Below are 135,072 nucleotides of genomic sequence, written 5' to 3' on the forward strand. Positions count from 1 at the left end.
GAAGGATTGGTTCGAAAAGAAAGGTAAACATTACAGCTTTGTTTGCTATGAAATGAATCTTGTTGAAGTTCCTAATAATACTTGGTGGTTAGATTCTGGTGCTACTACTCATGTGTCTCATATTAAACATGGATTCAGTTCGATCCAGCCCATAAGAGGACCTGAACAGTACTTGTTCATGGGAAACAGGATGAAGGCACAAATAGAAGGAATTGTGACGTATAGACTGATCTTGGACACTGGAAGTCATGTGGATCTTGAAGGGTGTCTTTATGTACCTGAGTGTGCTAGAAATCTTGTTTCTGTTAGTAGGTTGGACAATTTAGGTTTTAGTATTAAGGTTGCACATGGTGTTTTCTCATTGTACCGAAATGATTACTTTTATGGTAGTGGTATTTTATTTGATTCACTTTATAAGTTCAACCTTGATGCAAAGTTTTCTGAATCCCTATTTAATGTTGAAACTCGAGGCATTAAGCGTAGCGCAATTAATGAAAGTTTTGCTTTCTTGTGGCATAAACGACTAGGTCATATTTCCAAAGAAAGAATTAAGAGATTAATAAATAATGAAATTCTTCCTCAGTTGGATTTTAGTGACTTAGATGTATGCATAGACTGCACTAAGGGTAAGCAGACGAAACATACTTTAAAGAAACCAGCCACAAGAAGCACTCAGCTTCTTGAGTTAATACACACCGACATATGTGGCCCTTTCGATGCTCCTTCATGGAGTGGCGAAAAATATTTCATCACATTTATTGATGATTACTCACGGTATGGATATACCTATCTACTGCATGAAAAGTCTAAGTCTGTGATTGTCCTAGAGGTATTCATTGACGAGGTGGAAAGGCAGTTAGATAAAAAGGTGAAAGTAGTGAGATCTGACAGAGGTGGTGAATTTTATGGAAAATTCGATAAAAGTGGACAATGTCCTGGTCCATTTGCAAAGTTACTTGAAAGTAGGGGCATATGTGCACAATACACAATGCCTGGTACTCCTCAGCAGAATGGTGTAGCTGAGAGGCAGAACCGTACCTTAATAGAGATGGTTAGGAGCATGTTGAGTAATTACTCATTACCCCTTTCTTTGTGGATATATGCATTAAAAACTGCAACTTATGTGCTGAACCGGGTTCCTAGTAAGGCAGTTCCTAAGACTCTTTATGAGCTGTGGACGGGAAGGAAACCTAGTTTAAGACATCTACGTGTCTGGGGTTGTCCAGCAGAAGTAAGGCTATATAATCCACATGAAAAGAAACTTGATTCTAGGACTGTCAGTGAATTTTTCATTGGCTATCCTGAGAAATCAAAAGGGTATACATTTTATTGTCCTAACCATAGTATGAGAATAGTTGATTCGGGTAATGCTAGGTTCATTGAAAACGGTGAAACTAGTGGGAGTGGTGAACCACGAAAAGTGGACATTAATGAAGTTCAGATTGAAGTTCCTTCACCTGTAGTTCCACCTGAAGTAGTTGTTCCTATTGTTGCATCAGACTCTAATGACACAATAGGACAACATAATGATGAGCCAATTCCACTAGCTGAAAATACTGTTGATGAACATGTCATAATTCAAGAAGAGAATAGTGAACCACAAATACCTTTAAGGCGATCTGGAAGAGAAAGAAGATCTGCCATTTCAAACGATTACGTGGTTTACACTATTGAAAATGAATGTGACTTAAGCATGGATGACGATCCGATCTCATTCAAAATGGCCATAGAAAGTGACAATTCTGAAGAGTGGTTTGATGCCTCAAAAGAAGAAATGAAATCTATGGATGATAATCATGTATGGGACTTAGTAGAGTTGCCTGATGGTTTCAAAACCATTGGTTGTAAATGGGTCTATAAGACTAAACGTGACTCGAAAGGTAAACCTGAAAGACGCAAGTCTCGCCTTGTTGCTAAAGGTTTCACCCAGAAAGATGGCATTGACTATAAAGAGACCTTCTCTCCGGTTTCAAAGAAGGATTCTCTTAGAATTGTGTTGGCTTTGGTGGCTCATTATGATCTTGAGCTTCACCAGATGGATGTGAAAACCGCCTTTCTGAATGGAGATCTTGAGGAGGAAGTATATATGGACCAACCAGAAGGATTCGTGGTCACAGGAAAAGAAAATTTGGTGTGTAAGCTGAGAAAGTCAATATATGGACTAAAACAAGCTTCTCGACAATGGTATATAAAGTTTAACGATACCATCACATCATATGGTTTTGTAGAGATCATTGTTGATCGATGTATCTACATTAAGATCAGTGGGAGTAAGTTTGTGATTTTAGTCCTATATGTTGATGATATTTTGCTTGCTGCAAATGACATGAGTATGTTACATGATGTGAAGAAGTATCTCTCTAAGAACTTTGAAATGAAAGATATGGGTGAGGCATCTTATGTGATCGGGATAGAAATATTTCGAGATAGATCACAAGGACTGTTAAGTTTGTCTCAGGAAGGATATATCAATAAGATCTTAAAGAGATATAAAATGGAGAAATGCTCTGCAGGAATAACTCCAATTCAGAAGGGGGACAAGTTCAGTAAAATGCAATGTCCTAAAAATGAATTGGAGCGTAAAGAAATGGAAAGAATTCCCTATGCATCGGTGGTTGGGAGTTTGAACTATGTTCAAACATGTACTCGACCAGATATCAACTTTGCTGTTGGAATGTTGGGTCGATATCAAAGTAATCCCGGAATGGACCACTGGAAAGCTGCAAAGAAGGTTCTCAGGTACTTGCAAGGCACCAAAGAGAACATGCTTACATATAGGAGATCTGATCAGCTGGAAGTCATTGGATATTCAGATTCAGACTATGCCGGATGCGTTGATAGCAGAAAATCGACGTTTGGCTACTTGTTCCTATTAGCTGGGGGAGCAATATCATGGAAGAGTGGAAAGCAGTCTGTCATTGCTACTTACACTATGGAGGCTGAATTTGTGGCATGCTTTGAGGCCACAATTCATGCACTATGGCTGCGGAACTTTATCTCAGGGCTTCGGATTGTCGACACTATAGCCAAGCCGCTGAGAATTTACTGCGATAATTCTGCAGCTGTCTTCTTTTCGAAGAACGACAAGTACTCGAAGGGTGCTAAGCACATGGAGTTAAAGTACCTGTCTGTTAAAGAAGAAGTTCAGAAACAGAGAGTGTCATTCGAGCACATAAGGACAGAAATGATGGTAGCGGATCCGCTAACTAAAGGTTTACCACCCAAGGCGTTCAATGGCCATGTAGAACGTATGGGTATTATAGATAAGGCTTTGCTATTTTAGTTATGGGATGCTCATTATATATTTGACACTAAGAATTCACTTAAAGATTATGTTTCTGATTTATTAATTATGTTATCAATAAAGTATGTGTATACACTTATGGTTTGTAGATAACATATGTTTGGTTTGAGAAATAAAAGTTCTTCTCATATAAGGATTGATATAAAATTAAAATTGATTATGTGATACATGGAAGGGACTATGCCGATTAAATGACATACAACCGCCATGATTCGATCAATTTAAATTTTAATAAAGATCAAGTGAACCTGATATAAAAGTGTGCATTAAAGTTATTAAACTCTTAAGTTGATACAAAAGTCAAGTGGGAGAATGTAAGAATATTTTATATTCTATATGACCTATGTATCTATTAGTTTAATATAAAGTTCAAGTTCATATTATTGTTTTAGATTCTAATATAAAAGACAATACCGTGATGGATCGGTTTCGATTAAGAATTAGAATCCGGGTGTATTGATAACCCTCCTACTTTACCTTATGTTTAAATATGTCTTTAATCTCATAATCATATATATATGTTAAAGGTAATGATAATGGAATACATTACCATTATTAATATATATATCAGTATACGTACGTTGTGGTACCGTTAATATAACGAATGGTTGTGATGAAGTCTTAGAGAGTTGTGTTGGTTAAGACTCATGTCTCTTTGACTAATATAAAACACAACACTCGTTCATTATTTTCTTCTTCACGTAAGACGAGAGTCTTTCTAAAAAGATACACAAGAAAATTACTGATTATTGAAGGAGAGATTAAAGGAAGGTTTGGGGTTTCTTGTCCATCAAGGAAACCACCAAAGAAAGAAGGTTAAAGAGGAGAACATCAATTGGTGGGATTGCATCCAAGCATAGATCAAGGTTAGTGTTCCTACCTTCTTTAGAATCATGTTAGGATTGAATTAAGTCATATCTAAATTAGGTCTTGGTCTTGAAATAGATTAACACCCTCCCGATAACCGCGAACTACACCAACAATCGCAACAAGGGCTCTCACCCAAGAGGGAACCAGAGTTCTCCTCAGACTTGGTCTCAACCTCGTAACGCTGAGCACAACCGCACTCCTCGCCCGTACCTCGGTCGCTGTCAACTCTGCGTGTCTCAAGGCCACTCCGCAAAGCGTTGCCCGTAACTACAGATGAAGACATCGTCTTATCAGGGGCTCCTTCCTACGCCTCAAACCCCGACAGCATCGTCGAATCCACGAGCCAACCTTGCTACTGCAAACCCTTGGATACTCGACTCTGGTGCAACGCACCACCACCTCCGATCTCGCTAACCTCTCGCTCCACCAGCCCTATCACGGTGGCGAAGAAGTTATTATCGGTGATGGGTCGACACTTCCCATAACCAATACGGGTTCAACTTCTCTTCCTTCTTCATCAAAACCCTTATCTCTTACAAATGTCTTATACATTCCTGATATTCATAAAAATCTGGTTTCTGTATATCGACTTTGTAACACTAATCGAGTATCGGTCGAATTCTTTCCTGCCTTCTTTCAGGTGAAGGATCTCAGCTCGGGGGTCCGTTACTCCACGACAGTGCTAGGGAAGAAATCTACGAGTGGCCAGCCTCAACCTCACCTGTCTCTCTCTTTTTAACCCCGACTGTTAAAGCCTCAGCTCAAGATTGGCACGCACGGCTTGGCCACCCATCTCTTCCTATCCTAAAAACTATTATCTCAAAGTTTTCTTTACCGTTGTCTGATTCAGTACCAAACTCTTTGTCTTGCTTTGATTGTCTTTCTAATAAAAGTCACAAACTCTCCTTTGCCCAAACCTCAATCTCTTCCTCTCAACCACTTCAATATATATTTACTGATCTTTGGATCTCTCTAATACCATCGGTTGATCACTACAAATATTACTTAATCTTAGTTGATCACTACACCCGATACACCTGGTTTTATCCCCTCAAACGAAAATCTGATGTCAAAGCAACCTTCATACGATTCAAAGCCCTCACTGAAAACCGTTTCCAAACCAAAATACAAACCCTTTTCTCAGACAACGGAGGTGAGTTTATCGCCTTGCGCGACTTCCTGGCTACCTCAGGAATCACCCATTTAACCTCCCCACCCCATACCCCTGAGCACAACGGTCTTGCCGAACGTCGTCACCGGCATATCGTTGAAAACGGCCTCTCCCTTCTACACCGCGCCAACCTTCCCAACACCTATTGGTCTTACGCTTTCTCAGCAGCCGTCTACCTTATAAACCGTTCCCAACCCCAAACCTTAAGCTCTCATCACCATACCAAGTTCTTTTCACCATCCAGCCTAACTACACCAAACTCAAAGTTTTCGGTTGCCTCTGTTTCCCATGGCTGCGACCATACCGATCAACAAAACTTGAAACCCGTTCCAGTCCTTGCGTATTCTTAGGCTACTCTTTAACATAGAGCGCCTATCTATGCTTAGAACCCACCTCTGGTCGCATATTTGTCTCACGACATGTGCATTTTGTCGAAGATCAATTCCCTTTTACCAAGCTCACCGCACCCAAACCCACCACCGAACCTGATCATACCTCTTATTCTCCAAACTATATTAACGTACCAAAATATTTTTAAACTAATAAGAATTTAAATTGCATACCTAAACTCATAAATAGCTAAACTTAATATTTTGTTTATATAATGATTTCTCGAAAGTAATTCACGAGAAATGTTTTGGTTATTTATTTTTAATTTTTGACAAATGACTTGACAACCAAGCGAAATGAAAATAACTAAACTTAATCTATTAAAAACAAAAACAAAAAATATTATGGTTGAAATTCAACAAGTATATGCAATCGAGTAGATCCAAATAATAAGCCAACCGACTAGACAATTTATATTTAAAATCACAAGTCTAATTAAAATAATATAATAATATTTATAACAAATCATACATATAAAATACAAAATAATTTAAAATAAAATATGAATCAGTTATTATGATATATATTTACTTTGATAACACTTATATTGATGCTTGGCACGGAAGAATCACCTAGTGATCAGTACGTATAGAAAACAAAATGTTGGAACCATTAAGGTAAGGTCAAAGTTTATATGCGCATTCTGAACATGATTATACAAACAAGCATATCAGTGTATATGCAAGGTCAAAGTTTGATATGCATAATGACCAGGTTTCCAATCAAAAGTTCAAAACAGACTTGTACCAGCATCAAATCTATTTCCAAAATGTTATTTGCGGAAGTCACTGAATGACAATCACTCTTTTTTTTTTTTTTTTTTTTTTTACATTTAAAGCATTAGTTCTGAATTCTTCGCAATAGTATAATGTGTGACCAATAGGTCTGAATGTACATCATATGTTTTGTAACAGACTTTCCAGATGCACCTGATAAAGTAAAGTTCCACGTTGCTCCCAACAATTAATATCTAGATAAAGTTCTATTGGTCCCACCACTTGCTAGCTAGCGTTTTACCTTTCGCGCCATACATGGACTCAATTGTGGGGTATTATGCCAAATGATGCACTAATTGTGTATCAAATCAAATGGTATTAGAGCAGTTCGATTTTGGAGACATCTCAACATCTTCCAACAAAGGGCCAGAGTGACGTCTCAGGCCAATGTTTTCCAAGAGCAGATGAGCACAGATGACTCAAAGGGAAGATCCGGGCATCAGCGCAAAGGATGGAAAGAAACACAGGCTGAGAACTATGCCTACAAGCTGTTCGACCAATTGCACCTGGGAAAGAAAAAAAAAAAAAGTTAAAAACAAAAGATGGAAAGAGATAGAAGAGAGATTAGAAGGAAGCAAGGAGGCTGAAGGAATATGGCAGGAGGAATGCATTGCTGATTGATGAAAGATGATGCTGAGATAGTAGACATGAAGACAAATGTCAAGTAGAGGATATACAACAGCCATTCGGTTGACATAAGGGTTGAAAATTGCAAAGAGAAAGAAGAAGGGAACTAGGCTGGGGCAGTATGAGAGCAATGAAAATCATTGTGGGAGAATGAGGAAAAGAAAGATGAAGTTTGAGATAAAGAGAAGCAAGCATGTGTTGGAGCAAGAGAAGCTGAAGCAGAAAGGTAAGAGAGATTGTTGAAAACAGCTTGAAACACAAGTAGGTACAAACTTGACAAGCAGAGAAAGAGGATCAATCTTAATGCTTTGGTAATACTGATAGAGTTACCAAGATGAGAAAGAGTAGAGAAGAGAAATGGTCGAGGTACTCAAAGGCCAATCTGAGAATCTGGTTAAATTGTTCTGATAAATGGGGTTTAGTGCGTTTCAAAAAGAATCAGTGGCTACATATGGTGGAAGAAGTGACCACCGCTGGAAAACCATTGTATCTACTCTTGCAGAAAAAATGAAGGATCTGATATGTTGCGAATAGGATCCAGGTGGAGCAGGTTCTGGTCAGACAGATAGGATGGAGAGAGTTGGCACTGATGGGGAAGTCAAAACATTTTTGGTGGAAGACAGAATACGAGCTATCAGACTTCTTTGTCATTAGACGCAGAAGGCCATGGGTGTTTTTCAGTTAGCGAATGGAGTGGAAACCTCCCTTCTGTTGGATCAATTTTTCAGAGCTACAGATACCTGGTGCAAGGGGACGCGTCAGTGTGATTCTGTTGTTTGTGAACTTGATGACAATGAGCTCAGAGGGTCATGGAACTACTGTACAAAGCTACCGAAACTGTCACTGGTTGTTGGATGAGAGGCAGCTTGACTCCTAATATGTCACGAGACAATCAAGGAGGCAAGCGGGGACGAGTTCAGGGCAGAACCGTTTGAGAAATCCAAGTTCATGATCTTCACTTGCGACTGCTACTTTGTTCATCACACCATACTGCCATTCAAGACACTAGAGGAGATGCTTTGTGGATCACAATGGCAGAGACAATATGGCGGAGAAGCTAGCTGTGGCGAGGAAGGGGAGCATGATCAAGAACTTCTGTTGCTACTTGATGCAAAATTCTGAGAACCACATCATGGAAATGACTTCACATCGGGCGCAGTGGGTTTGAGGCTGTGCATTGAATTTACTATGCGACTCATACGCTCTGAAGTCTTGAAGTTGAGCCAGTGCACATGTCATTCTAGAGAACCTTGAGATTTTCAGAAACATGGAGGCTATCAGAAAGGATCGTGCAACTAGCTAGGAAGTGTACCAACTAAGCAGAACAACATTGTCTCTTCTCGAAGATCCCAGTTCTTGTAAAGGTCTACAACATCAAGGAAAATGTGATCGTGGGGAAACATGGGCAACTGACGAATAGGAACATGAAGACTCTCATATTGCAGGGTTGTTTCATATTTTAGTTGTTCTCTTACTTCAGACAGCTGATAAGTCTGAACTGTGTATGGAAAGGGGTAGAGACAATGAGCAGCATAGGACAAGGCAATGTTGGTTGAGGTGGAAAACTCTTTCGCACAGGTTCAATTCTCAAAATCAAAGCAAGAAGACTGACTATATTGGCTCATGAAATTGGAAGGAAGCTGAGCTTCAAACAGTTACTTGGCTTCAACACCATTAACGTCTCTGAAACCTTATACTCTCAGTTCTTTAATCTATCAATATCATCTTGTTTTCTTGAGATCATTTGCTTTTGGCCAGAATCATTACGTTTATAATGACAAATGGTATCAAGGTTTTTTTTTTGTTTGTTTTTTTTTCACAGAGCCGGGGGGACGTCGGTGTTTGAAAAGAGACGGTAATGATAAAGTAGAGTCCCACATTGCTCACAACAATTAATATCAATATCTCTCTATTAATTATAGAAAATCCAATTTTTTTTCTTTCCCAAATTGATATTCATTCATATGCCAAAAGGCCAAAATTCATACAAACGTTGACGGCAAAACGAAATAGCCCCAACACTGAAAACCCAGAGAAAGCGGTAACTAAATCCCACACAGGGGCGACTTAAACCCACACCGGAGTGACTTAAACCCACGTCGGGGTGACTTAAACCCATATAGAGGTGACTTAAAAAAAACATAAAACATAATAACCAAACCAACACTAGCACTATAAACGGATAATCATCACAAGAGCTACAACAACACACCAAGCAGTATTTAGAAAAGAGTAAACGCAAATGATAGGGAGTTACCGCTGCTGCCACTGGCTCGCCACCCGGTAACCTCCACTTCTCATACAACCACACTTATCGCTGCTGCCTCGCCCGCCAAACGATAAGACTAACCCGGAGACTTCATAACTCGACAAGGGGAACTCGCAACTCGGTCCACACACCTTGGATACATACACGACAAACAACTAAAGAAAGAAGCTCACCCAAACACCATGAAACTGAAGTCTTGCCTACAGAACTTCTCCATAAACACTCACGGGAGAAGTCACAAACAGCAAGCAACCACTGAACATATTACCCTTACCAAAAAGACTGCTAAGTCACAACCATGAAAACGCTCTCCCTTGCCTTATCAAGCTCACACCAACTTGTCGGTACACCAAACACTCAAACAACCGGCAAAACTAGTCCTATCCGTAGAAGAACCAGACACTCACCAACGATGAAAATTCAGAGTACCAAAACATCGAAGATGGATCTCTTTAGAATCAGGAAGCAAAGAGAAAACTAGATCGGAAAGAGAAGATAGCTTCCGACGCCGGAGAAACCAACGCCGGAGCAAAACACAAAGACCACCTAGTGTAACTTTTGAGAGAAAAAGGACTGAGGAGAGAGATGTTTTTATCTTTTAGAAAATCCAATTTTATATGAGATAAAAAGGATATAACGAAAAAATAGAAAACCGTGATAATTGGAAACTTATCTACCAGTATAAAAACTGTGCGACTACTAGGTTTTTTCTAGGTTTTGTTTTGGTTATAAAAGCACTTTGTGTTCTGTGTCAAAAAAAAAAGAAAAAGAAAAAGAAAACCGCAGCTGCTCAATTATATATCGTCAAGCTCAGGCTCTTGGTTCTTCCTCTGACGTTGTAAGCTTTTCTCTTAATTAATCCAAAACTTACCCTCTTCATCAGTCACCCTTTCCTCTCGTTCAATTTAGATTATCATCTGTGATTCTTGTTTGTTTGTTTGTTTTTGGCTGAGATTTGTTTTAAGATTGGAACGCTTCTACTGTTTTGATTCAGGTGTCGATACTAAATTTGATGGGGGATTCAATTAGCAGTTTGCCAGATGAGATTCTTGGCAAACTCCTGTCTCTAGTTCCGACAAAAGTGGCTGCTTCCACGTCGGTTCTGTCCAAGAGGTGGAGGAATCTTCTGTCTCTTGTAGACAGCCTTAGTTTTGATGAGTCGATGGTTGTCTATCCTAACGAAGAAGAAGCAACAAAAGGTTCACAACGCTTCTGTGATTTCGTAGACAAGACACTTGCTCTGCTACACAACTCTCCCGCCATCAAGACATTCTCTCTGTGTCGTGTAGCTAAGACTATGAGTTACAACGACGAATCCGCCCGTCTCAACCGTCATACGCAATGGGGACTTTTCAGATATGGGGCCACTTTGGGGGGGGGGGGGGGGTACGGTTGTGGAACATGCATCGATCAAGCGTCTTGTGATTGCTACGCATGTTCCTCATCATATTGACTACTATCTCTTGTTAGAGTATTTCGAAAATGCTTGCCAAACAGTTCGTTTCCAAGCACCAAGTCTCGTCTACCTTGACTATTCTAGTTTTGTCTTTAGAAAGTATGACGTTGGTGATTTGGATTCTCTTGTCGAAGCAAGGCTCAGTCTCAAGTTATGGAGGTCAACTAGTCATTATGATTACGATGATGATTATTATTACGATTATAATGGTTCTCTTTGTGATGATGATGATCCAAGCCCGCCTATATTCGGTGATGTTACATGTCTTGTTGCTGCTATAAGAAACATTACCACCCTTCACTTGTCTCCTGATTCCCTTGAGGTCAGTCCTTCTTCTATTCATTTATAATCAATCAATCAACCTTCTCTATCTTATATTTTGGTAATGAATCAGGTGTTTCATTTCTGTTGTAAATCCATGCCTATCTTCAACAACCTTCTTAATTTATCTATCGAGAGTAACAATCAAAATGGTTGGCAAGTAATGCCACTTTTGCTCAAGTCTTGTCCAAATCTACAAACTTTAGTCTTCAAGGTATATACTTTTTTTTTTCTTTTTTTTTTTTTTTAATAAACATAGCTTAAATTTGTATGCTTTTTTTTTAGGGTCTTGTTCACAAAGTAACAAATAGATGTGGAGATGCATGCGCTTGTAACCCTCAGAATCCAAGTCTGAAAAATAGTAAGAAGATGAAAAAGAAGAAAAAAATATGTTGTCTACAGACATGTCCAGTGAAGGTGCTAGAGATTTCAGACTATGGAGGTTGTTTTCAAGAGGTGGAACAAATGAGACATTTCTTGGGAAATTTGAAATGTCTTGAAACTGTAAAAGTTGGTGTTGTTCCGGACAACAAAGGCAAGAATGCTGAGTTCCTGCGAGCTAATCTAATGAATCTTCCCAAACTTTCATCAAAGTGCACTATTCAACTCCTCTAAGCTCTTTTTTTTTTTTTTTTTTTCATCTTTCGAACATAATATTGTTATCACTTTAAACATCCCTCTTTCATATTAATTGCAATATTTATCTCTGGAAATACATAAGATTTATTTTGTTGCATTTGTTTGATCAAAATATTTCTTTATCATTTACATTATATGACAGATGAGACTATAAGAGCATCATCATTGGTGATCAAAAGATGCAGAATCGTTTTTTTACCTATTATATATTTATATATATATATATATATATATATATATTAGTGTTGTTATTAATCTTTAAAACAGAGAAGTCTTGGCCAATAAAAAAGTAACAACTGGAAAGAGAGTACCTCAAAAGTGGTCCATCACCTCTCTCCTCTTCTACGCTTACTTTCTATTATTTAATGTGTGAGAGCTGTGTTGAGAGACCTTCACTAAAGGTGTTCTAACAATGTAAGAGCACCATTATCGGTGTCTTTTAAACGTCTCTTAGCTGCTGACTAGGATAAAAAATAAATGAAAAATGGGAATTACCTTAAGAACGTCTCTTAATTAGGCATAAGAAGAGACGTATCTTGTAGACACGCGTCTGATATAGGGAAATCTCCTCTCTCTCATCTCTATCTCTCTTTCAGCCGGTTTCGATTCCAAAATCTCGTCATTGATCTCTCTTCGATGATTATCGGTCAACGTCTCTCTCGGTGGTTGTCGTACGACCTCGGCGTTCAAGGAGAAGGGAGTCCTCAGCGTCAGCGAGTTCGTGCTCGCCGGCGATGATCTCGCCTCCAAGTGCCCTACCTGTTCATGGTTAGCTATAAAGTCTGAGTTTTTATTGATGAATGTGAATTCAAAGTTTCGATTTTTAGTTTTTGAGGGTTGTGAATTTTGCAATTATACGATATGGGTTAGCTGTAAACTTGATCGCAGAGGAATACAGGTGAATGGGTATCTCTAAGTTAGTGATAAAGCTATTGACTTTTAGTGTTTTTATATACAAGTTTGTGAGATTGTGATGAGATCAACCAAAGTTATGACTTGTCGTTTATGTATGCACATTCTCTTAATGGGTATCTCTAAGTTAGTGATAAAGCTCTTGATGTTTAAGCTTGGCTGAATCTGAGCTTCTTTTATGTTTGATTTGTTGTTTATGTATGCACATTCTCTTACGTGGCAGAGGAATATGAAGCTGCTGGAGGATAAGTGTTGGTTGATGATGAAGATGATGATGGTTGGCTGGCTACACACGGGAAACCGAAAGGTGAAGATTAATTTAGTGTTTTGCCCAATCCATATTTCTCACATTTAATCTTTTGTCTTGATATTTGCTACAGATAAAGGCAACGAAGATGAGAACTTGCCGTCCATGGTGCCTTGGATATAAACAAGAAAAGCGGTATACGATCAATGCCAACGTATTTTGGAGCTGGGGAAGAGGATGATGATATTCCAGATATGGAAGAGTTTGATGAGGCTGACAATGTGGTGGAAAATGATACGGTGCGTTTTTTTTGTTCATTGGTCTTTGATGAATGCCTTTTAATCGTGCACATGAATGATCAAGTTTCTAGGCATGTGTAGCTGTGTTTTGCCTTCGAAAATATATCTCTTTTTTATAGTTTCTTGGTCTATCAGTAGTTGACAAATCTTTCTCTTCTTTGAGTTAGGCAACTCTTCAGTCAACTTATCTTGTGGCTCATGAACCTGATGATGATGATAACATTCTCCGAACTCGTACAAATGATAACACTCAACGTAAGCATCATGTCTTAACATACCCAACGAATTTCCCACTGCTTTGTTATCTTGATTCTCTTATTCTTTTGGCTTAATAGCAAACTCATAACACTTCACTTCACTTAGCAAAATCATAACACTTCAACATTTTTAAGAAAACAATGTTCAATAATTTTTTTGTTTTAAGAAACCTTAACTAAGAGATTAGCATTGGAGCATAAAAATGTTGGTGTCTTTTAAAAGAGTCTCTTAACACATATTTATTGCTTAAAAGTAATATAAAATAGATAAAAGACCCTAGTTGAGTATCTAGGATAATGATGCTCTAAGGACTACCGCTACATTCAGAGCCTCTCAGTAGAGAAGGTATTTCATCATGGAGGTGTCCGAGTACTACGACTAACATATGAGAGAGTCAAAATACCAAACTCTTTAAAAAATATAATAATTGTTTTCACATGCCCCTTGTGATTCTCAGCAAAACAATAAGTTATTATCGATGGCCCAATGGACTTTCTCACCTTATTTCTCAATTTTACCTCCCACACTTATCGTAGTAGGTTGGATATTTTTGGTTCCACATGAGAACAATAATAGCTAAAGTTTTGAATATTATCATAAAACTCTCTGGTTTTAGTTTCAACAGAAATACCAAATAAACGTTACACATTTAAAATTTAGTTTTCTCACAAAGATGCGAACAAAAGAAAACAAGGAAAGCTCGAATGTTTACAAACTCTCACTTTTTGCCTTTAGCTGATTTCAGGCCTTTATTAAGCATCTGTGGTGCAATCGACATTGACACAAGCTCTTGGAAGAGTAATTTGCAAGCATATGGAATGTGAAACTGTGGAGTTTAGTAGATAAAAATGTCATTAGAAAAATGAGCATGAACGCCAAAATCGTATAACCACAATTTGGAATATATATTGTCTTGAAACTGTATTGCTGGAGGGGATGTCAAAACTTTGTGACGTCTAGTTGAAGTGTATTAGTCTAAGTTTAACACTTTTAAAACATAAGGAAGGCTCCAAGATAGAAGAAGGCAAAATTCCAGAAAGGGAATGAATACAAAAGAAACACGAGAAGATGTTTTCTAAAATAAAAAGGCATCCAAGTAAAGAGGATGCATGGGTGCATGGATAGATTAACGAGCAACATGGAGGGTAAGAGAACAGTATGGTTTTCTTTTGGCGTCACAAAATCACAATTATAAGAGAACTGGAAAAAATTCTCTTAAGGAGGACAAGGAAATTAAACACACGTCAGGAAGAATCAATATCAAAGACATGTTATATAGTATTGATAAATCTGAAGAAGTCTGCTGATAAGTCCGTTGTGATGTAGTCACCAAAGCGTTCGGGTGTTAGCAATACAAACAATAAGTATTGCGGGGAATGGTTTTTCAGCTAGGAAATGGTATCATGAGGACTAGAAGCGATATCAAGGAAGATCTGATACAAGGAGATATCTCAAGAACGTCACCGGAGCAGTTGGCGTAAGACAAGTTAATAGGAAACTAGCAAAGCGGGTTCGTGAAACAGGAACGTCCAACCGCTGAGGAGCCTCAACCTCGAACATCATCATGTTACAGTGGGTGTGCTTTGCGGGTTGATGGAACCGCTTTATCCCGTATGTGTAAGGCTGCGAGGAACAAAAGCTACCAGGAGTAACCTCTGCAGGTGAGGCAACCTCGACTATTTCCAAAAGATCTTTTCAGTACCATAGCAACCATAGAAAACGGGTATCCATACCCGCTGTAATCCACCCGAACCTCGCTGCGGGCACTTGGAGCGACGACATCCAGCCGCTCTGGGACCTTCATTATCGACCATCATTCTCAAATCGCAAAGTGTCCGAGCGGGTTAGCGTTATGGGAAGTCCAAGCCGTTGTAGATCCTGGGAACGAGTCACTAAAGCCCCTGCCATACTTAGTATCTATCATTTTGTGTTTTCTTTCTGGGTTGATGTTACGATTAAGGTGTAACAACAATCCTTGGAGAACATGATAAAACTAGAATAGATATTGTATTCGTAGAACGATAACGATTACAAAAGAGAAAGAAAGCACTCAATACTCTCTCTCTCACATGACATGACATTATCAAACTTCTTGATACCTTTCTCCTTAATTTCCATTACTACTTATACTAAGTTGACATCTACTCTTGCACCTTCCACGTAGCTTCCTCACGCCTCCCACATGACCAAACAGGCCATGTGCCCTTGTTCCTTTCCTTGCCACCTCCTCATTCCACGTTACTCTTATTCTTCTAAAAGAGCTTCCCTACCAAGTAAGTACCAACAACACCACACTCAACTCTCTTCAGCCTTTTAACCTTGTTCATGGGCATGAGCCAAGGCTTTGATAAACCCACGGCAGTAGCATAACTCCAATATCGTATACGTAACAGTTGACCCTCTTTATTCCTTCATGATTTAGCTAATGAGTTTCTCAGTTTTTTCTGCAGACTTCTTTTTTTTTTTTAATTCAGAGGTTTAAGGTTTAATCACAATTATCATAAACCTTCAATAAAAATTGAAAACATGTTACTGTTTTGGTGTATGAGTGATTATGGTTCTGTTTCTGACTAGAGTGATGGGACAACCGGACAAGACAATGTCAGTAAATGGACAGGAACTGTTTACATCTTCTGTTTGCTTGCATCTTTCCTCAGTGACTCTTATTCGGGACGTTAGAAGACTTGTTCAATTTTTCAAGCTAGTTTCGTTGCGGTAAGTCTTTTCCAACACTACTCTGTTTGTATTTTATTTTAGGGCTTGTTTCTTGTTCCATAAGTTAACGTTGTTTTATGTGCGTTACAGCGGTTGGTTGGTGATGTTATCTTTACCTACTGGTGCGTTATGTTAAGTGAAATGTATTCTCAAACAGAGAACAAAGCAAATACAAAGCTGGATAACGATTATATCGAAATAGAAATGTGTTTACAAGCATTCAGGAGCATGACCAGTAGACATACTCGGAGAAACGCACAAGGAGAGTCAGTTACACTTAGCAACCAGAAGCTAGCAAGGTTAGAAAGAACAAACCGTGAACAATCAAGGCCGAACAACGCCACAATGGGCGACTACGGCAATCAAGAGCAACTCACTGCTCAGTTGCAACAGATGCAACAACAGATGCTTCAGATGCAGCAGACCATCCAAGCTTAGCAAGATGCTGCTCAACAGGCTGCTCTCGCGCAGCAGGAACAGGCGTCACAGACTGTTCCGATCGGGGAGAGAAACCTTCCGCGTAACATCCCTACTACGCGCTCTGCCATTGTTCCTCCACCCTGCACCAGGAAGGACTTCGAGATCAAGCCTGCTTTGATCGGCCTAGTGCAGAGAAAAGTGTTCTTTGGTCTCTCAATTGAAATTCCAGTGGAGCATATTGAGAGCTTCGAAAAAATCTGCAGTTTTATTCGCGCGAATGGTGTGCCACCAGACTACATCAAGTGCATGTTATTCCCATTCTCTCTTGATTGAAAAGCTGCACGGTGGTTGAACTCTCTCCCTACTGGCTCTCTCACTTCATGGGAGCAGGTCCGATCAGCGTTCCTCAACCATTTCTACACTAAGGCGAGAACAACAACATTGAGGAACAAGATCACCTCCTTCAGACAGCTCACTGATGAGCCTGTTTGCGATGCATGGGAGCGTTTCAATGACTACCGCAGAGAATGTTCCCACCATGGATTTGATGATGATTACCTCCTGGGCATTTTCTATGATGGAGTTGACTGGAAATTCCGGAGTGTTATGAACTCTGTGAGCAATGGAGACTTCATGACTCAGACAACTGATGGAGCGTTTGAGCTGATTGAGAACATGACAGCTTGCTCAGTCAATGAGAGTCAAGAGAGCGACCACTCCAAGAGAGGGAACAATGTCGAAACCCAGAAGATAGATGAGCTTACAGCCAAGGTTGATCAGCTACTAAAAAACAACCAAGGACACGTCTTCAGCATGGAGCAAGCTACGGCAGGGCAGATTCAGAACCAGAACCAGTGACAAACACAGAGCAATCAGCAAGTTGTTTTAGCTACCGGGAACAGTCAACCAGAGGATCTGAAGGATCTGAGTATGATGATGCAGCAGCTGCTGCTGGGTATGCAGATTCAGGGCAAGGCATTGAATCAGGTTTCTACAGACATCAACACCAGGATGGAAAACATGTTCATCGAGCTGAATACAAAGTATGATAAAGTGAGAAACCACATAAAGAGAATTGATGTTCAGCTTGCTCAAACAGCTCGTTCAAGGTATGCTTCCTGGAACGAGTGCGATGAATCCTAGGGTTGAGCACTGTAATGCAACAGAGCTGAGATGTGAGAAAACTGAGGGAAAGGAACCTGAGCAATTGTCTGCTGAGACCGCTCCAGGCGCAGAAGAGAGAACAGAGAAATCTGCTAGCTCTGAAGCGACTGTTCCCGACAAACCTACTGAGATTCCACCATAGCGAGTTTATGTTCCTAAGGTTCTTTATCCGATTCCACCTAAACATCTGATTGATCCCATTAGTGCAGAGAAGCTGGCTGGGTTTAGGAAGATGGTGAGAAGACTTCCTCAAAATATCTCATTTGAACAAGCTTGGGAGATTCGTCCATTGCACATGTTCTTCAAAAATTGCATAGAAACTCAGGAGGAAATTAAAGCTTTCTTTACTGAAGCATTGACACCACCACTGAAGATATTGCCTAATGTTGATGACCCTGGAAAGTTTGTTTTTCCTTGTTCTATTGCTGGAGTAGAATTCAAGTAAGCTCTTTGTGACTCTGGGTCTAGTGTGAACATTGTCTCAAGGGCAATTGTAGACGAGCTGAGAATTGTGGATGTTGAGCCTTCTTAAGTGAAGCTGGCTTTTGCAAACTCTTCCATGGCAGTCCCTTACGGAGCCATTTTCAATCCTCCTTTCCAGGTTGGGGACTGTGTGCTCCATACCGAATTTCAAATTGTTGAGTTGAGCAAGGATCATGAGATGCCCTTGATTTTTGGAAGGTCATTTATGGCTACAGTGGGAGCAATTGTTGACCTGCCTAATAAGAGAGTCTCCTTCTCCAACATCAATAAGAAGATTTTCTACAAGGTTGTCCCAACCAGATCACAAATCCGATACGCCTCTTGCATCTCAGTGCTTAGTAGAGAACATCTGAAAATTGTTCTTAAGAAGGAGTTTGGTGATAAGAGTGAGAACAAGGAAGTCCTGGATGGAGATCCTCACACTGATACCAAGAAATTCAGTGGGAAGTCAAAGGTGAAAGAAAAAGTTCAGAAGAAAAGGGTCAAGGGTGATCCTACAATGACTTTGATACCTCGCGTGTGTGATGAGAAATCCATTGAATATGAGGTAAAGTGCAAGGGTACCTCTAAACCATTCTCTAAAGTTAGAGTTATTCTCACACGTGAGCTGAAAGAGAAAGGAGAAGCTGCTGTGAAGGGATTGCTGAGCAGGGTTCTAAAGCTGAACATGTCTGATTGTGGTACTTGTTTTGGAACAAGTCATCATGATCAACCCGACTGATCCCTGTCATCAAGTCAAGCTAGTGACTTAAACCAAGCGCTTGGTGGGAGGCAACCCACTGGTAAGTGTAAATATAAGTTAGTTTTGTTTTTGTTTACTTATTTTTTTGTTTTAGTTTATTGAGTCTCAGGTCAAAAAAAAAAAAAAAAACTGATATACTTCAAAAATTTTGGGTTACAGCGATGGAACAACCTGCTCTCTGAAAAGAGCAGCTGTTCCAGGCGACCATCTGACGATAGAACACCGAGAATTTTCATGGAGCGCCCGCTCCACTCAGGTAAGTATCTTGACCAAAATAAAAATGTTTATTTTTGATTTCACATTTTCTCTGATTTATTTTCACACCAGGGACGGTGTGAATTAAGTATGGGGAAGGGTTTTCGTCGTTTACTAACTCGTTTCTTTCTTTTGTTTTTCTTTTGAGTCAGTTGAGTCAATTTTTGTGATTGAGTGAGTCAAAATTTGTAGGAATTAGGACCTTATTCCATGTTGATCACTAACCACCTCGTGCTTTAGTTATCTTATTCAGTGACCTTAGCAGTGGCGAAAGACACACATGTGGACCTGAAACATCCTGACATTATATCATTTGGTTCTCCAGAAGATTTCATCTTGTTGAGGTTACACTGGAAAGACTTAGCTCCATTTAACTTGAACCTAATCTTGACTGCAATTCTTCTTATTATGGGCATTAGATCAGGGAAACGAGAATACACTCAGGATTTCTTATCCTTTTTTATCCATCTTGTTGATCCTGATTGGCTAGCTCATCTCTAGCTAGTTCCCACCCTGCACCTTAGCCTTTATTCCACCTTCATGCATTTGTTTTTCAGTGTCATATGTGCAGATATGTGCAAAAAGGTCGGAGAGGAAAGGATCGACGCAGCCTCTTACTCGTTACTGCTGCAGAAATTCAGTCAGAAAGGAGAACAAGCAGATTAAGAGAACAACCGCTCCATAACCAAAGAACTGCGCAAGAGCAGGGGTGGAGAATCAGAATGGTTACGAAATCAGAACCACCAGTGGCACTCAGAATCATCATGTATTACCTCCTTCTTCGTCACATCACCATATCAGTCTTTAAAAAAAAAACCTAATATAAGGTGATGGAGAAGGGGAAGAAATCAAAGAAACATGAGCCACTGTAAAGGTTGAGCAAAAGAGTGGGGTATGAAGAGCAGACGGATGATCAGAGCAGTCAGATAGCTGTTCCAGACAGAGCAGAAAAGTCATTCCAGGGAGAAAGCAAAAACGAGTAGGGGCTGTAGACATCAATGGATCCGTCCTCTCTTACAGTTTTGTGTGATATCCTGCATCTTCTACAAAAACATGGTAGCCCCTAAACACTCTTAACTCCACCATCAAATAGCTTGTTCAATACCTAGACCGTTTTCCTTGACTAGTGCATGTGACAAGAAGCTCACGCTACTCTTAATTAAATGTAAGGAGCTTTTGCAGGTCTGAGATATAGAGTATGGAGCCGATCTTGAATAGCAGTCAGTAGGGTTTTGGTAAGGGTGTGTTGTCCTAGTTTTACTGCTTGTATGGTTCAGAGATTCGTGGTTAAAGTATGGTTGCTGAGAATATGAGAGTTCCCACACTTTCAAACTTTTATTCCTGTTCTTGATACTTGACATTGTTTGAGGACAAACAAAGATCTAAGTCTGGGGGAATTGATATATGATGTTTTTGGCATATTTTAACAATGTTTTTCTAAAGTCTTTTTGAGTCTTTATCGAGTCATTTTAGTCCTTTTCGAGTCATGACAAGTCTAGAGTTGTATTGGATGGGAGATGGACCAGCTAGAACAAAAGAGGCAGAAAAGAGTGCAATTTGGTGATTTTCACGCAGAAAAGTCTTGATGACTGTTCCCGATCGAGGGGAGTAACCCGAGTGCCTGTTCCAGCGGCCGAGATTTTTAAGGAAACTACAACTTATTTCGGAATTTGCCCTAATTACCTCATATTTCTCTCCCAGCCGCCAGGGACATGGATATAACTCCTTTTTCTGTTGTTCTATATTTGACTACGCTATTTTACAGAGAGAAATAACTCTAGAGTTTTCAGATTGTTGGATTTGCTACTTTGTAAAGGGAGAAGGATCTCTACACTCTTGAGAAGAATCCTGAACCCTATCTTATTTCTTATTTGATTCAGCATGTTTTCTTCATCTGTTATTTCTATGTTATTTCTTTGATTTCCCTGTTCATGGCTGAGTAGTCACTTGTTAGGTTTAGGGTGTTATGGATCATGGATCAATGAGCTACACACAAATAGGATTGTTATTCTTTGATATCTCTATCTATTGTTATGCTTACTGCTTATGTTAAATTGGTCATTTAGCATCTGATTATAGGTTTAATCTAATCATCAAAAGTGTTTTAGGTTGCTAGAAAATGCATAGATAGGCGATTTGTCCTTAGCCAACGAGAGCTGATGCTAAGGCAAATCGTGAACCAATTGAATTTGAACTTAATGCTTGTCATCAGTTTAGGCATTAGGATTGCTTGATAAATTGGTAGACACCACGAGAGTGGGTTTATCTATTCTTGTTGTTCAAGTTCTATATTGGCTCTTATTACCTTTATGAATAGTTGTGTAGCTCATGTTCTAAGTATCCCAATGAATCACCCTGAACCTAACTCTTTTAATCATCTGAAAACCCTAATTAAAATTTGTTACTTGCTTGTTACGATACCTTAATCTCAAAACTCCCGTATTGTTTTAGCTAAGTATTGATCCCATAAAGATAAAGTGTAATTGTTGGTCTCTGTGGATTCGATCCTAAAGTGCTACATCGACATACTATTCGATTGTGGTAGTGTACACATTAGGTTAATTGGCGTATACACATAGTATCAGCTCATTAATTAATTATTTGTTATGTAATAAAAATATCTTTGTTGTGTACTCCAGCTTATATGCATAAATATATAATTATGTAAACAACATAAATATATTATATACATTTACAAGTTCAACTAAATAAACAGATATTAATAATTAATTAAAGAGTACACTTTTATTAATAAAAAAGTCAAAATGATACATCATGTTTAAAATATGTACGAATAAAAAAATTATGATAACTAAATGTATTTTAATATTCTTAATTATTATAAAAGACAAAGTAAACTGTTAATATAATTTAGCCTTTAAAATTCTGTTCAAATATTAAACTTTGTGAAAACTGTGTTGTAACATATTAGGACCAAAAGAAATCATCAATAAAGAAGGTAGAATGCCTTCTGCTGTGGTATCCAAATGAATAAAATAAAAGATCTCTAATTATTTTTTAGGATAAAATTACCAAACAGTTTTTTTAAAATAATTTTATAACCATACAATCCGCGCATACACGAAGACGAGTCAAAAGACTATATATTTATTCCTTATTGAGTTACCATCATAAATCTAGAAAACCAAAATGGTTCATCTTATAGTAATGGGCTCATGTCGTGTTACATGTAATTAATACACGAGTTGGAGAAAATTTGTTTTAGATAACACTAAATTATAAAACATATATAATTCAATTACACTGATCCTTGAAGTATCCAGATTCATGTCTAGTTAAACTAAATAAAAAGTGTTCAAGTCAAGTCGGTAAATATACATGTATCAATTAAACGAGTCAACTCCAATTTAGACAATGCTATAAGTGTGCCCTCCCTCTTTCTTTGACACTGTCTGAAAACTTTTATTTTTAGTTTTAAAAGTTACAACTTACATATACAAGAATCAATTCATCTATATTTGGATTTTTTTCATCATACAAGTTACAAATGGTAGGATTATTTACCTAAATAATATTTGTGGATGAAAGTAACAACAAATCTATTAAAATTTAAACAGAGAGAAAAACAGCACATACTTTTATTTTTTCTTCTTGCCTCTTCTTCTCCATTGATCTGTTTTGGGCTCTGTCTCTTCGTTTTTCCTGTGCTGTCTCTTTGCTTTCTTCTTGTCCATCAAAACTTTGTCCTCCTTGTTCGAAAATCTCCATCATTGATGCTCTTGTTCTTCTTCTTCTTCTCTAGAAGAGGTCAAGAAATAAGAAATTATAGACAAAGATCCGATTAAATAGGATTTGTGTTCTTGATTTTGGTGTTGCAATAAAAAATGGCGTCATGATGACATCTGATGTAGAAACGTCTCAGGCTTTTAATTACGTATTAAGCCCCCACGAGAGATGCATCCGAGGAGACAACAGCAACAACAATAAGAAGACCAAGAACAACAACAGCAACAACAACAATGTCCGAAACATACACGTCGCCTTCGAGAAGAATCTCAATGTTTTTGTCAGAGATCATCTCGATAACGTTACCGTTGCCTCCGGTGAGAATGTTGATGAATCCACCAAAGCTGTTTCTGAATATTCTTCCAACAAATCCTCTGTTTTGAAAACAGAGGAACCTCGGTTATCATCGTCCTCTATAGGATCCGACCCGGATCCGAATTTACCTCATCCGAGTCAACAAGATAAGAACGCGTCAAGGAAAGAAACCATGCCGGCTTCTTCTCTGGTTCAGATATGGGAGGCAAGGACAACGAGCTCGAACCAAAACCAAACACAAACCGATAGCAGAACGAGTTCCTCAGGATCAAACGTGTTAGAGAACTCAGAGTCTCTTATTGAGGAACCAGTCAAAGAATATGAAACCATACAACCAATCCAAGAAGGAAAAAAGGAAGAACATAAAGAGGAAGAGATTGAATCTGACTCACAATCTGTTTCTGGTGAGAAAGAAAGAGAAGGCGTAAGAGTTATGGATATAATCAGGAAGCTGAGCAGCGACACAGAAACAACAACGGGTAATAACGATAATGGAAGCAGCAGTAACGAGAACGGCAAAGAAGTTCAGACAACAACAACAGAAACAAGAACTTTTCCTCAGGTTTCTTGTTCCCCAAGAATAAGAGGGAGACAAGCATTTGCTGATTTATTGATTCAGATGATGCGTGATCGTGAAAAGGAGCTGGCTAGTTTATTAGATCGTCATTGTGTTTCAAAGTTCACGCACCGGGGAAGGATTCAGGTATATATAATTGCTTTTATATTATATGAAGACTAGTGTTAGAAATTTAGGGTTTAATTAGGGCTAAAGATGTTATTGCTTTTTGTTTTTTTTGTCGTGTTTAGTCAACGCTTAGGATTCGATGTTACGAAAGGTGTATTGCGATTCAAGATAAGTATCGGTCTAAGTCATGGGCAGCAGGATCTGATTTAAACCGGGCAGGAGGATCTGATTTAAACCGGTCACCGCGAGGGTCTGGTGTGATGCATCTTCTCAAGTAGGTATCTAAAGTTTTATGGTTTGTAATGCAGTTCTTGGAGAGATATTTAACTTAATAGTAAATTTAAATGAAATGCAGGGAGAAAAATAAGACAAACTCTGAGAACATTTCTAGTTCTATCTCTTCTCGGTCTCGGGTTATGGATAAAGATCCGCAGAAGTCTGTGGAGAAGAAAGTTTTTGAGGAAACAATGGAGAAGATTGATGTAAAGGAGGTTCAAGAAGTGGTTTCTGCGAAGGAAGCTGTCTTGAGTGAACTCGTTGAAAACAAGAATGGTTTAAAGAAATCTATAGGAGAAACTATTAAGAAGGAAGTTGCAGAAAGGAGAGGCGAAAAGCGTGAAACAGTGGCTCAAGAAGTGGTTTCTGCGGTGGAAACTCCAAAGAAAGCTGTCTTGAGTGAAACTGTAGAAAACAAGAACGGTTTAAAGAAAGCCACAGGAGAAACCATTAAGAAGGAAGTTGAAGAAAGGAGAGGCGAAAAGGGAGAAACAATGGAGAAACCTGTTTCTAGAGAAGGTCTTGAAGGGAGAGGCGATAAGGAGACGGCAAAGAAAGCTGTTTTGAGTGAAAGTGCAGAGGGTAAGAGTGGTTTAAAGAAACCTATAGGGGAAACCCTTCAGAAAGAAACTACAGAAGGGAGAGGGGATAAAGGAGAAACAAAGGAGAACGATATTGCTAAGGAAAATGTGCAAGGGAATGCTTTGGTTGGAATAGCTGAGAAAGTGAACCGGTGGAACTCAGAGGAGAAAATGAATAAGAGTAGATGGACAGAGAAAGGGAAAGCTAATACTGAGAGAGTTGATAAGAAAGATGTATTAGAAGAAGCTACAAGAAGAACCAATAATGTCCAAAGTGGGGGAAAAAGCAATACTACTTGTGAGTTTCCTGAGAAAGAAGTAAGAAGAAAGGAAAAGGATGACTGTGTTTCTGTAGAAACTAAGTCCATAGAGATCAGGGATCCTCAACAAGCTACTGCACAAGAAGAGGAAAAGGTTGTGCAAGAGACAACAACCAAAAGTGATTTGAGTGAAACCAAAAACAATAAAAATGGTTTAAAGAAACATACTGAAAGAAGTGAAGAAGTGAAAGAAGTGGAGGAAAGTTTAGAAGGAAACACATTTATGGGAATAGCTGAGAAGGTGAAAATGTGGAACTCAAAGTACAAAAAGAGTAGGAGAAGATATTCTATGGACAGAGGTAAAGGCAAAACAGGCAAACCTAATACCGAGAGAAATGAAGTGTTGCAAGAAGCTTCAAGAAGAATCATTAATGTCAAAACTGAGGAGAGAAGTATTACTACTTCAAAGGAGAAAGTTGTTGGTACACAAGAAATGAAGGATAAAAGAGAGACTAGTAGAGAAATAAAGCAGTGTGAACCTGAAGAGAAAGAAAGAAGAATGGAAGAGGAAGAGCTTTGTTCTGATAAAGCCAAGTCCAAAGATATCACTGAGGTGAAAATCATGAGTTCTCAAGAAGTTATTATACCAGCAAAAGAATCTGCATGTCATGGTTCTCCAGAGAGAGGTAAAGAGCAAAGTTCTTCACCACAGGATGAAGAAACCAAAAAGGAAGAATGTGAAGAAAAAAGAGAAGACGTGAAAGAAGTAGCAATAGAGTTTGCAAATGATTGGGATGAAAAAGAAGATGATGATGATGATGATGACTATGAAGATTATGGAGATTTTGATGATTACATTGGAGAAATTTCAACTGATTGGATCTATGATGTGTCGAGGCCTCGAAGTTACTGGGAAGAGTTAAGGAAAGAAAGGTACCTTGAGGTTCTCAACACTGAATCGGATAAAAAGGACATATGTAACCTTATTCAGAGGTATATAACCTATGATCATTTCTCAAAGTCATTTTCAAAATTCATTTAAATTTTGAGATTGTAATCTTTTTTTTTTTTTTTTTGCGAATTGCTGTGCAGCCGAACAGTTTCCAACTTCTTGACGAGTGACTTGCGACAAAAAATCGATAATTTGATGACAAGTCTGGTGCAAAATCACTTAGGCGTACCAATCAATCAAGAAGAAGACGAAGAAGAAAAAGAAGAGTGGGTTGAAGAGTGCTCAGCAAGGAACCAAGAAGATATTGAAACAGAGGAAGAACCAGAGAAGACAAATCTTGAAGCTGAAAGCGACACAATTCTTGAAGCTGATCATGACGCTTGCAGTCAATCATCAGAAAGGAGTAGTACGTTGATGATTTCGTGGAGTTTCAGGGATCAAGATATCGACAAGGATCACGAACCCACAACGTCTTTATCTCTGCCTGAGCCTTCATCTGCCACAAGTCAAACTGTGAGTTTTGCTTTTCTTCAAGTTAGGTTACGTGTTGGTGAAGTAAGATAAGATTGTCACTTTTTTTGTCTGATCTTCACTTAACAGACACAGGAAATGCAGATGATAAGTGATCTCAGGGAACAAATGGAGCAGCTTCAACTTGAAATGCTAGAACTGCGAAACACCGTTAAATCTTGCACTGATATGCAACTTCATCTCCAGAAATCTTCAACTCAAGATTCTTGTCGCTCTGGTCAGTTTTGTTATCATCGCACTAAACGTTTTCAAATTCTTTAACTAATGAAACAATCTTGTAGGCTCCTCTGCGGAACAACGAGTAGAAACTAAGAATCCGTTAAAACGCAAGTGTTGCGTTTGCTCTGAGATGCCTGTTGACTCGCTTCTGTATAGGTACGTACGTTTGCCATATCGCGATTTCAAATCGCAAACTCTGATTTAGTTAGTAACTAGCGGTCTTGGTAATTTTTTTTGTTTCTTTGTAGGTGTGGACATATGTGCACGTGTCTAAAATGTGCTCATGAGTTGCAATGGAGCAGTAAGAAATGTCCGATTTGCATGGCTCCAATCGTCGACGTTGTGAGAGCTTTTCTTGATGCTTAGGATTAAAAAAAGAAGAACAATATTAATTTATCTGTTAGTTTGGAATCTGATACATCCGATTATACCTGATAACATTTGTTTGCCTTGTTGTTCTGCCATGTTGAGATCATTACAATAAAAAGTTCCGATATACTCCTCATATCATATGGCTTGTGCGTGGGACAATTCAAAAGTTAGAAAACTCCCATTGCTAATACTTTGCACTAATCTTAGATTAAGATCCGCGCCTTGCGCGGGATAAACATTATATATAAAAATTATTTTATGTATTATATGTTCTTACATATTATGAAATAATAAATATATATTGAATAATTAAAACTCAGTAACTATTACATATATAATTAAATTAGTGCGAATGTATAAATCAAATTTATTAATCCAAACAATTTTTTTAAAAAATTGATAGGATATGTAATTAAATTTAAATGATATTAACATACATATTATATTTTTAATATTAATGTCTATTAAATGATGCTTTCTACTCATATGTTTTTTTGATCATGTGTATCTTTAATAGCAAAAACTTTAAATTACTGATAACAAAATTTTCATTGTGAGATTAATAATTTTAGTAATTTATAATTTAAAAAAAATTATCAATGTTAGTTCAAAACTTTTATCAAAAATAATTATTCAAAGTAAATTTTGAAATTAAAATATTTATTTATTCAATATGGTTTATAGTTTAATTTAGAATGATATATATATACATTTATATTTTAAATTTTAATGATTAATTAAGTTAGACTTTTATTTATATGATTTTGTAATCTTTTTTATTTTGTCATAACAAAAATTTTAAACCATGGATCGCAAAATTTGAATGTGAGACTTTTAACAGTTTTAGTAATTTATAGTCATTTTTTAAAATTCAAAATATAACATATACAGAAAAATCTAAATTTTTTATAATATGGTTATTGTGATTTTTTTAAATTATTTTAATAGTTTAAAATTAAACAAATTTGATAGACGATATATTATTTTTTTACCAGATCTTTATTATTCAAAATCATTAATTGTCATATATACTTTAGCCACATTAGGCAATTCCGTAATCTTTATTTAAGGAAATAATAAATGACATTAATAATGAATTTATGGTTAGTTTAATAAAAAAATTATTATATAATTAGATGGACCAACATATTTCTCTAATAATTCTAAGAATCATCCTAGTGATGACACGTGGCTACAAAAAGAAGTTGTAATGTTTCACAAATAATATATAGGGGATTAGGCCTATATTTCCATATCATTTGGCCAATTAAACAAATCCAAAATGAGTGGAATATTAGCAATCGTGCTAACAACTTAGGTTATACTGAACCCAGTGATAAAATAACTTGTTGGATGTGTGGATCTAATATTAATAAACAAATATTTTCTTGGATTGTTTTAGTACTGTAGGAAAACATTAGATATGATCAAAGGAATTTTAAGACATACTAGTTATGAAAAAGAAGGCAAGTAAATCCAAAAACTTTATAATATGATCAAGTGGACTACACGTTCTACATGTAGAGACAGCTCAGACAATACTACATCTAGCTTAGCCATTTTTTTTTTTTGTTAACCGAGGGTCCCAGGCCGGGGCCCATACATCCCTCGAGGCCCGCCACGTCATTTCCATCCAGAAGTAGCAGGGTGGGCCCGGGTGGCCACCTAGTGATTTAACCGTAGTGGAGTGCTTTCGAACCTAGATCGCTTAGTTCATTAGTGTCCGCCTACTACTAGGCCACCAAGAGGTGGTTAGCTTAGCCAATATTTAGGTTAGCTAAAAGCTGAGAGCTAGGTGCTGCTCAGCTTAGCTTAACTTTTTTAAAGAATAATGTGGCCAAAATCAATTATCTTGGAGATGTCTCCGTCTTCTACATGTTAAATAATTAAATCTATTCGATGTGTTAAAGACTTAAAGCTATATATTGAAGGACAACCTATGATACTTGGTCTTTTGCCTATGGCTAATTTTAGGCCAACGTGGCCTTATCATATTAAGACCCAATGAGTGGGAGATGTCTTGACTGAAACGTTGGAGAGAAGCCAAGATGAATAGTCACGCTGGCCTGGCCGACAGGTGGGTACTGGAGACAACGCCAGGTCTCCCACAGATGTTGGAATCCTGTAAACGAATTAACGAAACTGCGTAACAGAAAAGTACACAAAAATTACGGTAAGAAAACGCGGTCGCGGTTCATTATCTATTTCAAATGTCACACATTGTCACCCCTGAATATTCGTATACAAAAGTTAAGAAATTTTAACCGGTTTAACTAAAACTATATGATTCATTTGAGAAGGCTGTATGCCATCAGCTTTTAATGCTTGTTGGATATATATTGGCCAGTAATAACATGTATACAAAATATTTTTGTCGTTAATAATGCAGATGAATTTGGCGTTTACCACATAAAAACTGTTTGTTTTCTTCAGATGCATTATTAATTATCATGTAAACAATTTTCGATTAGTTGGTAATCATCTTTAATTTTTCTTTTATTTATGACCTTTCCTTCCCTTCCCTTCACTTTACAGTTTCCATTATGACGTCTGCAAGTCAAAATAGTACAAAAATAGGTAATGTGATTTTTTTTTTCTCCTAGATGGCTATCTCATGTTTTTGATAATGGCCCTGTTCCTTAGAGTCTGTTCTCTAGACTTACTATGTGTGTAGCTTTTGTATGTCATCTTACGTATCAATGAAATCCTTTCAGGTAATGTGATTATTCAGAGAGACCTTTAAAGAGGCTTTTATTACAAATACAAATAATGTCGTCAAAACCTAATACTTAAATAAAGACTCAGACCTAGCCAAACGAAGAAATCTGATTTTGAAGTTGAATTAGAAAATTTACCTGGCTTATTTTCCTTCCTTATAACAATAACAATAATTATATTGTATCTGTCTATAAAAAAAATCTGAATTAAAATTACGCGAAACAACACCATTTACACACACACACACACACAATTCGGTTTAATTTAGATTACATTTTTCTTAAAAACGAAATTCACTAATAAAACACTCCTAGCTAAATGAACAAAAAAAGACTTCTGGCTAATAGCTACCCCTGCATAGCATGATTTGCTCAAGTAGTGATGGATTCAATGTCTCTAACTTTGGTATATCTTTTTTATAAGTTGTTTTCATTAAACCCTTCTTTATGTTCCAGATATACAAAGATTAGCAAAAGAAAAGAAACATCCCTTACTAAAATAAAATAGCATATTCAGGAAATATCACGGAAATTGCATTTTTGAAAAAAATATAATGAATATAAACACACTAACACAGGTAACAAGACAAAGAAGAACAGGTTTGTGTGTGTACACACAATAACATACAGAGCAGAGAATAGAAATCGATTCGATTCACCGACTGGTTGAACCATAGAAAGAGAGAGAGAGAGAGACTGGGAGAGAGTCTCTATCCATCTTCTTCTCTGATTCTAGAGCAGATCTAGTAGCGAAGACGATAAGATTCATCGCCCATGGCCAAAGAGAGAGACCATCACCCCAACAAGGACAAGAAGCTTCTCGTCGGCGTCATATGGAACTTCTCCACCGAGCTCAAGCTCATCTTCATGGCGTTACTTGTCATCTTCACTTTAGCCACTCTCCTACCTTTCATACCTTCGTCATTCTCCCTCTCCGCCTCAGATTTCCGCTTCTGCATCTCGCGCTTCTCCCCCGCCGTTCCCGTTAACATCACATCCACCGCCGTTAACGTTATACCTGAAAAAACTACAGAGCCGGAGATAGTTAACGGCGTTATCAAACGGACGTTTACTGGTCACGGCTCCGCGGCTTATAACTTCGTCACAATGAGCGCGTACAGAGGCGGCGTCAACTCGTTCGCCGTTATCGGCTTATCATCGAAACCCCTCCACGTGTACGGCCACCCTTCGTACCGATGCGAGTGGGTCCCTCTCGACCCGACCCAAGACCCTGTTTCCACAACCGGGTTTAAAATCCTAACCGACTGGGGATACGGACGGATCTACACGACCGTCGTCGTGAACTGCACTTTCCCAACAACCTCCGCCGTGAACCCCCAAAACTCCGGCGGAAGCCTCATCCTCCACGCCACCACCGGAGATCCATCCCTAAACCTCACCGACTCGATCCCAGTCCTAACGGAATCTCCAAACTCCGTCGACTTCAACCTCTACACCTCACCGGAGAAGAAAAAGTACGACTACATCTACTGCGGCTCGTCTCTCTACGGCAACCTAAGCCCGCAGAGAGTCAGAGAGTGGATCGCGTACCACGCGAGGTTCTTCGGAGACCGCTCGCATTTCGTGCTCCACGACGCCGGAGGGATCCACGGCGACGTGTTCGAGGTTCTAAGGCCGTGGATCGAGCTCGGGAGAGTGACGGTGCATGACATTAGGGATCAGGAGCGGTTCGATGGGTATTATCATAATCAGTTCATGGTTGTGAATGATTGCTTGCATAGGTATAGGTTCGCGGCGAAGTGGGTGTTCTTCTTCGATGTCGATGAGTTTATGTATGTTCCGGAGAAGGAGACAATTAAGTCGGTTATGGAATCTTTGGAGGAATATTCTCAGTTTACTATTGAGCAGATGCCGATGAGTAGTAAGATTTGTTACTCCGGCGATGGTCCGGCGAGAACTTACAGGTAATATTAATCATAATCTCGTTATGGTTTTGGTTAATGATGCTTTATCTAAGACCCACGTGTGATGTTGTTGAGTAACGTAGAATATAATCACGAGGTTTTGATTGGCTTTCGGAATATTATTTTATGGAACAAGTATATGATTCTGTCAACACTTGGCTAGAAAAAGTCTTTGAGCATTCTGTATTAGTCTCCCATGTCGGTCCAGATCTTTGCTTTTATTCCACATCACATGATTTGAGTGATATATGTTGCAAAGATTCTAAGTTCTGATTCCTCAAATTAATTAAATAAATGTTTCAATTTTTAGATTGATTCGGCTTTTGGTTGTTGTTTAACTTAACTAACATTGAATTCTGATGTTGATAATCAGTTTGGTATGGTTATGGTTTTACTTCTTAATCTTTAAATTGTTTGACTCAGACTGAACATGTGTAATGGTTCTTGTTAGGACTAAAAACATTTCAGTTATTTATGATTTGGTTCAGTTCGGGTTATTACCTTTCTCTACTGATTTGATCTCTAAACGGTAATTTTCGGTAATGGTTCAGGAAATGGGGATTTGAGAAAATGGCATATAGAGACGTGAAGAAAGTTCCTAGACGAGACCGGAAGTACGCGGTCCAGCCACAAAATGTATTTGCAACGGGAGTCCACATGTCTCAGAATCTACAAGGGAAAACATACCACAAGGCAGAGAGCAAAATCCGTTACTTCCATTACCACGGTTCCATCTCTCAGCGCCGGGAGCCTTGCCGTCACCTATTCAATGACTCGAGAGTTGTGTTTGAGAATAATCCTTATGTGCTCGACACTACGATCCGCGACGTTGGTCTTGCTGCGAAGATGTTCGAGATGAGAACGATCGGTGACCGACTGCTTAGGACACGCCAATGAAAAATACTTTAATGTATTAAATGTTTATTAGAAAAGAAAGGATTAGAGGTTATGAAGTGAAGTTGGGGGATATGCTTTACTTTAGTGGTTTCTTTTGGGCTATTCTTTTATTGTATCATAATTTCGGTATCGGTTTATTAATTCTTAGTATATATTTTTCATTGTCAAGAATAAAATTCTATAGTCTACAACGTTGACAACAAATTCAATTTACCATTCGTGACAGAAAAAGCATACATGAATAATTTTCTTAATAATCCAGAAAGAGGGTTGGAACTTTTCTTAATAAGTTTCTGTCTGGACGGAGTTTTTTTTATTATTTTAAAATTTAGTTTATTGTATTATTAATTATCGACAAAAGAAGATAGCTTTGTGCTTTGGGAGGTCAGGAACGTGCCTTTAAGCTTTTCTTGACGGCCACCGAATGGGCCTATACGTGGATCCCAACGTAGAAGGAACATCTGGGACCCACATTTTGTGGTCGTTAGAATCTCTCAAGTGGCAGATGCGCTAGAAAGCGGTCGTAGCTTAGCTGCACTAGAATACAAGTGTTCCATAATCATATGACTATTTTCCTGATAATTTTCTTAGGTTTTTTGCTGATAGAAAGTGTTAAATTACGAGATTTTACGTGTGAAACCTACAAAATTATTTTCATTAACGACTTGATTTTAGACAATAAACATCGTAATCATTTTTCTTAGGTTTGTTGTCTTGACTTTTGTTAGGTACTTAGAGCACGTATGTCCATCGGTATGTTTTAATAGAGTTCTAACTAATTTAGAAAAAGAAAAAAAATAAAAAATTGGAGAGAGGAGAAGTGAAAAAATTCTTAAAATACTGCATTAAGAATTGGTTGCAACACTGTAAAACATGTGTCATTTCCTTGTTTGTCTAAATATTTATAAGAAAATAAATTTTAGTTAAAAAAAAAATTATATTATAATATTAATATTTTTATGACAAGAATATCCTTTTGTTAGGTACTTAGAGCACATCCATCAATATGTTTTAGTGGAGTTTTAACTAATTTAGAAAAAAGAAAAAAAATAGAAAATTGGAGAGAGGCGAAGAGAAAAAATTCTTAAAGTACTGCAATAAGAACCGGTTGCAACATTGTAAAGGAAATGTATCATTTCCTTGTTTGTCTAAATATTTATAAAAAAATAAATTTTAGTTAAAAACAAAAAATTATATTATAATATTAATATTTTTCTGACAAGAACATCCTTTTAACGACCTAACCGATAATGGTGCTCTTGGATTTTATGTATGTTGACCATAATGACATGACAAATGTTGAAATTGATTACTTTAAAACAAAAATTTATACAATTCAATATTTATAGACTAAAACCAAAGTAATGTACTAACTAATATCCTTCAACACCATCCTCAACACACTCAAAAAGTTTTCTTAACAGCAAATAATTAAAAACAGAACCATGCTGGTTTTATAGAGATAAACGATCCGGGTTTAAAGGCACCCACTATGTTTTATCTTGTAGCCACGCGGATATAAGACCATGTTTTATGCTTTATTTGGATACTCTAGAGTGTGAGTCGACCTGTAGGTCACAACACCGCTTTGGAGGTAAGTCTGTGTTTTTCCATGAGCTTCGGATACTCCTAAATTTTTTTAAAAAAAAGAATTAAACAGATACAAGGTTTTAGGTTTGATGGGTTTAGGATGCTCACCGACGGTACGTCACAAAATCATTGTGTAAGTTAGTTGCATCACATACAAGAACCCTACCAATGCTGATTTCTACCATAAATATTTTCGAAACTTTTTTTTTGTTTTGTTTTTCTTAAAGAAAATGTAATAATTGTTGATGTTAAAGGCTAACGGGTTGTCAATAAATGTATACGAACAGTACACGTGTGTTTATATGTTGTGTCATGTATCATGTCAAACCATTGGTCAGATTTAATGTTTGATGGTATTTTTTGGTTGTAAATTTAATACCGTGATGTTACGGAGATCATTCATAGAAAGTGGCCGAGGCTGCATGATCTCTGCAAGCTGCATTATTCTCTGAAAACACAGAGTCTATTTACTCCTATAAAATTTGTTCCTCTAACATTCAACGTCCACATATAAAGTAATCAGTAAATCTAAAACAGCAACTTTGTTGTCGGTTTAAATATATACTATAAGGTTTGGAATGGTTACGGACGGTTGTTGAAGATATGCTGTCGATTTATGAGTATTGCAGTCACTGCAAATTAAATGTGATTGATCTGGTCGATACGGTTAAAGTGATGCGATCCAAATGTTGCAGTTTTTTTTTCTAGTTCAAAAGTGTAAATCAAACGTAATATATTAGGGAATATAAACAAAACGTATATTGTTTTAAACAGCTAAAATTTTTTGCATTATCCTTGATTTAGTGTGGCTCGAGTACAAATTTTAAAATGTCAAAATTATATAATTACAAGAAAGACTTATGATCTATATTATATTTCCTGAAAATCCAGCAGAATGACATAACAACTTGCTTCTCATGTGCCATTAATGTATTCAAGAAGATAATATTAGAAATGATTTAATTGCAGGTATCGTATAGAAATTAGTATATAATAGTTTACTCTTTTTTTTTTCCTCTCGTGTATTTGTTTCTTGAGTCTTTTACAATGTAAAATTTTAGTCCTCTCGAATGGCAATGCTACCAAAAATAATTTCAGCAAAAGAAGGTTAAAAATGTAGTTAACTTCATTCGATTAATCAATAAAAAATAAAATTAAAAGAAAAAAGAAGAAAAGTTAATCCGTCACATTTATTATTCACACGGTTTGGGCTTCCAAGAAACTAGTAAAATCCTCGGTGGCTTGTAACAACCGTGGCGTGATTGAATGATTCGGAGACGTCGGATAAGATACCGGAGACGAAGTTGAGAACCGAACATGAAGTGGCGACTCCATAGATCTTCTCGATTTCGAGCCAGAAGTCTTCAAAACCCCTTTAATCTCTTTCTCCAAACTAGGTTCCTTGTGGAACACGAAAGCCGCCGAAACAGGATCGTCTTGATCGTTTCCACCTGGACCGCCTTTGATCAGTTCAGAAGGCAAGTCGAAGAAATGACCACCGAGATCGACACTGTCATCGTGAATCATAGCCGAAGAAGTCCACGAACCGCAGTCAAACTTCTCTAGCGAGGCTCGAGCTGAGAGCACCGTAGTGTCTCTCATAGAAGCAGTTCTTGCCATGGAATGAGTCGAAGTCATTGTCGTGGTTCTAGTGATTGAGGAATCACCTTTTCGGGATGATGGCCTAACCGGTTTACCTTTACCAAAACCGGGTAGGTATAGACACAACGCGCTGCATTTGAATCCGTCTTCGAACTTATTGATGCTTTTCGAGTTCGCCGTGCTGGTATTGCTTTTGTTAGACTCTGTCTTCGAGAAGAAAGAGTTGTTTCCGCTACTCTTGGTGTTAGAGGAAGAGAAGCCATTATCATCATCATGGTGTTGCGGATGGTTATGATTATAATGATGATGTCCAGTTCTTGATTTGCGTAGTAACATGTCGAAATCTAGGGATGGCGTGCATGCACGTCCTTCCCCGCAAGATTTGCTTCTTCCGAACGAAACGGCAGCGTTTTGAACGAGCATTAGGTCAAGAACTTGCTCCGTGGTTCTGTTCTTCCAACTCGAGTTGTGTCTAGGTGACGTGGATGCTGAGTTCGGGAGGCTGCAGCTTATAAACTTCGTCTTCGTTTGATTATCTCTCGGCCGTGAGGTTATCATGTCGAAGCTCTCGTTCCTCGATAAAAGCGATTTCGGGTCAACGGAGATCCGCCTCTCTGAATCGGACAGCATACTTGACTTCTTGATCAGAATCTTGGGCTCGTCTCCACGACCAAGAACCTCAAAGTCATGCCAATCCTCTTGACTACTATCGTCCCTGAAGCTACTATCGTCCCTGAAGCTACTATCGTCCCTGAAGCTGAGAACTTGCGTCGCCATTTTTGTTAATGATGATTAATTTGGCAAAGACAATAGTGGCAAAAGGCTAAAACAGATTGGTTTTAAATACGGAGCAGGATGGGCTGCACGTCGGTTGGTAATTAGTTTAGTCATGACTCGCACGTATAATATGATACTACACAAAGTGTTGTTGACTTCATCTTCTATAAAATTGTAAAATAATTGTCGTTGACATGAGACCATTCCCACGATGATGACAAGATCAAAAAGATAGATCTGCTTGCACGAACTACCTAGTTATACTAATATTATCAAGGTATTTGGAAGGTGGTTACTTGCATCAGTGAAGACCATAATAAGGAACGAAATCAGTAATATGATGAAAATCAGCTTAAGCTTTGACTGTTTATCTGATTTTTGGTGAGGCATTTTTGGCTATTATTAAAAAATTAAAGTCCAATACTCTTTTCTTATTTTGTCCCACATTGGAAGTTTAGAAAACCTTCTTCTATATAAGAAACTCCACCATCTTTTTTTTATTCATCAAGTCAAAGGTATTTCTTTGCGCGTGACGAGTTGTTGAATTATCCAACAACCAGTCACTAGTGAATTTTTTCGGTGGACTTTCCGTGTGAGCTTCCGGCGGGATTTCTTGGCGAGCTTCCGGTGGGATTTCTGGGGGAACTTCCAGTGGATTTTCTAGTAAGTTTGTCGCCACCATATTTCTAGTTATAGAAATCTATTTTAGAAAAGTTGCTATTTTAGAAAAGTTTCTATTTTAGGAGAAGTTTCATTTTAGAAAAGTTTTCATTTTAGGAAACTTATTTTCGGGGGTCCGCAGGACGGGTTGTCACAGATTTTTCTCAGTTGATTTTCAAAATCGCTAGTGTTTTCTTCACGGCTATATTTTCTTCCCATTGCAATTTTACATATGACATTGTTTGACATGTTAAGTAGTAAATCGCTTAGATTTACCGATAAAGAAGAAGAACTAGCTTTCTCAAGCTTCTGCATCACTGCGTTTATCTCTTCTTTTCTTACATTCTCAAAGGACTTCACCATTTGCTTGCCGAGGAGATGCACAGTGCATAAACTCTTCATTTAAGGCAGATTTGCAAACAATTTGTTAGCTAATTGAATAGTAAGTTAAAGCATCTTCGAAAAAGAAACTTTATAACATCAAATATATAGTTTTTTTGTTCTCCAAAAACGAATTTTAAAATTTAAAATTTAGGGTTTTAAGAAGTAATACTTCATATTTGAAGTTCCACTACTCAAAACTCCAAATTTGAAATTTCATTTTTATTTGCATTTTGGTCTTTATAATTAATTACACATCACATTTATGATTCTTAAGTATTTTTTTTATTTATCGTTTTAATCTTTAAGACTTTTGTATATCATAAATAATTCAAATTTATTTTTATAAATTCAAATTTTACACATAAAATTAAATCAAAAAATAAAATAAGATTTATAATAGTTTAAAACTAGAATTAGACAACAAGAATATTACAAAATAAATTTAATAAAAAAAACGTTTTAAAAAGATATATGAAAACATAATTATTATACAAATTTAAATATTACAACAACACTAATAGACTAGTAATTTGCTCCGGAACCTCTAAAATATTGTCCAAACAAATTTTGTGTAACCGATGATGGAGCATTATGGAAATATTTATGGAATAATGCGGTATTTTGCTTGTCGTTTGATATTTAATTATGTATTCTATTTATAATTTTATATTTTATTGTTAAATTTTATTAATTAATATTACTGTAATATTTTTATATATGTGCTAGTTATTCATAAAAGTTTAATGGATTTATATTAATTATGACAAATATAAAGATATAAAGATCATAGTGTAAATTACAAATAATTTTGAAGTTAAATTTCAAATTTTGATTTTGGAGAAGAACACCTTGAAATTTCAAATATAGTGTTTTGCAAATTTAAAATATAGAGTGTTTTTGGAGATGTGAAATTGCCACAAATACCACATTCATAGTACCACTTTTCATGTTTACACTAACCACTTTTACCTTCATTTTTAATGAAGGGTAAAAGACACTTACATCCCTAGGGTTAACTAATCTAGACTTATGGTTTAGAGTTGAGGGGTGGGATAGGGTTTTTGGAATGTGAAATTTAGGATTCTAATAAATATATAAATACTTAAAGAAATATATAAATTTTTAAAAAAAAATAGTTTCAAACATAATTTTTCGATTTTCAAAAAGAAATTTTGAAAATAAAAAGAAAAAAAAAATTTGAAAAAAAAATTCAAAAAACAAATTACAAAAAAGTTCAAATTTGAAAAGTATAATTCGAAAACATAAATTTTATTTTAGTTTTTTTTATTTATTTAAATAATAATTTATTATATATATAGAAAACAATAGTATAAGAGTCTTTTGCCACTTAATGAAGAATATATTTTTGAAAGTCCTTTTAATAGTGATAAAGATGAAAAATGGTACCATGAAAGTGGGAAATATGAAATTACCCATTTGGAGATGCGCTGGTGTGACTGGTGACCATGTGAGGAACATTAGGAACAAATAAAAAGGGAATGAAAAGGAATAAAATTAAAGGAATGAGTGAAAATGATTGTTCCTCAGTTTTCTCTTTGCTTCGGGTCAACTGCCTATCTGTTACTTGGGACTCCCCCTGCTTACAAAGCGTATGACGGTCGATGACTATCTTCCTTTAGTGGAGAAAATCAGAAAGCGCATGAGCTCTTGGACAGGAAGATTTCTGTCACACGCAGGCCGGTTGCAACTCATCAACTCAGTTATTACCAGCCTTGCAAATTTCTGGCTCCAAGCTTTTAAGTTACCAGGAAGTTGTCTCAAGGAAATCGAAAGGTTGTGCTCTGCTTTTCTCTGGTCTGGCCCTGACCTGAAGACTAGCAAAGCAAAAGTAAGCTGGAAGGATGTTTGTTTGCCAAAGGAAGAGGGAGATTTAGGAGTTCGACCACTGAAAGAAACCAACACAGTCTTGAGCTTGAAATTGATATGGAGGATCACATCAGCAAAGGAATCTCTTTGGGTTAAATGGATCAAATGTTACCTGATCAGAAAGGGGTCATTTTGGTCAGTAAAGGGTACTACAAACGTTGGGTCTTGGATCTGGAGAAAATTACTAAAGTTGAGAGACCTAGCAAAGCAGTTCTTCAAGATGGAAGTTCATAGTGGAACAGATACATCCTTTTGGCACGATAACTGGTCCAGAATTGGTTGCCTCAAGGAAGTACTAGGAGACAGAGGAACCATCGATCTAGGTATATCCTACAATGAGCCTATGGCTGATGTTTTGAGAAGACATCGAAGAAGAAGACATAGGGTGACCATCCTAAATGAGATTGAGAACGAGATAGCTTTGCTTCGACTTAAAAACGGCCAAGATAAAGAAGAAGATATCCCGCCTTAGAAACAAAAAGAAGGGAAGTTTGTTAGTAGTTTCTCAACGAAGAGGACTTGGTTGCAGTTGAGACATCACCATCAACCTTGTTTATGGAGCAAAGGAGTATGGTTCCCACAGTCAACACCTAAGTTCTCCTTCCTCCTCTGGGTTGCTATTCAGAATCGGCTACAAACCTGCGATTGAATGCATAAGTGGAACAATGCAGTTGATCAGACTTGTGTATTGTGCAACGAAGATGATGAAACTCGTCAACACCTCTTCTTCAGTTGTCGGTATACAAAGCAGATATGGAAGGCTCTTGTAGGGGGGATTTTGCAAGCGTCTTTCACCACAGATTGGAATGAGATCATCGAAATGATCACAAACCCAACGCTTACCCCCACAATGACCTTTCTCCTCAGATACACCTTCTAAGCTACGGTCCACTCGGTTTGGAGAGAACGCATGCTCGCAGACATGGTGAACAGTCGAAGTAGACGGGCTGTCTTATTAAATTCGTGGATAAGACAGTCAGACTCAGACTATTATCAGTCAAAGGGTTGGGGCATCAGTATCTGGAAGAGGGTCTGGCTGCTTGGTTTGGGTCTCGTCAAGAGCACTCCTAAACACAGAATCAGAAACCTCATGGTCTCCCATAGTCAATTTTTTTATTTTTTAAACACAAAGCTGAAACACTTGATGTACAAAGTTTTTGATTGAATAAAATTTTACACTCATTCAAAAAAAAGAGAATGATTGTTCCTCTTCAAAAATAATGAGGAATAATTTTGCTTTGTTATTCTCTACAAAAAAAAAGGAATGATGAGGAACAGAAAGAAATATTAATTCTTTATAAATGGAGTATTTTTATGGAAACCATGAAGAATTGAATGTTCCTTCTCATTTTCTTTGGTCACCAACTAAAACAAATAAAATTTATATTAGCCTGAAGTGTGAATATTTACATACATATTGACTAACCTACATTATTATGATAAACCAATCCATATCGCAAGTTTTTTTGTTCGTGAAATAATCAATTTAGCTGTAGGAGATCAGAAGATCAGGACAATAATATATATTTAGGTAGTAATATGCTCTCTATGTTAGTTACAAAAAAAAAAAAAAAAAAAATTGCTCTGTGTAGGATAAAGTATATATACTAATTATTATGTAATATTTGATATAAAATTTATACGATAAGCTTTTATAATGATGAAATAAAAAATAGTAGAAAACCAAAATGGGTGAAGGAAGGAGCATACGAGGGAGGTGTAACCAGAGCCGGGCTTGTAGGCCATGTTCGTTTACGTGTCGCGCGACCTGCGACCTGCGACTAAGATTACGTTCGTTTACGTGTCGCGCGACTTGCGACCTGCGACTAAACCTGCGACCTGCGACTAAAACTATGTTCGTTTACGTGTCGCGCGACCTGCGATATGCGACATGCGACCAGTCGCGCGATCAAATTTTTTTTAATTTTTAGTCGCTGTTTTTCGGACGACTTAAATGGGAACCCGCGACTGGTCGCGAGATCAGTCGCGCAACATCAAAACGAACAACAACCTGCGACTTGCGACTTGCGACCAATCACAGGTCGCATGTTACGCGACAGCAAAATGAACAACAACCTGCAACCTGCGACCTGCGATCAGTCGCAGGTCGCATGTCGCATGTCGCGCGACATGTAAACGAACACGGCCTAGGTATGCTTTCGAAATATTTGAATGGGCTCCATTTGGTGGGGCCTCCTTTAAAAAAAATTATTTGTGTATATAGATGTATTTATATTATTAAATAGTGTTAAATATATAAAGTAAAAAAATAGTTTATATAATAATAAAATTGTTTATGTATTCTATGTTATATGATACGTACAAGTTTAGTAATATAATTAAAATAAATATATAAAGTTTGAAGTTTACTAACATAATATATATATATATATATATATATATATATATATATTTTAAAGAAATTTATATTAATTTTTACTAAAAATCACTAAAAATATTTTTAATTTTAAGTTAAAAAAATTTCGAATAGGGCTCCCACACCTCTAGGACAGGCTCTGGGTGTATCTACTTTATAAAAATTCTGGTCTTTGTCTTTTAACATTTACAAATCTTCTCAATATCTATAATAAATAAGTAAAATCATACCTTCATATGTTTCCAATACTCACCTTAAGAGGAAAATGCCACATCTCGTCCGCCGTTCATAATTATATCCACCGCCTTTGGTTTGGGGCGGTTGGCAAACTTAAGGTCGTGCGTTTTCATGACGTCATGAGCGACGTCGGCTGATGAGACCACCAGAACAGGGACACGGCCAAAGTGAAGGAGCATGAGCGGCCCGTAGCGGAGGCTGAGTCTATGGAAAGCGCGGTGAGGATGGAGACTGAGCTGGTGAAGGTTTCCTATCACTGGAAGCCGCCATGGAGACGGTGGTGGGTTAAGTTCGGAAATAGTGGTGGTTCGTTTGAATAGTGACTTTAGGAAGAGAAATGCTAAGAGAGTTGTCAAGGACAAAGAGATTAATATCATCAATTCCATTTCGACTCACCACAAAACGTTGGTTCATACAACAGTGTGTTTAATTAGTAATAATGGTTCTCGTCTTCCATGCACTATGTGCTTTATAACAGTGATAATGAGCCGGGTAGGGTTGGGCAAGGATCAGATATCCGAAAATTATGTAAATATTTGCGGATATTTGCGAATACATACGGATATATCCTTTCGTTTTAATTAATTAATACAAATAATCTAGAAAAAATCCGAGATAAATTTGTTCTTTAAAACATTTTTACATAATATATAAAATAAAAATAAAAAAACAGTGAAATTATATGTTTGTAAATTTTAAAATTAGTAATAAAAACACAAACTTAAGAAAAAGTTATAGATATCAGAAAAAGTTATTTGTTTATTTCAATATTTTTATAATTAATAATGTGAATAAATTTTATTAAATCATACGTTAAAATAATAATTATATAAACTCATACATTTAATCAATATATATATATATATATATTTATATAGCTGTCCAAGTGGAGCGGATGTCCAGTTCTTAAAATTTAGTATTTGTGATTTGTTTTGTTTTCAATGGATATTCATTTTTACTATTTGTTTTGCTCCGAAACTTTACGGATGTCCAGATTTTTATGATCGAATCAAAGTAAATAAATGATCGAATCAAAATTAACGGATAAAATGTCAAGCCCTGGAATAGAATCACATGATTCACAAGAGCTTTATGGCATATAATAATAATGTCCTCAAAAAAGGAAAAGGATGATGTAATGTAAACGACTTAAAAATAATAAACTAATAAGAACCAAAAGACAAAAGTCACACTGTTTCACAAAAAAAGAAAAACAAATGTCACACTTTTGCACAAAAAAAGACAAAGGTCACGGTGTTGCCAAAAAAAAAGACGAGCGGAGCAATCAATGAAGGAACCTTTGCTTTGAAAATGATTGTTCTAAAATGGTTATTTCTTACAATTTCTCCTTGTGATGCAGCGGAACCATGGCAACTAGGATCTCAAGACGCAGCTACAAAGTTCACACTCATTAGCAGTGTTTCCAATCAACGTCTTTACAGACGAATCAGATCAAGATAAAGAGAAACAATATAGTCCTTTATTTTGCCTTCAGGGTGTGTTAAGCCTTCACCATAGCCATAGGCAACATTCGCCATGCGTGCACAATTGATGGCTTGCTTGAGAACTCTCCTTGGCACATCTTTTGTCGTCAACAACTCTCCGTTCACTATTTTGTCATTGTGAACACGCATTTTATGAAGCTCCTTATAAGCTTCGGCTTTTGTAACTCCATATTGCTTCATATAACAGTTGATCCCATTTGGTACATATCCTCTACTCATGTCATCCTAATCAACCCACATCTTTTTTTATTAAATATACACAGACTTTTGAAATTTATCCATTTGACCTCCAAATTACATTTATAGAACGAATATTTTCGTTGTACCTCGAAACCGGTCATGTCATTCATCAGACGTCCGTTTATAGATATTGCTTGGATGAGTTTTGGTCTTGATTTGAGCCACTCATAAGCTTCCTTCATAGCAATATGACCCATGCCCATAAAAGTGCCTGCCATACTCGCGTACCACGAGACCTCCAGCTCACCGACCACCATATAATCCTCAAAGCTAGGCACGTGAGCGATTTGCGCCCATTTGGCAAGGTCAAGATTGGCTTTCACGAGTATTTTGAACTGATGGTTCAAAAGTATGTAAACTCGTTAAATTACGAACCTTCATGCATGGTTTATGAGTTTCACCTCAAGAATTCCACAAAGTATCACTTTGATGTATATAAGAAATTTAATATTGAAAAGGATTGAAGATAAATAGTAATTATTCGCCGAGAAGTGTTAGGAATCTCACATTTGAGATAAGATGGGACCTTGAATAATCAAGTATCTAGTAACCATGTGTTTATGTAACAGCTAACAAGTTAACATCCATGATCATATTATATGATTATAAGGACCCTAATTTTATATGTAGGTACATGTTAAAAATGCTTTGATATACATGTAAACTAAGAGTTTTGATTAGTTACCTCTTCTACTGTACTTTTCACGATGTAAGATCTTCCTTCTGACCCCACTTCTCTTTCGAAATCTTTGAATACGTCCAGTATAAATTTAAATACGAATTTCAAATAATCTGGTTGTTTATCCATGTCTTTATCAGGAGCCCACCTTGTGCATCATCACAATGATCATTCTTATTCTCAACGACGTCATCATTATAACTGTTAATCACGCGGAATTTTAAAATGTAGCGTACCTTTCTAGACTTTTGGCGAGGCTTTCAGATTCCGACATAGAGGCATATCTATCGAAAGTGTCGTCAATAATGATTTCGGCCGTGACGAACTTAGTCAACATAATCCTCGCACTTGAGAAATGCGGCTCAAAATACATCGATATAACAAAAAAATGTAACTCCACCACTCTGTCTCTGAAATAAGGTGGCAACTTAGATGCAAAGTCGAGCTCCTTGTACCATCTTGCAATCAGACAAAGAGACACACATGTATTTAAATGTGATAAATGATGAAAACATGGGTATATTCTTCAAGGGTTCTATTTCAAACCATATATAAATACTAGTTGCTGAGGAAATTATATACTTTGTAACCATTTTGAGCTCCTTAAGGTAAATAAGTTGTAGTAACTTGAAATTGAGCTTTGAAAACTTGAGTAATGTCTCATCATGGTCTTTTTCTTGTTCGTAGAAGGAGATATATTCCATTGCGACTAATATCTCCATGTTCCAATGTTGAGATAGACCAAGAGCATTCTGTTTAAGCCTTGAGAGATGAGAGCTTGATCGTCCAGCTAACGAATCCATATGTTTCGTTGTGAAGCTCAACGCTTCGTCCATTATATAATCTCTTGTCGTCCTCAAATGAGCGGCTTCATACAAGCTCAACATGCCTTTAGCATCCTTTGTTAAGGAGTCCATAAACTTTCCATCATCCCCTTTGAACCTCTTGAACGCATCTATATACATTAGAGATTGTAAGATCTTGTTATACATTTCGCTCGATCAAGAAATGAACATGTTACTGATGTTAGTTGTATCAAATTTAAGATAAGCATAAATAACTTACCAGCCGACATGTTGTAACCATATGTTCTGAAAACCCAAAAGAAGATAGAGATTGTGTAAAGGTCATGCTCATTTGCTATCGTATCATCAATATTCTGAAAGGCGTGTGCCAAGGTCTTTTCGATCTCATTCTCAAAATGATATGCAATACCAAGACTGATCATCAAATATATCAGAAGTATTTTCCTCTTCGTGTAGTCATGACCTTCCGCATGGTAAGAGAACATGAGCATGTCTCAGATATTGGGCTTGATTGCTTCGAGTTCGCTTGCAAGGACATCTAGTTCCTAAAAGAAGCTACGGAAGTCAGTTGTCTGTTTTGTTGGTGTACGTTAAGTGGTAACACTATAACAAACAACACTAGTATCATGATCAAATTTGTTGCCATTGTGATAGAGATGCGGAAGCAAAGTAACGAAATCAAACTCAAACTCTCCAGGAGAATTCGAATTCAAGCTCGGATCTTGAGTTCAACGAAGCAGTCGTCGAAATCAACAGGTTAAGAGTTCTCCTCTTCAAGCGATAAGCTCAATTGCCAAAAGCAGTTTATTAAATCTAACGTGAAAATAATACAAGGGTGTCGATTGGGTATATATAATCCCAAAGATAATATTCCTAAGCGATATCTAAAAAGGTTATAATTATCCTTTACAAAATAAAATCAAAACTAAAAGATAAACATGACTTAACTTGCAACGCAAGTTAATCAGCAACGGCTAGTGTCTCTTTCGAAATCCATAGATGCACTGCATCAGGTCCCTCCCGGTGAGGAAAGCTTCGTCTCTGAAGCTAACGGGTCGTTATCGCCGTGGAAACGCGAGAGATGCTTCACGTTGAAGACGTCGGCAGTGCGGATGTGTGGGGGAAGCCGCACACGGTAAGCATTCGGGTTGATACACTCCACCACCTCGACAGGTCCAATTTTTCGAGAGCGTAACTTATTATACTCGTGTAAGGGCAGTCTCTCCTTCGTGAGATAGACCCACACCTGGTCGCCAACTTTGAAAATAACCTCACGGCGCTTAGAATCTGCAGCGGCTTTATACTTAGCGACAGAATGCTCGAGCTTGTCCCTAGCCCTTTGATGTACCGCTTCAAGCTCAATCACAAAGTCCACTGCTTCTCCATGCAAACGTGTCCTGTCTGGTGCAACAGATAAGTCGAGAGGACAGCGCGGAATCATGCCATAAACAACCTTAAAAGGTGAGAATCCAGAACTTCGATTAACCGCATGATTGTGGGCAAACTCTGCCTTACACAGCTTGGTGTCCCAGCTCTTGATGTTGTCACCCACAAGGCATCTGAGAAGGTAGCCAAGAGCTCGATTTGTCACTTCAGTCTGCCCATCCGTCTGAGGATGATAGGCTGTACTCATATCAAGACTAGTACCAAGAAGTTTCCAAAGTGACCGCCAAAAATGACTGAGAAAACGCGTATCGCGATCAGATACAATGGAGGAAGGCAACCCGTGAAGCCTCTAAATCTCACGAAAAAATAATGTTGCCACACTCACAGCATCAGTGGTCTTCTTACAGGGAAGAAAATGGGCCATTTTCGAAAAACGATCCACCACTACAAAGATCGAATCAAATCCCCGCTGAGTTCGCGGTAATCCTAGGACGAAGTCCATACTGACGTCAGTCCAAGGCTGAGTGGGAATCGGTAATGGCAGGTACAGACCTGCATTTGTCGCTTTACCTTTGGCCTGTTGACATATGCGGCAGCGTGCAACAAAATGCTCTACATCCTTTCGAAGAATGGGCCAGAAATAAGATTGTGTTACTAGTTGTAACGTACGGTCTCTTCCGACGTGACCCTCATTGTGCAGCTCACTAATGATATGTAACCGCAGGCTACAATCAGGTACACAAATACACAAGTCTTTGAATAAGAATCCATCGTCCAGAGTGTATGTCGACGAGAGACCCAACTTAACATCGTCAAGTATACGAGCAAAGAATGGATCCGTTTCGTACAGGTCAGCGAACGTTGAGAAGCCTGCCACCGTGGTATGCATCGTAGTGACAAGCGTGTGACGACGACTAAGGGCGTCTGCCACACGATTGAATTTTCCCGGCTGATGACAAATGGAAAATGTGAACTGCTGGAGATATGCAATCCAAGAAGCATGGCGCGACGAAACCTTCGCTTGACTGTCTAAGTGCCGTAATGCGTCATGGTCAGTATACAAGATGAACTCTCTATGCACGAGGTAGTGGCGCCAGTGCTTAATCGACTGGACGATGGCGTAAAACTCGACGTCATAAGTACTGTATCTACCACGCGCACCAGCAAGCTTTTCGCTATAGTAAGCGATAGGGCGTCCCTTTTGGCTCAACACTGCTCCAATGCCGAGTTTGGATGCATCACAGTGCAGCTCGAAAGTAGTCTCAAAGTCGGGTAGGATCAGGATTGGCGCTGTCGTGAGCTTCTCTTTGATCAGTTCGAAGGCGTTAGTCGCCTCTGGTGTCCAATGTAATGCTCCTTCGCGCATACAACTGGTTATCGGGGCCATGATCGTACTGAAGTGACTCACGAATCGGCGGTAGAAAGAAGCTAAGCCATGGAAGCTACGTACTTCCGACACAGTCTTAGGAATCGGCCATGACTTTACTGCCTCGACTTTGGAGAGATCGACAGAGAGACCCTGAGAAGAGACCACATAACCCAAGAAAAGGACCTCGCTGACTCCAAATTCGCATTTCTGGCGCGCTGCAAAGAACTTCTCCCTACGCAGAACACTCAAAATCTGGCGCAGATGGGAGATGTGATCTGAAACTGAAGCACTGAAGATGAGGATGTCATCAAAATATACGACAACAAATTTGCCTATGAAAGGCCGCAAGGCTTGATTCATTATGCGCATGAAAGTACTCGGGGCATTGGACAACCCAAATGGCATGACTAGCCACTCAAACAACCCTTCTCTAGTTTTGAATGCTGTCTTCCACTCATCGCCCGGTCGAATCCTGATCTGATGATAACCACTTTTTAAATCAATTTTGGAGAAGATGGTTGCGGCCCCAATCTGATCCAAAAGGTCGTCCAGGCGTGGGATGGGAAACCGGTACCTGACTGTAATCTTATTAATGGCGCGACTGTCCACGCACATACGCCATGTTCCATCCTTTTTAGGGATGAGGAGAGCTGGCACAGCACAGGGACTAAGGCTTTCGTGCACATAACCTTTCTGCAGCAGATCTTCTACCTGTCTGCGCAGCTCTTCATGCTCGCTCGGGCTCATCCTATAGTGAGGCCTGTTCGGAAGGGTAGCGCCAGGGACAAGGTCTATATGATGTTGTATGTCTCGCAAGGGCGGCAAGCCAGTCGGCAATTCTGCAGGGAACACATCAGCGAATTCAGCGAGAAGGGGAGTTAACGCCGCTGACGGACTGCCCTCAAGAAGCCGTGTCGAAGAGGCTGGAAAAACAGCAAATGCGACTCCTTCCTGTTGTAACTCAGAGAGAAAGGCTGAGTAAGAGCAAAGCAGGGTTGAAGCCTGATTGTGATGAGTGAGTTGAGGCGGTGGCGAAGGAGGCGCTGGTAAGGCTACATCGCGAGATGGAAGCAGGACAATCTGATGCGTCTCCCACAAGAAGCTGTAAGTGTTCTGGAAACCATCATGAATGATCCTCCTGTCGAATTCCCATGGTCGTCCCAATAAGAGATGGCTAATATCCATAGGAGCAATATCACAGTAGGTTCGATCCCGATAAAATTCTCCAATGGAGAAAGGAACCAGGGCACGATGCGTGATGCGAATGTTGACTCTCTCATCTAACCAACCCAGTGTGTAGGGTGCTGGATGTGGCTCTCGTACCAGACCCAACATGTCAACCGCATCATCAGAAATGACGTTACGGCAACTGCCTGAGTCGATAGCATATATACACATCTGTCCTTTGATTACGCAGGTCGATCGGAAGATATTTGTCCTTAGCCACATAGTATCCTGTCGGCGCGGAGCAGTACACGAACGTCGCACTACAAGTAGTTTTGCTGCGGTTCCTGGCAAGGGCAATGTCACGTCTTCTTCCTTATCGTCCTCTTCGTATGAATCATAGACAGGACAGTCATCATCTTTAGAGTCATCAGCGATCAATCCGCGTCGTTGTTGATGAGGACATTGCGCTTGACGATGTCCTTGTTCTCCACACGAGAAACACTTGACTGCAGGAATGCGACCTGATCGTCTTAGCTGCTCTTCGTCTTGTGTTGTCAGTTGTTTTGTTGCAGCAGTACCACTATCGTTTTCCTTGTTTTGTGCAGTAGATGAACTCGGCTCCGTTGCGCGCGTTCGTGATGAAGAAGAATTCCAATTTGTCGCAGTAGAGCGAGTCTGTTGCTCAAACGAGGCTGCACGTCTGTGAGCTTCGGCAATAGTGGTGGGATCAAACTGCGCCAAGGAGTTTTGTAACTGAGATCGTAGTCCCCCGATGAATCTGGAGACAAGTTGATCTTCACTGTCGTATATCTCTGTACGAGTAAGTAACAGAGCAAACTCTTCGGCATACTCATCCACTGTGCGCGATCCCTGTTTCAGATTCTGCAACTTGTTGTAGGTCAGCCGATCATAATTGTGTGGAAGGAATGTCGCTCGCAGATGTTTCTTTAGTTTCTCCCAAGTCTGGATTGAAGAGCGACCAGTACGCGCTCTTGTTGTCTTAAGTTGTTTCCACCACGAGGCGGCATGACCCCTGAACCTCATGGCCACCAGTGGAACGCGACGTTCTTCTGGCACTTGTTTGAAGTCCAGAATCTCCTCCACCGAAACCATCCAATCTAACAGAACATCCCCTCGACCTCCACCGTGAAACTCCGGTATCTCGACCTTAAAGGAGTACTCCCAGCGAGACTCCAAATTTTCTCCACGAGGGAAACGATGACCGCGATGGTCTATGTTTTCAAGATCCCCTTGATGAAGACGATTGGCAAAAGGGTTATGAATCCCGTCTGCGTCGCGTTCGTCCAATCTCGGATTGTGAACAGGAAGACGATTCACCAGTGTTTCGCCTAACTCCAGTATAGATTGCTGAAGTGTTCTCTGTAGATCTTCATGCATTGCTAACAAAGCTTGACAAAATTCCGTCCAATCAGCAGGTGCTGCATCCTTGGGTAAATCGACTTTCTTTGGTGGCATGATTGCAAGAGAAGACAAACCCAGAACGTTCCAAGTCTGATACCAACTGATAGAGATGCGGAAGCAAAGTAACGAAATCAAACTCAAACTCTCCAGGAGAATTCGAATTCAAGCTCGGATCTTGAGTTCAACGAAGCAGTCGCCGAAATCAACAGGTTAAGAGTTCTCCTCTTCAAGCGATAAGCTCAATTGCCAAAAGCAGTTTATTAAATCTAACGTGAAAATAATACAAGGGTGTCGATTGGGTATATATAATCCCAAAGATAATATTCCTAAGCGATATCTAAAAAGGTTATAATTATCCTTTACAAAATAAAATCAAAACTAAAAGATAAACATGACTTAACTTGCGTCAAGTTAATCAGCAACGGCTAGTGTCTCTTTCGAAATCCATAGATGCGCTGCATCACATTGTTTTCATCCAGTTTTGCAACAAAATAAATAGATCATACACTCTTTCTAATGTTTTATTTTTCACAGACACGTGTGTATATTCTTACGTAACCGCATATATATTGATAATAGTAAATAGACTCACAAATTCATCGACTGGGAAGTAGAGGAAGTAATCAGTCCATTGAGAGGGTTGCAACATTTTAAACTTGCGACCGCTTTCATGATCCAAATCAGTTTGAGATCCCATATTAGAGAGAGAGACAGAGACAGAGACAGAGACAGAAGTGGAAAGAGAGGAAGTCGTGAAAATTGTCTATTTATAGATGGTCAGCGCAATCAGAGCGTCGGTACACAAACGGATATTTGGGGCTTTTATATATACTAGATTTCTTTTCCGTGCTACGCGCGGATAATATCTAATAAATTTTAAATTTAATTTTTTTAAAAAAATATTTAAAGTTTAATTTACATTATTTTATACCAAAAATCATAAATATGGCTAAGAATTGGTTGATTTTAATTGTGATTTTTTGACAATATTAAATTGATTGATTTATTGCTCATAGTTAACAGATTTGTTTGATTGGTTTTCAGTTCATAGTAATATATAGTATTATATTTGGTGAGTGTATATATGTTGTGTTGTTCCAATATTTGAATTTTCATGTTAAAACAATACTATTCAAATTCATGACTTTTAATGATTAAATGTATGTTTTGTTGTTTTCTCTTGTATACGTACAAATTTTATTATTTTTTTATTAAAAGTTTTGTTTATTGATCATAGGCATATTAATATAAATTTTTTTATCTTGGAATTTTACAGCATTTGTTTTTGTATGCTGACATTATTTTCATATTTTTATTACCTAGTTATACAAATAATACGTACGTGTGTTTTTTAGAAAAAGTTTTGATCCCGCAAACTTGAGTAAAACTCTTCATCATGTCAGCTCATCCATGTTTTCCTATAATCTTAGATTCATTAGATGACTCGTTAGAACCCTTTACATATCCATAGATGATTTTGCCTATTAATTATATAAAAGAGATTACATTGGACTGAAAATGGTGACTGATAATAAACCAGCTAACATATATGTTTATTTGTGTACGTGCAAATCTTACCTAAAAAGTAAGGTGCAATTTTATTGGTTGTATACAAAATATGTCTTGAAATCGTAACAGAACTATCTTATCTATTAAAATCAAAACAAAAGAGTAAAGCTTCAATTCTTCAATACACACAACCTAATTACATATCTGATTGATGCCTTGAGCTAGATTCATACGAAGAAACACCATGTCATAAATCTGCGTAGAAGCTTGATTTGGTTTGACGGGGATTTGTCAGTGAACATAAGTCCAAGTGTAATTACTTGCTTAATTTTCCCCAACGTTCTCTCTTCAATCTTCATATTCTCATCAACTACTCTCTCTTTAAGTTATCCGACCATAAACTCTTATTTACTCAACATACCTCCTTTCTGGATCTTCTTGTTCCTCGCCAGGTTTTAGATTTCTAATCCTTTCCAAGATAAACAATCCAAAGTTAAATATATCTGTAGATGATAATACAAACAAAAACACACGTAACTTGAAATTTTTGTATTTTATATTTTCGAAGAAAGAGCCATTATTACTTGATGAGTAGGTTTCATCTCCAATCTTGAATTGAGAAATCAATGGTTCTTGATCATCATCGGTAACAAAACATTACTTGCATTCAGATCAAATATAATCTCAGGCCATTGTTCGAATAGATAAAACATACCTTCTACAACTCCTATAACCACTCCTAATCTTCTTCTCCATGACGAAGCCAATGAAGAATTGAGCTTAAGTCTCTAATATTATCTCCACCGGTCGATTCTGTAACCAAAGCGATCAAGTTACTGCTAAAAATCTTAACAAATTCTTGTGTCTTAGCTTAAAAACACACGCCTTTTCTCCTTCGAAACCATCTTTATATAAACCTAACATGTCCCGTTTCTTAACGTTCCTCTGTAGTCTGTAGATATCCGTTCCATTGCTCTTCCTCACAATTTTATGTTCCCAGAACTCATTTGACACTGCATCGAGCATAGGCGGATGTGAATTTGAGGCTTCTCCGGCATGTTCGTGGTAAGCAATCATGTCTTTTTGAGAGATAACCATCCTAAGCAACATCAAAACGTAGATGTCATAAGAAGATTAGAAACTTACGAACCTTTGATTCCTATCAGTTTTAGAGACTTCATCTATCTTTAAATCAAGCTTAAGTAGGTGTCTTTATCTATTTAAGAAATGAGAATCTGAACGTAGAGTTAATCATGGTTTAAATGGAGGAAAAAGATAAGTGAGTGCCTACTACATGTTTCACTGAATTTTCGGTAGAACTTGCCAGCAGGGAACTCTAAGAATGTAGTGGGAACAAGGAACATGAGAGAGCCGATGTGGATGATGATCATTAAAGAAATCGATTGTCACGTACTTGGTTCCGATAAGGATGCCTACTTTGGAATTATTGCAAGTTTCCCAGAAATGAATTAGCCTAAACATCAACTTGGAATCTCCTGGTCCCGCTGAAACAAAAGTGGAGAATGGCTTGTATTGCACGGTGGCGACTGCCGTTTGATTTGCCATAGTGCTGGGATGCGTTTGCTGAGGAAGAGATTGTTGGGTTGGGATATATATATAGTCTCAATAGGGAAAGGAGAGAGATGTGATGCGTTTCATTTAAGTGATTAATTAATGGATCTTTAAGAGGCATTGATATCATTGAGTAAGAGGAGGGATGTGGAGAGTTACACGCCGATTTGTCTGGAGGATAGCTTTGATTCATCATTGTTGCCGTCGCAGGCGTTATACAGAGGAGATGGGAAGACGATGAGTTTTGGAGGGTCTGTAGATGTCGTGACAACTTAGGTTAGAGGAATAGGAAAGTAAAACAAACTGGTCATTAAAATTAATGTGTTTATTCCGTAGCACATCTTCGTGGCCCAACAGCTTAACATCCTTAATGACATTGACAAATGATTGGTTATGAATATTTTGTCCTAAGTGGTACACCTAGAATTGCTTCAATTTAGTTCATTTTATATAGTAGAGATAAAATAATAATACTGTGAAAAATATATATAGAATGAAAAAAATATTGGGCCACGATGATAAGAAAATGGAGAAGAAAATGGTTGAAAAACAAAATGGTAAGACTTTTGTTGGAACATTGAAAACTGATAATACTGGGACAACTTTTTAAATCTCTCCATTTAAGATATTATGCAGTACTAATCATTATAAAACCTTAGTAAAAAAAACCTTCATTATAATACCCCTTTGCTCTATAAACAAATGGTTAAGTAAAGGTGTGACTGCCTAGTCATAGAGTCGTAATAAACGGTTAAGTAAGATTATAATGCCTCCTTCGTTACAAAAGTTAACATGACTACTTTTGTAACTACTTTTGTAACTAAACGGCATAATAAAATAATTTCTTTTAGTGTTTAGAATTTATGTAACGAAAACATGATGAAAAATTTACACCTAGAGACACATTTTGAATTTCTAATTTCATTATAGGACACATTGCACTTGGCACAAACTTTTTGATGAGAGAAAGACTTTAATATCCTTTAACTAAAGAGAACTGAGAACTGACCAACCTTTTTTCCCTTACAAATTCTAATTGCCAACTCTCAAATCCTTCGTACATGATAACTAAACATATCTTTTTATTCTTTCTGATTTTCAAAAATTTATTTTTTACGTGAAATTTATCTTTTTTTCTTTTTCTCTTTTCCATTGAATCTCTGCATTCGCTTTCAATTCAAACCCAATAAACTCGGAATATAAACTCAATTCCTTCAGCAACATCACCAATAGCTTCCTTAATGTTAGAATTGCTCATCCTAATCTTTCTAAAATATTCATCAACACCTTCATCAATACTCGTTTTGAGATATGTTCGAAGACGTGGTGAACGTGCCTGTCTTATGGAGGAGCACGATCGGACTATGAACCCCTTTCTCTTCTGTAGAGGTCTTCTTTCTCCCTAAATCTCGACGTCTTCTTTTTCCCCGAAATCGAAATCGACATCTCGATCTCTGTTTCTCGACCTCGAAACTCTGTTCTTTGTGATTCACAGATTAACTCCAAATGGAAGGTTAGATCCCGCTTCTTAAAACAATTACTTGACTCTGTCTTCTCGGTCCAAACCCTAACTTTTGCATCTTGAGAAAATGAACCCCTTTCTCGAGGCTCAGTCCCGTGGAAATGATGGCGGTGGCGGTGGAGAGCATGATGGAAGAAGCGGTGGATACCGCAGTGGAGGCGGTGATGGTTGTGGAGGCGATAGTGGAAGATGTGAGTATGAATACAATGGTGGTGGTTGGTGGAGGTGGCTGCCGGATCTTCATCCACAAAACCTTGAACATAAGACCTCATCCACAAGATCTTCATACACAAAACCTTGATTCATGTGTCCACATTTTTCCGTGTCCATAATTTTACCATCCACAATGTGTATGTTCATATCTAACTCGTCCACAACTTTTCGTGTCCACAAACACTTGATATGCAAGGTGCAATTTCTGCTTCAAAATCGAACCATTTTAGCTTTGTTTTGTTTCTAAGGATATATCTCAACTTTCGTCTCTTTGTTCTAAAATTAGCAGAGAACGGAGAAGAATAGTTTATTCCCTGTCAACTGTTCACCGTAGCCACAAGCATTGCGTCCATACATATCCATCCATAAGTATCTGATAAGTGTCCACGTTTCTTGCGTCCACATTTTTCTGTCCATAAATGTTCTATTGATTGTGCTCAATGACTTTTCATATTTACTTAACCTTTCTACTATATTTATGTACATATAACAAGTAAAAAGATAATTAAATAGATTTTAGTCTGCTTGTCCATAATTCTTGTTTCTACAACTCATTTGTAATTTACGTGTTCACAACTTATGAATCCACTTTTTTTTTTCTATCCACAATATAGATGTCCATATTTTATTTGTCCACTTAATCCAAAAATCTAACGTCAAATGGTTAAAATATATGTTAATGGATGTTAAAATGTAGAAGATAAAAAGTTAGAATTTGTTATGTCAAATTTTTTAATTTATATACTTTAATATTTGAAAAATAATCAAACAAAGGAACGAGAGTTGAACTTATAAAAATAATAAAAACATATTAAGAAAAATACAAAAAAATGCAACTCATCGGTCAGACCATTAACTAAGTTACATTCATTTAGTCACTCAAACCAAAATCTAGTATAAGTTAGTTACTGTGTTACCAAATCCAATTGACCATGTAGTTTTTCCTTTAAAAGGAACAGATTTTCCTTTTCACTCAAAGTAGGGGTAAATCCATCCACAAAAAGATAGTTGTATGGACAATGTGTCCTAACCGCATAATGTGTCTCTCAAAGCAAGAGAGAGGAAGACATAATGTTTCTGTGTATAAATGTCTCTGAGCACAAGTGACGAGAAGCACACTTACCAATAAATATTTATTGTTTTCGTTCCCTAAAGTAAATACTCTCACATTTGTGGATGATGGGTTCACCAATCAACCCCACAGAAAGATTCAAGGACAATACCACATCCATTTCGTAGATATAATACTTCTTTCAAGATCACAAAATTATGAGTGTATTTGTGATCAAATATCATCCGTTTGCAATTAGAAAACAAGTACTATTACAAGAATAACTCTTAATTTTTGTACTCAACTAATTAATGGAGTTTAGAATCAAATTCACATCAGTGAAAAAAAAAAGAATCAAATTCACATAAAGTCCACACTAAGTCTAGGAGTGAGTTTGGGTGGAACCGTGGAAGAGAACCATACAGGACACGCGGCATATGGCTATAAAGATGACTGGAGGTGGAGATGGTGCATGCATATGCATGGTATTGGTCGCAGAAGATGAATGCTCGTATAAGAAAGTGATGTAAGAACTTGGTGCTTAGGTTACAAATGTAATCTCCATGCAAAACGTACTGGTATGAATATTGGCAACAAATCTTGCTGTGCCCTCCACGCATTCCAGTTTCTCCGTTATGGCCACCCCATCTGCAATGAGATCTAAATCAATTTCTTTTTTACCGGTCATGAGAGCTTCGTGATTAAGATCATTTTCATGTACTTTATTTTACCAAGATCTATAAAGCTGACGCCTTACAATGACTTAAGCCATTTGTATCATACTTATTTTCCTTATACATTAGAGCATTTCTATTAGAAATATCACAAATATAAATTAACAAAAAATAGAAAAAAAGAAACGAAAAAATAGTTTTCGTTTGAAATATCTCCAATGGCTTTTATTAGGTCACGCGGCCTGTTTAACGCCTTAAACTAGCAAAGCTTTCAAAACATGTTTTGGATCTTATAACATCTTTCATAAATAATATAAATCCCCACTTGGTGGAAAAAAAAGAGAAAATTGGCTTCTATGCCTATAAAAAATCCTTAGCAAAGTACCCATGAGATGAATGAAATATTTTTGTTTCGATTTTAACCTTTCTGATAGGTTTCTAGTTGTGTCAGCCTACTAGTTGTGTCAGTATGTTAGTTGTGTTTGTCGGTCTACTACCTTTCTCCCTCTCTCTTCTTATCTTAGATTCTAACTCTCTCCCTTCTTACTTTACACGACTTCCAATCTTCCAATCAGATATTCCTCTTGAGTTTTGTCGCCGGAGCCAGTGCGCAAGCGCTCGAAGAACATCAACCTATGCCATCTTCGACGCTACCGTCGCTAAATCAAAATCAATCTCATTTCCTTTTCCTATCAATCCACAACTATTTTTTTTTTTGAATTTCTCTCTTAAAGTTATTATTTTCTATTTGTAATATTTTATGTTATAAGTTTGATGCTATTTTTCACTTTGATTGTTCTAAAATTGAAATTGGTCCAAAATTTGTTATCTGGTATATTGTTTTATAAATCGTTTGTTATCTGGCAAATGATTTGATACAATGCTACATATTTTGTTAGTTGATACAAAAAAACTTGTCTTTAATTGATACATGATTGGTGTAGCTGATAAATGTTTTGGTAAATAGTTTGCGAGCTTATACATTTTTTGATTATTGGTCTGTTTTGCTGACAAATGGATTGATACTTAGTGTGAGTAAATATGTCGTTTGTTAAATGATATTTTATCTTATACATGTTTGTTATGCAGTATATGTTTTGTTGGGTGACACGACGTTTGATATCGATGATTGAGTAAAGGAGAAGATTAAAATTTTTGAAAAATGGTGGCAATGATAAGATATAAAAAAATAGGAGGAAAAAGAATTGAGAAATAGGAAATAAAAGAGGAAAGAGAATGAAAAAGTGTAAGAGAAAAGATAGTGTATCAATGTGTATTATTATTTTAATATACTACATGTTTTTTGATATATTGTTGTTAAGTATCATCTAAGAGAACATATAATAAACAATATATTAATTAACAAATTATCTATCAAACAATGTATCAATTAACAAAACATGTATCATCTAAAAAATTATGTATCTACAACAAACAAGGTTATTTCATAAGTGTAGTTTCTAACAAATAAGTTAACCACTAACAATTAATTTAACACTAATATTAAAATTTAGAACGAATTGTAGATTTCAAAGATGTTGAGATCTTGCAATCAATTATTATTTCTGATTTAGATAAATTATAACATTTTGTATAAATTCATGAGTGATTTCAATTTCATAACATAACTATTATCTGATAACTATATAATTTGATGTTATATGATTTGTTAGCGATATGATAATTCATTTAGTTGAGAGAATTTAAAATTTATAATTAAATTCTTATTTATGTAAAATTGTCTGACCACATGCTAGTCTATTTGTCATGTATGTATATGAATATGATTCTGCTAAATTCCCTTATGGTTAACATATGTGTGAGATGCACTCTCTTGTATCAACACAAAATCCAAGAAAATGAGTGGTTTACAACAGTCCAAACAGCATATGCAATCTTCTAACAAATCTGTCAGAGAATTTTTACTTCTCTAACTCTTCTGTCCATCGCTGAAAAGGGCATCAAACGTAAGGACATTTTCATCCAAGGAAAAATCAAAATGTGTTGACTGTGTCTTATATGTCAATCAGATGGCAAACCTCTAATTTGAATCTGTTCTAAGGGTATTTGCCTAATTCTTCCCGAAAAAAAAACATATTACACACAGAAACTTTTAGTACTGGGATAAAAAAAAATTGGCGGGAACAATTTTTTATTTTTAGTGGGGTCCATAATTTTTTTCTTAAAGAAAACAAACATTTTTTAAAAAATATGGGGTCAGCTGACCCCACTAGTAGTACCCTGCCTCCGCCCAACACAGCCCATTGTTTTCGCCTTCACCCGTAACCCGTTCTACAACATCTTAGATAGAAAAAAAATTACAACTTGTTATAGTTTCAAGAAAACATCTTAGATAAAACATTTCTTCTTCCTCGCCCATACTGTTATTGAATTCCGATGTACTTTTCACAACCACCTTCTGTAGTTATTATACGCACAACTTTATGCTCAATCATTGAGCCAAAAGAGTCATGGCCGTCCCAAAGATTTATGAATCTTCAAATAATGTGGCCCTTTACAAAAATTACCATGAAAAATATATACTTATTCCGTTTTAGTTTAATTATCGTTGTAAAATAAAATTTTTATTTCAAAATAAGTGTTGTTTTATCATTTCAATGCAAAATTTATTAACTCTATATTACCATCTATTTTTCTATTGGTTGAAATATAGTTAGGTGTATCAGTAATGATGTTTTTATTTAGTAAATATATAAAATTAAATGTTTTTTAATCTATGTATATAATTCTAAAAATACAATTAAAATAAAACAGAGGGAGTATAAAACTGGTTGCGGTCTGGTCCGAACTAGAGGCCAAAATAACTACTCTTGTTTTTACCATCTAAGGTACATGTAATTTATTGTGACCAATGCTTCATTGGCTTTATAGAAGGGACTGACCTGAATAGAGTGTCTTTCTGCAGAATATCAAAAATATATAAGATATTGTAACCTAATATTATTATTTTCATGGCTCCCAATCTTCATGACCGAATTAAATTCATATCTAAAGAATCTCAACCAATGCACTAGAAGAAGATAGACACCTACATTACGGGCTGCTCTTTCAACGCCCACAATAAAGAGTCCATGGGCCTGAACAACCCCACGTTCTAGGATAACCAAACACTGGTTCAGTTTTATTTATTCCCAATGTGCGAGTGTCTTGATTCGTCTTATGATAACATGTGGTTTATTTCTTTTCTTAATCCGACTTCTATTTAGAAAAAAAATATACATACTTGGCAGAAATTAAGTGTTGGAATAGAAAATCCAAAACGAGTTGAAATCTGATAAATGGAAACAGAGACAAACGAAGTGATAATTATAAATCCTTAATTATGAAGTTACATGGCAATCCTCATTTTACAGTCGAGAAATGCTTCATGCTTCAATATAGTATACTTGCAATTTTTTTGTTTTTATATACTTGCAAATTGTTGATATGCCTTGAATCTGGATGTTACATCTAGGCGATGGATGTTACATCATATACATCATACCGACTCGGTTGCATCAGGAGCGTTGCATCAAGTTATTATGGATGTTACATCTGATATTATGGATGTTACATCTGATCGTGGGCTTAAGCCCATGAGTCCGTTTAGTCTAGGGTTTTAGATGCGAGATATTACTATATATATCTTGTATTCGAAGTAACCCTAAACTTGCACTCTGTAAACTCAATATCGCCTCCAATAATAAGATCTCTCTTTGCCCGTGGACGTAGCCAAGTTGGTGAACCACGTTAAATCTCTGTGTCGTTGTTACATCGTTTTTATTCATCTGTTTCCGCATCTGTTTCTTCTCACGATTGTTACAACACAAATTTTACGTTGCTAGAATAACAGTTCACGGTTGTGAAGGATGGCTTGAAAGATTTCTAGTTGGTAAAGGTTTTGTGTCTTCGGCTCTACCAAGGTGTGTGTTATATACAACACTGCGTTCCCCACGATCGTATATAATCTACAACTTGATGAAAGTTATAGTTATACACACCACTATATCTTCCGTACGTGTGATTTATTGAATCCCTGGTATTAATTAACATTGATTTTTTCATCAAATTCGTGATCCAAGCACAAAATCTGGTAGATTGCCATTGTATGAGGAACTATGAATAGCTTTCTTCTTTGTTCATAAGTCTCTATTTGGGCATCCCATAGATTTCAGTCTCCCTAGTCTTTTGTTTTCGTTGTACCTTGCAGACAATTCATGTATTATTGCACTGATTAATCACTTCCTACTCAGCAATAAGTGTCTTCTGACTAATCCAGTGAATGTTATTGTATTTCCATGTGTTGTTTTACATTTTTAAACTAAAGACAATTGTATTTTTTTAAATTATAAAATTATTTTTAAAATAAAAAATACTAAAGATATTTTTAAATAATAATAAGGAAATAGACAGAAATATTCATGTTTATTTGAAATATATATATGATCATAATGGTTTTTTTTGTCATCAACGTATACATATTCATACTGAGTCTGTAAACCAAACCGGGTCATCTGCATCCATGTGAACAACAAAAGACGGTTGCTTCTTAACACTGCGTGCTAGTCTATCAGCCTTTGAATTTTGCGTCTTTGGTACATAGATAATCTCTGATCGTGTAAAACTCTCTTTCAGGATCTTGGCATCTTCTAAATAATTTGCAAAAGCTGGTCATTTTTCTGGTTTCGAAACCATCTCCACCAATTGAGAACAATCCGTTGCAAACGTAACCTGAAATTGACGTAAATTCCTCATACATTCCATTGTCCAGAGTAGCGCTTCCATCTACGCCCGAAGGGGAGAGAGACTAGCCCTAGCATTCCTCGCCCCCAACAATCCATCAAATACTTCTAAGGTGTTGAACCAACCTTGTCCTGAAAAGATATCACCCTCTTTCCATGAGCCATTTGTAAAACACCATCTTCCTAGAATTGACGGCAGGATCGTATCCACTATTTGTGGTATTGTCCTCTGTTCATTCAATATTTGTGTCTCAGCTCACAGTGTTGATTTTGTTTCTGCCAATTTAAGCGTATCCATAGGATCCATATCAAGATTACTGAAAACTTTATTATTCCTAGCTTTCCAGATGTAACATAGTATTCATGCAAACTAATGATCTTCCATCTGCGGGAAAACTCTCGAGAAAAGATGATCACTAACATTAACCTAACATTATCTGTAAAACTAAGAAATATCCACACATCTCGTTCATTTCTACACGACACAGTATATTGCTACACCGGAGTAAATATTTATATTAGTAACTAGGGTTATAATTTACTTGTAATCAAGATTATTATTTTTTATATGATTAGAGGTTTATGTTTTAGTTTTACATTTGCAAGAGATGTATATGAGATATATTATTTTCTTAATTTAAAATTAATAAAAAAACTATTTTTTACTATTAGCATAATTTCTCTCTCTCTCTCTCTCTCTCTCTCTACGCTACGGGAACCAAAAATACATAAATATATCATTTAAAGAGTATTTCAAAATGTTTAGCTTACTTAAAATTTAAGGTGATATTAACTTTATTGTGTATGTTTTGTTATTCTTGTTATAGATCATGATCATCTTAATATTAAAATGTTCATGAATACATAATAGTTTTACATATTTTTTTTGTTTATTCTACTATAATTATGATAATTTTGATAATAAGTAAAATAATTTTTAATACAAAAATATTAGATTATATTTTTTCTTATGAATATTTTTAAAATTTATGTCTTTGATATTATATTATTAATTATGTGCTAAAATATTATTTTAGGTTGATGTCCAATGAAATTTTTTCATATATATATATATATATATTTATATATATTTGAAACTATTGTTTTTCATATCGTATTAGTTCTAGTTATTTTTATCCGAAATAGGAGGTGCGGTTGGACGAATTTTTTTCAAATGTGTCAACGATGTGATTGTTTTTTTATTAGGTTAGCAGGTGTCATTTGCCGAGAAGAGAGTACATATGTTATGGGAAGTGAGTGTTCTAAATAAGGCATAAGTTAGTGTTTGGACAAAACTACAACACTTCAATTTAATGTAAGAACATGTTTAGTATTCCACACTCAGCTAATTTGTCCACCGTTTTTATTTTATTGTGATATATGCAGACTCAAACTTGGAAGTATAATAAGAAAACTTCATTATATGTATATATCAAAACTCAGCCAATTTTAGAGACACAGAAGCAGCCAAGTTAAATAGAATTCACAATCCAGTAGTCGGTATGTAAAAGATGTAATTGAAATATACTCACAAATCACAATCATGCATACTTACACATGATTCTATATCCATAAGTGTCAGGACTAACTGTTGTATCCTTGAGATCAGGGCCAACGACCTTTTAGGGAGCCACAGTAATGAAAAATCAACACCAAGATGTTGGAAATTATTATGAACTAAAGATAAATAGATCTTTTAAAAAAAAAGTTCACTAAAAAAAGTTATCTCCCCTCTTCTATCGTATTCCTCTTTTCTCTTCTTCTCTGTTTATTCTGTTTCTCATCTTATTTTTTCTGTTTCTTATCATTTTTCTGTCACAATCCGTCAAGTACAACGATGAGCTTAACAAAAAAAATTTCATTACCTTTTTGTGTTGTTTATTAAGAGAAATAAACTGATGATTTTTTTGGAAGAAAACATTCATATTTATAATGGAGGATTAACACAAAGGAATGAATGAAGAGATTCATTGAATATGAGAACTTGTGAGAGGTAGAGAGTAGGTATTAATGTGAATGTTAATGAAGATGCATGAACCAAGTTAATTTTCGTAACGGCTTCAGATTAAAGAAGTCTATTCGGCTTCCGACTGATATTGATCGGAATCGTTCGTCACCGGTGAAACCGTTGGATTTCTATTGACAGTTGACTGAACGGGAATTGTTGCTCGACGGTCACTTTCCCTAAGTTTCGTATACCGTTTTTTAGAGAAGATATATTTGAACCGTTGTAAATACATAAAACCCATTAAATTCAAGAATTAATGAAACACTGACTTTTGATTGACCGTGATACGTGTCGCCACTACAGATTCCAAATTAGTTACACGAAATCTTATATAGATGGCCTAGGATGGAAGGAAACCTTTCTTATATATATATAGATTGTAGATGAACAAAACAATAGGCTCACACCGAAATATGTCTACGAAAATGTGTTATACATGACTGCAAATATGAAAAAATGATGAAATGAATGATATTTTATAACGGATGGTTGTCCATTGTTTTGTTCATCAAAGACAACTGATAATGAAGGCAACCCATGTGCATGTATACTGTCATCATGCCACCATTCTATGACCATTTCAAAAACCTTATAATTTGTATTCTTAAAAACAATATATAGTTTGTGTTCAAAAAAAAAAAAAAACAATATATAGTTCCTCAAAAAACAAAACATATAAATCATGTAAACTATTTTTTTCGAAAAAGGACTCTTACAAATATATATATAAGAAGAAGAAAATTAGTTTACATGATGTTAGCGAATCATTTTCTGACTTTAAAAAAAGGTGAATTCTTTGTAAGGAAATAATTTGAACCATTGAGGTTCGCTATTTCTTATTTATATTTAGTTAAATGGGAAGGATTAAGATTTAGGAGTGTAAACCATGTTTGTGTTTGAGATTTCATAGTTTATTATAGATATTGAGGGTGGGATGTCTGTCTTCTACCATAATTATCTCTAATCATTTTCATTATATTAATTTTGTTTTTAGACAGCCTAATTTCTTTCAAACAGCTAGGCCATGTGAATTGTTTTTTCTTTTATTTTCTTTTTTCAGTGAATTTACTTATTTTGTTTATTCTGTTTCTAAAACAATAAATAAACCCATAGTTTTAATATATCAACTCAGTTTTTTCACGCCAACAGGTGTGGTCACCTTACTTTCAATTAACATTTGGATTTGGTATACATCCTTCATTAGAAGGATACGAAAGCTGATTATTATTCTTCAAAGTTTTTCGTTTATCTCTCTAGAGAGTTCAAGTATAGCAACACAATGTGCTTGACTCTAAATAAATCCAAAAAATACTTGCATATAGAAAATTCATATCGGTCAACATTTGCGTTTTGGAGCCAGATATTCTTGGTATTGGTCAAAGTATGGGTTTACCAAAAATGTATCCTTCATCAAAAAGATGCATGTTCGAAGATTTTGGATTATGTTTTCAATTTTTATCCTTTGGTCAACCAATAGGGTCTAAAACTTTAAAATAAAATAAAAAGATCTAAGAAAATCCCTTTAAATTTCTTATATATATTTTAGGTTTATAATATATATATTACACAAATTAAAAGTCCAAACTACATTTTCAGATTTCGAGGATAATCATAATCCAACTCAAAGTATGACATTAACATCAATGGAATAATCAAAACAGAATAATATAAGGTCTGATGTCTTAAACAGAATAATATACATTATATAATATGAATTTTTGTATATATTAGATAAGAATCATAAGATGCGTATATGTTACACCTACAGATCACCATCCAGAATTAACAATCCGATTGGTGCGGGTCCTACTTTGATATTTGCCAACTCTAATTGATGTGACCGCCAGCTGGCAAATTTTGTTCTGAAATTACCTATTTGCCCTTTTCATCTCCTCTGTTAGACCGTTATTCTGTTTGTTACCTGCGCTGCTGTCATTGACCCTTTTCGGTTATCGAAGAAAACCAGGACTAAAATCACAGTAATACCGATTAATCCGGTTTTCATTCACGCATCCGCTTCAGGGCGTATGGTCAAATATTTACCGGTTTTGTGCTCAGCAGTCGAGTAAAACCATGGTTTGATGATTCAATAGTGGTTTTCTCGGTTTAATGTTTGTTTGATTGAATGAGAAAGTGTTAACCGAAATTTGCCCGCGAAGAGACGAAAACGGTTAAGACTCCAACGAGGCGAGAGGGGTAATACGAGAAAAGAGGGAGGGCAAGAATCGTAATTAATAAGGAAGCCAAGGGGTGAATTGAAGAGAAACCTGTCTATATGACGCGTAAGTGTTTCTTAAATTCAGAGAGACAATTAATCAGTTTTGTGTGTTTCAGAAAAGAAAAGAAGAGGATCTTCAAAGAGATTTATCATCTCAAGTAAGTCTCTTTACCAAACTCATAGTTATATATATAGCGTCTCGATTGAATATGTAAAATTTGTTGCTCATATTAAGAACTCTGTTTTACTTATAGGGTTTGTTCGGTATATATTATCCCCATGTTATGTGGATAAACAAAGTTAATGATCATATAGAGACATGATACACATATAGTATATATATATATATATCATGTTTTTGTGCTTAATTGTTCTACGTCAAACATATATATGACAAGTTCATCTTTCATTGTGAAACTCACAGTTGCCTTGATTAGCTTAGGTTTTGATTCAAAAAAGAAAGAAAACAAACACAGTTAAGGCAAGCATAAGAATCTGCGGGGACAAGGAGATTATAGCATCTAGGTTTAGATTATGTGTGTCAATCAAAAACACTATTACCATAAACATATATCTTCATAATTTAGTTTAGACTTTATTGAAGAATTACTGTTGAAAATTAACAAAATATGTTTTCTTCTTTATTTGGTGTTCTTGGGGTTTGTCGTTTTGTAGAACATTAGATATGTACTTTTGTTTTTACTCACCAGTAGATATGTACTATAGACACATGACAGATAAGCAACGTGGGCGTACTATAACATTTATTTTCTTGCTTTTTTTTTACAGAATCGTTCGCGTTGAGACGGTGAATTTAAATTAAATAACAAAAATGGGTTACTGGAATTCGAAGGTCGTTCCAAGGTTCAAGAAGATATTCGAGAAGAATAGTGCAAAGAAGGCTGCTGCTGCTGAAGCTTGCAAGACCTTTGATGAGTCTAAGGTATATATAATTATCTACTTAATTGTAATTTATGCTAACTATGTAGCTATAGGTCCCATGAGACGCCATTATTTTATCATAAATCTATAATATATTGATATGCTCATAAGTTTATTTGCTGTATCTGTATGATAGGTGTTTATTTAATAGTTTTGTTTGATTCCTGAACAGAAAAGGAAAATAAAAATAATTAGCACGTATTTATTGGACTTTCGTACTTCAGGTTTTTTTTGTCATGCAATAATTATCGACTCAAGCGATATTTATTGGTGCTAATAGTTAGGAAATTTCATTTTTATGTGTTTGCTAAATGGGCACGTATGATGATCAATGGTGTATGTATGACAGGAAACAATCAACAAGGAAATTGAGGAGAAAAAGACAGAACTCCAACCAAAGGTCGTGGAGACCTATGAGGCCACGTCTGCTGAAGTCAAGGTCCCTATCTTATTTAATTTAAGATATAGTTAAGTTTTTAAACCCCATTTACTATGATTGTGTTATTAATTAAACTTAAAATTAAAACGGGCAGGCTTTGGTGAGAGACCCTAAGGAGGCTGGTTTGAAGAAAAACTCAGCGGCTGTGCTGAAGTATCTCGAGGCTCTTGTCGGCATAGGTAATGGTTCAATTACGTATACGCTTTATCATGTGCCTATTATAAATACCCTGACAACAATATTTGCTTGTCTTCTTTTTCTGTCTTGTCTTATATATAAAATTATTGATTATAATCAAATATTTGCTAGCAGAAACTTTGGATTCCTATCCTACATCTTATATTCTTATACATAAGTATATCTCGAGCTTAACTCATTCATAGTAGATATATATATATATATATATATATATATATATAGTAAGATATGTAAATCTTCTAGTTGTGTATATCTCTCTTTTCTTTGTGTGAAGTTGTGTATATCTCTAATAAACTGAAATGTTATCTATACTATTATCGGAGAAGTGAATTTGCTTATTTGTCATGTTCACCATAGTTTTAGGTTGAATCTCTATTTATTTTCGTTATTTAACTAATTACAAATTAATATTAAAAGATTATCTCAAAATAAATGGAAAACCTGTTAAAAAAAGAAAAGATAATTTCATATCTTTATTTTATGTTTATCTACACCTTTTTTCTTATTCTTTAATTTTTATACTTAATAGTATATATACACATATAATAATTAGATTTATCATTATACTAAAATATTAAAATAGGTTCATAAAAAATAACTAAAATTTTATTTTTATTTGTTTGAAAACTTAATATGTCATGCCATTTTTCTAAATTATTAAATTTATTTTAGTATTAAAATACAACAAAGAAGTATATAAGCAACACTAAATTTGATTTATATTTGTTTGTTAACATGATTTTTTGTCGCTGTATTTTCATTTTTATTCTTATTATTGTAAGAATAAAATTTATTTTTTATTTAAGTAAAAAAATTAATATTTATCCGTTTTTTATTTATATATATATTATTGGAAATGGAATTATATTTTTTTAAAAAAATTCATATTATCTGCCTCCAAAATAGAATATTTTCCAAATACTAATTTTATTTACAACAAGTACCTTATATTTATATAATTTTAAAATTTACTCTATTTAAATTTTTTATTTTCAAGAATTCACATAACTATAACTTTGTTTAAATTAAAATATATTTAAAAGACTATTATGTAAAGAAAAATGTGATTCTATTTTTTTAAATAAAACCTGTATTTTCCAAAATGATTTGTTTTAGCTATAATTATTAAAGTGTGAAAGTTAAAAGACCTTTTGAAAATGAAAAAATATGATTTTATAATAAAAGTACTATTTTATAGGAAAATTACAATTTATATTTTAAAGGAAAAACAGAGATTGACTACAGCATATAGATATTTCACAATATAATTATACATATATCAATAGTTTTATTTACATTGAAAAGTTATTTTATTATATATTACATATTAGTGTTTTGTTTGTCCACAAGGTTGGTCTGTTTGAATGCTTATTCATTTATTATGGGATGTATTTCACAATATAATTATACATATATCAATAGTTTTATTTACTTTGATTAATATAATATGTAAATTTGGGTTCATTTTAACATTCTTGTGATTTTGATTTATTTTGAGATTTTGTAGGTTTTGGTAATTCCAAAAATTTGGTTTAATAACATCACTTTATATAAATAGTTATATATTTGTTTATTTAATTTGATAATTGTTTATAAATTAATATAATAAAAACTGGTTAAAGATAGCAACATATTTCAAAATAAAAATATTAATATTGTTATCCCAAAATATTTTTTTAATCAATAAAAGTGAAAATTAAGAAATTGGAAGATTCATAAAATAGTATAAATTTTTTATCAACTTAAAATAATATAAATTTATTTTTAATTTATAAATAGTAAATTTATTAATAAGTATCTATACAAAATTTGCCCGTAAAAAAATTATATCCGCATGTGCGAGCAAAACACCTAGTATTACAATATTTTTCTTATTATATTGAACAACTAGCGGGTATCGTATGGTTTCGTCATATTTTCACTAATTCAAAAACGTTAGCTCAAATCTCATCATCTTTTTGGAAAAATATGTTTTGATTAATGATCGGATCACTTTTCTTTTTTTCCTATTTTTTATCTTAGATGAAAGTAGTGAGTTTACTTATCTTATATGTGTAATTATGAAATGTAAAATTCAGAATTCCCCGGATCAACGGCTGTGAAAGAAGCTGCCTCTAGCTTCGGAGCTGGCTATGTCTCCGGACCAGTCACGTTCATATTCGAGAAGGTATGTGTGTTCCTTCCAGAGGAGGTTAAGACACGGGAAGTACCTGTGGAGGAAGTGAAGGCCGAAGAACCGGCCAAAACTGAAGAACCGGTCAAAACCGAAGAAACAAGTGGCGAGAAGGAGAAGGAGATTGTTGAAGAGACTAAGAAAGAAGAGACCGTTGCAACCGCGGTCGTTGAGGAGAAGAAACCTGAAGTAGAAAAGGAGGAGGAGAAGAAGCCTGTGGTCGAAGAAGTGAAAAAGGAAGAAGCTGCTCCAGCTCCAGCGGTGGTTGAAACTCCGGTTACGGCACCAGAAACAACGACACCAGCGCCAGTGGCTGAACCACCAAAGCCTTGATTCGTTTCAAGATGGTATGATTGCCTTCTCTTGTATGAAAACATCTTTGTACGTAACAAAAAAAAAAAAAAAAACTGAAAGGAACCAAAAAAACTTATTTTCATTCTTTTTATTTTATATGGTTTGTCTTTGTGTGGATAAATCTTGTTTTGGAAGTCGTTAATGTGTTTTTATTTTATTTGTATTCATGTGAATTTGTAACAAAATATTGGTGGATGTTTTTTGTGTATAATTATTTGTATGTTTCGACCAAGCTTATCCGATTCAACCCATTCGGACATGTCTTCCAATCACTTTAAAGTACTTGTTGAATAGGTCTCTTCAATTTTGTTTTACTTGTTCATGGAACATCAAAATGACGTTATTGTTATGAAAGATTAGCCGCAAACGTTGAAAAATATAAAAGATATGGGGCCCGCTGCACTATTTGCACAGTGAATTTCTCTTCTATATAAACGATCGTTTCGATCGATTGTAATTACACCATTCCTTCTTCTTCTAATAACACATCCTCTCTTGCTATCAGTGTTATCTTCTCATACGGGTATAAAATTTTGCCCTTATTTAAATTTCTTCGATACAATAAAATTCTAGTTTTTTTATAACACGTTATCAGCACGATCACTCTGCGATTCGGTAAAATTTATTTGTATCATTTATACCCTGTTATAATGGTCGGTATACCGCCTCTACTATTTTTTATATATCATGTTATAATGGCCGGAATACCGCCTATATTATTTACTAGTAATTTAATTTATTTATTGGTCGGCAGAGCCGCCTCATATTCTGTTTATTATTTATTGGTCGGCTGAGCCGCCTTATATTCTGTTTATTATTAATTGGTCGGCCGAGCCGCCGTATAATTTATTTATTACTCTGCATTGATCGGCTGAGCCGTCGCATGATTTTATTGTCATATTTTTTTACTTTTATGAAATTTTATAGATTTGATTGACCGTTTAATGCGATATTTTCAGACTGATTTTTAGTGCACTCGATTTAACCCCAACAGTCACAAAGATTTTTTTTTCAAAAATTTCCCCTTTCTCCAACGGTTATGAACAGTGTTTTTCATCTATAAATACAACTCATTTTCACTCCATTTCATCATCCAAAACATTTCATCTTCTCTCAAAAAATTTCAAATCGCTCTCCTCCGATTTTTCATTTCAAGAAAGATGATTCGCGCACTTTTGTTTTTATGTGCCATTTTTATTTGTGTTTCTATTTATGGTTTATTCGTTGGAGAATTTACTCCGAGTGAATTTAAGATGAATATCGGTTTAATTTTCTTTACATCGCTTCTCCTTGTAATTGCTTGTATGATTAATGTAAACGGTTTTTAAATTATGAAGTTCTAATAAAATTATTATTTTGTGTTTTAGAAATTCAAATGGCAAACATCGAGAAACTCCAGTTCCCGGCTCTGAAAGTAACCGGCGAAAATTATGTCAGATGGGTCACAAATGTGAAACCTTATCTTGTAATAAAAAAGATAACTGAAACGATAGAAGTCGGTAACAAATCGCCACCCGAGCATATAGCCGAAGCGATTATCTTCCTGAAGAAGCATTTAGATGAGAATCTAACTCACGACTATGGAGACGTTGAGGACCCAGCCGTACTATGGCAAGCCTTGAAAGATAGGTTCGATAATCAAAAGGAAATCAATCTCCCTCACGCTCTTGAAGAGTGGAAAACCCTGAGGTTTCAGGATTTCCAAAGGGTTAGAGATTACAATTCCACTATCTTGAGGATAGTTGCACAATTAAAATATTGTGGTAACCCTGTCACCGAAGCAGAAATGCTTGACAAGACATATAATACTTTCCACAAAGAACACAACGTCTTATCCCGAATTTACAGAAAATGTGGGTACACCAAATTTTCTGAATTGATGGTAACACTCATGTTGGCTGAAAAGAACGATGAGTTACTAATCAAAAACCATAATTCCCGACCTACGGGAGCCAAGGCATTTCCTGAAGTGAATGCTACGGCGGTAGAATATTCGGGAAGGAGAAACCAGACCAACCGAGGTCGTGGTCGGCGTTTCAACAACAAACGTGGAAAGCCTTACTATCCTAAAAGTATTAGATCTAACAAATGGGTTAGATCTGAACAACCTCCTAAAGGCAAAGAAACCGAAGAGGATACCACAAAGAAAAGTGAGACTGTATGTTACAGATGTGGATGTAAGGGACATTGGTCCCGTACCTGTCGTACTCCCCCACATTTGTGCAAGTTATATCAAGAGTCCATAAAAGGAAAGGCTAAAGAGGTGAACCTCACAGAAAATGTTGAAGGGACTTCATACCTTGAATCCTCCGACTTCGCTAATGAGCTGGACTAGATTACTCCTGAAGAGAATCGAAATGCCTATGATAAGAGTATTGAATAGTTTTCAGTATTACCATGTATAATTATTATATTTCATGTTTTAAACAAATAATGATGTTTTTAACATCATCTTATTGTATAATTATTATGTGTTTCCTTATATGAATGAATTTTATGTTTTTCTTTTATTTATATTTATGACAATTTCAGAAATGGATCAGAATGCTAATGAAGCAAAATCCAAGAAACGGATTCGTGAAATATGCATACCAGATAGTGGAACAACGCACACTATTCTGAGACAAAAGAGATATTTCTCTGATATAAAACCAACAAGAATTGTCGTCAATACAATATCAGGTCCTGCAGACGTGATTGAAGGAACTGGTAAAGCAAACTTTACTTTACCGAATGGAACAAAATTTTCCATAAATAATGCTCTATATTCTCCAAGTTCTAAAAGGAATTTGTTGAGTTTTAAAGACATATATCTTCACGGATATGATACTCAGTCTGCAACTGAGGATGGAAAGAAATACATGTATGTAACTTCTGAGAAATGTGGCAGAAAACACATATTGGAAAAGTTTCCAGAGCTTCCTTCGGGGTTACATCATACTTATATCGATGAGATCGAATCAAATCTTGTAGTAGAACGGAACCCAGAAGAGTTCACGTTATGGCATGATCGCCTTGGCCACCCAGGAACTACAATGATGCGTAAAATCATAGAAAGTTCACATGGTCATCCACTGAAAATCCAGGAGATTTCTCAAGGGAATAAAATGACATGTGTTGCATGTTCTCTAGGAAAATTGATCGTAAGGCCATCGCCAACCAAAATCGATAAAGAATCACCAAAGTTCCTTGAAAGAATTCAAGGCGATATATGTGGACCTATACACCCACCTTGTGGACCATTCCACTATTTTATGGTATTAATTGACGCATCCAGTAGATGGTCACACGTTTGTCTATTATCATCTCGAAATGTGGCATTTGCGAGATTTCTAACTCAGATAATCAAACTGCGAGCACAGTTTCCTGATTATACTATTAAAAGAGTTAGACTAGACAACGCTGGTGAATTCACATCCCAAGCATTCAATGACTATTGTATGGTAATGGGAATTGAAGTTGAACATTCGGTTGCTCATGTTCATACGCAAAATGGTTTGGCTGAATCTTTAATTAAGCGTCTGCAATTGATTGCAAGACCATTGATCATGAGATCAAAACTTCCAACCTCTGTATGGGGACATGCCATTTTGCATGCAGAAGCACTCATTCGGATCAGACCGAGTGCATACCATAAGTATTCCCCACTACAATTAGCGTTTGGTCGAGAACCAAACATTTCCCACTTTAGAATCTTTGGTTGTGCGGTATATGTGCCTGTAGCACCACCACAACGTACAAAGATGGGACCACAAAGAAGATTGGGAATATATGTTGGTTTTGATTCCCCATCAATTATAAGATACCTAGAACCACAGACTGGTGACGTCTTTACAGCACGTTTTGCTGATTGTCATTTTGACGAAAATGTATTCCCAGTTCTAGGGGGAGAAAACAAAAATGTTGGAAGTGATATAAAATGGAGTGTACCATCATTGTTATATCTTGATCCTCCTACTAAAGAGTCAGAACTAGAAGTTCGACGAATTATGCATTTACAGAGTATAGCTAACCAGCTACCTGATGCATTTGTAGATACCAAGACGGTAACTAAATCTCATATACCAGCTGCAAATGCTCCTGCTCGTATCAAAATGCCAAATGAACAAGAAAAGGAGGATGACACACGAGAGCCAAAAACACGCCTGAAGCGTGGTAGACCTGTTGGTTCTAAGGATAAGAATCCTAGGAAACAAAAGAAAGCTGAAATATATGATGCACCCAAAATAGCAGAAAATATTTTGGAAGAAATAAATGATAAGGATTCTGATGAATCAGAGCATCATGAATCAGAGCATCATGAATCGAAAGATAATCATGAGATTTCTATTAATTACATCCATAATAAAAGGATATGGAATAGAAATGAACAAAATGACCTTGATGATGCTTTCTCATATATTGTGTCAAGTGAAATAAATGAAGAAATCGATGATCCAGAACCAAAATCTGTCTATGAATGTCAAAAGAGACATGATTGGGAACAATGGAAAAATGCAATACAAGCTGAACTTGATTCGCTTAATAAACGAAAAGTATTTGGATCTATTGTGCTCACACCTGCAGATGTGAGACCAGTTGGGTACAAATGGGTTTTCGTTCGAAAGCGAAATGAGAAAAATGAGATTACGAGATACAAAGCTCGTCTAGTGGCTCAAGGTTTTTCTCAAAGACCTGGAATCGATTATGAAGAAACGTATTCTCCAGTTATGGATGCCATTACATTTAGATTCCTGATGAGTCTAGCAGCTGATAAAAATCTAGAGATGCGTCTCATGGATGTTGTTACAGCTTATCTATATGGATCATTAGATACTGATATCTACATGAAAGTTCCTGATGGATTTAAAATGCCAGAAGCATTAAGTTCCAAACCTAAAGAGTTATGTGCAATAAAATTGCAAAGATCATTATATGGGTTAAAGCAATCTGGACGTATGTGGTATAATCGTCTCAGTGATCATTTAACAAAAGAAGGATATGTGAATGATCCTATATGCCCATGTGTTTTCATCAAGAAAACAATATCCGGATTTGTAATAATCGCGGTATATGTTGATGATCTTAACATTATCGGAACTCAAAAAGAAATACAAAAGGCATCAGACTATCTCAAAGGAGAATTTGAGATGAAAGATCTTGGACAGACACAATATTGTCTTGGCCTACAAATAGAACATTCACAAAATGGTATATTTGTGCATCAATCCACATACACTAAAAGAGTGTTGAAACGATTTAACATGGATAAATCAACTCCTCTTAGCACCCCGATGGTCGTTAGGTCACTTAATATTGAAAGTGATCCATTTAGACCACCTGAGGAGAAAGAAGAGATACTTGGTCCGGAAGTACCATATCTAAGTGCAATTGGAGCGCTGATGTACCTTGCAAATTGTACACGGCCTGATATATCATTTGCTGTGAATCTTTTGGCAAGATTCAGCTCATCTCCAACTCGAAGACATTGGAATGGGATTAAACATGTTTTTCGTTACCTCCAAGGGACCATTGATTTGGGCTTATTTTATCCTAAAAGTTCAAAAGGTCAAATGGTTGGTTTTGCAGATGCAGGATATCTTTCAGATCCACACAAAGCCCGATCGCAAACAGGATACGTTTTTACGATCGGAGGCACTGCTATATCTTGGCGTTCCCAGAAACAAACGCTCGTGGCTACTTCTTCAAATCATGCTGAGATCATTGCACTCCATGAAGCAAGTAGAGAATGTGTATGGCTGAGATCAATGAGCCGACACATCTGTTCAAGCAGCGGAATTGGCGAAAATACGGAGCCAACTATTTTATATGAAGATAATGCAGCATGTGTTGCTCAAACAAAGGACGGATATATCAAAAGCGATAGAACGAAGCATATTCATCCGAAGTTCTTCTCATACACTCAAGAGCTCGTAAAGAAGAAAGAGATTGAAATAAGATATGTCCAATCATGCGACAATGCAGCTGACCTCTTCACAAAATCACTTCCGACTTCAGTATTCAAAAAAACATGTTCGTAACATTGGAATGCGTCATCAGAAGGATCTATGACTGCTCATTCGAGGGGGAGCTTACGTAGTTGTACTCTTTTTACCTTACTATGGTTTTTCCCATTGGGTTTTCCTAGAAAGGTTTTTAACGAGGCAACATAGACGTTAAGCGAGAGTGGATGGTGACACCGGTCCCCAAGGGGGAGTGTTATGAAAGATTAGCCGCAAACGTTGAAAAATATAAAAGATATGGGGCCCGCTGCACTATTTGCACAGTGAATTTCTCTTCTATATAAACGATCGTTTCGATCGATTGTAATTACACCATTCCTTCTTCTTCTAATAACACATCCTCTCTTGCTATCAGTGTTATCTTCTCATACGGGTATAAAATTTTGCCCTTATTTAAATTTCTTCGATACAATAAAATTCTAGTTTTTTTATAACAGTTATCTTATTTACTTGCACAATTTGTTAATGTTTTCTCGTCAATGATATTACTGTCAAGGTTCATGGAACATTAACAAATCTCATAAGAAAACAAAGTTACGTTAGACAAATTAAAACGAGGGGAGATAAGATCACGTCGCTTCTATATTATAAGTCCATGGATCTATTTGCACATATTTTTGTATAACGTTAGGTTTGCTTTACCTATAAACGGGATTCTCTAATCGACAACCATTTGTGAAAATTTCCATTATTTTTGTTAGTATAACTTGAAATATTTTATGGATGAAACTGATTGTGATGGGTTTAGGTGCACGTGAAATTTGATTTGTCTAACAGAAAGAGGAGGGCACATCGGATTTATTTAAGATTGTTGATACGTGCAAGTAACTAGGAACCTAAATTGCAGACCAAGAAACATATATATAATATGCAACAAAAGTTCTAATTTCTTAATTCAAATGAAGTGGTAAGCAACTTATCTCCTAATCACACTATCTTCTCTAAAATATATTCGCTCTTTTCTTTAAGAAAACAGTAGCGTAATATTCCACTATACCCACGGTAGGCCTAATAAGAAATCAAATCATTTTAGAATTTTAGAATTTAGTGATGTTCTTGGTTTTGACTGACCAATTCAATCCTTTCTTTATAGTTTTCCAAACCCGGTCCATCTTTGCCACTAATAGTTCAATATATTAGGTTGGATACATATGCTCTCATCGATCTATATACTAAAACAACGGGTTAGCTTTCCGACCGTCCAAATACATAGCCGTATCTTGAAGTTGAAATATAATGTCTTGCTAGATTCTGACGGGTATATTTTTTGGTTTTTTTTGTTTTTTTTTTCTGAAAAATTTAATTTTGTTGTGAACGAAGAGTGGAACTTGTGTGTATTATTAGGTCGACCAACTGGTTTTTATATACATATGGTAATGACGGTCTAAGTACTAGATCGACATGAGATCGTACTTATCCTTAACTAGATAATGACTAGCAATACGTAAGATAAACACCAACTATAATGTAGATAAACACAAGTGTAGATAGGCGCCAGTATGATCATGCGGATGAGCTTGGCCCGTCTTGCTACACGGGCTGATAAATGGGTCGATCACTAAATGGTTTATAACACTCCCCCTTGATCGACACATCCGGTCAAGGTTCATTCATGATTTGGATGTTGCCTCATTAAAACCTCTCTTGACAAACCCAAAACCCAATGTGGTAAAAGGGAAAACAAGACAGGAAAAAGAGTACAACACATGAACTCCCCCTGATGAATGCATCACCGAAGATCCTTCAGTCGACGCATGCCTATCTTCCATATGAGCTTCTTGAACGTTGAGGTTGGTAGTGACTTGGTGAAGAGGTCGGCTGAATTCTCACTCGAACGGACTTGCAATACTTGGACCTCTCCTGCCTTCTGAAGCTCGTGTGTAAAGAAGAACTTAGGAAGAATATGTTTCGTCCTATCTCCTTTAATGTATCCATCCTTAAGTTGTGCGATGCATGCTGTGTTATCCTCGTATAGGATGGTCGGTGGATCCTTTCCTTTGATCATACCACAAGTGGTACGAATATGCTGTGTCATGGATCTCATCCATACACTCTCACGGCTGGCTTCATGCATGGCTAATATTTCTGCGTGGTTAGAGGATGTGGCTGCCATGGTCTGCTTCATGGACCGCCAGGATATAGCTGTCCCACCGTGTGTAAAAACATAACCAGTCTGAGATCTAGCATAATGTGGATCAGAGAGATAACCTGCATCAGCAAAACCAACTAAATCTTCCTTAGATTTGTTAGTAAACATAAGACCCAAGTCTTTCGTTCCTTGTAGGTAACAAAGTATATGTTTAATCCCGTTCCAGTGCCTTTGGGTCGGACAGGAGCTGAACCTAGAAAGTAAGTTCACAACAAAGCTGATGTCTGGTCATGTGTGGCCAGCTAAATACATCAGAGCTCCTATGGCACTGAGATAAGACACTTCGGGACCAAGGACTTCCTCATTTTTCTTCTTCGGACCAAATGGGTCAGTGTCCGGACCAAGACTTCTCACGACCATGGGACTAGTCAATGGGTGAGACTGGTCCATATTAAATCTTTTGAGTACTTTTTCTGTATATGCCTTTTGATGCACAAGAATTCCATCTTTCATATACTCAAGTTGCAATCCCAAACAAAACTTTGTATTTCCAAGATCTTTCATCTCAAATTCTTTCTTGAGATATTCAACAGTTTGGGAAATTTCTCCAGAGGTTCCTAGGATATTTAAATCATCTACATATACTACAATGATTACAAAACCCTTATTGAACTTCTTTATGAATATGCATGGGCAGATCTGGTCATTTTTGTATCCTTTTTTCAGGAGATATTCGGACAGTCTATTGTACCACATTCGACCCGATTGCTTTAATCCATAAAGAGACTTGTTCAATCTGATACAATGTTGTTCTCGAGAACTCTCTTTGTTTTCCAATTCAATACCATCTGGAATTTTCATGTATATCTCATTATCCAGTGGACCATATAAGTAGGCAGTTACAATATCCATTAACCGCATATCAAGACCTTCTCTTACAGCCAGACTTATTAGAAATCTTAAGGTCGTAGCATCCACCACAGGGGAATAAGTTTCCTCATAATCTATTCCTGGTCTTTGTGAGAATCCTTGTGCAACAAGTCGTGCTTTATATCTCACAACTTCTCCTTTCTCATTTTTTTTCTCACAAAAACCCATTTGTATCCCACTGGTTTTATGTTGTGAGGTGTCCGGATGATCTGTCCAAACACTTCTCTCTTTTTCAGTGATTCTAACTCCACATTAATGGCTTCTTTCCATTTCAACCAATCTGGTCGTTGCATACATTCTAGTATAGATGTGGGTTCTAGATCCTTATTATCCATCAATTCGACTGCTACATTATAAGCAAATATATCACTCATGTCGACATGTTTTCTGTTCCATTTCCTTCCAGACATGACATAATTTATTGAGATCTCATTATTGTCAGCAACTTCATTACCTTGATTCTTAGCGTCCCAAGTATCTTTTGGTGGTACATGAGTTTCCTTATCCATGTCTAGAGTTTCCACTTTGTCAGATTTCTTTGCACTCTTTCTTTTCCGAACTTCTTTGTCTTTGGAACCTACTGGTCTACCACGTTTCAATTGTGGTTTAGACGTAGTAGCAGCCTGATTATGTCCATCACGGACATCAAGTCTTATTGGTGCATTTGCAGCTGGTATGTATGACTTGGTTACTCTATTTGGGTCAGCAAAGGAATCTGGCAATCTGTTAGCTAGCTCTTGAAGATGTATAATCTTCCGGACTTCTATATCACAATCTCTAGTCCGAGGATCCTGCCATGTTAAGGATGTTTGATTCCATTTTATATCCTGTACCAGCTTACCATCCCCCTAATGCTGGATACTGGGATTCATCAAAATGACAATCCGCGAACCTGGCCTTAAACAAATCACCTGTTGTTGGCTCTAGGTACTTAATAATAGAAGGGGAATCGTATCCAACATATACTCCCATCCTCCTCTGAGGTCCCATCTTTGTTCTCTGTGGTGGTGCTATAGGCACTTGGACGGCACATCCAAAAACTCTTAGATGGGATATATCTGGCTCATGATCCGTTAGTAGTTGGGATGGCGAGTATTTGTGCTCACTAGATGGCCTGATGCGAATTAGCGCAGCTGCATGTAGTACTGCATGTCCCCAAGCTAATACTGGGAGTTTGGTATTCATTATGAGTGGCCGGTCAATCAGCTGGATCCGTTTTATAAAGGATTCAGCCAGGTCATTCTGAGTATGGACATGTGCTACAGAATGCTCCACACTTACCCCCATAGACATACAATAGTCATTAAAAGCTTGGAAAGTGAATTCACTTGCATTGTCTAGACGTATAGTCTTTAATGGAAAATCTAGAAAATGTGCTCTCAGTCTTATTATCTGAGCCAGCAATCTTGCAAGTGCTAGATTACGAGTTGATAGGAGACAAACATGTGACCATCTTGTGGATGCATCAATCAGGACCATAAAATATCTAAATGTCCCACATGGTGGGTGTATTGGTCCACAAATATCAACTTGTATTCTTTCTAGGAAATTTGTCACTTCCTTATTCACTTTGGTATGTGATGGCTTAGTAATTAGTTTCCCTTGTGAGCATGCTTCACATGTGATATTCTTAGGGATAACTCTTTTTGTTTTCAAACTGTGACCATTTGAATTTGATATGAGTTTTCGCATCATGTTCGAACCGGGGTGTCCCAGCCGATTTTGCCAAAGAGTGAACTCTTCTTTGAATTATTTATTCAAGATGGCATTAGCCTCAACAAGACTGGTCTGTGCATAATAAAGACCAGTCCCACACGCAGGTATAGTCTCAAAGACTTTCTTATTGCCTTGGGTGATTTTATAAATCTGTAGGAATTCTTTACTTCTTTCACCCATTGTTTCGATGTGGAAACCATTCAGTCTTATGTCTTTAAAGCTCAATAGACTTCTGTTTGAGCTAGGTGAGTACAAAGCATCTTCAATCTCAAGATGTGTACCTTTTGGCAATAAGATATTGGCGTGGCCATAGCCTTCAGTTAAGCTAACCGTGCCAGCTATAGTGGTGATGTTAGCTACCTTATGTGTGAGATGTATGAAAAATCGTTTGTCTCTCAAAATGGTATGGCTGGTGCCACTGTCCACCACGATTGTATCCATTCCACTTTTCATTCTGAACATTTTGTGATGAGTTGAACGGTCTGTGAGGAGAGAGAGCTGCTGCTGGTTGCTGACAGAGAGAAAATGAGGCGACTGGAAGAGCTTTAGGAGTCGCCGGAAAATAGCAAGAGATCGTTTGGTTTCTGATTTATGGGTGGTGGATTTTTGGAAGGTTTTAGAGACAAGGTCGTGCTGATAACGTGTTGTGAATGAAGAGGGGAACTTGTGTGTATTATTAGGTCGACCAACTGGTCTTTATATACATATGGTAATGACGGTCTAAGTACTGGATCGACATGAGATCGTACTTATCCTTAACTAGATAATGACTAGCAATACATAAGATAAACACCAACTATAATGTAGATAAACACAAGAGTAGATAGACGCCAGTATGATCATGCGGATGGGCTTGGCCCGTCTTGCTACACGGGCTGATAAATGGGTCGATCACTAAATGGTTTATAGCAATTTTTTATATTTGTGTTATTTTTTATAATCAAAATTTTATTTAATTTAAAATAGATTTTGGTAACTGTATTAAATATGTCAAATTGCATAGCTATACACTTGTGCTATATGCATTTCAGAAATTATTTTTAAACTTTATTTCTAAAGTTTGCAACATATTAATTTTTCTTAATAGTTACCTAACATAATTAGTCAATAATATTCGTTTCCGGAAAATCTGACTCGAAATCGACCCCAAAATCAAAGTCTCATATTGTATTAGACCTATCCTATATACTTGAACGGTTCTTAAAGTATTATATCTGAAAACTAATATCAAATCCAACCCACACCGAAAGAACAAAGTTTTTGAAAAATATTTGAAAAAATATTTTTTTAGTATATTCTGTTAAATATATATGTAAATGGGTTAATATGGTCTTCGTTAACATTAAGTAAAATCATATTTAATAAATATATTTTAATCGAATAACCTATTTAAAATCCGTTAAACTAAAACCCGTAGAATATATTTTTATAAATAATACTTCCATAAGAATACAGACCGTCATTAACACATGACTATATCAGAAACCATCCACATTCCTGAAAATTATGTATAAAATGCAAATCAATGAATCAAATTTTGAAAGAAAGAAAATAACTATTCAGTAAAAAAGAAAGAAATGTAATTGATGCTTTCAAAAAAAAAAATGTAACTTTTTTTGTGAGAAACTAATAGAACGTGGTTCGTGGTAAACAATAAGGATTATTTTGATTTAATAATATTAATAATTGGACACAGCTATTATCAATTGGATATGTTATTAATTTAACAGTATTGATTCTCTGGCCCTCTAAAACATTTTCTTAATGATCAAAGTATTTTGGATCTTATGATCTATAGTTTTCTTGGGCCGGAGATCAAGTGTCTTTTACTTTCCATGTCCATCTAAATTCAATACCGAGAAACCTTTTCTTCGATCTGATCACAAAACTGTCTTGCGTGTTACTGTTTTTCTCTTTCAATCGAAATAACAAACTAACAATTCTCGAATCAACTTCCAAATGGTAAATACTGAAGATGAGTTGCTCCCATTTCTTTATTGTTTTGTACTTCAATCTACTTTCTTCAATCCCAAGTGAAAACTCTTGCATATTTATCCAAACAGTTATTACATTTTATTTGTATCTCTAGACCAATCCGACCTTAAATTATTTTAATTTTATTTATAAATTTTGGTAATTTATACTACAATACTACATATTACTTAAATCATGAGCTTAAGTCTTAGTCTTTAGACATCTCAAAATCATGATGGCTATGTTCTATAAAGCATAAAACAAGGTATTTTGTACTACATAGTCGATATATATTTTTATACGTTCCCTCCACTCAACTCAGTGGATTACAACCACTCGAAGCCTTAACCGAGTTTACCAGGCACCAACGATCCGGTTTAAATCAGTTCACTAAAGAGAGTGGTTGTCAAGTGAGCGAAATCGGACCAAACTAAAATAAAGTCTCCCTTTGTCTTTGGAATCTTATAGACACTTTCAAAACAATTCTTTAAGACATTAACATGCCATTAACGTAAGGAGATATTTTTATATTACGATATATGTTCTTTAATAATACCAGAAGTATATTTAAGGAAACACGTTGGTAGATGATTAGAAATTCTGGTAAATTGTACCATTAAAGGTAGTTTTCTAAGAGCATCTCCAATGTACAGCTCTATATTTTCCTCTAAAATAGAAATCTTTATTATAGAATTGAAAATGTTCCAATGTATGCTTTTATAATAAAGTTCTTCTATTTTATAGAAAAATATAGAGAAACGTTATTTTTTGCCTCTATATTTAGAGGTAGAAATATCATATCTCTATATTTTCCCCTATAAATAGAGGAACTCTATTATAGAAGCATACATTGAAGTATTTTTACTTCTATAGTAGAGTTTTTCTATTTTAAGGGAAAATATAGAGATAAAAATATAAAATAAACGTCAAAGAAAACCTCAAAACAAAACAACGGAAATATACCTAGAAAAAAATGCACAACAAATACACGAGGCAAAGACAAAGCCATTTTACCAATAAAGTTGGTAACGAAAAACGAAGTAGTCGCTCCATAAAGTCTCAATTCAAAACCCATAGCCATTTACTGAGAAAGTTTTGCAATTCAAATAAAGTCGAACCATAGCCATTTACCAAAAAGATTAGTGCTGCAACTGAAAATGAATAAGGAAGAAGACTTTAACTCGTTCTAAAAAAGACTCTAGCTCTCGTTTCTCTATATTACCTGCACAACAAAAATGTTGAAATATTGTATTTGAAACCCTAGTCCCTAGAAAGATGTAAATGTACTTCTTCATTGTTTACAAAAATGTTGGTTCATGCAACTCCAAATTTCATATCCTCCTAGAATAAATAAATACAAAATGATGGGGTGGGTTCTTCACGGATGATTGGGGATGCGTGTCCATGATGGTGTTATGATAGGTAATATATACATAGATCATTAATGATTAGTTTATATCGATTCATATAAAACTAGATGTTTTCCTACTAGTTTGGACCAGCCAAATTTGTCACGATTATAACATATTTTAGACGATTAGTATCATGCACGGTCGAAAAGGAGTAAGCCGGACCTAGCCTAAGAAAACAATGTTCAGTAGTCTCAAAACCAACAATCCAACGTTGGATTAGTCCAGTCCGTAGCAACATTTGTAGTTTTCATCAATCATAGAATATAGAAACGAGGGTTTAGGGTTGTATATTCAGATACAAAACCAGATAAACAAGTATTAATTGTCTCTTTACTTGAGTGTTTTTCTTCACTTTCATTTTGAAATTTTCATATATTCTTGAAGAAAATTAAAAGTAAAAGTTGCGACGTTCATTTTAGAAAAAAATAGCATGCTCCAAAAATTACTAATAATCAGCTGTCGTTGGCTTTTCTTTTTCACTTTAGACCAGCAAAGGTAATGGGTGAGGGCCTCCTCTTTGTTCTTCTCAAATTTTAGGAATCTATCTTAATAATCGTAAACCGAAAACAAAATCGAAAAAACTAAAAAGAGCCCATGAAATAGCAAAAATTCAAACTACTCTAGTTTTCAGATGCATTAGTTTGTACAAATGTCTTTTTTCATTTGTATAAATGTAACATTTAAAAAAAAAATAAGCAAAAATTAAGTATCGATTTGGTTAGAATATTATTTTTACTAATATACAAATGAACTAAGGAATTCTTTATCACACATTTCAACGCCAAGTATTTTCGAAATTCAAACCCTTATTATTGCTGTATAGTTTCTTGTAACGTTTCATCTTATGAATATAAACATGTATTCCCTTCAACTTATTATGTTCATATAAATAGCATACTATACGCTCATTCATAGAAATAGTTTCTCTTTTGATCACATGCCATGTTAAGTTCCTGTTGTAGTTGTTCTTATAAATTTGATGCAATTAAAAATGATTTAAAATAATATATACTACTGTTTGTTTGATACATTGGGTACAGAAATAGAATCCTTGACAGAGAAGTTATTAATTTCTTCTATAAGAACAAAAACAAAAACAAAAAGAGCAGCACAATTACCAAAGATTCTAGTTACTTTGGACTAGTTTAGTGGTTGGACAAAGACAATGCATGGCCTCTTAAATCTAATGGATTATATTTTGATTTTTAGTTAATGAACATAGAATGACATAAAGGTAGGGTGTTTATTTCATAATATAGGGTAAGCATATGATTTATAATTAGTTGGTGAATTCCACCCGAACGAAAACAAAAATTGATTCATACGTTCCACCAAAATGATAAGACAGTTAAGAAAAACACAATTCAAAATGACAATGCATGTGATATTGCGTGTGTTTTCTTTGTGATATTGTGTGTTTCTTATTTTATTTTTTTCCTATATTACATTTTAAGGGTTTTTTTATAAAAGCATTTCAATATTTTTTATATTGATTACAAGATACATAACATGTCATATAATATTTTCGCCTTTACTGGCCTATTTGGACATGTTAATTTAAACAATTGTTCTCAATTAAAAAAAAAACAATATAAACTTTTAACTTGTCATAGATTTTTTTTTTTAAAAACTAATTTGTCATAGATAGAGTTTGATTTTTTTTTTTTTTTGAACTTTGATAGAGTTTGATTTCAGACTAAGGTAAGATTAATGTTGGAAATAATTGTTCTTAATCTGGTTTTACAGCTCAGAATTTCATGATCTTATCAAATCAAAATTTTAAAAAATTATTTTCTTAAAACCCAGTAGACTAGGTGACTCTGTCCTTTATATGAAACCTAATTCAAATAATCCTATAATTGGGAGATTAAAAAAAGAAAGAAAAATCAAACCAAAAGATAAAGAGAAGGTAAAAAAAGAAGGCAAGAGGCACTAATCTTTAGTTTTATAAATTTTTCTCCATTAAAGAGAAAGCGATGATGTCTGCTCTCATCTTTTAAGAAAGTGTGTATATTGCGTTTGCTTTTCTCAAAAGCAATAGACTCATCAACCAAAAAAAAATAAAAATAAAGCTCAATCCAAAAGACGAAGAATGCTTTGGATACTGCAACTTCTTTTTCACCTTTCTTTAAAAAAAATCAATTACAATTACAATTACAATTTTCACGTTTTGTATTTTATAAAAAGAAAGAAACTGAAGGCTTGAAATAATGATGATCCTCTTCACTTATTAAGCCACTCACTATAAGCAGCAAAACTACAGAAAGGTGAAAGCACGATGATCTTTAATGATGATGATCTCCTTGGATCAAGATCTCTAAGGTTTTGCAGTTTCTTCGAAGACCCTTCTTCCCTTTCACTTCTCTGAACTTCAGATTCGTGTCGGAGAAATTTTTGTTTTTTGCTGATGTTACAATGGCAGACAAGATATTCACTTTCTTCCTACTCTTGTCTTCATTCTCTCCTCTCCTTTGTTCTTCTTCGAGTTCATCTCTTAACCTCTCACTAATAAGACAAGCCAACGTCCTTGTCTCTCTAAAGAAAAGCTTTGACTCCTATGATCCTTCTCTTGACTCATGGAACCTTCCAAACTTCAAATCTCTCTGTTCTTGGACAGGCGTTTCTTGCGACAACTTGAACCAGTCCATTACTCGTCTCGACATCTCTAACCACAACATCTTCGGCACGCTCTCGCCAGAGATCCGTAAGCTCTCGAGCCTAGAGGTCTTAAACATCTCAAACAACGCCTTTGAAGGAGAGCTTAAGCCACTTGAGTTCGGTCAAATGTCTCAGCTCGCGACTCTCGACGCTTACAACAACAACTTCAACGGATCACTTCCTCTGTCTCTAACCAAACTCACTAAGCTCGGTTACTTAAACCTTGGAGGAAACTACTTTAACGGTGAGATCCCTAGAAGCTACGGAGATTTCTTGCGTCTCAAGCATCTAGACTTATCAGGAAATGACCTAAGTGGAAGAATCCCTGACGAGTTAGGAAACATCACGACTCTGGAGAAGCTATACTTAGGTTACGACAACGACTTCCACGGGATACCTAAAGGCTTAGGGAGCTTGATCAATCTTGTTCTGTTGGATTTAGCTAACTGCAGCCTGAGAGGATCAGTTCCTTCAGAACTAGGGCACCTCAAGAACTTGGAGGTTCTGTTTCTTCAGATCAATGAGCTCACAGGTTCTATTCCTAGAGAGTTAGGGAACATGACAAACCTCAAGACCCTTGATCTCTCCTACAACTCTCTACAAGGAGAGATTCCTCTAGAGCTCTCTGGACTTCAAAAGCTTCAAGTGTTCAACCTCTTCTTCAACAGATTACACGGCGAGATTCATGAGTTCGTATCTCACTTTCCTGATTTGGAAATTCTCAAGCTTTGGCACAATAACTTCACTGGAAAGATTCCTAAGAAGCTTGGATCAAACGGTAAGCTTGTAGAGATCGACTTGTCTACCAATAAGCTCACAGGTTTGATCCCTGAATCACTCTGTTTCGGAAGAAAGCTAAGGATTCTCATTCTCTTCAACAACTTCTTGTTCGGTTCTCTCCCTCAAGATCTTGGCCGATGCGAGCCGCTTTGGAAGTTCCGTCTAGGTCAGAACTTTCTGACAGGTAAACTGCCAAAGGGTTTGGTTTATTTGCCACATTTATGGCTTCTTGAGCTTCAAAACAACTTCTTGACCGGCGAAATCAAAGAACAAGAAGCTGGAAAAGAAAGATCGTCTAACCTCAGTCAGATCAATCTGTCTAACAATAGGTTATCCGGACCGATCCCTGGTTCAGTCAAGAACCTCAGAAGCCTTCAGATTCTTCTTCTTGGCTCCAACCGATTCACCGGACAAATCCCCGGTGAAATCGGAAGGTTAAAGGGTCTTCTCAAGATTGACATGAGCATGAATAGCTTGTCAGGCAAGGTACCTCCAGAGTTTGGTGAGTGTCAGTCATTGACCTACTTAGATTTGAGCCATAACCAGCTCTCAGGTCAGATTCCGGTTCAGATATCGCAGATTCGGATGCTAACTTATCTGAATGTTTCTTGGAACTCGTTAAACCAGAGCCTCCCCGTTGAGCTCGGATACTTGAAGAGCTTAACATCAGCAGATTTCTCACACAACAACTTCTCCGGTCCAGTACAGCCAACTCTAGGGCAATTCTCTTACTTCAACAACACGTCATTCCTCGGAAACCCTTTTCTCTGCGGATACTCTTCCAACCCTTGCAACGGTTCTCAAAACCAATCTCAATCTCAGCTTCTTAACCAGAAAAATGCTAATTCCCATGGCGAAAACTCCTCGAAATTCAAGATGTTATTAGGGTTAGGATTACTAGGTTTCTTCCTGATGTTCATCGTTTTAGCTCTGGTCAATAATTGGAGAATGAGAAGGAATAGTCCGAATCTATGGAAGCTCATCGGATTCCAAAAGCTTGGTTTCGGGAGTGAGCACGTTTTGGAATGCGTTAAAGAGAACAATGTGATAGGTAAAGGCGGTGCAGGGATCGTCTACAAAGGCTTAATGCCAAACGGTGAAGAAGTTGCGGTCAAGAAGCTTTTAACCGTAAGCAAAGGATCATCACACGACAACGGTCTATCCGCTGAGATTCAGACATTAGGTAGGATCAGACACAGAAACATTGTGAGATTGATCGCTTTTTGTTCAAACAAAGACGTGAATCTCCTTGTTTACGAGTACATGCCTAATGGTAGTCTCGGAGAAGCCTTGCACGGGAAAGCTGGAGTGTTTTTGAAATGGGAAACGCGGTTACAAATAGCGTTGGAAGCGGCTAAAGGATTGTGTTATCTACACCACGATTGCTCGCCGCTTATAATTCACCGCGATGTGAAATCAAACAACATCTTGTTAGGACCTGAGTTTGAAGCTCATGTTGCTGATTTTGGGCTTGCTAAGTTTATGATGCAAGACAATGGAGCTTCACAGTGTATGTCATCGGTCGCAGGCTCATACGGCTACATTGCTCCAGGTACATGGTAGAATCCAAATATTTGTTTCTTGCATAACACGTAACATTCAAACCGAATAGTTGACTAACATGTCACATTCAAAACTAGGGCCAGCTTGCAGTTGTAAATTATAACGAATGATTTGTAAGCTATATATTTAACAATATTTTATTAATTAGCTATGTGAAAACTATAGTTTTAGTATATAATTACACAAGTAATTTTCTTTTTGAGTTTTAGGTCATGTTTTGCTTAGTACTATATGGCTTCGATATAATTAATCTGACCAAACTAAACTATCAGTGTTTGGTTTAGTTAAACTTGTGTATAGATGGTCGACCTAAACCTATTTTACCCGATTTTTATCATGTAGAATACGGATATACACTGAGAATAGACGAGAAGAGCGATGTGTACAGCTTCGGGGTGGTGCTACTGGAGCTAATAACGGGTCGAAGACCACTAGATAAATTTGGAGAAGAAGGGATAGACATTGTGCAATGGTCAATGATTCAGACAAATTGTAATAGACAAGGCGTGGTAAAGATCATTGACCAGAGATTGAGCAATGTGCCATTGGGAGAAGCCATGGAACTGTTCTTTGTGGCCATGTTATGTGTTCAAGAACATAGTGTGGAGAGACCGACTATGAGAGAGGTTGTCCAGATGATTTCTCAAGCTAAACAGCCAAACACTATCTAAATCCAGTGATTATATATATATGAGTTAACTATTTTTGTAATGTTCTATGTGTTTTATTGAGGCGTTTTAGAAATGTGATGGTTTGGTGATATGAGGGGGTTAGGAACTTAGAGCACCCCAATGGGGGTTCTAGCCAAAAGGGCAAAAATTTCTTAAAATACATATATATGTATGTATATATTTATATTAATGTTTAATTTTAGATTTCTAAAAACTATGAGAAACTCAATCGAAAGTATCTAAAGTTAGATAATTGTGTTTTAATAATATTCGTGACATATGAAAAATTATATTTTTATATCAAAAAATATTTATCAAGATAATTGTGTCTTAATAATATTAAATTTTATTATTATTTTGACGAAAATAGATGTTATTATTGATAAGTAATTTCTTATAACATTAAATCAGGTACTATATCCTATGTTTGGAAGAAGAAGATTCTCTTAAAAAGATATATATATGTTTACCAGCTATATGTTATGTATTTAGTTGCTTCTGAACTTTTTGAAGGTTTCTGTCCATGTTTTAATAAAACAATATGACAAAAAATGAAGTAATACAAAATCTGTTATGAATCATGAAGTGGATGGTCTATAACCTTGACCATACAAGTTCAAGACTAGAGTCTATTGGGGGTTTACATCCAGCCACATGGAAGACCCATTCAACTTTAGTCTTTATGAGTTTGACCATGTCATTATGTAGAGTATCTTTGTAATCAATTCTTTCTTTGACTCCACCTTGTATGAACCACTATATATAATGGTGTAAGCAATAAGAAATATACAACACATTCTCACAAATATTCTCTCAAATCTTAACACGTTATCAGCACGAGACTCTCTCCACCTGAGCAATCCCATCCGCCGGCGATCATCTCTTTTCCGGCCATCTCTTCCGACCCTCAGCCTTGCTCCGCCGGCCAAGTCTATCCCTCTCACGGTTTTCCGGCCAGCTCCTCCACCTCTCTCTCAACCACCTCAATCCGCGGATCACTCCCTCTCTCTCACGGTGGTCCATTCAGAATCCTTGTGGTGTAAAAGGTAAACTAATCAAAACCTAAAGATCTAAGAACATCATATATCTGAATCTTGGATCTATATGAATCCTAAAACTTATAAAAATCTATAGATCTAAAATTATCTCAAATATTAATCTTGAATCTAAGATCTATATGAATTTTGATTCTAAAATTATTTGAATCCTAAAAACTTATAAATCTCTAAAGATCTAAGTATCTCTAAACTTATAAAACTTATTAATCATCTAAAGATCTATATGAATCTTGATTCTAAGAACTATTTGAATCATAAAAAATATTAGAGAAAATCATAAAATCATAAGCCTTTAAATCGGCTCTCCCTTTTTCTCCTATTTGATCTGACCTTAAATCTGGATTGTCTAAAGGATCAAAACCCATAATCAAACCCTTTGATCATCCGCATCACCAGCTATTCTAGCAGGATGAATAAGCCGGCCATCAAAAACCTCACCATCAAAATCCTTAAATCTAAATATGTATCTTGATGGCCATTATACATATCAATCCCCTAAATCCTTTTTGCTTGGTTTTCTCAACCAGCAAATCTAAAATTCAAAACAATCAAAAACATCATGAGCCATATTCGGCCAGATTCTTTGAAAATCAGTCAAACCAAATAAAATCGAAATAAATCCTAATCAATGCATATCTTTGACCATTGATGTTTGTTTTTGTAACTGATAAAATTTTAAAAACTTTTCTGATTTTATAAATGCATATTTAATTTTTATAAATGCATATTTGATTTTAATAAATGCATATCTTTGACTAGGTAGTATTTTAAATATTATAACCTATAGTCTTGATTTAAATTAATATGTCATAAGATAAAATAAATTTTGGTTTGATATCATTTGATCACATTATTGTTTGTCAAAATTTATCTATATCTTAACCGGCCTTGAAATCGGTTCATTATAGTTTGAACAAATGATATAAATTTATCTTGATCTAATACTAACCTTAAAACCGGATTTTGTGATGATTAAATCATATACTGAACATTGATCACATAGTTGCTTGTTAAATTAATCTTGATCTAAAACCATCTTTGAAGACTGATTTTGTGATGATTGAATTATATACTGATCTTATATGCATACCTGATAGCATCTATTAGATTAGTAAATCATTAGATCAAACTTGGATTATTTTGAACCAACCTTTTTCCATGCATCCGATTGTCATTTTGTTAAAACCGATCATGTATGCTTGCATATCATTGACTATTCTGATCATGGTGCATTTAAATTAAAATTTAATTGATTCATATTGCTTGCATCTAATTGATTCATATTGCTTGCATCTAATTAGATTAAATCGGTTATTGTTTAAACTAAGCATGTTTGCTTTAATTGAAATAATAAACCTGCCTTGAAACCAAATTGATTAAAAATCTAATTGAATTTGGTTTAGACACATCCTGAAAATTATAATTGTTCCTTGTCTTTGTTTACCCTGTAGAGGGGAGGAAGGAATCAGTTTTATTTTATGCTCTTTAAAAACCAAATATCCTCATGCATTAGGAATCACATATAGATTTTTAAGTCCAATGCTTAGTTCTGAACATGCATTCAACTATTTCTTGATCCATGCATTTGCTTGATTTCATCCATCTTGCTTGATCTCATTTAATAAAATGATGATTGATCCTTATTCAAATTCTAAAGGGCCTTAATACCCTATATATATAATCAATCAAATTTGAATTATAATTAAAAGGATTACTAGATGCAATGATCAATTGATCATTCTCATACTAAGATTGCTTAAGCAAATAGATTATATGATTTGGGGGAAAGCCTTATTGAAATCATATACATTGATTTATTCTATTGCTTACATAGAATTCTGAGTGCTTGAATTACTCATTAAATATTCAGATGTCGAGATTTGAACCCTCAGATTACTTTGCCCTAAATCTCTCTGGAGATAATTACCTAGAATGGGTAAAGAATACTTTTGTTGCCCTGAGATCCAGAGGACTCGGACAATGCATCAATGAGTACAATGATATCATTGACAGTGAAAGGCATAGAGCTATAACGATTATTCGTTATCATCTCACTGAGGAATTAAGAGACGTGTATCTCCATGTTGAGGATCCTTGTGACCTTTGGTTACAGTTAAGGAAAAGGTTCAAACCGGTATCGTGGCAAAAGGCCAACCATGAATGGGAGATCCTCAGATTCCAGGATTTTGAATCCGTGGACAAATATAATTCTGCTCTGATGGATATTGCTTATAGTCTTGAACTATGTGGTGAAAGGATAACACATTATTCTTTATTATATAAGACCTACTCCACATTCCATCCAAAGGATGTGCTGTTGCTACACACGGCTAAGAAGTTCACCACTTATAATGACCTTTTGTCATATCTTTTGGCTTCTGAACAAAGAAAGCAGAAAATCAAAGATACCATCAACAGATTTGACAAGCTTCAGAAAAGATACATTGAGCTAAAGAATAATGAGATGAGGCCTCCTATAGCTGATGAAGCTGAAGTTGAGCGCCATATGGCAACACATGCATTGTGAAGGCCATATTATATAATTGTCTTTTGACATTCTCATTTTCATGTTTCCTGAGTTTATGTTTCATGAATTGCTTTGATACTTTGCTTTATACACGACTTCATTAATAAAATGAATTACTTTGAGTTCATCATTATCTTATTCAAACTGTTGTTTGATAAGAAACTATATCTATATGCCTTTATTGTGCCAAGATAAATATGATTGAGGATTAATACCCCAACTCACTTTTCCAAAGAGTTCAAAGAAGCCTTTGACAAATGGCACGACATGCTCTGCCATCCAGGCTCAGTTATAAAATACTCTTGAACTCAACTGGACATTCCTTGAAAGAAAGGAAAAGAAGCTCGACCAAGGCTTTGCCTAAATGGCATTATATTCACCCTATAAGGTCCATTGAATTAAGAAGAAAAAATGGTTTCCAACAATGGACAAAAGGGAATAAGAGTACCTAAATTAAAATCGCCTAAGTGGTCGAGACTACATTCTCTATTGATCTAGTGATCAATATGATATTAGGCAAATAGCCAGGGCAATCATGTTTGATTAACCCACGAAATTTATCACTTAGATGGCATTACCATACTTAGCCATTCGGATTATGATGCAAATATTTAAAAGGGCACAAATGTTATCCCATAAGATCTCACGTGTGTGCAATATATCTATGCACAAGGGAATTTATTGTCCCAAGCACCACGAATTTGAGTATGTTCATGAGGGGGAGTGAGGACAAATCCCATGATACATGACCATACTAAAATCCGTGAAACATGGTCCACAACCATATTACATATTGGTTGAATTTGATATAAAGACCATTACCTATAAGGTTCAAATTCTAAAAGTCCATATGCTTGGGGACACCATGAGTTATAAAAGAATGAACCTGCATCAGGCCATAGTAATTATATCAGGCCATATAAGTGATCATAGATATTCCCACCTCAGACTGATACGGGTCATGAGTCCAGACATATATCATCTTAAGATATTATGAAAGAATCCACCACAAATATATGTGCCATCTAAGATCATGTGATCTTAGAATCTCATAAAGATGATTGAGAATATATGTTGGATATATATTATGAATATACTTTCTCCATAAGTTTAAAAGAGACCTTGAGCCAAAATGGGTGATCTAATTATAGGCTAAGGAACAAGGATTACATAAGGTTTATGAATCCGAATATCCAACAATGAAAGGAGAAAAGTAATAAGTTGGTATAAAGAATGATAAAGAATGGTATCTACCATATGGTATCAACCATCAATGTCTTGGCAAAGATCCTCGGACTAGAAAATAATTTATAGACGTCCATATGCTACAATGATAGCAAAATAAAATGCCAGACACATTGACCGAGATAAAGAATGACTATGTCATCCCACCTTAGCACCACACGGTTTTGATGTCTTAAAGACACAACCAAGTTGCTACAAAGTCTATATAAGATAGACCAAATAAATGTTCCAAATAAAGTTCCATAAATTCTAAGGAACCTCGGAAAGAAAGAAAGATGCATGAGATAAAATCCGAGTTTTATTAAAAGAAACCATTCCAGACATTGAGATATAAGGTTTGCCAGCTGAACAACTAGGTACCATACCATATAGCTTGGGACGCCAAGTTATAAGGTTATTAAGGTTCTAGATAATGAAATCTCAAATTGATTTATACCATGTCTGGAACTAAAAAGGAACTATACATACATATATATATATATATATATATATATATATATATATATATATATATGTGTCGACACATACATTCATAGAAAATGCGCAAGTATGTAGCACATGAATACAAAGATATGTATCGAGGATCATAAACCCACACAAGAGTACTCATAATGAATAATGAAAGAAACGTGGGGTTTAAAGTGATATATAAAAGGCGTATTGTATTGGCCATGAATATGTAAACGCCATATGATGTCCAGTGAATATATAAATCCTGAAAGAAGGATAAATCGTGAGACAGACCGGGAAAGGTCTATATAATCCAATGTGGTGGATACTACTACATATTTCACTACATATGATGTCTGGAAGAAATTCAAAAGATGTAGTATGCTATATATGACTCACTGGATGATGATGATAATATTATTGGTACCAAAAGGTTTACCAAACGGTATTGAGCTCAGAATCAAAAGATGAGAAAAGAAGTTCTCTTGAACAGCATTTTCCTAAAGTTGTTCATGGACTGAATTAAATTACTACATGTAAGCAAGTGAAGAGTTCTATAAGAACAATTCAAATCAGTCCATAGAGGAATTTTAAATTCCTTGTGTTTTATACTAACCAGCCTAAGATAGGTTAAATGGTTATTCATTAAACCTTAGAAAAGGTTATAGACCATCACCACAAATTAGCCAAATTTTGGTAATACTTATGGTTGGTCGAATTCTCAGCATGAACCAACCAAGCTGTGGTATGAATGAAAAAACTATCATAAAGATAAGCTATAAGATCGAAGTTCATCTTTGAACAAAAGGTATAGGACCACATTATGCGTTCATATGCGACCCAACGGGTCCGACCATCATATATGAAGATAATGCAGCTTGCATTGCTCAACTCAAAGACGGGTATATCAAAGGCGACCGAACCAAACATATTATACTCAAGTTCTTCTTTACCCATGAGTTGCAGAAAGCTGGAGAGGTCAACGTCCTTCAGATCCGGTCTAGTAAAAACTCAGCCGATCTCTTCACCAAATCATTGCCCTCTTGCACATTCAGGAAGTTCACGCACCAAGATTGGCACGCGTAGACTCAAGGACCTTCAGTGATGTCCAAATCAGGGGGAGTAATGTGTGTTGTAATCTTTTTCCTTTCTCTGGTTTCCCTTTTTACCACATTGGGTTTTGGGTTTTCCGGGAGAGGTTTTAATGAGGCAACATTAGCATGTTACAAACCCTATATGGTTATGGCATCCAAGGGGGAGTGTTATGAATCATGAAGTGGATGGTTCATAATCTTGACCATACAAGTTCAAGACTAGAGTCCATTGGGAGTTTACATCCAGCCACATGGAAGACCCATTCAACCTTAGTTTTTATGAGTTTGACCATGTCATTATGTAGAGTATCTTTGTAATCAATTCTCTCTTTGACTCCACGTTGTATGAACCACTATATATAGTGGTGTAAGCAATAAGAAATATACAACACATTCGCACAAATCTTCTCTCAAATCTTAACAAAATCCAATTTGTTTACCAAACACGTTTCCAACAATTTACAAAAGAGATTCCAACTATTTCATATGATAATCAAAAATCAGTCAATCAATCATGAGTTTTAGCAGACTCAAATGACTTTAAAATAAGTTATTTCACCAAAAGTATCTATAAAAAATGATCAAAAATATTTGATTAAAGAGTCAAAAAGTCGTTATACTCTCACTTTATAAACAAATAAATATAAATAATTATTTAAATTAATTTTTTATATTTTAACTAATTCAATCAGTCAATCAATCATGAGTTTTAGCAGAAGAAACTATTTGACTGTTACATATAACAAATAACAATTCTCTCAAATGACTTTAAAATAGGTTAGTTCACCAAAAGAATCTATAAAAAATTGTTCAAAAATATTTCATTAAAGAGTCAAAAAGTCGTTATACTCTCACTTTATAAACATATAAATATAAATAATTATTTAAATTAATTTTTTATATTTTAAAATTATATGTTGTTGAATTCGATTTATTTTTTTCAAATTTTTCAAAGTTTTATTTTGATATTCAAAATTTTGTTTTAAAACTAGTTTTATAATTTTTATTTTAAATTTTAAGTATTTAGTTATTATTATTTTTTAAATCTGAAACTCCATCCTCAAAATTTCACCATCAAATTTAAATCATAAGTCTAGATTAATTAATCATAGAAATACAAATGTATATTTACCTCATGAAACATTTTGGTCATTTCAACTTTCGAAAACTATATTTGTGACAAAAAAAAATTTAGGTCATCCTATAAAAATTCTCTATAACAAAATAGGTCATGTAAATATATATGACCGATAAATTATGTAAATAATCTAGATAATTTCTTTTGTAATACCAAAATTATTATTCATATACTTATATATATATATATATATTATATATATTATACTTATAATTAATTTTGATATAATAATATTACATTAATATATTTAATATAATTTATATCTCTGATTAAAATAAAATGCATATTAAACTGTTTTTTTTGTTGAAATTTTAAATTGATTATCAACAAAGAAAAAAATACAGGCCACTAAGGTTTATGCTTTCATGAAAAGAAACACAAGTCTTAAAGAGAATAAAACACTAAGAGTACTAAGTATTCCTAGCAAGCCATCGCTGCATCATGTCGCTGTAGAAGGCTGGCTTCCTGTGTCGGAGAGAAGAGATCTTGTTCCGAATGGTCTTGTCAATGTACCTGACCATTTGGCTAGCGCTGAGGGGATTTCCATTGTACGCCTATTGTTTCTTTCACGCCAAATACTATAAATGCTAGCTTGGAGAGCAAGCTTGAGGAGGCAAGTATCGATCTCCTTCCTGCGAGGAGACATAAGAGATGTGACGGTGATAGCCCAATCAGGATTCACTCGAGATCCCAGCATGAAACCTACGAGATAAATCCAAACCGTAAACGAGTAAGGGCATGCGAAGTATAGGTGGTCGCGAGTTTCATCCGGTTCACCACAAAGGAGGCACGGTTGAATGCAACCCCAAGCTCTACTTCTCGCACCCGTAGACAGTCTATCATGAAACGCCAGCCATGTGATGAAAGCAAATCGAGGTATGCTTTGTTGAAACCAAACAACTTTAATCCAAGCTATCTTAGGGTAGTGAGTCCTAAGTTGCTCCCATATTGCTTTACTGCAAAATGCCGGTTTGTAAACCCCATCCCCGCAGTGCCATAGACGACGATCATCAGCAGCGTCCTCCGCCGGAGCTGGAACAGAGTTGATGCAGGACATCATCGCCCGTAGGTGATAGCCACGACACCGATGAATGTTCCATTGTCCACCAAAAGCCGCTTCCAAGACTGTCGCATAGCGGGGGATACCTAAGACTTGTATTCCTAAATCACCCGTGATGTTTAATAGTCGTCCCACACTCAGCCAGTTATCAAACCAGAATAAGGTGGTCTCGCCATTACCAATCTCTGATCGGAGGAATGAAGTTGCTATGTCCCTGAGTTTCAAAAGTTTTCGCCATATCCAAGACCTACGTACTTATCACTGACGTCCCAGAAACTTTGAGAGCGAAGCAGATAAACCTTCGTCCAAGCGACCCAAAGGGAACCAGAGTTAGTGAGTAGTCGCCATATCAAGCTAAGTGCAAAAACTCGTGATGTTTCCGTGAGATGTCTAAGGCCTAGACCTCCCTCATCCTTAGGTCTACAAACATCATCCCAAACAACCTTTGCTTTTGTATGCGTATTAGGCGATCCGGACCATAGGAATGCATCACACATGCTTTCAATAGTAATGAGACAGCTCTTTGGAAGACGAAACACAGAGCACCAGAAGTTAGTTATACTGCCAATGACTGTTTTCACAAGCTGCAAACGACCAGCATACGAGAGAGAGCGACTAGACCATGACACCAGACGCGTGCGTATCTGATCAATCAATGGTTCGTAATCTGTTTTGGTCATTTTCTTCGTGGTGAGTGGGAGACCGAGATATCTCACAGAAAGAGATTCTGTTGGAATGCCCAGACGCTAAACCTCATCCTTAAAGTCTTGACTAATACGGCCAGCCATAAATATAGAAGATTTAGCTGGATTAATCAGTAAGCCAGAGATACTCGCGAATTCTGATAGAACCTCGAACACGCTTTTCAGCGAAGCAGCTGGACCATCAGTAAAGATCATTAGATCGTCCACAAAGCTTAAGTGTGTCAAGTTTACCTTGCTGCATGAAGGGTGGTAGCCCTCAAGAATTAAGCTTTTTGATTATTGGTCTTTATATTTCTTTCAAATATTCAATCTAATACTCATTCACCTTTAATATATTTCTTACTCTTTAAAAATGTCATATCCACTGAAGAATTAAGTTGTAAAATTGAACTAAAATGGAGTTTTCAACATTTTAGCCTTTTCCATCATTTAAAACGTTTATATTTGAAAATAATTCGAAATCCAGGTATTTGGTAGACTTATGTTAACCTGTCACACAAAATTTTGTCAGTCGTTTTGAACCAAGCCCAGTCCAACTGAAATGATGCGGTAGAAGTATCAATTATCACGGGTCTAAAAACTTCTTGGTTCGGTTAAACCATATCCGGTTTCGATTCCTGGTTTGGAATCATCATATAGATTTGATTAAACCGACCTATAGCAGCGTCTTCTTCCTCTGAGAGCTTCCCGGACTCGATTGATTTGCGCCTCTTGAAAAATCGGATCTGAATATCTCTTAAGGGCTTCTCAAAGGTTCGCTAATGATCTCGTCGCGTTTATCATCTTGCAAACTTTAACTGATCTTTTCGCTTCTGAGTTTGAGATTCGATTGATTTGATTCTCGACTAGGTTTCACAATAAAATGAAGAATTCTAAAGATCCGTTTGAAGCAGCGATAGAGGAGGAGCAAGAGGAATCGCCGCCGGAATCACCCGCAGGCGGAGGCGATGACGAGGAGGGACGGCATGAAATCGAGCAGGCTCCGGAAGAGAGTGAGAGAGACGTAGGTGTTCGCCGTCAACCGAAGAAGTTCAAATCCTCTGTTGCTGTTGCTGACGGGAAGAACAAGGATGAAGATGAAGAAGAAGAGGAAGAGAACATGGAAGCTGAGCTAACCAAGTATCCAACTACAGCTGATCCCGCGAAGATGGCCAAGATGCAGTGAGTGTTTCTTGATTTTCTTATTAAAAACTTGAACATGATTGATTGATTGTGGGAATACTTCAGGGTCATTTTGTCGCAGTTCACTGAGGATCAGATGAGCAGATATGAATCTTTTAGGAGATCTGCGTTTCAAAAAGGAAACATGAGGAAGGTAAAGTACTGAAAACACAATCGAAATCATCTTGTTGTTTCGGTAAGACATGAACCATATAAGCTTTGCGGTTTCTTTGGATGCAGTTATTACAGGGAGTGACAGGGAGTCAGAAGATCAGTATGCCAGTTATAATCGTTAACTGTGGTATCGCTAAGATGTTTGTTGGTGAACTCGTGGAAACGGGTAACATTTTCGAAATTTGAACATAGAATGTATGTGAAAGCTTAGTTGCTTGATGGAACAAATTGGTTTGCAGCTAGAGTTGTAATGGGGGAAAGGAACGACTCAGGACCTATCAGACCATGCCATATCAGAGAGTCCTATAGGAGACTAAAGCTCGAAGGCAAAGTACCTAAAAGATCAGTTCCACGTCTTTTCCGCTAGCCAGAGCAAGACCCAAAAGAGATGTTACTTTCTCAGCCCTATTAGATATGAGTCTACGGGTTTAAGCTGGAGTGATTTGCCTATCAGTCCCATTAGAAAAGTCGATTATATTGTTCTTCGTTGCTGCTAAACTTTGCGATAACTTTTGCTTTGAATACCTATATGATCAATCTATCTTTGTACACAGGTCTTTTTGCCCTTTATGTGCTGATCTGGTGTACTATATGCATTTGGTTTCAGGTTTTCGTTTGTAATTGGTTCAGTTTTAATAATACCGGTTTATTTTGTTAGTTTGGCTAACCAACAAATTTTGATCCGACTTTTGTATAACCAGACGACCTGTCGAGAAGAATTTCAGTTTGCATGTGTTTCTTCTAAGCGTGGGTCTATTGTCAAATTGGTAGTAGGGAGTGGAGACGCTTTAAACCACACGTTGCCTGGCTGGGAAAGAGAAACTATGTAGTGGGCCTTAAGATGGGCCGGAATTTGTAACCTAAGGCCGCATAATAGACTATTATTGCAAAGATGATAACCAATGGGGTGTGAATTGGAAGTCCACAGAAACTTGGAGGACTGGAATAGAAAACTTAGAAGAATAAAAGAAGTATTAGACACAATAACGCACCCACTATCTTTCTCTTCTTCCCTTCCGCCTTCTTCTTCCTCTCCTCCTCACTTTTAACGCAGAGCTTCCGTTTCTTATTTTCTTCTTCTTCTATCTCTCTCTCTATCCCTACAAAAAAAATTTCTTAACTTATCATTCTCTTTCTTATATATTCCTTTTGATTCTCTGCTAACCGGTACGAGAAAGCAGAACTGCGAGGTGTCTGTGTTTCGCTTGATCAGATATAAATCACGCGTGGTGAAAAAATGAACGAATCGTAGATTTCTGAAAATAATCACAGATCGAAAAACCAAAAAACATACCATTACAAAACTCGAATCGGGTTTCCACTTGGGGGGTATAATGATGAGGTTTCTCTCTTCTTCTTCTTCTGTAAATTTTTTTTTTTTTTTTGCCTCTCGGAGTTTTTGTTTTCATCTTCGCTTTTGTTCTTCTTCCGGACACGCTGACCATCGGACTGTTTTGAGTTTTTTATTCTGGTTTTGTTTTGGTTTTGAAATTAACTAATGGTTTCTATGGATCTGAGGTTTGATTTGAAAAACTTCAGATTCAAGTTTTTATGAAAACCTTTTTAATCTATGCAGCAGTTTTCAATTTGATCACTATATTGAATCCAGCAGCCAAGTTATTAAAATTTTCTGGGGATCTTTACAATAAAAAAAAAATTCAAGAGCTTCTTCTCTCTCAAAGAGTCTGATTTGGACTAGCCACCAATAAAGAAAGTCAAAAACATTTTGAGAAATTTCACTTAAAAACACAAACGCATCTTCCTTACGTTTAGCGATTTTGTAACGCCTGATCTGAGTTTGCCTGTTTTTGATTAGGTATCAGAGAGTAAGCCCAGATGTTCTCCCCCTCACAAACGGAGCAAAGAAGCCCTACTTGAGACCTTCACCTTCAAGATCACCCCACGAAGACACCACCACCACCATTACACCCAACTCCATCTCCGGAAAAGGATTCAACGGCGGATCATGCACATCACTAGACGGAGCCCGTATCAGATCCTCCCAACAAACAGATCCCGCCCCTACCAAGCGCGGCGGAGATGTGCTGTTACAGTGGGGACAGCGGAAGCGATCGAGAGTCTCCAGAGCCGAGATCCGATCCTCCACCACCACCGCCACCGCGGCTGCCGATGACTCTTCGTCTTCTTCTGGACACGGTAAGATTCAATCGAACAAGCTTTTAAGAAGATCTGTAAATCCGTCTATGCCACCACCTCCTCCTCCTCATCCGGTTTCCTCTAACCGGAGCTCAAACCATAGAAACGGTTTCGTCGGGGGCAAGCAAATCTTCCTTTCCAGGTTTGGCCCCAAATCTTCTTCTCTTTATAAAATTTCCTATTTTGAATATATATTATTTACCTTATTTGTAAGAATAAGCTTTGATTTGTCTTTTTTTACAGATTTGTTACTTTTAAAAACTTCTTTAGATTTTGTGTTACTGTAAAAGTTCATTTTTCTCTGATCGTGACTTGTTTCATTATTATTATGTATGATAAATACTACTGTTTTTCATTTTCGGGTTTTGATTTTAATTAATTTTGTTTTTTTTTTTAGATCCAGACTAGGTCTTGTTTGGTTGGTTCCATCTTCTGTGTTAAAGCAAAGCATTTATCAAAGTTGGTGATCCAAAACTCTTTTTTGGAAGTTACACTAATACCCTTTGGATCACACAGAGAAGCAGAGTTTTAATTGTCTTTGCTTTTCTTCAAGGCTCTTCCGCTTTTAGGTTTTGGGTGAAATATTAAAAAGAAGTTTCAATCTTTGATTTTTTTTTATAAGAAAACTTTAGATCTCGTATTTTTTCTTGCCTTTCTTTGACCTAATCTTCAAGTATGGTTTCCTTGTTGAAACCACAATATTAATAGATTTTGAGATTTCTTGCTATTTTCTGTTTTGGTCCCTATAAGATAAATTTTTTTTTTGCTTTTATTTGGTGTGCGTTTTGATTCTGATTCTTAAATATGTAATGGGTACTACATATTTAACACACCCAAAAAAAAAAAAAGCTTTCTTCGTTTCATAAAACTCTTTCAAAGTGTGTGCAATTTTAAATAAATAAATAAACCTGTGGATTGAAGCTCATCATCGTCATCATCATGCCCAGGAATCAAGAAGATCGATCAGCCAACGGATCACCATCAAGGACCATCAATAACGGGCGTACGGTGTCCAGATCGGGCGGTTCAAAGCGATCTCCACCGTCTCCTGACCAAATCGAGAAGAGATCGAGCCTCAGAGATCATCATCATCAGAACCAGAGACAAAACGGGTTCCATCATAACCATAATCAACAGCATCAAAGAGTGAACAGATCAGAATCAACGGCTCAGGCGCATCCAGAGCTGGAGACAAACAACAATGGAGAGAGAGAGAAAGCAACGCAAGTGGAAGTGACAGAGTGGCCAAGGATCTACATTGCCTTGTCTAGGAAAGAGAAGGAGGAAGATTTCTTGGTTATGAAAGGCACAAAGCTTCCTCATCGACCAAGAAAACGAGCTAAGAACATTGATAAATCCCTCCAGGTAATCAATCATTTTTTAACTCACAGTAAAAAAATCATAAAAAATGAATGTTTGTTAATCTTTGTGTTTGCGGACAGTTTTGTTTTCCAGGGCTGTGGTTATCTGATTTGCCCAAGAACCGTTATGACGTTAGGGAGAAGAAAAATGTGAAGAAGGTAAACTATTAACTTTGCTAACCCTTTTTAGTTCTTAGCTTTGTGATAATAACCAAAGAGATTTTAAAACAAGTAAAGCTTATTTCATAAACGAACAGAAGATGGAATAGATGGGCTTATGTGTATTATACTTATATATAATAGTAATAGTTATGTGTGGCAGAGAAGGTGAATAATAGACAAACTTGAGTGGACCTTATTTATTATTAATGACATAATAGTATTGTATTTTTATTGGAACGAAGAAAATGGACAAGACATGGGACCTACTATCCCACCTAATGCAGGGAATAATGAACTGTTTTTCTCTCTTTCTTTGAGGAAAAGAGACGAGAAACTAGTTCTTATTTTGTTTGCAAAGTAATGTTTTGAAAAACATAATAAAATAAAACTCAAGCTGGCTTTTCTATATTTTTAATATGTTTAAAAATTATTTCAACTTTTGTTTGTTTATATGGTTGATTGAGAGAACACTAACATTATTATTCAGTGCCTGTTGATTTAAAGTCTATTTACTATTGGATCTTGATAAAAATTTACTGGTTAAGAGAGATGTTTAGGTGCGCTTATGCGACTTTTAGGCGCATGTCAACATAGAAAATGTAATGATCAAGTGAGGTTTAGTTAGGTAATGAAAACTGTTCTAATTGAAATGACTGTAATTTATATGATGCAGCAGCAGCAGAAACGGAGAGGGTTGAAAGGTATGGAGGATTTTGACACCGACTCCGAGTAATTTCTGGTTCTTTCGTTCTTTTTTTCTTTCCTTTGTGGTTTTCGATTTTCTCTTTTTGAGAGGGAGGACACACGTGTGGCTTGCTTGTGATGCTCGTGCGAGATGGGCCAACAAGAACCAGTGGAGAAAGAGCTATCGAGAAGCTACCCCTGTTTTATTTCCTATTTTTCTTAAATCTTTATCCTTAATTTTTATTTTTTTTTCATCTTTTATAAATTCCTTTTTTTAGTTTCGGTTCGTGTACAAAAAAAAGAGGTGGAAATGCATCGTCATAAATCATATAAATCACCTTTCCTGCTCTTATTATTCACAGAAAAAGTAAAAACTCTTTGACTTTTATTTTAGTTAGATAGATCAAATTGGATAACCTCCAATTACCAGAAGTAATCAATCTTCCGAACAATAACTAAAGGAAACATATCTGATTACGTCAAAGATTCTTAGTGATTAGTAGATTCGGAACCTCATTAACTTCATGTCAGTGCCAAGGCATCTCGCTGTTGGGCTCTCAATAAAAACACGCTTCATTTCATTTCCATAGTTTATTTGTTCGGTTTACCTAAACGCCGTCTTCCTTACGTCAATAGCCGGTCCAATCCGGTCCACTCCTAACCGGAAAGGGTTTATCACCATCACCAGCTCTCAAACTTAAACCGAAAAAAAATTCAATCTCCACTAAACCGATGGAAATCTCCGGACGGCGAATGAGAAGATTCCGGATGAGATTCGGAAGAAACCGCCTCGCCGGCGGCGAAAACGACGACGGTTCCGTCCTCCCGACGCGAAACGGAGGCAACACGGAGAACGAAGCTTCCTGTTGCTACTGCGATCTCAAAATCACGAAGTTCAACGAACCCATCTCCCGCCTCGGAAGACGATTCTCCGGCGCGATGAAGATCTGGTTCTCAATCGGACTCGGATTCGGCGTCGCGTCTCTCTTCCTCGTCACACTCTTCCTTCTTCTTCAGTTCCACCCTAAACCACTCTCCAACCGCCTCGCTTCCGCCGTCTTCGGATTCTCTCCTTCCACCGTGAGCTCGCTTATCCAAAACCCTAATTTCGATGAAAAAAAAGCTAAAAGTTATTTTCTTTTTGCAGCGTGTGTCGCTCTCGGGCTTCGTCTATGTGTTTGTTTCAACAGTTATTACTGTTTTAGTTCATGAGCTCGGTCATGCTCTTGCAGCTGCAAGGTATAAAGTTCTTACCATTTACTCTCCAGTTTATGTATATGAGCTGCTTTTAGATATAGTCTTTCTTATGAGTTGAGCGTGGGCAGTGAAGGGATACAGATGGAGTACATTGCTGTTTTCATCGCAGCTATTTTTCCGGGAGGTCTTGTGGCTTTTGATCATGATCTCTTGCAGTCACTTCCAAGCTTTAACGCGCTTCGTGTTTACTGTGCTGGTGTTTGGCATAACGCTGTGGTTAGTTCCTCTCTTTAATGTATTCTCTTGTTTGATTTGATCTTGATCTTGATCATGAGTGAAGTTTCTTTCTGTAGTTCTGTGCACTCTGCGCGTTCGGTTTGTTTCTCTTGCCTGTGATGCTGTCTCCCTTCTACAAACACGGTGAAAGCCTCGTGGTGAGCATTCTTATTAGGCTTATTGATCTCTTTTGTAGAAGCTTTAATGCTTCAGGTTCTTTCTGTAGGTTGTGGATGTGCCTTCTAAGTCGCCGTTGTTTGGTTATTTGTCTCCTGGAGATACTGTCGTGTCCTTGGATGGGATTCGGGTTTATAAACCTAGCGAGTGGCTTGAACTGGCAGCGATTTTGGATAAGCAGAACACTGAGACGTCGAATGCTTCCTTTGGAGGCTCGAGGAGGTTTCATCACGGGAAGGGTTACTGTGTCCCTATCTCTATGGTTGAAGAAGGGTTCAAGGGGAAGATGGTTGAGAACCGATATGTTTGTCCTGGTGATCTCACTCCGTTTTCAACTATGCCATGCTCAGATGTAGCAGCTCCAAGAGAGGTTTCTGTTTGTTTGGATGCGAAGGATATCGTCAAGCTTAACAAATGTGGTGATGGATGGGTGACAACGTCAGAGACTCATGATAATAGTGGCTGTGTGTGTCCACAGGTGAGTGTTGCTTGAGATTATCCTCAAAATATTCACTTTCTATGTATTTTGATGATTTGATGTTTCAGGGGGAGATGTGTTTACAAGCAATGCAATCTCCAGGCATATCATGGACAGAGATCTCTTATAAAAGAACCTCATCACTTGATTGTTCTAGACTTGGTATGGATTTTAATACCTCGAGTTGCGTCGGGACGTTTGTATTTGTCGGTGATCTGATCGCCATGTCACGTTCGGTTCAGTTAACCGCGTACCAACCTCGTTGGCTATTAAACTACTTCGTCAAATCCTTTCCGGATATCGTAGAAAGAAGCTTGACCTGCACGTTTCACGTCTCTCTCGCACTAGTCCTTCTCAACAGCTTGCCTGTAAGTTCCGATACTACAAGTCTCATGGAAGTTAAGATCATTGCTTGATCTTAATAGTATTTTTTTTTGCTAGGTGTATTACCTTGATGGTGAATCCATTTTAGAGTCCTGTCTCCAATTTTTCACATGCTTAAGCCCAAGGAAGAAGAAGAAAGCTCTTCAACTATGTCTTTTTGGAGGGAGTCTCCTCTCTCTTCTCGCCTTCTTCAGAATCTTCTTCGTCGGTTTACCTCCAAGTCGATAGTAAAATGCCCGTGAATCATGAACCTTGACATTTTTTTCTCAAAATGTTTACTCTTTGATTCGAGGCCAGGAGTAGCTCGAGTGCCTTGAACATATGAAGTTGATGCAACTACACTCAGACTCGCCGGTTTCATCATGTTCAGAATCATTGGCGAACCTACATTTCTCAAGAAGGTGGCAATTGCCCCCACAAAATTTTCAAAGTTTGTTAAATATGTTTAAACTTTGATTATTTTTCTTTTAGTAAATAACATTTTTACCTATACTTTTTAAGTTTATGTAAGATTTGCCCCCACAAGAAAATAATTCTACATTCGCCACTGTTGAGAATGTTAATGTTAGATCGCATTCGCCGTAGATATTGTTGTTGTATAGAAGCTAAATCAGTTAGAAACATCTATCTATTATATTAAAAAAATATTTGTGAGAATGTGTTGTATATTTCTTATTGCTTACACTACTATATATAATGGTTCATATAAAGTGGAGTCAAAGGGAGAATTGATTACAAAGATACTCTACATAATGACATGGTCAAACTCATAAAGACTAAGGTTGAATGGGTCTTCCATGTGGCGGGATGTAAACCTCCAATGGACTCTAGTCTTGAACTTGTATGGTCTAGGGTATGGACTATCCACTTCATGATTCATAACACTCCCCCTTGGATGCCATAACCATATAGGGCTTGTAACATGCTAATGTTGCCTCATTAAAACCTCTCCCGGAAAACCCAAAACCCAATGTGGTAAAAGGGAAACCAGAGAAAGGAAAAATAGTACAACACACATTACTCCCCCTGATTTGGACATCACTGAAGGTCCTTGAGTCTTCGCATGCCAATCTGCTGCGTGAGCTTCCTGAATGTGCTGGTGGGCAATGACTTGGTGAAGAGGTCGGCTGAGTTCTCACTAGACCGGATCTGAAGGACGTTGACCTCTCCAGCTTTCTGCAACTCATGAGTAAAGAAGAACTTGGGTAGAATATGTTTGGTTTGGTCACCTTTGATATACCCGTCTTTGAGTTGAGCAATGCAAGCAGCATTATCTTCATATATGATGGTCGGACCATTGTCCTTGACCATTCCACTATCTGATCAGATGTGTTGGGTCATAGACCTCAACCATACACACTCACGACTTGCCTCATGCATGGCAAGAATTTCTGAGTGATTAGATGAAGTGGCTGCTATAGTTTGTTTCATGGAACGCCATGATATAGCAGTACCACCATGAGTGAACACATAACCAGTTTGGGACAGACCATGGTGTGGATCAGATAAGTAGCCTGCATCTGCAAAGACTACCAAACCATCTTTGGTTTCATTGGTATAAAATAGACTCAAATCCTTAGTTCCTTGTAGGTAACGTAGGATATGTTTAATTCCGTTCCAGTGCCTTTGGGTCGGACAAGAACTAAATCTTGATAGGAGGTTTACGGCAAAACATATATCTGGTCTAGTGTGGCTAGCCAAATACATTAATGTTCCTATGGCACTGAGGTATGGCACTTCTGGACCCAGGACATCCTCATCGTCCTTCTTAGGACCGAATGGGTCCGTGTCCAAATTAAGGGACCTCACGACCATTGGGCTGGTCAATGGGTGAGCCTGGTCTATATAAAATCTCTTGAGTACTTTTTCAGTATATGCCATTTGATCCACAAGGATTCCTCCTTTCATGTACTCAAGTTGCAACCCCAAACAGACTTTGGTTTTACCTAGGTCTTTCATTTCAAACTCTTTCTTGAAATATTCAACTGTTTGGGCGATTTCCCCAGAGGTTCCAATGATGTTCAAATCATCAACATACACTGCTATGATAACAAATCCATTGTTTGCAAACTTCTTTATAAAGATACATGGACTGATAGGGTGGACTGATAGGGTCGTTCTTATAGCCTACTTTGGCAAGGTATTCGCTTAAACGATTATACCACATTCAACCACTTTGCTTAAGTCCATATAAGGATTTGTTCAGCCTTATGCAGTGTTCTTCTCGAGAACCTTTGTTAGCTTTAAGCTCAATACCCTCTGGTAATCTTATATATATTTCATTATCCAGTGGACCATAAAGGTATGCGGTTACAACATCCATCAACCGCATATCCAAATTTTCTTTGATGGCCAGACTTATTAAAAAGCGAAATGTAGTTGCATCCACCACAGGGGAGTATGTCTCCTCATAATCGATGCATGGTATTTGTGAGAATCCTTGTGCTACAAGATGTGCTTTGTATCTTACAATTTCACCATGTTCATTTCTCTTCCTCACAAATACCCACTTATATCCCACTGGATTAATGTTAGAAGGCGTCAGGATAATCGATCCAAAGACATTCCTTTTATTTAATGATTCTAACTCCACGTTTATGGCTTCTTTCCATTTGAGCCAATCAGATCTTTGAGTGCACTCTAGAATAGACGTGGGTTCATGATCCTCATTTAAGTCTATCATATCAAGGGCTACTTTATATAAGCAATTATATTATCGATGTCGACATCTTTTCGGTTCCATCTTGTCCCAGACATAAGATAATTAATTGAGATCTCATCATTAGCACCTTCAGTACCATGAGGCTCGGTGTCCCGAGTCTCATTGGTTGGTACCTTAGGCATGGCCATTTCGGCCTTGTCTGGACAATCTATGACCTCGGTTTCTTTTGCACCTTTCTTTAATTTCCGAGGTCTTTTATCTTTGGAACCAATTGGTCTACCACGTTTGAGACGTGCTTTAGACTCTGTAGCCACTTGATTGTGTCCATCATGGACATCAATACTTATTGGTGCATTACAAGCTGGTATATAGGACTTAGTCACTCTTTTCGGGTCAGCAAAGGAATCAGACAATTGATTAGCTAGCTTTTGCAAATGAATTATTTTCTGGACCTCTAAATCACATGATTGAGTCCGAGGATCTTGCCATGATAGGGATGTTTGATTCCATTTTATTGCTTTGCCCAGCTTGTTATTCTCTCCCCCTAAAGTTGGGTACTCAGATTCTTCAAAATGACAATCTGCATATCTGGCCTTAAACAAATCTCATGTTGTTGGCCAAAGATATTTAATAATGGTGGGAAAGTCAAATCCAACATATATTATCATCCTCCTTTGAGGTCTCATTTTTGTTCTCTGTGGTGGTGCAATAGGAACATACACAGAACATCCAAATGTTTTGGTATGGGACACGTCTGGCTCATGACCCGAGAGTAATTGGGATGGAGAATATTTGTGTTCACTAGATGGCCTTATGCGTATCAATTCAGCAGCATGTAATACCGCATGTCCCCAAGCTGATACTGGAAGCTTCGACCTCATAAGTAATGGTCGAGCTATGAGTTGGATTCTTTTAATGAAGGATTCGGCCAATCCATTCTGTGTATGTACATGTACTACGGAGTGTTCCACACTTACCCCCATGTACATACAGTAATCACTAAAAGCTTGGGAATTGAATTCATTAGCATTGTCAAGACGAATAGTTTTAAGTGGAAAATCTGGAAAGTAGGCTCTCAGTCTTATGATATGGGTCAGTAATCTAGCAAATCACAGGTTTCTAGTGGATAATAAACAAACATGCGACCATCAGGTCGATGCATCAATGAGGACCATAAAATATCGAAATGTCCCACAAGGTGGGTGTATTGGTCCACATATATCGCCTTGAATCCTTTCCAGAAAGTTTAATGTTTCCTTAACCACCTTTACAGGTGATGGCCTTATTATTAATTTCCCTTGTGAGCATGGAACACATGGGAAGCTCTTAGGGAGAATTTTCCTATCTTTCAAGGAATGGTCAGTTGAGTTCAAGAGTATTTTACGCATCATAGCCGAACCAGGATGGCCGAGCCTGTCGTGCCATTGGTTAAAGGCTTCTCTGAACTCTTTAGTCATTGTGACATTAACCTCGATCAAGTTTATATGGGCACAATAAAGGCCCATAGATATAGCAGGGATAGTCTCTAGGACTTTCTTATGGCCTTGGGCATTTTCATAAATCAAAAGGAATTCTTTCTTTCCCTCGCCCTTAGTTTTAACATGTAGACCATTCATACGAATGTCTTTGAAACTTAACAAATTTCTCTTTGATTTAAGAGAATATAATGCATCAGAAATTTCTAGATGCGTGCCATTAGGCATCATTAAGTGGGCCTGGCCATGGCCTTCAATAAGACTGGTTGTGCCTGCTATAGTATTGATATTGGCACTTCTTAGGGTGAGGTTAACAAAATATCTTTTGTCTTTTAATATAGTGTGGCTTGATCCACTATCCACCACTAGCATGTTCTTGTCTTCTTTCATTTCTGAAAAATAGACAAGAATCATCATCTTAGACATTTCTTAAGTATAAGAATGTTTTATTTGGCTTTGTTTAAATGTCCTTAGGAAGTTTAACTGGATATATAAAATCAAATTTATTTCATAGATAGAACTTTATTTCAAAGTAATAAAACAAAAACATAAAGCCAAAGGGAAATGCAAAGACAAAAGCAACATGATGTCGAAATCTTAATTGGCCTCTTTAAGGATATCTGAAGTCTCAAATTCAGTCTGATCATCATTGTCATGGGCTTGAACATCCTCATGGTCGAGATCATTCTCATCATCATGATGGACCCAATGGGCCACAGGGTTCTTTCCTTTTTTTTTCTTGGTAGAGTTTAACAAGATGATTGGGAGTTTTGCATCGGTTGGCCCAATGATTGGTCATCCCACACCGATGGCAAGAAGATTTGGTCGAGCCATGGGTTTTGAAGTCGGACTTATACCCACGGCTAGGTTGATACCCTCGGCCATTACCTCGGCCATATCCTCGGCCTCGGCTACGACCAAGGTGTTCACGTGGTGGAAACCCACGGTCACGTGGTTGAAACCCACGGTTACGACCTTGCCATCTTCCACGGCCTCTCATACGGCCATGGTTTGAATCTTTCTTTGGAGACTCATCTTTTGGCTCTATGGCCGCATGTGCCTCAGGTAATGCCTTAGCACCAGGAGGCTTCATCTCACTATTCCTCACGAGTAACTCATTGTTTTGCTTAGCCAGCAACAAACAAGAGATCAAATTTGCATAGGTGGAGAAACCCTTTTCTCGGTATTGTTGCTGAAGCAAAACATTGCTTGTGTGGAATGTAGAGAATGTCTTCTCTAACATGTCAGCATCAGTGATAGTCTCTCCACACAGTTTCAACTTTGAGACTATCTTGAATAGAGCCGAGTTATACTCATCCACAGACTTAAAGTCTTGGATCCTTAGGTTCCTCCAATCATATAGGGCTTTTGGTAAGAGCACCGTCCTCTGGTGATCATATTTGGATTTCAGTTATGTCCAAAGTTCCAGAGGATTCTCAACAGTGAGGTATTGGTCTTTGAGACTTTCAGCAAGGTGATGGCGTATGATTAAGATCGCACTGTATCTATCCTTCTCAGATGACTCATTGCCATCAGTGATACAAGCACCAAGGTTTTTGGATTTCAAGATGATCTTGGTGTAAAGTGCCCATTGAAGGTAATTGTCTCCGGATAGATTGAGGGCATCATACTCAAGATTGTTGATTTTCGACATATGAATCAAATAATCCATAAAGGGATAATGATTCATAATAAGATGATCAATGGGGATTTTGAATGTTTGAAATGTTTTTATATTTTTTAATCATCACTAATAAAATTCAATCATAAAAATCGATTTCAAGGTTGGTTTTAATAATAACTATGTGATCAAATGATAACTTTATAATCAAATGTTTTCAAAACAAGTATTTAAAATTTATTATATGATATACTAATTTTAAAAACTTGATTATAGTTTATAATATTTGAAATAAATATTTACTTTAGTCAAAAAATTTCATTTAAACAATCATAAAAGTTTTTCAAAAAAAAATTTCAGTTTTCAAAATCAGACATCAATGGTCAAAGATTTTCATTTAAACAATCATAAAAGTTTTTCAAAAAAAAATTTCAGTTTTCAAAAACAGACATCAATGGTCAAAGATTTTCATTTATGGGTTTTAATATTTCATTTATTCTGATTTTGACTGATCACAAAGGATCAAAAACGATTTTGGCTTTAGGGTGATCATGATTTATTTATTTATTTATTATTATTATTACTTTTTTTTCTATTTTTTTTTGGATATTGGATTTTGCTGGTTGTGAAACCAAGCAAGAGAAAAAGTTTGATGTGTGTAATGGCCGATTTTATTTGGCAAACATCACATCAGTTTGGATTGAGGATTTTGATGGGGTTTTTGATTAGGCCAGATAATACATTCATGATTTCACATCTGGAAATTAGGCCAATCAAAGGATTGAATCATGTTTTTTTTTTTTAATCTTTCATCAAATCCGGAAATATGGATGACAAAAGGAGAGAGGATCAGCCGATTTTATGAATGGCTTTTAGCTAAAGAGATTTGCAATCTTTGAATAATTTTGTTTATGATTCAAAAGGTTCTTAGAATCATAATTCATATAGATCATGGATTCAAGATTAATATTTGAGATGATTTTAGATCTACAGATTTTTCTCTTTTATAATATCTATAGATTTCTATTGTTTTATAAGTTTTAGGATTCATATAAAATTCAGATTCATATAGATCTTTATAATCAAAATTCAGATATGTGGTGTTCTTAGATTTTAGGGTTAGATTATTTTACCTTTTCACCACAAGGATTCTGAATGGACCACCTTAAGAGAGAGAGGAAGATGATCCGCGGATAGTGGAGAGAGGTGGAGAAGTGGCCGGCGTGGGGCTGGCCGGAGGAGAGGAGGTCGCCGGCGGAGAGCTTGCTTAGGTGGAGAGAGCTTCGTGCTGACAACGTGTTCCATGTGGCTGGATGTAAACATCCAATGGACTCTAGTCTTGAACTTGTATGGTCTAGGTTATGGACCATCCACTTCATGATTCATAACAAGCCACAACTTCTTTTCATGTGTGATTTTTTAAAAATGGACCTTTCCTAGAAAATTATATTTCATTTAATTCTAATTAACATTATGACATCATTAAGATATCACATCTTATTATATAAAGCATGGTTCTTTAAAGTTGCTAATTAACATGATCGCGACATGTGTCAATAAGATTGCGACATGTGTCAAATATATGATCTCTTTTCTTAGAATTTTTTTTGTTTTAAAAATATATAAATTTCGTTTTTAAAGATAATAAAGATATAAAAATGCAAAAGAAAAATATTAACTAAACCAAATCTGAAAAAAAAACGAATTATAAAATACTACAAGCGCAAGAAATTATTTAATAAAATTCATAAAGTAAAACTAACTATGAAATAAGTAATATTTATTTTTTTAAAGCTTAAAAAAAAAGAAAATTCTAAAATTATTACTATTATTTTACTATAAATAACAAACTTTCCTTTTTATAGATAATTGTATGTTAATAATTTATAAACCAAAAAATACCTACAAATATTTCACAACTATATTTAAGTTTTAGCTTCCACATATTATTTTCAAAAAATAAAATATTATTTTCGAAAAAAATATTACCTAAGTATTTCTTTTAATTTCTTGATACAACTCAATTTTTCTTATAATCTAATTACATTTTATGATGCTAACGCAATCTTTTTTCAATTATGATGTGTTGTCGTATATGAGTATGTGTTAATATGAAAAATATGTGTTTGTACGTATAAGAAAAAATATAAAATTAGTTAAACGAAAAATTTTATTAAAAGTAAATTAATTTTATAAAAAAATTAAACAAAAACAAATTATAGTATCCTACCAATACACGGAAACTTTTAATGAAAAATATTAAAGAAAATAATTATAAAATAAGTAAGTTTCCTTTTTTAAAAGTCTAAATAAAATAAAATTGTAAAAGCAACATTATTTTTCTAATAAATAACTAACTTTCCTTTTTCATAGGTAATTTTGTTTTTAGGAAATTATAAACCAAAATAACTTCAAATATTTCACTCGATATGATTGTTACATGTGCTAATAAAAAATAATTATATTGTTAATGTGTCAATAAAAACCTGCCATTATGTGAAACTAACTTTTGTTTCCTAAAATCCTAAATAAAATAGATTTATAAAATAATTTTTCTTTTTTTAATCTTGACCAAATAAGATTTTTTTTAAAAAAAAAATCCTTACAAAAGATAATTGTAAAAGTCTATTTAATAGTAATTTTCACTTTTAAAATTTAATGATAAACATAATACTAAAAATTATTTAATTAACAAAGAAAAATTGTTAACATATTTTGATATTGAAAAAAACGAATTTTGAAAATATGAACTTCTAAAAATAGTTAATATTAACTGGAAATAATTATTTGATAGTAATTTTATTTTTCTAAATCCTGAACAAAATTAAAATTTAAAATATTATTTAATATTAATTTCCTTTTCTAAAACCCTAAAAAAACTTTAAGAGAATATTTGATATATTTTAAAAAAATCATAAACAAAAGAAATTTTATCATATTTTTCAGTTCTAACCAAAATAAAATTGTAAAAACTTATTTGGTAATGTTTTTGAAAATAATTTGATGATGAACATGATACTAAAAATAACTCCCTCTGTTTAAAATTAGTTTAGATACGAATTGTACAAATAGTATTTTTTAAACTTATTTAATAGTAACTAGAAATAATATTTGATAACAATTTATTTTTTCTAAAATTTTAAAGAGAAGATAAGTGTAAATGTTTATATGATAGTAATTTTCCTTTTCTAAAATCCTAAACAAAAAATATAAAAAAAAATCCAAACAAAAATAAATTTTAAAATTATTTAATAATAACTAAAAAAAGAATTCAATGACAAGTAGCCGCTAATGACATGTATGATGTTAAAACTATTAATTATCAAAAATCAAAAATTAGGATGTCGTCATGATTGCTATTTATATGTGTTTGGTCATACGAAAATCATACGCATGTTTGATATATATTTTCATGTTTGGTCAAAGGAAATAGATTATTATTATTATTATTGTCACTAGAGTGATTTTTATATGCATTTTGTCAAAAAAATCAAGTTTCATCGCCATCTTATTACATTTTTGTTTTTACTATGTAATATTTTTCTACTTTATTTTTAATTAAAATGTTGTTATAGAAATATATCATTTAGAAATAATAAATTAAGAAAATTATTAAGTATCACATAAGTTTAATAAAATATTAAATTATTACATAAGAAAGTGTATGATGTTGTCAATGACTCGATTGACCTTATTTAACTTTCATTTTTTTCATTCTAATTCTTAATTCAGATTGGGTTGGATTTAAATTAATAGGTATGAGTGTTTTTTCTAGCACTAAGTAGAAAGTTGATAAAAATTCACCTATGCACATGATTATAAAATACAAATATTAACTGAGATTTATGTATAAAAACGAGTTCTTAATTATAAAATAAGTCTCACGCAATATACGCAAAAACAATCCTAAAAATATAATAAAATGATTTATTACTTTTATTTCTTTATTAAATTAAAACATAAAACAAAACCCGTTGCAACGCACGGGCTCATATCTAGTCTTAAATAATTGACATATATAACAACTCACCGATAAAAGTTTCTTATTTTTTAATTATAAAAATATGTTGAGAAAAAAATCTACAAAATCTAATAAGATATTTTAAATATTATTATAAAATGAATCATTGATTAATTTCGTGATTAGTACTCTAATATTATTATAAATTAATGTTAGTTAAGATTTTATTATAAAATTAAAAAAAAAAATTGTATACTATTTTCTTAAAATTTCTAATTATAGTCTATATTATCTATTAAAATGGAAATAATAAATTCTTTCATATATTGTTTTATAATTTGGGCCATCCTTTAATTTTTTTATTAAATATATTTTGTTAAGACTAATAATATATAGAATCTTTGAACTACGTTAATCACAAATTTTTTGATATCTTTTCATTTTAAATATAAATATTTTAAAAAAAAGTTCTAACAAGTCTGTTTAAAAGATTTTAACAAGATCATAATTTTTAAAAATTATATGTAAATATTTTCATTAATTTCGAAATTAGTTATGAAATAATATTATACATTTATATATTTTATAATATTAAAAATATAAATTCTATCATTTTATCAATTATATAATTATAATCAATCATTTTAACAGAAATTATTAATTATTATATTGTGCTAAATATGATTAAATTATATTAAATTGTTAAATTTATATATTTTATCTTTTGTAAGTATTTATATTCGAAACGTATTATGTAGGTAACACGTGTTAATATTAGAAAATTATATAATACACGTATATAAATTAACATGTATTTCATCAAAGTTAATAATACAAATCATTTATTCATGATATCGTTTTATTTTAAATATAAATATAAATATAAATAAATATATACATATATATACAATTTTTTTAACAAATCTTTTGAAAATATTATAACATTATCTTAATTTTCAAAATTTTTATGTAAATATTTCAACTAATTTCCTAATTAGCAATGAACTATTATTATGCATTATATATATATATATATATATATATATATATATATATATATATTTTGTTATCATTTATAAAATAAAAAATACCTTTTTATCATTTTATAATAGTAATAGTTCATATTAAATGAGATTATTATATTGAACTAAATATGATAACATTATATTAAATTGATAAATTTGTAAAAACATTTTTTATAAATATAAAATATTTATGCTAAAAATATAATACGATGATATAACGACTTAACATTCAAAAACTATATAATACATGTATAAAAATCGAAATATCTTAGACTTTTGTATATATAATAATATATTATCTGAAATAAATAAATGTAAAAATATTGCTAATAGAAAACTTAGTTTTGAAGGTCGGTGGGTCAAAATTGAATATAAATTTAATACAAAAATAATATTTAATATATTTTTAATGCATATATTAATTTGTTAAATAAATATATATACCATAAATAATGTACAAAATATTTATATATATAAAATAAAAAAATAAACACCCGCACGGTTGTGCCGGTCGAAATCTAGTACCTTTTATTTGATTATTTGGTGGTTCACAGCTCTGGTTGTTATTTCGGTTTACTGAAACCAATCCGAACATTTTCTTGAACATTTGGGTCAAATGTGTGAAACCTATTAACATATTCTCCAAATTCATTTAAAAGTTTGTGAAAATTTAGGGAACCAATAGCAATATTAAGCCCAGACACACATACTCGTTGACTCAAAAATGCTCAAATGTATCTGGATTTTTTTTTAAAATGGATTCAATAGATCTATTCATACAAAGTCATGTTATATTTAATAAATAATCTTATCACTTAAATTTTTGGCCTACCATAAATTTTTATTGTGCTATCAATTGTTGGATTTAAACAATAGATGATCTACTAGATTTATAGTATAAATTAAATAGATATAATTTAATGTTGTAATACTATAACTCCATATGTTAAATATTTAAATATTTGTTTATGTTAACTTTTAAAATTATAAAGATTTTTTTTACATAACAAAAATTATATTATCTAACAATGATTAATCTTTACTACCTTAAACCAATGAAAACAAATTTTAAACTATATAGTTTATTTTAAAAATTAAACAAAAACTAAATGATTAATTATTTACTCGATAATATAAATCTATGAAGCGAAAAGTTTAATTTTTTTAAAACTTTCTAAATTTGTGAAATGTTACAATATTTTTGAATATGACAATAAAACAATATCTTACTAATCTTTATATATATAGTTACGATTTTTAATAATGAAATAATAATCCAAAAATATATATATATATATATATATATAAGAAGATACAAATACATGTGAAAGTTTGAAACTATCTATTCAATGAAAAAAATTTACTGTAAACTTATTATGTTTTAAAAATTGATAGACACATATATATTATAATATATACCAATTTAGAATTGAAAAAAAAATATTTATATAAAAATAAATGAAAACAAAAATTTGCGCGGTTGCGTGGGTCGAGATCAAGTGGCTTCTTAAAAAAAGAGTGTCATGTTATGAACCAGATTGTGGTTGGCTCAGAACCAAGAGATTATATCATCGGCGGCCCAAGAAAGAGAGAGTCGGCCAGCTTTTCATTTTCCTTATGTCTTTATGTTTTCATTTTCCTAGTTGGATTATGATTTGTACTTTTTCCATTTATCTATGACGGTGTAATCTCCTATATAAGGAACCTCTATGTTATAAATAAACAGAGACTTTTCCATTACTTTCACAGCACGTTATCAGCACGATTGATCGCTAAAACCCTAAGCTAAAATATCGACCATAAACCCTAAATCTCTCTCCATTGCTAAAACCCTAATCTCTATCGATCACATCTCTTTGATCATGACCCTGATCTGTATTTGACCACTGATCTCAACAAGATCGATATGTGGACTGATCTCTGCAAGTTTCAGTACGCCTCAACGATTCCAGATTGTACGATCAGCCTGTTCTAGTCTGTGATCAAACTGTTCCAGATCTACGAGTTCTTTGACTGCAAGTACCAGCTCGCGTAACAACGATCCCGATCAGCTCAACCTAAGCTAAGTTTTCGATCTCTATTTGAATCTCCATCGATCTCTCTCTCTATTGATAAACCCTAATCACTTTTGATCTCAACTTGTACCCGATCTCAGCTCGCAGACTACAAGGAAACAGTTTGGACCAGTCCGCGTAAGGTTCCAGTTTGTACCAGTCCACGTAAGCTAATTCTCTTGGTGGTCCATTCAACCCATCAAAGGTTTAAGGTATACCTAAACTCTAAGAATCGAATGAAATAATGTTCAAAGTGAAACCCTAAAATCTGTAAACCCTAAATTACGTGTGCATGGATTGTTTTATTTGATTGAATGAATGTTTCTTTGAGGTTTAAATCCGTGTGAGTTAGGATTGATAGTTTTTATAACCTGATTGAATGATTTGAGATTTAATATTGCATGTTAGAATCTGTTATAATATAAACCCTAATTCGAATTGATAAACCCTAAAATAGAATTCATGTATTGCATAATCCGAATTGAATGTTTTGAGGTTTCATATTATACTAGGTTGATAGTTTCATGATATAATCAACTATTCTGAGGTTTAAGATTATTTGCTAGAAGTTGATTGATTGATAAAACACTAATTTCGAATTGAAACCCTAAACCTTAATTTGCGTATTCCTAAAATCAGATTGCTTGATTCCATCTTGCTAATATCAGCCTTAAAACTGATAAATATCAGCCTTGAAACTGATTAATAAAATTGATAGAATCAGCCTTGAAACTGATTGTTTTGGTTTTTCATGATTGAAACCCTATTTTTGGATCGAAACCCTAAATTGTGTAATGCTTGAATCCGTTTGATTATTTTTGATTATTGATCCAATTGCTAGTCTTGATAAAACCTTATTGAATATGATTGTTAGTCTAGCTAAATCTCATACCTGAAACTGATTGATTAATTGTTAAACCTTGATTGAATGTTTTAATATTACCATTGCACATATAGAATCCGATTGCTAAGATTGAGTGCATCATATCTACTTGGTCGTGTGGTCAGTTTGCATCATATATCATCCTGACCAACATGTTTATGTTATACGCATGATCTGATTATTATCACATTTGCATGATCTGATTATTTTAAATTGAGGTTCCATAATTCCACTCATGTACATATAGAATCAGTATGCTAGGTTTGCATTATAACCATATGGCCGTATGAAAACATATAGAAATTGCTTTTTTGGTCGATACCCTTGCTTGATAAATCTGTGTGACTTATTATGCATCATATATCACTTTGGTCGTGTGGCCTTATTGCATTATATCACCTTTGGATGTGTGGCTTGTTTGCTTATTAGAAATGTATTAACTTGATAGCATGTCTTATTTATGGCCGTATGTTAAATATTTTATGAGATCTAAAATTGATTAATATATGATTTGAGATGTCGAAAATCAACTTCGATTTTGCTGCCCTAAATCTCTCAGGAGATAATTATTTGAAATGAGCATTGGATACTGAGTTTATCCTAAAGTCAAAGGACTTGGTGAATGAATCACAAAAGGTGATAATGCCAAATGAGAAAGATTGATACATGGCAATATTAATTATTCGCCATCATCTTATTAAGAGTCTCAAAGATCAGTATCTGACTATAGTGAATCCTCTAGACCTTTGGACAGAGTTAAAAAATCGAGATATGATCACCAAAGAACGGTGTTATTACCAAAGGCCCTATTTGATTGGAGGAATCCCAGAATCCAGGACTATAAGGCCGTGGATGAGTCTATTGCTAGCTGGACAAAATAATGGATTACTGATGAGAAACAGTGAATTGAGACCACCTGGATTAACCCCATTACCTGATACCAATAAGGCCACAGAAGAAAAAAAGGTAACCACGTCCAGAATGATAGACCACACGGTTATAGCCGTGGAGGGTGGAAAGGATGTGGCCATGGCCATTATAACACATTTGACCGTGGGAATCACTATGGCAGAGGCCGTGGGTATCAACCCAATTTGAGCCATGGTCAAGGCAGTGGCCGTGGTATATCCTTTAAACCACAAAGCTTGACCAAATCAGTGTGCCATAGATGTGGAATGGGGAACCATTGGGCTAAGATATGAAAGACTCCCAAACATTTATGTGACCTCTATCAAAGAGAGTCTGAAAGGAGAGAATCCTGAAACCCACTTGGTCTATAAAGATGGTGAAAATAATTTCGAACATGATCAAGATGATCTTATGGAATATGAGACTTATGATTGCCTAAAAGAATCAAGTTGATAATCTGATTTCGACATCAAACTTGTGTGATTGCTTTGCTTGTATGCTTTCTCTGATTTTTATCTCCTTGAATTTATTTCTATTACATTGTCTGCTTAGATTAAATGAATGAATGATTTTCTATATGAGTACACTGAAAAACGCCAATATAAATACTAAAGCAGGTATCACCAGTCTAAAAGAAGACTATGGCTAGGCTAATATATTATTGCCTAAGGGTATGTATCTAGAAATCAGTAATGCCTTATATTCACCCAGCTCTAAGAGCAAGAGCAGCCTATTGAGTTTTAAAGATATAAGAATGAATGGTTTCCATATTGAAACAATGGGTGAAGGAAACAAAGAGTTCCTTCAGATATATGTATAAAATCTCCCAAGGCCATAATAAGTCCTAAAGACTATACATGCATTCTCTACTGACCTAGACTATGCATAAATCAGTATAATATAGGCTAAAAGCCTGCGAAAATATACACTTTATGGCACGACCGGATTGGCCATCCTGGTCCAAACATGATGCGAAAATTGATATTCAAAAGACACACATTAAAAGATAAGAAGAGTTATCCCAAAGAATCTCACGTGTGTAGCATGTACACAAGGAAAACTCATTAGGCCATCACCAGTAAAACGGCTACGAGCCCCTTTTTTATAATAAAGACTATATGTCTAGATAATACTGGTGAATACATGTCCCAAGCGTTTAAATGATTATGGTATGTCCATGGGAGTAAGTGTGGACAATTCTGTGATACATGTCCATACCAAGAACGGCTTGGCCGAAATCTTTTAAAACGCAAATAGCTGATTGATAGACCATAACTTATTAGGTCAAAACTCCCATTCACAGCTTGGGCCACACGAAATTTACATACACCTAAGTTAATACGCATCAGGCCATTTAGTGAGCATAAATATCCCCTATCACAATTATTAACGGGTCAAGAGCCAGACATACCTCATCATAAGACATTTGGATGTGCTATCTATGTACTAATTGTTCCACTACAGAGAACTAAGATGGGACCTCAAAAGGAGGATGGGGATATATGTTGGATATGATTCTCCCACGATAATAAAGTACCTTGAGCCAACTATGGGTGATTATATTTGAGGCCAGACACACGGATTATTTTAAGACCAGGAGGAAAAAAATAATAAAGCTGGTAAAATAATGGTAAAAAAAAAGAATGGAATCAACCATCAATGTCTTGGCAAGATCCTCAGACTAAAGAATGTGAAATAGACGTCCAAAGATTATAGATTTACAAAGCTAGCTAATCAAATACCAGACACATTTGCTGACCCGAAAATGAATGACTAAGTCATATATAACCCAGCTTGTAAAGCACCAACGAATTTGATGTCCAAGAAGAGACACAGTCAAGTTGCTACAGAGTCTAGACAACGTATGAAACGTGGTAGATCAATAGGTTATAAAAGATAAGAATCATCGGAAATAAAAGAAAGGTGCAGAGAATGATAATCAAAATCCAAATCCGAGGTTACTAAGGAAACCATCCCAGACATGGAGATAAGGCCGGCCGGCTCTAAGGTACAGGTACCAAACAATGTAGCTTGGGACGCCAAGCTGCAAAGTATTAAAGGTCCTGATAATAATGAATCTCAATCGATTATATCATGTCTGGAACATAATGGAACCAATAAGGAATGTCGACATAAGATGATTTATTTGCATACAAGGTAGCACTTGAATTTATGAATATAAGCGAGGATCATGAACCCACGTCAATATAAGAGTGCGCACTCGTAGAACATATTGGATTGAATGGAAACATGGGGTTAAATAGTTAAAGAAGAAAGGCGTATTTGGCCATATGATTAAGCTGCCATATGATGTTAAAACCAGTGGATATAAATGGGTATTGTGAGGATTAGAAATCATGAGATATAAAGCTGATGTTGCACAAGGATTCTCACAAAGACCAGTAATAGATTATGAGGAGACATACTTCCATGTGGTGGATGCAACTACTTTTAGATTTCTCATAAGTCTGGCTATATAAGAGAGAAAATTAGACTTGCAGCAAATTGATGTAGTGACTGCATATTTATATAGTCCACTGGATAATGAAAGTACTAGAGGGTATTGAGCTGAAAGTACATCAAATTCTCGAGAATAATATTGATAATCATCAAAGTATATGATCTGAATATCCTAGGAACCTCTGGATACAATTTCCCAAACAGTTGAATATCTCAAGAAAGAGTTTGAGATGAAAGATCTTGGAAAAACAAAGTTTTGTTTGGGATTACAGCTTGAGTACATTAACAATGAAATCCTTGTGCATCAAATAGTATATACAGAAAAGGGTATCCAAGAGATTTAATATGGACCAGTCTCACCCATTATCTAGTACATGGGCGTGAGATCACTTATTTTGGATACTGATCCATTCAGTTCAAAGGTGGACGATAAAGAAGTCCATTTAGTCCTGAGATGGACGATGCATAAGTCTTGTTTTAGACACTGATCTGTTTGGTCCATAAGAAGGACGATGAAGAAGCCTTTGATTTTGGTTTATTTTATACTAACCAGCCCAAAGAGAGGTTATTTGGTTTTGTTGATTTGTTTTCAGACAGATTATGTTTTACACATGGTGGTACACGCATATCACAACAACTTCATCCAAGATTTCATGTGTGTGTATTTGAGGTCGATGACTCAATATGTTCGATCAGATTGTGGCATGGCCGATGGTAAAGAAGAACCAACTATCATGTTCGAGAACGAAGCACATTCTGCCCAAGATCTTCATTACCCACGGATTGCAGAAAATTGGAGAGGTCCAAAAGACCTTCAGTAATGTCCAAATCAGGGGGAGTAATGTGTGTTGTACTCTTTTTCTTTCACCATGATTTTGTTCCAATTGGGTTTTCCTGTTAAGGTTTTAATGAGGCAACATTGAAGCACATTACAAGCTCTAAATAGTTATGGCATCCAAGGGGGAGTGTTATGAACCAAATTGTGAATGACTCATAACTAAGAGATTATACTTTCGGCGGCCCAAGAAAGAGAGAGTCGGCCAGCTTTTCTTTTTCCTTATGTCTTTATATTTTCCTTTTCCTAGTTGGATTATGATTTGTACTCTTTTAAATGACGGTGTAATCTCATATATAAGGAACCTCTACGTTATGAATAAAGATGAATAAAGAGAGAATTTTTCATTGCTTTCACACAGCATGTCACACTCTTTTTCTCATACAGTGGTACAAGCCCATATAACCGAGTTGAATACATTTTGCTAAGAAACCGAGCCTTATCATTAGTATATTGGAAGAATTTATTTAGGTCCTAATTCTCAAATTAAAAAGCCCAAACTTATAGTTTGACTGAAACATAGGAGAATGCTAGTCAAAGTAAGGAGGACACACTTTAAACTTTTTGAAGTTTTGAGACATTTTAAAACTTTGACATAATAACATATGATGAGAAAGTAAGATATTTCGATTCAAAGTTATAATATAATAAGCGGATTTAATAAATCTTGACGTGCTTTTTCTTTGATGCTTGATTTTGATTATCACTAGATCATATATTCTTTAGCAGATTTTTTTTTTAGTTTGATATCTTAACTAACGTTCATTGGGGGTTTAATGATGAGATAAACCCACGGGCGATGATATTATAAGAATTTTTTCTAATGTTCTTTTAGTTTTCTATTAACAAAGTTTTAATTGTCAGCATGACTATGATCATTAGAATAAACCATAGTAAGAAACACCAACCGCAACCTTAAAGGTGGACCAAAGAGCAATAGATAAGATTCGCAGTCCACGGTTATTATCCAGGCTCCTGTATATATCATTTCTATTTTTCTTTTTCCCTAAAAAAATCTAAAATTTAGTTTTACATTTGTCAAAAAGGGCGCTACGATAAACAAAGGGATATGTAAAACAAACTCTATAGTTTTTTTTTGGGTGAAGATGTTAAGAACAAAGTCTATAGTTCACATCTTACGTCGGTATGAATCCAACATATAATATCAATAGTTCAAATTTTCTGTTAGTTTAATTTCTGTTTTTATTGAATAATGTAAAAAGATCAAGGTATAATTTATAGTATAAGGTAACGTGACACATATAAATATTACTCCCTCTCTGTTCCTGAAAGTAAAATTTTCTGGAGTATGCACGCTTATTAAAAATTTAATAAATGTTTATAATTTAATTTATTTTTTATTTTATTATACACTTTTCAATAACTTTCCACCAATGAAATTTAATCAATTCAAATATTCTCAATTAATGTTCCTCAAAAGTATAAAAAGGTACCTTAACAATATATAAAATCTATTTTTGTGGAACAAGAAAAAAATCTAAAACATCTTACTTTCGAGAACGGAGGTAGTATATTATAAGGTTAAACACTTATTATTTACAAACAAAGTTACACCTGTTTATATATATGTACATGTTTATAGTCTTCACAGTAGATAGACCAAATTACTTGACAAGAAAAATATAAAACAAAACACCAAAAGTGATAGTAAACTATGAAAACGCGTCCATGTGGACCAATGAGGAACCGGGGGTAGGCTATTCAAATTACGTTGGGCTTGCTTCTTAGCCCAAGTCAAGTGGTATTCAAAACTCACCTGTCATTCATCAATTCGCCTTGTAGATTATGAGATCAAAACCTCCTTTGCACAGTATTATAAAAATATGTATAAATATTTAAACTTATACAATTAAAAAGTTTGAAATGAAATCAACGTCGATTACTATCATTCTCTTACGTCGAGTTTCCAGCTTATAATATTGTTAGAATATATATTATCAAACAAAACTTAGGAGTTTAAGAGAAGACATGTGGGGATGTGGCTCGATCGTTTGGAATCTTCTCCTACACCATGCCATGAGGCGACCCATGATCAAGACATATATCACAACTCTGAGAGGTTCTCTCTCGCCTTTCTTTCTTTATATTTGATGTTTAATATAATATTTATTTTATATAGCGATTAAAAAAGAGAGTATCAAAAAAAAAAGAAAAAAAGAGTATCAACGTAAGAATTGAACTTTGAAATATGAGAAATGCTATTTTGTCAGCTACCTATTTGATTAGACCAAGTTTTTGTTAAACGAGAAGGTCTCCTGAACAACAATTTTTGGACCGCGTCTGATCTATATAGAAGAAAATAAAATCTAATAGTCCTATCTTCTTTTGATAGTTGGTCCACCCAACCATTTTCTGCTACATAGAAAATATCTAGTCCTATCTTCTTTTGATAGATGGTTTCAGCAGTCCGTCTCGAAGTGAATCAATGGGATCTTCGAAAGGGATCTTCGTGTCTCTCATATATGAAACTGCCCAAAATAATATTTCCATTTCAACGCGTAAAATCGAGAGGCTTATGTTGCATGCATGTAATCCAAATGATTCAATATCCATGTGATCCTTAAGACTCCTATCCTATACCACTATCAATACCATTATTGATCTATGAAGCATCGATTTGGCAAGTTAGGATTTGAAGTATCCAAGAAAAACCATCTCAGCAACCAGAGTATGGGGATTTTTGTGATCCTCGTCCACTTCCTCCTCTTTTTAGCATGTTTTTTTCTATTTTCTGTCTCAAAAGAAGCTAATTGGAGAATGCTAATCGAAAATATAACTTTTTCATTAAGAGTGTCATTCTTATAAAAATGATATATGCGTTCATGTATTGGCTGTGATAAAGTTTTTTTTTATTTTAACAACAAGAAAATAGTACACTGTTTATATATTTAGCATAAAAACAGAAAATTAAAACATAAATTTATATTTTTCATATTTTTTTACTTACTTATATATATTTCATATTTTAAAACCATATATATATAATGTAAATATATTCGTCGTAACAAAATCTTGGACGGTTTCTCCAAAGTTATAAATGTGTTTGATTTTTTATTATTAACAGTAAAAGATCAGAGATTGGCCAAAATAATATTCAAACATACACGAAGCATCGTAGGTACGTAGCATGCGTCAGAAGGTATACAAACGTGTCGGTGTAATTGGCTTAATAAAGCTAATCGACAAAGCCAATAGATTCGGGAACAGTACTCATCTCGATTCTTGACTATTACTCCGACAAGACTTCTTTGTGACACATAAAAAAAAACTTAAAAAACCTTACTTTTACTTTTCGTATTATTGTTTTTTAATCGTTTTCAACCTAAAGTCCGGCATCTTTTTGAAACAGTCTTTTTCTGTATTTTGGATAATCAAAGTGACGGTTGTTCAAAAAAAAAAAAGGATAATCAAGGTGACTGTTTTTCAAGTTTCATTGCTACCGCAATTTGTTTAATTAATTCGAGGACTTCAAATATATCTGCCGTCGTGGCCAAGCCCCTCCAAAAACAGGATTCAAACTAAGAAACATAGATGGCTAGATAGCACGTCTTTTTCAAGGAATTTAGAGAACATTACTAGATTACTCCACACTCTCTGTATCATAAAACATATACAAATTAAAATTTTAATTAGTTAAATTTTATCGTAATAGTTTTACTATCTAAGAAATTATCTATTTATAATAAATAGGAGATTTGCAGAATATGTATAGATATATGTCAAATTTAACCGGTTCAGATCATGCTCATATTATATATTTAGTGATCACATAGTTAAAGGTGCTAGAATAAAATTATGACAGAAATGGATAAGTTCCTAAAACAGGAAGTTGTACATGAAAATATATTGAAAGTTTGAAACTATTTTTTCGTCTACTAAGTACCATCTATACGATGAGATCAAATTATATTTGATAGGATCGGAAGATTGTTTGAAAAACTTCGGATATTTATATAAAATGACGCACCGGTTCATATTCTTTTTTCCGAGTGAATCTACATGAACATTTTTGCTCATAAGTTATAATGCCACAAAACAAACTATAATCAAATTTAAAATGTTAAGTGGTTAAGAAATTTGGTTTAAAATCATAAAATATATTACACTCTCGAAACAATTAATGTTGATGATCACCGGGGCCGTGCCTGACTTTTTCGGGTCTCCAAGCACAAAATATATTTTTGGCCCTTCAATTACTTATTATGGAAAAACATTAAATTTATGGGGCAAAGAATCGAACACTCAACCCTTTGTAGAAAATAATTAGACAAAAACCAGTAGAACTAACTATACTTTGTTAAAAAATTGGCTCTTAAAATATTTATACACATCAGGACCCCAAGCATGTGCTTGATCAGCCTATAGTCAGGCACGACCCATATGATCACCATCTTAAAATGATATATCATTTAAAAATATTTTTTTCTAAAAATAATTTATTTAGTTTTCAGTCCTTGATTATATTCTCCAGCGATTGTATAAGTTTGCAAGTTCCTTTTTTTGAAGAGGTTAATTGTTTGTGGATTGAGTGGTTGTTTTATTGGCGGTTAGTAAACGTAGTAAACACAAAATGCAAAACCTAACAAAAATAAGTTTATGACCGAGATACCTCAGATGGCCTAGCGACAGTACTGAAGGGATTCTCACACACGACTGCCAGAAGTCGCGGGTTCGATACTCTGTCGGCGGGGTGGTACTGAAACCTCTCCAAAAAAACCCTACGGGGTTTTCCTGGATGCGGGGCCTTTCGGGGTGGGGTCAGTCACTATAAAAAGTTTACCCACAACAGTTTTTAGAGATACCTCAGGTGGCCTAGCGGCAGTACTGAAGGGATTCTCACACACGACTGCCAGAGGTCGCGGATTCGATACTCTGTCGGCGGGGTGGTACTGAAACCTCTCCAAAAAAACCCTACGGGGTTTTCCTGGATGCGGGGCCTTTCGGGGTGGGGTCAGTCACTATAAAAAGTTTACCCACAACAGTTTTACCAGAACGAGTCAGCTCTGGTGGTAAAGGGGTTGCGGCTGTAACTTCCGCCACCCGGGTTCGATTCGCGCTGGGAAGGACTATTTACATTGCTTGGGTTCCCGGCAAAGAGGTGAAAACACCTTTTTAGTTATCAAAAATAAGTTTATGACCCCCGCTTCAAAGCTGCGTTTCAAAAAATCTATCACATTGCTTACCAAAACATGCTTCTAATTAACACTGAAACATATTCGTCTCGTAGTTACATCATTACATGTAAAACACGTAAGTGAAGTAGTGTAACATGAGCAAGATATGTTTTAGAATAATATGAGGAAGTGCATGTGATGAGAGCATCGAGAAAGAAGAGAGAAGATATGGGAGAGAGAAAGCACATGTGAAAAGGTATCTCAACTGCCAATACCTAACAATTTCACGTCTTAAGATTGGTGAATGGTCTCTCTATTTTAAATCACCCATGTGATCCTTTTTTTTTAATCATAAATTCATCCCTTTTTATAAGATTTTTTTTTAAAAAAACTTTGTGTCTTTTGTATCATCATGATAGAATGTTAAAACTGTCAAAATAAACTGAAACGTTCAATCGGAGAAAATGCAATTAGACAAAGTAGCATATTTTGAGATTTTATATTTGTACAATATTTTTATAGTATCCATTGTATTAAATTGGACTAAAGCTGAAATGAGTCGTACACAAAGTGAAACTAGAGCACTAATACGATTAATTTCCAAAAAAAAGCAACCATTTATTGTTAACTTTTTCACAACCAACTGCCGTTGAATGTTAATTGTTTGTAATACATATTTTCTTACAACTTTTTCAGTTCATATCCAAGTGAATTATTTTGTACATCTTCATGTGTGCTTTTACAATATTTGACTAGAGCAGAAGTAAATATAGTCCTCCCATGTAATGTTTTATATGGGATATAGATTGGGGTGTCAAAATAAGTTATAGCTCATGATCGGGCTCAGCTCAGCTCATTTTTTCATGAACACGATCTCTATATTTTAAGCTCATTTAATAAATGAGTTTTATAATCAAGCTTAAATTAGATCACGAGTTATATGAACGATCTTTAATGAACATGAGCTGACTTATGAGCTTGTTCATTTTATACTTATAATAATATATAATATATTTTATATATATTATATTTGGATAATTTCTATTTTTAGGTAAAAAGAGATAATTTATATATTTATCATATTTATCTTCTAAAATTAAAATGTCAAACCAAATCTTCTTAAAAAATAATATCTATATTAATCATATTTATCTTCTAAAATTAAAATGTAAAACATACATATAAGATATTGAAGATGAACTGGCTCAAGACTCTCACGAATAATAGAGATTTGGATCATTGGTTTTGCTCTAATTTAATTTATATTAGGTGTTGTTTTTTTTATTTTTGTCTTGTGTTGGTTTTTATTTAGTATTTAATATTTATGTTTTAGATTTTTTAATATTTAAATTTTGAACAATATTATAGAAGTTAATCTATCACTATTTTATTTTATAATTATTTTTTTTTTAGATCACGAGTTAACTCATTTAACTCATGATCTAGATGATCTGACTTCGAGTTTACACATTGATGCTCATATAACAAATGAGCTGAGCTGGGCTAGTTCATGAAAGAGCCGAGCTCACTATGAGCTGAGCTGAGTTAAGCGAGCTAACTCATTTCAACACATATGATCTTTGACAAAAAAAAATATGATGGATTAACCAATAATTTAAAGAATTTAGCAAGATATTTCTATATTTTGTTTATGTTGTCAGAATATATATATCCCGTGACTATGGGGAGAGAAACAAAGGTAAGAGACCCAACAAACAAAAGTGTATCGAAATAAGCAACACATGTGCTCTGCCGTTACCATTGACCTTCTTCCTGAACACATGTGATTATTTATAGGGAAGGTTTTTTTTTTTTTTTTGAAACATATTTATAGGGAAGTTACTTTTAGTTTTTTTTTCTTCTTTAAATAAAGGGCTAATTGGCGAAATAGCTAAGTCTGGGAGAGAAATTCAGTATATAAACATGATTTTGACATAATTAAATGGGTAACAATTGTCTCTCACCTCATTCGGTTCTACCCTCCACGCTTACAAGTCTTCGGTGAAAGAAAGAGAAATAGATGACGTTTTGCAAATTAAATAGATGACGATGTGATAGAGAGAGAGATGACGTGTATTCCATATACTTTTGATAGAGAGAGAGAGATGACGATGTGATAGAGAGATAGAAGCCACGTCCTCATGAAAATAACCGCATGCTATTTATTGAGTTCAGTAAATATGTGGATCAGAATAGACCACCCTCACAATATATCGTGTATTCCATATACTTTTGACAGTCTGTCCATCTCGTTGTTAAGGAAGAAAAAGACATTGACGAAGGTGAAAGGAGAGAACGAGTTAATGCTCAGCAGATTCGAACAGGTAATCATCAGTAACAACCAACTAATCCTTGTATTTATATGTATTTGTAGTTGATGATCATTATAGTATTTGATATAAATGATTGTCTCAATATGGAATGGACCATTTGATGTAGATCTGAGATAGTAATTTTTTTTTCTCCAACCTGCAGATGACAGGGCAAGATAAAGTCTTGCTTGTACATGGGACGTGGGTCCGTGATAGCGATCAACGGTGGATATTTGAACCTGACATAACGTCCAAAGTATAACATTTCATTCGAATATTCTCCGGGATGACAATGATAGAGTTATTGACTTCGGTGAGAGAACGCTATCAACTATCATCGACAGATGATACGCTCAAGCTTTCATATCAGTATCCAGAATGGGTGAGCTTTGGAGATGGAGAGCTCGAAATGCCTCAGTACATAACCGAGGACACAGAAGTCGGTGTGTTTCTAAACATGAGGAGATCTATTGAAGAAGTTCCTCTATATGTCTCTATCTACCGCCAATCACATGGAGGGAAGCAACTTACTAAGGGGCGCGAGACAGAATAGAGGGTGCCTATGGCCGAGGATGTTGGAGATGGAGGCGATGAAGAAGACTGGCATACCTTTTCACTATCTGAAACCCCACTGACCATTCCACTCACTCAACCAAAAGGAAAGGCGATTCTACATGAAGTTCCAGACTATTCCGTTTCAAAGGCGGTGAGATCTAAAGAACGACAGAGTACTATTCCACCTTCACCAGGTGGAATAGTAATCACAGAGAGACGTGATCCCACCCGCGCTACCAGTCCTCAGACAGGCACGAATGAGAGGGGAAAAAACAAACGTCCTGTGGAAGAGGAAACAGATTCAGAGTCTGACTCAGATGATGACATGGTCGTTCCTGTTGTTCCCGCAGTTGTTGGTGAAACCGGAGAAGGGTCTAGGCCGGTCCGAATACGTCTATTATTTGGAAATTCTAGCATTCCTGACACTAACGGTGGAGTTGGAGATTCAAACTTTGGTTCAGATGATTCAGAAGAATTACCAGTAGACGATGGTCTACACTGGGGTAAATTCGATGAAGCACTCCACGAGATGCTAAACAACCCCAATACGCCAGCTTTTTTTGGAAGGGATGCTCCACCTGTATTCAACAATCGGGAGGGATCAAGTAAAAAAAACACTTTTAAGTAAATACAAATGTAAAGCGACATGATAAGGAATGAAATTTAATAGAATGGATTTGTTATTTTGTTGGCTATACTATATTGATATAATAAAAGTTAATTCCATACTATATAAAACAATTGACATGCAGCTGAATGTTTCATTGACTTTGTAGGGGTTGACACGGCTCTGGCCGACATCCAATACGAGGGATATGACTTTTATGTGGGGCGCGTATTCAAATCCAAAGCCGACTGCAAAATCAAACTTGCAATACATGCTATAAACAGGAAGTTCCATTTCAAGACCACTCGTTCTAGCCCTTCCATACTACTTGCACAATGCGTTGGTGATGCATGCCCATGGCGCGTGTATGCGGTCTTGTTAGATGCAAGTGGGAACTTCCAAGTCAGACAAGCTAACCTAGTTCACTCTTGCACCGTTGATGACCGTAGAAACTACCACAAACTTGCAACGACTGTCGTGATTGGCCAGATATTGCAATCTTGTTTTGTTGGTATTAAGAAAGGCCCCACTGCCGCAACAATAAGGAAAATATTGCTAGATGAATTTCATGTCAACGTTTCATACTGGAAAGCTTGGAGAGCTAGAGAGATGGCGATGGAGCATGCAATGGGGACAATGGTTGGAAGTTATGCACTGATACCTCCATATTTGGCACTCCTTCAGTCTTCTAATGTAGGAACCGTATGCTACCTAGAAAGTACGGATGAAGAAGAAGGTGGAACACGGTTTCAATACTGTTTTGTTGCTTATGGAGCATCGGTGGCAGGGTATTCGTCT

At 35.6% G+C, this 135,072-nt stretch overlaps 11 protein-coding genes, 1 long non-coding RNA gene, 1 other non-coding gene and 1 pseudogene across 15 annotated transcripts; 9 read left to right on the plus strand and 5 right to left on the minus strand.

Annotated features, from left to right (window-relative positions):
• The first annotated feature begins 10,112 nt into the window (after positions 1-10,112).
• Positions 10,113-11,897, plus strand: LOC106365942 (annotated as a pseudogene).
• A 5,215-nt stretch (positions 11,898-17,112) lies between these two features.
• On the minus strand, positions 17,113-17,219 carry LOC125581122. The gene has a single exon (XR_007318833.1). It is a non-coding gene; the product is annotated as a small nucleolar RNA R71 (small nucleolar RNA).
• Positions 17,220-22,715: 5,496 nt separating this feature from the next.
• Positions 22,716-27,418, plus strand: LOC106362655 (FK506-binding protein 5-like). Its single transcript, XM_022694606.2, has 7 exons — positions 22,716-24,083; positions 24,188-24,339; positions 24,421-26,175; positions 26,275-26,647; positions 26,735-26,882; positions 26,947-27,040; positions 27,133-27,418. Exons 1-7 carry the CDS (start codon positions 23,172-23,174, stop codon positions 27,248-27,250), a joined length of 3,552 nt encoding a protein of 1,183 aa, XP_022550327.1. The 5' UTR covers positions 22,716-23,171; the 3' UTR covers positions 27,251-27,418.
• Positions 27,419-30,404: 2,986 nt separating this feature from the next.
• Positions 30,405-32,949, plus strand: LOC106365943 (galactan beta-1,4-galactosyltransferase GALS3-like). Its single transcript, XM_013805467.3, has 2 exons — positions 30,405-31,898; positions 32,450-32,949. The coding sequence occupies exons 1-2, from the start codon at positions 30,748-30,750 to the stop codon at positions 32,793-32,795; spliced, it is 1,497 nt and encodes a 498-aa protein (XP_013660921.2). The 5' UTR covers positions 30,405-30,747; the 3' UTR covers positions 32,796-32,949.
• Positions 32,950-35,488: 2,539 nt separating this feature from the next.
• BNACNNG18720D lies at positions 35,489-37,933 on the minus strand. Its single transcript, XM_013814633.3, has one exon. The coding sequence runs from the start codon at positions 36,762-36,764 to the stop codon at positions 35,583-35,585; it is 1,182 nt and encodes a 393-aa protein (XP_013670087.1). The 5' UTR covers positions 36,765-37,933; the 3' UTR covers positions 35,489-35,582.
• A 1,327-nt stretch (positions 37,934-39,260) lies between these two features.
• Positions 39,261-46,613, minus strand: LOC106373506 (putative terpenoid synthase 7). The gene is made up of 6 exons (XM_022707470.2): positions 45,799-46,613; positions 45,316-45,688; positions 44,970-45,191; positions 44,740-44,881; positions 44,141-44,389; positions 39,261-44,039 (listed from the first exon to the last, which is right to left on the minus strand). The coding sequence occupies exons 1-6, from the start codon at positions 46,028-46,030 to the stop codon at positions 43,746-43,748; spliced, it is 1,512 nt and encodes a 503-aa protein (XP_022563191.1). The 5' UTR covers positions 46,031-46,613; the 3' UTR covers positions 39,261-43,745.
• A 19,710-nt stretch (positions 46,614-66,323) lies between these two features.
• Positions 66,324-70,730, plus strand: LOC106376470 (plasma membrane-associated cation-binding protein 1). Its single transcript, XM_013816560.3, has 5 exons — positions 66,324-66,550; positions 67,182-67,335; positions 67,684-67,773; positions 67,868-67,952; positions 70,050-70,730. The coding sequence occupies exons 2-5, from the start codon at positions 67,225-67,227 to the stop codon at positions 70,475-70,477; spliced, it is 714 nt and encodes a 237-aa protein (XP_013672014.1). The 5' UTR covers positions 66,324-66,550; positions 67,182-67,224; the 3' UTR covers positions 70,478-70,730.
• Positions 70,731-71,873: 1,143 nt separating this feature from the next.
• Positions 71,874-72,833, plus strand: LOC125580659. The gene has a single exon (XM_048745537.1). It carries the CDS (start codon positions 71,874-71,876, stop codon positions 72,831-72,833), a length of 960 nt encoding a protein of 319 aa, XP_048601494.1.
• A 13,971-nt stretch (positions 72,834-86,804) lies between these two features.
• On the plus strand, positions 86,805-90,510 carry LOC106376469 (leucine-rich repeat receptor-like serine/threonine-protein kinase BAM3). The gene is made up of 2 exons (XM_013816558.3): positions 86,805-89,611; positions 89,965-90,510. Exons 1-2 carry the CDS (start codon positions 87,037-87,039, stop codon positions 90,291-90,293), a joined length of 2,904 nt encoding a protein of 967 aa, XP_013672012.1. The 5' UTR covers positions 86,805-87,036; the 3' UTR covers positions 90,294-90,510.
• A 9,571-nt stretch (positions 90,511-100,081) lies between these two features.
• On the plus strand, positions 100,082-101,561 carry LOC106376468 (transcription initiation factor TFIID subunit 11-like). Its single transcript, XM_013816557.3, has 5 exons — positions 100,082-100,322; positions 100,419-100,730; positions 100,797-100,884; positions 100,971-101,070; positions 101,144-101,561. The coding sequence occupies exons 2-5, from the start codon at positions 100,432-100,434 to the stop codon at positions 101,269-101,271; spliced, it is 615 nt and encodes a 204-aa protein (XP_013672011.1). The 5' UTR covers positions 100,082-100,322; positions 100,419-100,431; the 3' UTR covers positions 101,272-101,561.
• Positions 101,562-101,896: 335 nt separating this feature from the next.
• LOC106376466 (serine/threonine-protein kinase pakA) lies at positions 101,897-105,620 on the plus strand. Of its 2 annotated transcripts, none has more exons than XM_013816556.3 (5): positions 101,897-102,246; positions 102,721-103,203; positions 104,009-104,426; positions 104,504-104,581; positions 105,261-105,620. In XM_013816556.3, the coding sequence occupies exons 1-5, from the start codon at positions 102,239-102,241 to the stop codon at positions 105,315-105,317; spliced, it is 1,044 nt and encodes a 347-aa protein (XP_013672010.2). In that variant the 5' UTR covers positions 101,897-102,238; the 3' UTR covers positions 105,318-105,620. The 2 variants fall into 2 exon arrangements, with proteins under 2 accessions (XP_013672010.2, XP_013672009.2); XM_013816555.3 differs by having other exon boundaries at positions 101,898-102,246; positions 105,258-105,620.
• LOC125580660 lies at positions 102,401-104,201 on the minus strand. Its single transcript, XR_007318396.1, has 2 exons — positions 103,970-104,201; positions 102,401-103,239 (listed from the first exon to the last, which is right to left on the minus strand). It is a non-coding gene; the product is annotated as an uncharacterized LOC125580660 (long non-coding RNA).
• A 157-nt stretch (positions 105,621-105,777) lies between the features above and the next one.
• Positions 105,778-108,364, plus strand: LOC106376465 (membrane-bound transcription factor site-2 protease homolog). Of its 2 annotated transcripts, XM_013816553.3 has the most exons (7): positions 105,778-106,348; positions 106,416-106,507; positions 106,594-106,741; positions 106,819-106,899; positions 106,968-107,396; positions 107,465-107,764; positions 107,838-108,364. In XM_013816553.3, exons 1-7 carry the CDS (start codon positions 106,001-106,003, stop codon positions 108,006-108,008), a joined length of 1,569 nt encoding a protein of 522 aa, XP_013672007.1. In that variant the 5' UTR covers positions 105,778-106,000; the 3' UTR covers positions 108,009-108,364. The 2 variants fall into 2 exon arrangements, with proteins under 2 accessions (XP_013672007.1, XP_022564623.1); XM_022708902.2 differs by lacking the exon at positions 107,838-108,364 and having other exon boundaries at positions 107,484-107,615.
• A 4,150-nt stretch (positions 108,365-112,514) lies between these two features.
• LOC106448406 lies at positions 112,515-113,571 on the minus strand. The gene is made up of 3 exons (XM_048743618.1): positions 113,359-113,571; positions 112,806-113,304; positions 112,515-112,645 (listed from the first exon to the last, which is right to left on the minus strand). The coding sequence occupies exons 1-3, from the start codon at positions 113,569-113,571 to the stop codon at positions 112,515-112,517; spliced, it is 843 nt and encodes a 280-aa protein (XP_048599575.1).
• Between the last annotated feature and the right edge of the window lie 21,501 nt (positions 113,572-135,072).

This window comes from Brassica napus, chromosome C1 (assembly GCF_020379485.1).
Source record: "Brassica napus cultivar Da-Ae chromosome C1, Da-Ae, whole genome shotgun sequence".
Taxonomy (NCBI): domain Eukaryota; kingdom Viridiplantae; phylum Streptophyta; class Magnoliopsida; order Brassicales; family Brassicaceae; genus Brassica; species Brassica napus.

Excerpts from the sequence above, each read along its gene's own strand:
- LOC106376465 (XM_013816553.3), top strand. The coding sequence starts at position 106,001 with ATGGAAATCTCCGGACGGCGAATGAGAAGATTCCGGATGAGATTCGGA. Across the intron at positions 106,508-106,593 it reads CATGCTCTTGCAGCTGCAAG|TGAAGGGATACAGATGGAGT; the intron begins GTATAAAGTTCT and ends GAGCGTGGGCAG. Across the intron at positions 107,397-107,464 it reads GTGGCTGTGTGTGTCCACAG|GGGGAGATGTGTTTACAAGC; the intron begins GTGAGTGTTGCT and ends TTGATGTTTCAG.
- LOC106362655 (XM_022694606.2), top strand. The coding sequence starts at position 23,172 with ATGATGACATCTGATGTAGAAACGTCTCAGGCTTTTAATTACGTATTA. Across the intron at positions 26,883-26,946 it reads TCAAGATTCTTGTCGCTCTG|GCTCCTCTGCGGAACAACGA; the intron begins GTCAGTTTTGTT and ends ACAATCTTGTAG. Across the intron at positions 27,041-27,132 it reads GTTGACTCGCTTCTGTATAG|GTGTGGACATATGTGCACGT; the intron begins GTACGTACGTTT and ends GTTTCTTTGTAG.
- LOC106365943 (XM_013805467.3), top strand. The coding sequence starts at position 30,748 with ATGGCCAAAGAGAGAGACCATCACCCCAACAAGGACAAGAAGCTTCTC. Across the intron at positions 31,899-32,449 it reads GGTCCGGCGAGAACTTACAG|GAAATGGGGATTTGAGAAAA; the intron begins GTAATATTAATC and ends GTAATGGTTCAG.
- BNACNNG18720D (XM_013814633.3), bottom strand. The coding sequence starts at position 36,764 with ATGGCGACGCAAGTTCTCAGCTTCAGGGACGATAGTAGCTTCAGGGAC.
- LOC106376468 (XM_013816557.3), top strand. The coding sequence starts at position 100,432 with ATGAAGAATTCTAAAGATCCGTTTGAAGCAGCGATAGAGGAGGAGCAA. Across the intron at positions 100,731-100,796 it reads GCGAAGATGGCCAAGATGCA|GGTCATTTTGTCGCAGTTCA; the intron begins GTGAGTGTTTCT and ends GGAATACTTCAG. Across the intron at positions 100,885-100,970 it reads AAAAAGGAAACATGAGGAAG|TTATTACAGGGAGTGACAGG; the intron begins GTAAAGTACTGA and ends CTTTGGATGCAG.
- LOC106376469 (XM_013816558.3), top strand. The coding sequence starts at position 87,037 with ATGGCAGACAAGATATTCACTTTCTTCCTACTCTTGTCTTCATTCTCT. Across the intron at positions 89,612-89,964 it reads ATACGGCTACATTGCTCCAG|AATACGGATATACACTGAGA; the intron begins GTACATGGTAGA and ends TTTATCATGTAG.
- LOC125580659 (XM_048745537.1), top strand. The coding sequence starts at position 71,874 with ATGGCAAACATCGAGAAACTCCAGTTCCCGGCTCTGAAAGTAACCGGC.
- LOC106373506 (XM_022707470.2), bottom strand. The coding sequence starts at position 46,030 with ATGCTCATGTTCTCTTACCATGCGGAAGGTCATGACTACACGAAGAGG. Across the intron at positions 45,689-45,798 it reads TGGTTACAACATGTCGGCTG|ATGCGTTCAAGAGGTTCAAA; the intron begins GTAAGTTATTTA and ends TAATGTATATAG. Across the intron at positions 44,882-44,969 it reads CTCGCCAAAAGTCTAGAAAG|GTGGGCTCCTGATAAAGACA; the intron begins GTACGCTACATT and ends ATGATGCACAAG.
- LOC106448406 (XM_048743618.1), bottom strand. The coding sequence starts at position 113,571 with ATGTCGAAAATCAACAATCTTGAGTATGATGCCCTCAATCTATCCGGA. Across the intron at positions 113,305-113,358 it reads TCAAAGACCAATACCTCACT|AGGACGGTGCTCTTACCAAA; the intron begins GTTGAGAATCCT and ends TATGATCACCAG. Across the intron at positions 112,646-112,805 it reads AGGCCGAGGATATGGCCGAG|GAAAGAACCCTGTGGCCCAT; the intron begins GTAATGGCCGAG and ends AGAAAAAAAAAG.
- LOC106376470 (XM_013816560.3), top strand. The coding sequence starts at position 67,225 with ATGGGTTACTGGAATTCGAAGGTCGTTCCAAGGTTCAAGAAGATATTC. Across the intron at positions 67,336-67,683 it reads AGACCTTTGATGAGTCTAAG|GAAACAATCAACAAGGAAAT; the intron begins GTATATATAATT and ends TATGTATGACAG. Across the intron at positions 67,774-67,867 it reads CCACGTCTGCTGAAGTCAAG|GCTTTGGTGAGAGACCCTAA; the intron begins GTCCCTATCTTA and ends TAAAACGGGCAG.
- LOC106376466 (XM_013816555.3), top strand. Across the intron at positions 103,204-104,008 it reads AAGCAAATCTTCCTTTCCAG|GAATCAAGAAGATCGATCAG; the intron begins GTTTGGCCCCAA and ends CATCATGCCCAG. Across the intron at positions 104,582-105,257 it reads AGAAGAAAAATGTGAAGAAG|CAGCAGCAGAAACGGAGAGG; the intron begins GTAAACTATTAA and ends TATATGATGCAG.